The 144,179-nt window shown below is 37.1% G+C and overlaps 1 protein-coding gene across 4 annotated transcripts; it reads right to left on the minus strand.

The window, feature by feature from the left end:
- Positions 1-47,987: 47,987 nt before the first annotated feature.
- ZNF800 (zinc finger protein 800) lies at positions 47,988-97,523 on the minus strand. 4 transcript variants are annotated; one of them, XM_012789106.3, is made up of 6 exons: positions 96,670-97,338; positions 96,099-96,217; positions 90,897-90,992; positions 81,749-81,892; positions 77,274-78,966; positions 47,988-49,217 (listed from the first exon to the last, which is right to left on the minus strand). In XM_012789106.3, exons 2-6 carry the CDS (start codon positions 96,157-96,159, stop codon positions 49,031-49,033), a joined length of 2,181 nt encoding a protein of 726 aa, XP_012644560.2. In that variant the 5' UTR covers positions 96,160-96,217; positions 96,670-97,338; the 3' UTR covers positions 47,988-49,030. The 4 variants fall into 4 exon arrangements, with proteins under 4 accessions (XP_012644560.2, XP_075862710.1, XP_012644561.1 ...); XM_012789107.3 differs by lacking the exon at positions 47,988-49,217 and adding an exon at positions 63,030-76,079; XM_076006595.1 differs by lacking the exon at positions 90,897-90,992 and having other exon boundaries at positions 96,670-97,523.
- Between the last annotated feature and the right edge of the window lie 46,656 nt (positions 97,524-144,179).

Raw genomic sequence — 144,179 nt, forward strand, 5'->3', positions numbered from 1 at the left:
AAGGGTAAGGTGTCTGCTCCATCTCTGCCCCTAACTCCTCCCTCTGTGCTCTGAGGGAAAAAAGGCCAGAAACTGGTCAAAGAGTTCAAGAGATATTTGGTGCAGTGCCAGACTAGGAAGCTTGCCTTGCAGCCCATGGGACTAAGTGCAGAGCAGTAGGGGCCATTCTCCTAGCCCTTTAAAGAAGGGCAGGAACACCTGAAGTCTGGAAGCATCAGAAACATGTGTAGTCAGCTTGGAGATGGTGCTGAAATTCTTGTGCTAGGCATGGCAGCAGTGAGGGATCACCAAGTGGCATTGCCACATGGGATTTAAAATAGAGAAGATCCAAATGGAAGGTGCAGTGACCATTGCTGCCAAGCTAGCATGCAGATGTGCCTAAAGGCATCCCTAAGGGCAGCACCCAGAAATACCACAGTGACCTTGAGGGGCCAATAGAGTCAGACAGATGGGGCTCAAACTACCATAACAAATGACAAATGTGGCCTGGGACATCTTGGTAACATTGCCTACATTACTCCTCTCATTAATCCACTAATCAGTGCTGACCCACATCCCAACTCCCCTGTGGATAGAGAAGGGGAGGCTTCAGGTCCCACAGGATATTCACTTGTGGGCCCTGTAAAACACCTTCTCATATAATGAGTGAGATGTGCACCATCTGGGGGATGGTCATGCTGGAAACTCAGACTTGTGTGTGGGGGGGAAGGGCATTTATTGAAACCTTAAAATCTGTACCCCCATAATATGCCGAAATAAAAAAATAAATAAATAATAAAAATAAAAAAAATCAATTCAACTAGGTTTTTGGCTTTTTATCAGAAATTCAACCAGAATAATACGTTGATAAAGTTTACTACCTGCCTAATGAGACAAAGATAATAGAAATCCAGCACAAAAATGAACTCATCTTATCCAACTCTTGCACCCAAAGAGAGCTTTGTAACAAGTAGTCTGAGGCTGATGCATGCTATACCTCATTCCTTCTCTGATGGAAGACAGCATTGGGAACAGACTTACCACTGAACCTAATTATTTGCTTTGGTGGTCTTCTCAAGCTTGAAGCATCTATTTATATCTTCCCAGGATGGAAATTATTATGAATCACTGTTTCTATGTTTAAATGTTCGATTTCTTACGATTTTCAAACAAAAATGTTGCCACTTTTAGCTTCTTAAAGATTTAGAAAAACATGGATACACACCTAAAATTTGTGGCTATATTACATACAATATCCTTTCATAAAATCTTGCATATCACACTGCTTGCAAAAGGATATCTTATTTCAGTAGTATGGCAGGGAGTAGGAGGAAATACCATTTGGTATTAAAATGTCAACTTTCCAATGAAACAAAACCTGAGAGCAAAGAGACTATCACATAAGTAAGAAAAGATAATATTGTCCATGTGCCACCTAAGTAGTTATTACTGTTTGCTTTAAAAAAATGAAATGGAAAGAAATTTTAAAACAAGTTAACTCAGTGGGAAAAAATAGCTCTTATCTTTTTTTTTCAAAGTATTATGGGATACAAATAGTTTTGTTACTTTGATTATATGAATCACTTTTATAATGCTTGAGTCATGGTTATAAGAGTACCTGTCACCCAGACATTGTTAATTGTACCCATTAGGTAGGTTTTTACACATCCCCCCACCCCCAGGTTGATTTCTGTTGAGTTTTACTTCCCTCCATGTACATGTGTGCTCATTGATTAGTTCCAATTTAGTAATGAGTACATGTGATGTTTGTTTTTCCATTCTTTAGATACTTCATTTAGGATAACAGTCTCCAGTTCCATCCAAATTGCAGCAAAAGGCATTAATTAATCCCTTTTTATGGCTGAGTAGTACTCCATAGAATACATTGGCCACATTTTATTAATCCACTCATGAATTGATAGGCACTTGGGTTGATTTCACATATTTGCAATTGTGACTGGTGCTGGAATAAATATTCGTGTGCAGGTGTCTTTTTGATAAAATATCTTCTTTTCCGTTGGGCCAATACCCAGATGTGGATTTGCTAGATCAAATGATAGGTCTGCTTTTAGTTCTTTGAGGAATCTTCATACTATGTTTGATACAGGTTGTACTAATTTTTAGTCCCACCAACAGTGTATGAGTGTTCCTTTCTCTGTACATCCACACCAGCATCTGTTGTTTTTGGACTTTTTAATAAAGGCCATTCTGACTGGAGTAAGGTGATATCTCATTGTGGTTTTAATTTGCATTTCCCTGATGACTAATGATATTGAGCATTTTTCCTATGTTTATTGGCCACTTGTCTATCTTCTTTTGAAAAACTTATGTTCATGTCTTTTGCCAACATTTTAATGGGGTTCTTTGTTTTTTTCTTGCTGATTTGCTTGAGTTCCTTGTAGATTCTGATTATTAGTTCTTTATCACATGTATAGCTTGCAAATAGTTTCTCCCATTCTCTCTAGGTTGTCTGTTTCCTTTGTTAATTATTCACTTGTCTGTGCAGAAGCCTTTTAATTTAATCAAGTCCCATTTATTTATTGTTGTTGTTGCTGTGATTTGCCTTCTTCATAAATTATTTGCCTAGGCTGATATCCAGAAGAATTTTTCCCACATTTTCTTCTAGAATTCTTATGGTTTCATGCCTTACATTTAAGTCCTTCATCCATCTTGAATTAATTTTAGTAGCTGGTGAGAGATATGGGTCCTGTTTCATTCTTCTGCATGTGGCTATCCAATTTTCCCAGCATATTTATTAGAGATTCTTTTGTTTGTATGTTTGTTTGTTTGTTTGTTTTTGAGACAGAGTCTCACTTTGTTGCCCAGGCTAGAGTGAGTGCCGTGGCGTCAGCCTAGCTCACAGCAACCTCAAACTCCTGGGCTCAAGCCATCCTGCTGCCTCAGCCTCCCGAGTAGCTGGGACTACAGGCATGCGCCACCATGCCCGGCTAATTTTTTCTATATGTATTAGTTGGCCAATTAATTTCTTTCTATTTATAGTAGAGATGGGGGTCTCGCTCTTGCTCAGGCTGGTTTCGAACTCCTGACCTCGAGCAATCCTCCCACCTCAGCCTCCCAGAGTGCTAGGATTACAGGCGTGAGCCACCGCGCCCGGCCTTTATTAGAGATTCTTTTCCTCAGTGTTTATTGTTGATGGCTTTGTCAAAGGATCATCTTGGATGGTTTTATATCTGAGTTTTCTATTCTGTTCCATCGGTCTATGCATCTGTTTTTGTGCTATTTGTTTTTGACTATTTGGGCTATTTTCTGGTTTCAGAAGAAGCATAGAATTATTTCTTCTAGATCTGTGAAATACGATGTTGGTATTTGGGTTGGAAGTCCAGCTCTGCTGTGTATTCCTTTGGGCAAGTGACTTAACCTCTTTCTCAGTTTCCTCATCCATAAAAATGAAAAAAGAAAAAAATTGGGATAGGGTAGAGGAGAGAGATAATGTAGGGGAGGCCTGCAGCATGGTGCCTGGCATAGGTCAGTCCTCAAATAAATGTTGTTGAACAAATAAATGAGGTTCAGGTTTGGAATCAAAAGTATGCACTCAAGCCCTGGTCCTGCCCCTAACCTGATCACACATCCTTTCCATTTTCTCTCCCTACCTCAGTGAATAGCAACACTATGTACCCAGTCACTCTACCAGAAACCTGCTATAACTTAGACTCCTCTGTTACCCTACATGTCCATGCATTCATTGAATCTTTCAGATATTACCTCTTAAATATGTTTTTCCTTCTCTGTCATCCCCCTTCCCCTTTAGACCTGTAGTATGTCTCTCTGGATTTCTCCAATAGCCTACTTGCAGGTCTCCTGCCTCCAGGCTGCTCCCCTCTAGTCACTAGATGCTCACCCTCACCTTGACTTCTGATACAGACAAATGGCATTTTCTAAATCTTATGGGGTATACAAAGGCAGCTCCGAAACAAGTCCCTTAGCATTATTCACAACACAACCAACCAGCATTGTACTCACCCCAGCCCTTCCCAATACTAGAAATTCTGAAGCACCTCCAATATGCTTCCATTTTACCTCTACAGTGATCTTTCTGAAACAGAATCTAAGCCTCCCGTGCCCCTAATGCCATCAGTGAAAAAGTGAAGAAGGATCAAGTTGAGGCTGGCTTTGTGATCTTAAGCAAGGATCTTTTTTCTGCTAAGAATGAGTTCTAAGTATATGGATCCTCTAGAATTGGTGGAGCTGCTTAAAGAGCTAGGTGTATTAAATCTCCAACCAGAAGATAAGGTTAGGCCTAGCAGGTAAATATTTAACATAATCATCCCTTTCCATCTACCAACAGGATTCCTCAAGAACCCTAATCTGCCTGGCCCTGAGTCCTGCAGGCCCCAGACTACAGCCTCTTCTACATCCCATATGATGGTAATAAGATTTCACTATGGTGATCTTCTAGCTCTACAAAGGAGGAAGAAGAGGGAAGGGAGATTGAGTGTTGAATATGAGCCATGTAAAACATTAGGCATTGTCACCATATTTGAATAATATGAGAATGGCTCCACTTGCTTTCTTTTGGTTTCTATTTGCATGGCATATTTTTTCCATCCCTTGACCTTGAATCTATATGAGACTTTGAGGGTTAGATATGTTTCCTTGAGACAGCAGGTACTTGGCTCTATTTTGTTTGTTTGTTTGTTTTATTTCCATTCAGCTCGTCTATGTCTTTGTAGTGGGGAATTTAAACCATTTACATTGATTGATAGAATTGATATGTGGGATGCTATTCTGTTCATACTGTTGCATAGTACCGTATTGTTTTGTTTTATTTCTTGTATTATTGCTTCATTCAAGTTCTGAGCTTTAGCTTTTGGGTTGTTTTACACTGGAGGATAACCATTGTGTTGCTCCATGTATATGGAGTTCTGAGTATTCCCTGTAGGGCAGGTTTGGTCTTGACAAATTCCCTCAGTGTTTGCTTGTCTGGGAAAGTCTTTATTTCTCCTTCCTTTGTGAAACTTAGTTTTACAGCATACAAAATTTTAGGCCAGCAGTTGTTCTGTTTAAGAACACTAAATATTGGGCTCCCATCTCTTCTGATTTTTAAAGTCTCAGTTGAGAAGTCTACAGTTAGCCTGATGGGTTTTCCTTTGTAAGTTACTTGACATTTTCACCTTATAGCTCGCTGGAGTTCTTCCTTCATGTTGACTTTAGCCAGTCTGATGACTATCTATTTTGGTGATTGCCTCTTTGCAATGAATCTTGTAGGTGTCCATTGAGCTTCTTGTACTTGGATGTCTAAATCTCTAATAAGACCAAGGAAATTTTCCTCAATTATTCCCTCAAAAGGTTTTCCAGCCCTTGTGCATTCTCTTCTTCACCCTCTGGGATGTCTATAGGTCTTACCTACAGGTGTTTTACATTATCCTATATTTCTGGTACTCTTTGTTCATTCCTCCTAATTCTCTGCTCATTATTTTTGACTGATTGATTTAACTCGAAAGAGTTTTTGTCAAGCACTGAGATTCTTTCTTCTGCCTGGTCTAGTCTATTCTTAAAACTTTCCACTGTGTTTTGTATTTCCTTAAATGAATTTTTCATTTGCAGATGTTCTATCTGTTTTTTCTTTAACTTGTCAATCTCTTTAATGAATTTTTCATTCATCACCTGAATTGTTTTTCTGGTTTCTTTGAGTTGGTTTTCCATTTTCTCTTGGATTTTATTGAGCTTCCTTATAATCCATATTTGGAATTCTTTATCTGTCATTTCAATGTTTTCATTTTGACTAGTATACATTTCTAGAGAGTTGGTGTTCTCTTTTGGGGGAGACCTTTCTTTCTAATTTTTCATTCTTCCAGAGTTCTTATGCTGATTCCTTCTCATCTGGAGCAGTTGTCACTTCTTAATTTTTTATTTTATTTTGTTTAGATAGGGCTTTCCCCCTCACTCACTTATTGAAGGGTATTTGTAGCATATGTTGGATAAGAACCTATGGCTTGGTTTGTGGGTGCTTTGATGGCAATCTAGGTTCTCGATAGCCTTAGTAATGGATATAGTGTGATGCTTTTCTCAGTTGCTAGCTATTTGTAGGCTGCAGCAGTGAGTATGTGTGTGGGAAGATTCCCTGTCTCTTTTTGATAAGAGAAGATGGAGGCCTTTGAAATTCTTTCTCTATTCTCAGCCCTGTGGTCTTCTTAGCAGTGTGAATTGTAATGGCACCCCCAGTTTAGTCACTGAGACAGTAGGCGGTGTTTGTGGCTGAGAAATGACCTCACCCTGTATGACTGAGTCAGTAAATGTTGAAAAGGACTGTGTCAATTGACTTTCCTGTGAGTAGGTGGTGTTTGCCTGAAGAAACAGCCTGCCATGTTGTTTTTGTGCCTGTCTCTAGTCCCTCAGGAGAAGCACTTTTTGTTGTTGTTGTTGTTGTTGAGACAGAGTCTCACTGTGTTGCCCAGGCTAGAGTGAGTGCCATGGTGTCAGCCTAGCTCACAGCAACCTCAAACTCCTGGGCTTAAGCAATCCTACTGCCTCAGCCTCCCAAGTAGCTGGGACTACAGGCATGCGCCACCATGCCCGGCTAATTTTTTCTATATATATTAGTTGGCCAATTAATTTCTTTCTATTTTTTTATAGTAGAGATGGGGTCTTGCTCAGGCTGGTTTCGAACTCCTGACCTTGAGCAATCCTTCCGCCTCGGCCTCCCAGAGTGCTATGATTACAGGCGTGAGCCACCGCACCCGGCCAGGAGAAGCACTTTAATGTCCCAGGTGTGGGTGCAGCCCTGTAACTTCCAGGTGTGTCCCTATTCTCTGTGGCCACAGAGCCAGGTTGGGGAGCAAGGCTGGGCAGGGCTGGGTTGGGTAAGCTTGCCCTAAGGCTTCACAAAAGCTAGTAAGTTAGCTGTTTCAGCAACGTTCAAAGGTCTGCTCCTAGCTTCTGGGGATGGCCACCCAGAAAGGGCTGAATTGACCCCACCCAGCCAGAAAGTTTGCTTATAGAGAAAGGGCCATCTGACATTCACAATCTGACTGTCCAGTTCTCACATCTCCCCCTGATCTGCGTGTCTGTACTGCTCGTGTATCTCCACAAAACACCAGCAGGCAGGTAACTCTGACATTGGGCACCCTGGGTTCACTACAAGTCCGCAGAGGAAGAGGCATGGGCCCCACTCTCTTTGGATGCCTCATCCTTGAGAATGCACCCACTGGAGAGAAGGAGCCACTCATCTGCTTCTTAGCACAAACTGCTCTCCCAGCTGGAATGGGTAGAGGAGGGGCTACCAGGTGCCGTCAGCCCCACCATCTGAATGAACTGAATCTGGTTGCAATGACAACAGGGCTGTGCTATAGAATCTGCCCTAAATAAACAGGGTAGTTTTCTTGCAGGGGGAGTTGAGCTTACTCTTTAGCTTGGCATGTCCCCACAGTATTCTATTGTCAGATCTGTCCATGTGGGCTTCCTCACCACCTGAGACAAACTCATAGACCTCCCCACTGTGTCTCCAGCAACTAGTTCATGTGCAGAGGGGACGGGGTCCAGCCTGCTTGTTTGACCTGCTGGTGTGCAACTCTACGAAACACCTTCAGGCAGACAGTTCCTGAATCAGGCACCCTGGATCTTTTGTAGACCCCTAAAAGGAAAGGTGTGGGTCCCACTTTCTGTGAAGCCTCAGCCTCTTTCACTCTCCTGCTGGGTGGAGGGGGTGGGGTGCTCCCCAAATTCTCAGCCCAAACTGCTTCCCCTATTGCAGCCACAGTGGGGAGGGAGGGGCTGGGAAGGAAGCATCTTGATGGAGGAAAGCTGGCTCTCTGGCCTCTTGCAACCCTCTCCCTGGTGGGGAGCTTCACACAGAGTGTCCAAGCTATGGGATTAAACAAATTCTCCGCACTATACCATGTTTGCTGTCATATCTGGGTTCATGAGAGTAGAAAAGCCCCCAAGAAACCCAGTAGTCTGCTGGCCACTGAGTGCCTGTGGAAGGGTGAAAGTTATCCCCCATTACTCTTACGCTGGGCTCAGAGCTTCCCTGGGTTTGATCCTCATTGATATCTTTTTTGTTTTATCTTCTACCTTCTCTGCTTGGCAATTTTCCTCCATGAGATCCCCAGTAGGCTCTGGCACCTCTCCCTATAATCCACACCCACTCTGCATCTCTTCTCCTCTTTCCTTTGTCATAATTCCTCTCTTCCCTCCAGGACAGTCCAGCAAGTGATGTCTCTAGTTGGCCATCTTGATCTCAATAGTGCTTATCTTACTCTGACTCCCAGACTCTCATCCACTCTGTCCATGACCCAAACTGTTTTAGGAAGAATGACAGGAAAAAGTACAAGGAAAAAAGGCTAGAGGATGAATAAAATTGTCCCCTAAGAATCTTGGGAGAACCTAAAAGTTAAGGAAAAGGATTGAGACCCTCAAATGAAATGGCAGATGGACTTCCATGTTTCTCCTCCAATGCAAGCATTATTTCTATTCCTATGCATTATATTAATATAAGATGTTATTTAATGGGCCTTTGACATCTGAAATCCTTTTGACAGAGTTGCTCTGTCTGGTTTTGTATATTTTAATTAATGTTTACACTTCTACTCCCAAAACTGAGGTAGCTTCAAAAGGCATTGCTTAAAACCTCAAAGTAATAGAAATGTTACTGATGAGTCATTTAGTCTAAATCCTACACTTGGTCCCTTTGGTACAGTTACAGAGTGGCATCTAGTGGGTTAAGTCCTGATGTTGTGGTGGGTATAAAGGTTAGAATATTTAATAGAAGAAAAAAGAGTAATTATTTCATGGCCTTCTTATCTTAAAAGTGGCACATGAGACCCAGTCCAAGAGAGTCTGCTTGTTCCTCACGCACATCAGGATAATCTAGAATGTGAAAGCCCATTCATGGAGAACATTTCTAGTTGCTTAGACAAAGGATGCAGGAGCCAGAATCTAGTATCCTTGAAGCTGTCTTTGCCCTTCTTCTTTGTTGAACAACAAAAGCAGAGGATAGAGCTAATCAAACTCTGTAGTTCACATCTCATTGTGTTCCTTGGTGCCAGGAATATTTCTCTTTTATTTTACTTTGGAATTTTTGTCCCTAACCCCATTCCTTTTCCATATCCTTCTCCCACCACTGGCCACATGTCTAACATGTTTTTGGTGTGTTTTTCTTTTATCAGACTGCCCTTACTCTGTACCTAAGCCCCCTCTCAAGCTCAGCACTCACTCTCTAGAGTCCTCTCCCCATCCTCATGCTCTTATGTCAGCTTTGGCACCCTGGGTTACCTACCCCTCTGCTTCTTCATGCTCTTTTCCCTGCTGGCTTGATGTATCCTCACTGATCATTTCCCATGCTCCTAGTCTCAGGGTTGTAGCTCTCAAACAAGGACAAGCAGGAATGGTCTGAATCTTCCAGGAAGGCCTTTGGTTCCCCAGAATCTGCTGCCAGGGAGCCTTCAGCTAACACATAACAAAAAAAAATAATAATTCTCCTGGAAACCTGATGATTTTTCAGACATACTCCTAATTAAGAATTGTGGGGGGAAAGTATCTTCATAATCACATTGAGCTCTACACAAGGGGAATTTGGAAAATGCAAAAGAGACAAAATGCTGATTTGTGTCTGTTCTTCATTGGTGGTGGCCTGCTCTTCAGGATTTACTGGGTATCCATAACATAACATTCTGGCATGACTAGCAATCCAGAATGCAGACACTGTGTCCCCTCAACTCTGAAGAAACATGATGAAGAAAATATGATCATGTTTATAACACCATAAAGGGATTGAAAATGAGCCATGGTCTCCCAACTAACACTTTCCAGATTGGTGCTAATTTGGGGGGGGGGGGCTTGTTGCTGATCTTGGAATACAATAGTCCCTGATATAGACTGAAGGAGTTCTTGTCCAAGGAAACTCTGTCACCTACTGTACACACTTCTTTTGGTAGGATTTTCCATGGCAGGCACGTCATGGAAGTGGCTTAGTATAATAGACTGTTAATAATTGTGTCTTTTTTGAAAAAGCTTTTTCAGAATATGCAATACCATGGAAATTCTTTCAAATTCATTTTAAATCTTCAATCTGGCAGTGTCAAGCAGACAAAATGTGGAGCAGCATATGTTTTTAAGTATCTTGCAGCTGTCGTCTTAAAAGCTGTAGATAGCTTTAGTTCAGCCAACATACTCATTTCCTGCAAATAAAGGGTTGAACAGACAAATACCCCTATCTCTGCACTCAAAATGCATGTGCTTGAGTATTATTCTTCATTTATATGTAGCATTTTTTATTTGCAAAGGATTTTCCAATTGCTTTGGTGACTTACTCCATATGGCAATCCTATGAATGGCATTTTCTGAGTTGACAGACAAGAGAACTAAAATGCTGAGATTATGTTACAGGCTGAGGACCAACACCTCTTGGATCCTGCAGCTCCATGTGTTGGGATAAGGAGATGTTGAAAAATGTGAGGTGCATTCAGAGACCTGTGAATCACTACTTCCTGCCCTAAGTAGTTATTCTTAGGGAGAACTGTGATGTGGTGAGATCTCTCCTTAGCAATGTGAAAGTAATACTGGTCTCCATTTTACTATACTTTTCTCCTAAGCTACTTAAAGTACTTTTCAGGTAATAATTCACAAATTACCCTACCATCTCTACGATATGTGTCTGTGGCGGATATTATCTCCATTTTAGCAATAAGGAAGAAATTGAAGCATAGAGTCATAGAACAACGTAGAGCTTCCCCTGGCTCCCGACCAGCAGGTTGATTTAGCAAAGGAGCATGCATGTAAGTTAAACGAAGAACATTTTGATGGAAAAGACTCCAAGCACATTTATTCACTAGCAACAAAACTAAGAGACAATTATGGGGTAAGTTCAAAATGGAGCTCTTTGCATTGATGATTCTCAGCAAATATTAAATGACTGCAGCAACAATAAGAATCTGCTTGGTTTTTGTTTTGGAGCCTATCCCAGACCCACTTTGGCCATTTAAACATCTTTTCAAGGCTAATAAATTTTTATTGAGGAATTTTTTTTCACCTCTTTTCAGAAAAATAGAAGCCCCTTTTGCATCGGAAAATGTTTCTCTGACAAAATTATTTTTTAAAAAAACTTTATGAAAGAAACAGAAAAAAAAGAAATAGAGCATGTATAGTTCCTGCAACACATAATTAACCAAGTACCTCTTTGCATGTGTGTGTGTTTATTCATGATTTTTCCAGCTCACTCAGGGATCTAAATGTAAAATAGAGCACTTGGGAACAACTCACGGATCTATAAGGCACCCTGGGGAATGCAAGGTCTATAAACCGATACATTAGCCTCATCTATAGCCAGGGTATAAAGTACTTTTACTGCCACAATATGGACCACAGTGTTCCTAATCCAGAAATAATTTGGTATCAGTAACCAATACAACATTGGCACCTAAATGGCCTTCATTTCCCTTAACTGCTTCCAACCCATGGAAAAGTAAATGCAATTGAGTGGAAATTGCTTTTCAAGGAGTAGTGTCTTCACTAGAAACAAGAAGTGAGGGATTGAGAGCCCATGTCATCTCCCCAGGCCAACGATCGAGCACTTTTCTATTTGAAAACTTGACAGAAAGTTCATATGGTGGCTTCCTGTGTTGAATTTATATTATTTCAGTAAAATTATGTGCTGAATACAGTTTTCACAAGCCAATAATCAGAGGTGCAAAAATGTAACCTTTACTTTTTCTTTAATTGAATTTAATGTCTATTTCCAGTGCTCAGTCTTCTCTGTAGCAGGAAAGTTAATCTGCCTAATTTAAATCAATTCAAATTAGTGGCCTTCAGTCATTTCAGGGATAAAAATTAGACAAATTCGGGGTTTCATACTTTCCCTTTCATTCTCTTGGGATGGCAGCGAAGTTCTGTGGGTTTGCCTGTATCATGGTGTTGAGGAGTGAGGCAGCTTCTCCAGTGGCACCGGATGGGGGTACCTCCACCTGCTGGTCTTTAGTCGTTGGCATCTATCTCCTCCACAGCATCCCCTGCTTGAGTATGTGGGTCCACCATGACCTCTGGCTTTTCTATGCTGCTCCTACTGGCAGTGATCCCTTGTCACAGTCTCTGTCAGCCACATTCACCACCATCTTGGGGACACTGAAAATTCTTGTGGGCTCTTCTCTGAGCTGCAGGAGACTCAGAATAGCCACAGCCCTTCTCACCTAAACTTGCTGCATTGCCCTCTCTGCTTTGCTAACTGCTTCATTGTGCCCATGGTGTTTGCTATACCCTCAGGCTTCACCCAAAAAGCAAGGCACAGGTCTTCCCTGCTCTTGGAACTCTCCAAACCAATCTGAGCTTTCTCTCATCCTCACCTAGGGCTTGGTCACTGCTAAATAAGGACTCCAGAGTGAGACTGTCTGAGCGCAAACACTGGCTCTGCCACTTACTAGCTGTGGGGCTTTAGGCCAGTGACTTGACTCTTCTGTGCCTCGGCTTTCTCTTCTGCAAAATGGGATCTATCTCACAAGGTTGTTGAAAAGGGTAAATGGATTAAAATATATAATGCACTTACAATGCTGCTTGGCACATAGTAAGTATGATATGGATTGGGTATTATTATCGATGCCAGTTCATGGTGGAGGCTGGGGATGGAGCACTTCTCCTAGAGCCATATCAGCATCTACCTCCCAGCCTTTGGGGTGAAAGAATTAGCTGTCACCTCATGCTGTCTTTCCAAATCTTACGTCTATTACATAAACATTGTGCTCTGAATCCTTTAGTCTTTTAGCCTTTTGGAACTCAAAGTACCTGTTCTCTTTCTAAAACCTGAACTTTTCCAATTTAAGTCTTTGGCTCTGCCATAGACATCAAGAAACTGTTGAACTATTGGAAGTTAAAAGTCAAGAATTTGTCATCTGCATTTGTCTCCCCACTAAGGTAGTAACCCTGAGCCCCACAATCAGGTATATATGATGGAAAGACTGAGTTCAAAATTTAGCATTTCCTCTCTAATTTTTTATGAGAAAATTAAGTTTCTGTCCCATTTTTTTTTCTTTTGCTTCTTTTTTGCCACCATCAGAAACCTTCAGAATAGAGAGAGATAGAATATAGGGCAAGTGGGAAGAACTGGTGCAATCCCCTGAAAAGCCTTTTTAGTCAGGTGGTAGTGCTTAGGTCAGAGGTTAGAGACTGTTGCTTGCTATTTGTGTGTTCTTGACATCCCTCCGCTTTTGCTCTCTTCTCCTTCCTACTGTCTTCCTATGGTGAAAAGTGAAGATTTTATTTAATATCAGGCAGGTGAATTCAACTAAATTACCACAAGGGCTGGCCCTGTTTTCTACACAACAGTACCCCATTCGGCAAGCAGGCGGGTAGTTTCTCAGGAGGCATTTCCTCTTAATTGAACTGTTAGTCTGATCATTTGTGGGGAGAAGAATAAAAAGGTGGCCAGGCTGGCCACACCTGTCCCATGCTTCAAATATGTCCAGAAATCCTAAGAGAAGTTAAATACTACTAGCCAAGGCAATTTCCCACTAAACTAATGACTTGAGGCAACTCCAGAAAAAATGCAAAAATACACCAAAACAGGTGTGACATAGTCATCTGCAACAACACAGCAACAACTTATACCTCCAGGATTCAGCTGCTATCCCTATGATTCGAGTAAAGATGCTAATAGTTATGCTGAAAAATTTAAATTAATAATTCTGTTCCCACAAGAACAGAATTTCTTTGCTCTGTTCTGAGCATAAATAGCATCAACACCTTGGGAGCTGATGGTTAACTGAGTTGAGACAGATCCTCTAGAAATTTATTTAAATCATGGATTTCCTATTGGGATTTTCATTTTAAGCTCTAAATATGTTTTTAGCTAGTGAACTAGATCCTCCAGCATTAGAGTACATCCCCTGTGCGTACTCAGAGATATATGGCCTCTTCCAAGCCACTAGAGCAATATCTGATGAGTTATGACCCAGGCTATAGGAGGACATTATCCACACCGAGTCCCCGACAGCATCTGGATCCACAGGCTCAAACGTTATAGCTTAAAGTCAAATCTTCAAAAGCCTTTTTGAGAAACAGCTAAATGACACCACTAGGCATTTTCAATCAACCCAAATTCATTTGAACTCCAAGGGGCCAAATTTTGTGTGAAAAGAGCTAACACCTTTTTCTCCACAGCCTTGCTCTACCTCAATATAACCTTCTTCCACCCTTAGACCATCTCCACACACGGCTTTTAAATGTCAGCTTTTCAGGCTGACATTTAATGAATCCACAGCTTCAGCTCAGTGGTTACAACAGAGTTGATTATGATATATGAGAGGCAGGACCCTTGAGAATGCCCCAGGCAGGGAGCTTTTAAAACCTCAGATTTATTTATGTATGTAAATGGAGCCTGTTCCATGTTTCTGTAAAACCACAAAACTATTGATCATTTTCATTGGCATCACTTTCATTCTAATAGTCTTAGACTTATATTAAATGTATAATTAAATGACTGCCCAATTGTTTGGTCTCAGATAATGGCAATAGCTCACACTTAGCAGAGAGTTTTTTATAGTCTGCTCACTGTGCTAAGCTCTTTATGAGTATTATACAACTTGGTGCCACAAATGTTGCCATGTTACATTAGGTTCAGGAACTTGTCTAAGGTCATGCAGCTCATGAGTGTTGGCACTCCGGCTAAACCCAGGTCTGCCTGATTTCAGAGCAACTCCTCACCCGATCAGACCACACCAACGCAAACACCATGTAATTTAATCAAATGCTGAGACCGCATTCCCTACTTTTCAGCCTCAAATTCAGAACCAAATATAATTTTGGCTCCAAATAGGTGTTAAATTTTCCTCCTTGAAATGTCTTTTCTTCTTTTCATCTTTTCCCTTTTAGCATAGATCTTTGCTTCCTTTTTACCTTACAAAATCTCTGGCCCCTTTTCAATGCCAGGTCTCAAGCTTCTCCATCACAGAAGGCCCCTACAGTAATACAACATTTCATTAGGGTCTATAAGTCACTTGAAACAGTAAAGTAAGACCTTATAAAATATGATCATTCTCAATTCTTTAAAAAAGAACCTTGTTTAAAAAGCCCTATTATATAAAAAACGAATAATTAAAAGCAATTGAATTGAACAAAATATTTAGTCATAAAAGTGGTAAATGCACACTGATATTTGCTTCTTAATAGCCCATACTTGAAATACAGTCACACACTGCATGTTTTGCTCAACAATGACCACACTGCCAGTTTATAAAAGTATAGCACATACAAGAATGTACAGTACAAAATACTTGATAATGATTTAAAAATGACTATGTTACTGGTTTATGCATTTATTATACTATATTTTTATCATTATTTTAGAGTGTTCTCCTTCTACTTATTAAAAAAAAAGTTAACTATAAAACAGCCTCAGGCAGTTCCTTCAGGGGAGTATTCCAGAAGAAGGAGTTTTTATCATAGATAATGACAGCTCCATGCATGCTCTTGGCCCTGAAGATCTTCCAGTGGGACAAGATATGGAGGTGGATGACAGTGATATTGATGATTCTGAGCCTGTGTAGGCCTAGACTAATGTGTGTGTTTGTGTCTTACTTTTAAACAAAAAAATGTAAAAAGTAAAAAAAAAAGTTTTTAAAAAGAGATAAAAGCTTATTGAATAAGGATACCCACAATATGATGATGGTTTCCACATTTCTCTCCCCAACTTGCTATCCAGCCCAGCACTATCTTCTTGCTCACCGACTTCACTTAGATGCCTAATAGGCATCTCAAATTTAAATGGCCTTCAGTGTGAAATGCTCTGCCAAAAAAAAAAAATTTAACATAGCCAGAACAAAACTATTGATTTTACCTTTTCCTCACCTAAACTAAATGTTCTCCCCTCCACACAAATCTTTCCCCTGCATCACCATCTCCCCTCGTTCCTTGAGGCATAAACCTAAGATTCAACCTTTCTTTCCCTTACTCTCAATATCTGAGATTTGTGGTCAGTTCAGGTGTTTTAGCAGTCCAATAATAATATCCTATCCCATCAATAAGCCCTGTTAAAACAAGATATTTTAACCATCAATAAGCCCTGTTAAATCAAAATATTTAATATTTAAATATCCATAAAGATATTTCTCCCATATGACCACTTCTCAACCTCTTCATTGTTACACTTGACTCCATTTGCCAACATTATCTCTCACCTGATGCACCCCATTATCTTTCTTTGGGCTTTTGAACCCTAAAATCTTTCTCTCATGCAGCAGCCAAAGCAAGTGATCTTTCCAAAGCAAGCTTTTCATTACGCTTAAACAAAACAACTTCTTCAGCATCTTATATAAGCTTCTATACGATTTGTCCCCTCTACACATTCCTGCTACCACTCTCTCTTGTCCATTCCACCCCAGCCACCCAGCCTTTCTTGCTGTTCCACTTTCTTTTTAAAGACAGGTCTCTCTCTGTCACCCAGGCTGGAGTACAATGGTACAATCATAGCTCACTGCAACCTCAAACTCCTGAGCTTAAGCAATCCTCTTGCCTCAGCCTCCCAAGTAGCTGGGACTACAGGTGTGTGCCACCATGTCCTGCTAATCTTTTTATTTATTTTCTGTAGGGATGGGGTCTCACTATGTTGCCCAGGCTGGTCTCAAACTCCTGGCCTCAATTGATCCCTCCTGCCTTGGCCAGCCTCCCAAAGTGCTGGGATTACAGGCTGACCCCTAGTGGCCAACCCCTTTTTACTCTTCCTTGATCATGCAAAGCACATTCCCATCTGCAGTTCTTCTGCTGGGAATACTTCTCTGTTATATCTTCAGATGGCTGCAGCCCCCTCATTACTCAAACATCATGCCCTAGTCACTCTAGCTGAAACCTCTGCAACCCCAATCGCACCTTCCCTCTACCACACTATCTGGTTCAATCTTCTCCATAGCCTGTACCATAACTGAGGTTATCTTATTTGCATGTTTATTGTCTGCGTTCACCTATTAGAATTTAAGCCTCTTTGGAGAAGGAATTCTTCCCATTTTTTTCACCCTTGGGTTCCCAGCACCTAAATCAGTGTCTGGTATACCATAGGTGCTCTGCAAGTATATTTTAACTGATTTACTTATCTTTCCACATAGAGACCAGCACATTATCAATGTTCCAAGAAATTAACCTTACAATATCAACAGGGAAATAAATGTTTCAGATTGCACTGAATTATATAAGGATATAAAGAGAACCACATCTGAAAAGAAGCAAAGCCCAAGAAATAGAAAATAAAGACAAATTCTCTCTCTCTCTCTCTCTCTCTCTCTCTCTCTCTCTCTCTCTCTCTCTCTCTCTCTCTCTCTCTCTCTCTCTCCCTGCCACACACATAAACCTTACAGTCTCTCTCTTTCTTAGTGACTATCTCCTCTGGGTGAAGATAGATATATTTGCAAAATATGCAGCAAAATTTATCTTAATTGCAATCTCTGCTGGATAAAATCTTTTCTCTAGATGAATAAAAGTTATTGGTGGTATATGGCTTCTGGGTTAAATTATCATCCTCACCAAGAAGCACTTCTTTCATGTACTAGGAAACTAACTCCAAAAACAACTTAGCATCTTGAGAGGAACATGACTGTGGAAGTAGATCTGAGAGTAATGACTCATGACATGTGACCTTAGGCAAATCACCCTGCCTCCATAGGTCACGGGTCCCTCATCTTGATCAAATAAGGGATTTGAACTAGATGACTTCCAAATAGCTTTCTAGCTTTACAATTTTGAGATTATAGCATCTTGGATTAATCAGAAACATTTGGAAACATTTGTTTTTACAGTAAATCGTATAGTTTCATATTATAATTTTATGGCATTTACCAAAACTTTCCTTGTATTAGAATTATTTTAGTAGTTACACATCTCTCTTGCCTACCAGACTATGAACCCATAGAAGGTAAGGATATACCTTGTTCATCTTTTATCCCCCTTAGCCTGTAACCCATTATAGATACTGGCTAGCTGCTTACTGGATTAAATTAAACTACAAGACTTGAGGAGTTTACAGTCTTGAAAGTCTATATTATTGAATGAACTTTCTGTATTACAGCAATGTAATGTGGAACATAATCACTGATAAACCAATACGGAAAACAGTTTACTTGTTAATATAGAGAGGGAAAGAACAGGACATTATATAACATTTCAAATGAAACATTAAAAAAATTAACAGGTTCCTCACAAATTCTCAGCTCTATCCCATATTCTGAGAGGTTTTCAGAAAAATTTAACCATACTGCCTTAACTTTTAGTTTTGTAGGAGACAGAGGGTGGTAAGAAGATAGAAGTTTCTGTCCAGAACATTGCAAATTTAGGACCTATTGATTCCATAATTCTGTTGCCATGCAGATGGACAGGAAGGCCAAGAATGATGGGTTCTTTTTAAGCTCTTGTTTCCCGTTGTGGGGGAAGCTAAAGAGGCCCCCCTTCGTGTGACGGGCTTCGACAGAGTAGGACTATGACACTCTCTGGTAGAGTCACGGTGTGGAGTATGAGAGGGGAGAATGCAAACAAGCTAAGTGGGGACTGTGCCCTGCTCTAGGTCCTCAGGTTTATGAAACCCAAAGAGCAGAAGCTCCTTCCTTCTGTTACAAGAAAAAAAATAATAATAATGTTAAAATTAGTTACCATTAGTGAGTTCAAGAGGGAATATAGCCATATGTTGACTATTGAAATAAAGCAAGAGACAATGTAAGTATTTAGCATTTTTTAATTAAGTGGTTTGTTATGGATATCCTATTGCTCTGTGAAAAGCGGTGTAATCATTGGCCTTCTTGTCAGAAAACAGGACTTTTCATTCCCTAGCATATGGCTTAAGAAGTGTGTTAGTTACTCAGTGCATTAAACACATAATAATTGTCTGTTTTAAAGATGGTTTTAGAAGACTTCTGCTACCAGAAATACAGAATAGACAAACTTTCCCCCATTCCTCTGAGAAGTACTAGAAAAACCTAGACATTATGTATAAAACAAACACAAGAAGACTCTGAAGGGTAAAGAGACAAAATGTGCTTCTTCAGATTGTGTTAAACCAACACTCTGTTTCAAGATTCACCTTGCAGTACCTTGTTCTGCACTTAGTGGCTTAATGTTGTTTCACTTTGCCCAAATAATGCATTTGGGAAAAGTCTCCTAGTCGGATAGTTCCATGGAGGGCATTTCACCACAGGCCAACCTTACCACTTTTTACCTCTGTCTCTGATAGTCCTAAATTAAGGGAAAACAAACTTTAGAAACATCCAAATGATAGTAGAGTCATCGCCCTGAGCGAACATGGGCTTCATTGTGTGGCCTGATCTCTGGTCTACTTGAGGCTGGCAAGTCCTAGAATAGAAATCCAAAGAAGTTTTGAAGAAGCCCCAGAGCAATGTATTCTCCTCGTGGTTCTTAACAATAACTAACATTTATTGAGCACCAGCTATATGCCAAGCAATCTTCCAATAGCTTTAAACAGATTAGCACATTTTAGTTCTCACCCCATGAATTAGATTCATTTCTTTTTATTTGGGAAACTAAGGCAAAGAATGGCTATATAACTTATTCAAAGTCATAGGGAAAGTGGAAGAACCAGGATCTAGACCTCAATAAACCGACCTCCAGACTTCCCTAGCTTTGGAGACTAAATACTTAAAACAGTGTTTTTCAAGGTTGATTCAAAGTATTTGCTTCAGAATCGTGAGGCAGAGGGAATGCTTGTTATAAAACTGACTCCTGGGTCCCATCACAGTAATAAGTGGCAGCATTTTATTCCCATCAGATGAACCAGCCATTTAATGGTCAGTGCACTTGGTTTAAGAGTCCTAATATTTTGCTTTCTTGTTCAACTAAAATGTATGTTATACTTCTGGCCAGTGTTCCAGAAAATGATTGTCTTTGGAAAACAAAATAAACAACCAACTGAATGAATAAAAGAATGAATGAACAAAAAAATGAACTTAAAGTTTACAGATCATGTATCTAAATAGCTCACAATTTACCATTCACTTTTACAAATATCTCTGGAGGTACTATCATTTACAAGTGGCATTATCCACATTAAAATAAAAGCAAAATTCATTTACCTGGGTAGCATTTGTCTCCTGAGCATTGTAAGCATGGGTCCCCTTTATGATGTAATGTTTCAAAGCTGACCATTTCCTCATTATAAAAATTAACAGGACTGAGATGTGAGTAATGAGTGAAGGCGGGGAATCATTATAAATGTTGGACAAAGAAAACTAAATATGTCTCTACTGTGTAACAAGTATTACTGAAGTAATTCTAGCCATTAATATAGAAACAGCAGTGACCTAATTAAAGAACAAACCTAGAAAGAAGTGTTAACCACTTTCTTTTGGTGCTATTTATAGATAACTGCATGAATCTATTTGATAGGAACACTGTCTTTGCTGTAAACCGAGGCTTAGATTCATATTTTAAAAGTAAGAATTGGTGGGAAGGTCTGAGAGGATGGGTGGGTAATATCATCTGATAGAACAGAGCTAACATGACTTTTGTGAACCAAGTAGAACTGGGGAGACATGTTTTTTTCTAAACATGCTAAAATATATCTCTATGCATTGGAATCTACTACAAGGCTGGACTATTTTGGCCATTCAAGGCCACATACATAATAAAAAGATCATAGGCTTTGGAGTCAGACAGTCCTGGATTCAAATTCTACTTACTAGTTGTGTTACCTCGATCTAGTTACATAATTTCTCAGAACCGCCTTTTCCTTACCTATAAAATGGTCATACTAATACATACTTTACAAAACTATTGGGGGTAATCAATGAGACAACAAATGTTAAGCACCTAGCATAGGGGCTCACACATATTAGACACTCAATACATATCAGTTCTCTTCTCTCTTCCCTTGCAAGCAGCTACAGTTACCATAATAAAAAAATATTTTTTTTATATTGACAGCATCTCCCAAATAAAGGACTCCATTGACATGAACTCAGAGGACAGCAATATATGGAAGTCGTCCTTGCAAAAATTCAGTATACACTTAGCATTCCTAAAAAAAGTAGAATAGAAGGTTAACATTGACTTTCTAGCTACTGTTTTTCAGAAACATACCTTTAAAGCCATATTATTAGTTGTTTGTTTCCATAGACTAGTAGAACATTTTTTGAATTGCAGAAACAATAGGTAAAATATTATAGGATTTCTGTTGTTTTTTAAAATCTTTATCTTCTTAAAAAGACTGTTACGTACACACAGCAAACCTTAGTCTCGGCACAGCAGGATTTTGTAGTTCTCTGAAATTGTAGGTTATAATGAAGCTCTGAAACCTCACTTGCCTCCCAGGCTGGTGTGGAGGTGGTATGGCCAGGGGATGCAGCTTAGCTGTGTGAGTCGGTGGTAAGGTAGGAGGTGATGAGCAAAGCAGGGAAAACAAAGATGAAGGAGGCAGGCCTGTGCTTTTCACAAACCCAGGCTGCAAGCTGAGCAACGCTGGAGCTTGGATGCTTTCACAGAGGTATTGTGTTGTAGAAAGGTGATTATATTGCATCGTCCTCTTCTTTGAGAAAGAAACATCTGGCAATGTGGTTTCCAATAGGTGAGAAGGAGATCAAAAGTCACAAGTAGCCTGCTGCCTGCTCTATCCTGTTTGCACACTTCATGTGTCCCTCAGTCAGCCTGGGAAGCTGTAACAAGCCCCGTCTGTTTCTGCCAACAGCTGTTCCTCCAAGAATCTCACACTTCTCATACCTGTGCTCAGAAAAAGCCTGCTTCTTGTGGCACGTTTCTCCTATAGGCCGCTTCCCAGAAGCCAATGGTCATGACTCAAAACTGGACAGGCTTAAGCAGAACTTGAACTGAGACAGGATTGTTGTGGTGACTGTCAATTCTGGGTCCAGATCTGTCCTACTTTGGGTGAGCTCTTGTGAGACATCCACAAGGGAGCCCCTGCTCTGCATTCCACCAGACAATGGCACCTTGCCTTTGTCACCAAAAAGTGTCTCCCTCAGTGCCTCTCTCCCTGCTCTGCTAGCTCAACAAGTGTGAGAATCACAATGGTGTCTTCATCTATCTCCCTTGAGCCAAGAGCTGTGGTTCCTCACCTTCCCATCACCAAGATTTCTTTTACACAAGCTACAACATCATGTCCAGCATGAATAAAGTGTCAAATTTCCAGCTTTGAGTTTCAAATTAGAGCATTGATAGCACTGAGTTTTCACTTTAAGAGCCAGGAATTTGTGAAAGAAATGCTTAGGGGTTGAAGGGAGTGGGTTTCAAGATCTTAGCTTGAATACCAAGAGCATAGCATTTAAACAATAAGCCAGAAGGGGGGGAAGGATGCGTGTTGATGTAAAAGACAATTTTCCACCACACAGAGGAGATTCTGGGCTGAGGAAAGGGGTCTAGAGAGAGAAGTGCTTCCATACTGGCCAGGGCATATGGGCTATGAATTACAAAAAACACTTCTTCCTCAAGACATATGACTTCAATTTTCCAGAAAATCATCATAATAAATGCCCAAATCAATGATGCCTATGACGTGAATAGGGCTCCCTTAGGTGCGCCGCTGTTGCGCAGTGCATAACCATTGCATGAAGGCTGGGGGCGCACACTGTTCCTTGCCTGCTCCCTTGGGTAAGCACTCAGCTGTGGCAGGAGAAAACTGAAGTTCTTCGGTAGGCCTGGGACCTGAGCACAGAGGGGAGCTGTGCCCTGATTGCCATCATTGATCTCTGGAAACTGGCAGCCTCTGTGTGCCCCCGACCTGCACACAGCTGCAGTAGAGAGGAAGCTGGCAGCTGGCCCTCTAAGCAGAGCCAGGTCTGAGAGGAACGTCACTCCCCCACCTCAATTCTTGGGACCTCCAAGAAATCCAGAGAGGCACTATGGAGTAACTTGGTTCCAGGCAAGCTGGGACCAAATCTGGAGAGGAAAATGCTGAGCTTCTGGGGAACACACGCCATGTGTGGCCTGTGCTTAGGAGAACTATGCCCACAAGGTAGCAAGACAGCCCGGATGCCCTCCCTGGATGCCAGGATGATGGAGAAGCCCCTCAAGGATTTAGACCACAGCCTGAGAGCAGTGAAGGGGTGCAGGGGGGACTATATTTGACAGTGATTGAATGACCTTGAATCGGCAAGGTTACCTTTTCCTCTATTTATTTTGTTCTAGATTAAAGACCGTTATATTTTTTGACCATTTGAATCTTGTAACTATGTGAATATCACGCCTGCCACAAAACACTCATTACGTATTTCTCAAGTGCCTCCTCTCCACTTTTCACCTCTCTCGATGCTGCAGGCTAGGAATTCAGATTTCACGGTCAGCCCCAAGAGGGACATTTAACTTTGTAAAACTTCAGACTTTTGCTTTTTAACTGTGGACTTTTCCCATTTCTTTTATCCAGTCTGTTCTCACAGAGTGACTAGTGGTAAAATTTTTTAGAAGCAACATAGTTGTTTAAGAAATTGGAATAAAAGGAAGTATTAATAGTAACCAAATTGTGTTCCCAACCTGTAATGGACAACAGAGGACCTTTTCCCAGGCACATGTCCAATGTGACAGTGAGGAAGTGGCAGGCACAAGAAGGAGGGCACCTTTATCACAACAGCCCTGGAACTTGAAATCCTGGAGATCTTAATGGCGGGAAGATGAAGGTGTTCTCCATTGAATGCAGTTCTCCAAAAGTTAGAGTGATTTGGTTAAAGTATGGAGTTTATAGTATGTACTGTTTAACTTGAGTAATAAAATATGAAATGTTTCATTTCGGAGGCTTATATTTAATCTTAACAACTTCGAAATTTAGATTCTTCTTGAAAATGAGTAGTTTAACTCCTTGCCCTACCTAAGCAGTGGCTTTAACACAATTCAGAGCCTTTCATATCACCTTTACATAATCTAGCACTGACATCACATTCTGTGGGACTGTTTCATAATAATAATAATAATAGCTAACATTTATTGAGTATTTACTTATGTCAGGAACAAGTGTAATGATTCTATATAAATTAGCTCATTTAATTCTTGCAACCCTGTTAGAAAACTACCATTATTCTCATTATACAGATGCAGTAACTGAGGCATTCACAGACTAAATAAGTTCACACAGCTGTGAGTGTAGAGCCCATTTCTAAACCACTATAATTTCATATTTAAGTTTGGTCTTTAATAAACTGTAAAACTCTTTGAAGCTAGGGATCATCTTCTATCCCTACTGCCTAGCATAGTGGGCAGAGAATAGGCAACAAATAAATGATTATTTACTTAATTTGGTTTATAGAAATAACATGGAAATAATACATGAATTCTGCCATCACCTGTCCTCTTTGTGGATCTAACACAAACCCTCTCGGTTTATAACTAGTTTGACAAAAGAATCCTACTATGGCCATCTCATTCTGATTTCTGGTGGACTACTATTTCTCTAAGAAAATTCATCTAGATGTTATAAAAAATACAATCATAAATATATTTATTTATAATATATAAATAAAATATATATTTGGGTTAGAACCAAAACTTTGATTTGACCTCTCCAAAACACATCAACACTACCTTTTGATTTATTGGAAGGATTTTTGCTTTTACCTAGGCCTGACGTCTACTGTCAAAACAAGTATCTGATAGGAATAATTCATGATATATGTGATATATATTTATTCCCGAGAAGCTGAGTGATTAACTGACTCAAATTTAAACTGCACTTTGGAAGTTTGATTCTTAAAGGTACTCTATATTGAACCTTTTATAAAAGAACAAAAAAACTCCTCATACTTGTGATACTTTTATAAATCTATTTAAGTTACACCTGTGTCAATCTCCTCCAGAAAGACGCTGATGTTCCCAGTCTGGCTCCCTATCAATGATGGCAACCTCACAAGGTGACCTTGTTCAGCCTTCTCAAGTCAGTTAGACCTTTGTCTAAGTGAAGATTGCCTCCTCGGACTGTCCATCGGAGGAGTTGTGTAGTTTCTTCTAGCAGGCTCTTCTTGGAGTCCCTTTCAGAACACAGCCATCCTCACTTTCAAATTCCTGGGTGAGCCATGAAAACAGAAAAAACAAAAAGGGAGCTGGAACCATCCACCTCTGCTTCCCTTTCTCTGCTGTCCCTTCCCCAGCTGAGTCGCAGAGAGCCTTCACCTGTAAGTAAGCTCAGGGATTGCGGGGAAGCGTGTTAGTCATGGCATTAGCTACAACCCTTCTCCATCCTCTGGGGCATAGAATTCAGTCTCATTCAGGACCCAGCAGCCTAGCCACAGCTGCTAAGCTCCTGGGTGCCATCTGTAGCTCCACCCCCTCCCCCATGCTTCCTTTCCACTTACCTGAATCCAGCGTGCTGAGGGAGCTTTGGGGTCTGGGCATCTTCCGAGTTGAAACACAAGCTCCCCCCCAGCCAAGGAACTTCTGTGCCTGAGAAGACCTAAGCAGGGGCCCAGTGGCTGGTTTGCTCTGAAGTGGGCTTTCTTTGCCATCAGTGGTGATACCCGGGACTTAGAAATGAGCTTGAACAAAAGAGTGGTCTTTCAGCCTCCCTTAGTACAAGCTGCTTCTTGCGGCGGCTGAAGGAATTCTCCACTCTGCGGTTCTGCATGAGAGTTTGGAGCCACCATGTTAACAAGCGCACCTTTGCAGCCTTCTGTCCTCTGCGCCCATATTTCCCACCAGTCCCTTGAAGAGATGGCAGGTTGCTTCAAGACAAAGGTTACATGTATCAGGGACTTCTGATCAAATGCTACTATCTTATTTCACTCATGTTTCTAGATCCCTAGCATTCTAGAAAACTTTATTATTATTTATGTTATAGATACAATTCAACTTTGGGGTTAAAAGTTGTACTCTGGCTTATAAAAGTTCTAGTTAAGTGCTTCTAATTAGTATTGAATATTGTATAGATGAAAGCACTCCATGTCTTGTGCTAAAATTATATTTTAAATACTGCGTTTATCTGACTGGATTCACATTCTGAGTTGTGTTTTGTTTTGTTTTCTCAGAGTGAAAAGCAGAAGGCAGAGATCCTGAGAGCTGAGGCTGACGGGTGTTTGCCTACATGTCCACGGATTGATTCCCATGGGGACAGACGTTCATCATCAACAGCCTGGGGTGATGGTTTAGATTTTAGTAAGGAACTAACGACATCTCCGATGGTTTCATTGATCTTCTGCTCACATTATCCTCAGACTATTCTTTACTTCTTAATAACAGTTCTTTTTCTCCTTTCTTACGAAGAATTGATTTTTCAGTTTAGTCCTTATGATTTACAGAACAAAGAATATGAAGATTTTTTTGCCTTTAGAAGATGAAAGATCATGAAGAGAATGTGGAATTAAAATGGATCCTTATTTTTAATATAATATCCTTTCTGAAAAATCAATATGGTTAAAGAAAAGCACATCCCCCAAAGTTACTGCAAATACATCTAAGCAATTCTAAATCTGAGAGGAAATATATAAGTTAACTTTATTTAAATTGAAAAAGAATAACAATAAAGGACTCTCCAACAGAGAAAAAGAAACACGAAGCCCTTGGAGGACTTTTGCAGCTAAATACATTCATGATGGATTTCTAGTTTATCCTAGTGGCAGGAGTAGTATTAGCAGTGGCAGCTAATGTTGAGGGGCTTACTCACTGTGTGCCAGCATCTGTGCTAAAGCCTTTACATGCTTTATTTCATTTAATCCATAAGAAAACCCTAAGATATAAATGCTATCATCATTATTAATAGTATTCCCATTTTGCAGATTAAAAAAAAAACTAAGTCTTCAAAAAATATAAGTGACTTTGCCTAAGGCCACATAATTAAAAAGTGGTAGAGCAGGATTGGAACCATGTAGTGATCTAAACACCTGACATCACATCAGAATTTTAGGACTAAAACAGTCCTTACACAGTCTCTAATCCAATCTCTCATTTTATAGATTAAGGGACCTAGAGTTAAGGTGTACACTGTACAATTCTTCCAACTTTTCTGTATATTTGAAAAGTTTTATAATAAAAAGATGGGGACATACAGCACATTCACATTTGTCTAGTGTCAGATTCCTCTTCCTGAAGTTGAGAGGTCAGGGCAGGCATCTCCTAGGGTGCAAATGATCCATCTAGGGTTGTACATCTAGAGTTAGTGGAAGAGCAGGGCAAGAAGACAGGTCTCCTGACTTCTGGATCAGTGTCCTTGACACTATACAAGGACAATATAATGGCCCTTATCAGTGGTGGGATAAATCTCATATTCCAATTCCTGGAGTAAAAATAAAAGAGATGCCACCATGTATAACACCATCAAGCACACACATACTCACATCCATCTAGAAGCAGCGTTGAACTGACCAAGCCACCAGGTGAGTGCCTGGTTCTTCCCTCCACCTGCCCTCTTAGGTGATGTCTGTGGGCTGTAGAGACAGAACCATCCTGTGCAGGGTAGCCCTGCAAGAATTCAGAAGACTTGAGGAAACACAGGTGAGTTTGGATGAGGACAGGAATTTGAGTGACCCACGGGACTGCAGTCAGTAACAGCTGAGAAGCAGAAAGGCCAAGCCATCCAGAACATTCAAATATTGCAGAGTGTGTAGGAAGCATCCAGAAATCAAACCTGCATGCAAAGAACTGGAAGTAGAATAGAACTGTGTGGGAAGAAGAAAAACTGAGGGTAGCAGGGCTAACAAGGAGATGCCTGCCCCGGCCTTTCAACTTCAGGAAGAGGAACATGGCACTAGATAAGTGCAACTGTGCTGTATTTTCCCTTCTTTTATTATAGAACTTTTAGAATATACAGAAAAGTTAGAAGAATTATACAGTATATGCCTGAATTCTCCCACCTAAATCTGACAGTTAACATTTTACTACATATTTATCCATCCCTCTATGCACCTTTTTTTATCTTTTACATTTTACCACATTTACACCTTACATTGTACTACATTTGCTTTATAAAATATTTATCCATCTACCAGCCGTCTATTCATCTTATTTTTGATGCATTTCAAAGTGAGTTGCAGACATTTGTACATTTCACTCCTAAACACATCAGCATACATATCACCAACCAGAGTTCAATGTTTGTCTATATCTCTTTTCTCTTTTTGAGATTAAACTTACAGTGAAATGCACACATTTCAAGTCATTCATTATGTTTTGACAAATGCACACACCCATCTAACTCAAACCCCTACCAAGGTTTAGAACACTATTATCATTCCAGAAAGTTCCCTCAGGCCCCTCTCCAGTCAATCCCCATTCCCTACACCAGAGGTAACCATTGCTGTGGATTTTTTTTTAACCATAGATCAATTTTGCCTGTTCTAACACTATGTTTAAATGGAATCATACATTATGTACTCTTTTGTATAAAGCTTCTTCTACTGAGCATGGTGTTTTTGAGATTGATCTATGTTTTTGTGAGTGCCAGAGGTTGATTCCTTTTTATTGCTGAGTCATATTTCTTAGTATGTATAGTTTTCCATTGTCCTCTTGTAAAACACCTCAGGTGTTTCCATTATTTAGCTATTACAAATAAAACTGATATGAATATTCTTGTAAAGTCTTTGGGCGGAGATATGTGTTGATTTCCCTCAGGTAAATATTTAGAAGTGCAATTTCTGGGTCATCGGGTAGACATGTTTTTAATTTTATAAGAAACTTTCAGAATTCTTTCCAAAGTAATTGTACCACTTTACACTCCCAGCAGCAATGAATATAAGAGAGTTCTGGTTGGTCCATATGCTCACCAACATTTGGTGTTGCCAATTTTTATAATTTGAGCCATTCTGGTAGCTAAAATTCATTCACATAATTTCCCATTTGTTTTCCTCTCCCATAATTTAGAAGAGGAAAACAATAATTTCCTCTATCTTCAGTACTCATGATAACAGGCATTGGGGCACTTATTAATATTATGTGCCAGATACTGTGCTAAGCACACTCCCCATGGTATTGAAACTCCTTTATTACTACCATTTCACAGATGAACCTACTGAGACTTAGTAATTTTGTAAAGGCTACACATCAATTCAGTGGTACCACTTGTCTCTGCCTGACTCCTTCAGAGCCCATGGTCTTAACCTCTCTAAGGCTATACCACATTCTAAGGTTGGTGTTAGGACAGAAAAGGATTTTACTTTTGGAACTACTGCTTCTTCTTTCTTCTGCATAACTAAGTCTCCTCCAATAAGACACAAACATCCTCTTTGGTTAGTATGTAGAATAAGTAGAGCAAATTTGGAACTTAATAGGAATCCAATAGAGCCACAGATAACCCACCTGAGTGTCCATGAAAAATGTGTGCAGTTCCAGGGGCCACTATGCCATTCATTCTGCCATTCAATACCTCTTACTGAGCCTACCCCACTCCCACCCCAGGAGGATGGGGCTGTGCTAGTCTCAATATTCCAAAACAAGTTGTGTATTTCATGGCATCTAAGGTGCCATTGATTTATGTACTACTAAGAAATAAATAACCTGCTTCCTTATTTGGAATTTTGATTTTATATTAAAACAATCATTTTTATACTTAGAAACAAATATTCAAGTAACCTGTGCTCACCTGATCTTGATATTTTCTAGCACATTTAATTGACAGGATAATTTCAAGACACCTGGGCTTTACTAGCATTGCCACTTTGACTAAACTTGTGGTTTAATTTTTCTCCTTCAATGAAATCACATGTTACTTGAAGCTAAGGAGCTTCTAGTCAAAGGTAGCAGGACGTTTTCAATAAATTCATGTTTGATGACTTAATGATAGATTGGCACCGGGCATGGACTAACCCTATCAGCTTCTCTAGTGAAATTCTATCCCCTGTTCTGAAGGAGTGGCAAGTTCTTCTGCCTTCCAGGGTTTTGCTTGGCCTGCAATATGCAGTGTTTTTGCATGTATCTCAGGAACAAAATGTTCCACAGCTTCATCTGCTTGTGGGAGCTTGCTTTCATAGGTGCATCAGAGCACTTGGTTTTGAAAGTACAGAATCATGGTTGTTCCTCCAACCATGAATATCAGATTCACTGGTATCAAATATATGCCTTACTGCTGTTTCTGGGCCTTTTCGTTGTACATTATAACTTTTCAATGCTGAACCATAGAGTAATATCTTTGAACACTCTTTATCTCAATCAGTAAATTTATTGTCTTAACCAAAATATCTTCACAGAGAATTGGGACAGTATTGGTCAGTTTGGGCCTGTACCTGAGCTCTGAGGAACCAGGCCACCTTCTGAGCAACCCGATCTTTCTTCCAGGCAAAATAGATTTTAGGACAAGTCTATGCCTTCGTTTAAACTTTAAAATTCTTTTTGTAGACTTGATTCTCTTTTGTAGTAGCATGAGCTTTCTAATTTACTTCTTCCATCAAGTCTGAAGTCACATTTTTTTTCAGGTATTGAAATAATTATTTCTCATAAGTATCTAACCCATAATATGTTGACTGTGTACTTCTAAATGGAATTTATTACTTTCCGAATTATAACCAGAGAATCACCTGATATCTTTGAGGGATGGTCCCCAGCTCCCCTCAGAGTGCCAAACCTTTTGTTCCCAAAAAGGTCTGGCAAGGCAGCATCGGGACAGCAGCTGAAGGCAGCAGGCTTCCCATCGTGCTTTCCACAGCCCACTCCCCCACCTGCTCCCACTCCACCTACTCTGTACTTGGCCTTCACAGAACCCGTCCTTGCCAGTGCACTCTGCTGCAGCAGGGCTCAGAAGCCAACCTCACACTGTGATTGGGGAGTCATGAGCAGGATGCACAGGATACCATGTCCACTTTCATTCTGGCCTAAGCCATCAGGAAGAGTGAGTGGCTCTTAGAAACACAAACTTTCCCCTGCAGTTAGGTCAGGTGTACTCATCCTTATCCTGGATTACCAAGTGCTCTAAGCACAGGAATCATACCTTTTAACCCTCCTCCTTCTTCTAAACTTCACATTGTATCTCTTTTTTTCTTTCTTTGAACAGTTTTAGGTTTATAGGAAAAAAATGAGGGAAAAGTACAAAAGTTCCCATTTACTCCCTCACCCTTCCCCATTTCCCCAATTTTTAACATAGTGTGTTAGTGTGGTACAATTTATAAGCCAATACTGGTATATTATTATTAACTAAGTCCATAGTTTACATTAGGGTTTACTCTTTGTATTGTACATTCTATGGATCAGCCTATATTGACATGTATCCACCATTATAATAGAAAACAGAATAATAGTTTTACAGCCCTAAAAATCCCCTGTGCTCTACCTACTCATCCCTTCCTCTTTCCCCGAAACCTCCGGCAACCAATTATCCTTTTACTCCTTCTGTAATTTTGCCTTTTCCAGAATGGCATATAGTTGGAGTCATACAGTATGCAGCCTCTTCAGATTGGCTTCTTTCACTTGGCAATATGCACTTAAGTTTCCTCCTCAGTACATTAAATGTTAACCTCAAAGGGGTTATTTGTACACCTTTAAAAAGTACATATTGATACCCACACTTTCTCTCTTCTCTCTACTCTCCTTATTTTTGTAAGTTGTATTGTAATTTCTATAATATCACATTGTAATTCTCGATAGCTTTAACGAACCCTATCCTTCCATGTCCATGGCTTAATACAGACGTGCAGGCTTTGCAATGCATAAAGGAAAAGGTTTTTGAAGATAGTTTTAAATGTCTTTGATTTAAATTAAACTCAACATGTAATGCCAACCCTGTACATCACTGGATTAAAAGAGGACTGTATGAAAAGTGGTGATCATATTTGTGCTGTACAGCCCATGACACTGCAGCACCACTGCCACAAATGTTGGGGACTTTAAATGTACAAATAGAAACCAACTCATCTAAAAATGGATAAACTATAGTAAGGAACAGCCCTGACTTCAGGAAGTACCTGAGCTTATCTCCTCTGAGCCTACATAATCTCTTAAAATAGTGGATTCAGCTGTCATTTCAGGGATCATTTTTACAATTAAGTGAAAATTATTTTTAAATTTTTTCTTTCCTGTTATACAGCTAAAATAAGAATAAATGTAATAGGTTGAAGCTTAAAGACTAATGTCAATGTACTTGCTAGAAATAACAGTGGGCCTTAATTATTTATTGTTTATTTGCAAATTATTGTTTATTCTTCTATTGAGGAAGAGAAGATTTTTTTAAACTGACTGCTTAAAATGTGGTTTCCATTGGCAGCCTAGAAAAGTACTGATGACTTGCATTTCTGCAAGACAAAGATGTGAAACTCAAATCTACTATTAGATATTTAAATACATCATCAATTACTCTAAATTTTCAAGTAATTAAATGGAAAAATATCTTACCTAAAACAAATAAAAATATAAACAATAACTTAACTTATGGATTCAAGGTTTCATTTTGTATTCCCCAACTGTGAACATTAGCCTTCTTTTGGACGTTAGCCATACATATAAAGTAGTTGGACTTTCTATGCCTCATTGTGTTTTAAGAGTGTTTCATTTTTATTAGCTTATGTTTTCAAGACCACTGAGTTAAATGAGTTTCATGGATTCCACTTTATTCACAACCAAGAAGTTGGCATCGAAAGATAAAATTAGCATCTGTGGCCAAAAACAATTAGATGTCAGATCTGCGTCACAATCTTTTGCTTATCCTATTAAATCACACTCTCTTTCCATTTGTACTTCAATTCAATTCTCTTCATTCATTTCTATTAATTTATTCAATCAAAATGAACTGAGTTCTTTTGATGGAGGCTCCAGAACAGCGACAGCTGAAAAGCAAATCATTTCTCCTCTTTGAGTTCCTTTATCATCTTTTCAACTTGAGGGGGGGAAATGGGCATTTATTGAAACCTTAAAATCTGTACCCCCATAATATGCTGAAATAAAAAATAAATAAATAAAAAAGAATGCAGAGGTCTAAAAGAAAAAAAAAGTAAAGAAAGCATAATATTTTTTCAAAATTTGATTATTCTAAAGCATTTTCTTCAGCCAGAAAAATCAATCCTTTCAAAATGGGTTTTCTCAGGTTACATATATCCAGTTCCTCTTCTGGCTTCTTTGATTTTATGCATATGATATAATGCTGATGTGGGCAACTACTGGAAATAGTTATATTCAAGAGGATGATCATCCAATTACTTGGAGATATTTCCCGGGCAATTAATCAAAAGAAATAACTTCTGACATTCTTTTGAATTTAATGCTCTGTCTTACATTTTAAATAGTCAGCAAATAACTACATTATGAAGTATGAATAGGAACATTTCTGAGAGCTGTGAACTTTAAGTCTTGCCCTCACTGTTCTTTCTTTCTGAACCTCAGCCTACCTTTATTAAATACAGCACTTCTACTGACTTAAAAAAAAAAAGCTGGAATCATATAATAACTGAAGTACTTTCAGAATATAAGCATTAGGCCATTATGTTTAGTTTTTTATGCACAATGATAAATAATCATACATCATGGAGAAGCAAGTCAGGTGAGTAAAACAGTAGCAAACTATTTCCTTTTAAGTGTTGCTTTATCCCAAGAAACTTGAGTTTGTGTATATCATTTTCAGATTTCTGCTACTATTTAATACTATAAACAAAAACCTAGAAGGATGAATTAATGATTGCATAAAATCTAATTTCTACAAAGCAATTTACAATTTTTGGATTTAAAAAGTGTTAGAGAAAATAAGTAAAGCAACCAAATAAGTGGAATTGCTAATTGCATATCCCTTTTATTTAGAAACAATTAATGGTGTTAAGGAATAACATAGAATATCTCATGCTCATGGATTGGAAGAATTAATATTGTTAAAATGTCCATACTATTCAAAGCAATCTACAGATTCAATCAGATCCTAATCAAAATACCAATGACATTTTTCACAGAAATAGAAAAAAATCCTAAAATTCATATGGAACCATAAAAGATCCATAATAGTCAAAGCAACCCTGAACAAAAAAAATAAAGCTGAAGGCATCACACAACCTGACTTCAAAATGTACTACAAAGCCACAGTAACCAAAACAGCATAGTATTGGCATAAAAACAGAGATATAGACCAATGGAACAGAATACAGAGCCCAGAAATAAATGCATGCATTTATAGCCAACTCATTTTCCACAAAGGTGCCAAGAACATACACTGAAGAAAGGACAGTCTCTTCAATAAATGGTGCTGAGAAAACTGAATATCCATATGTGGAAGAATACAGCTAGACACTTATTTCTTACCATATATCAAAATCAAATCAAAATGGATTAAATGTAAGACCTGAAGCTATGAATCTAATGGAAAAAATCACTGGGAAAATGCTTCAGGACATTGATCTGGGCAAATACTTTCTTGAATAAGACCTCAAAAGCATAAGCAACAAAAGCAAAAATAGATACATGGGATTATATTAAATATGAAATGTCTGATTTTGAACCAAAAGTGTAGTTTATTATATCTCAAACAAGAAGCAATACAATCAATCAAAGTATGCACCTGACCTATCAACACAATTTTGCCATCTTGTTTATGCCAGCAGCAAAGAAGCCTAGAGAGACAGTGGCGATGAAATCGTGAAAGGTATTTTCCATAGCTTGTTGAGAATTGAATATTTTTCCTTGCAAGAAGTGGTCCAAAGCCTAGAAGAAGTGGTGGTCAGCTGGTGCAAGGTCTGGAAAATACCACAGATGACAGAGTTTCCAAGTTCAGCTTCTGTAGTTTGAGCAGGATTGTTTGTGCAACATGTGGTCAAGCGTTGTCTTCCAAGACAATTGGCCTGTCTCTATGGACCTATCTCAGCTGCTTAATCACAAACATCCTCATCATTTTGTCCAGTTGGTTGCAGTAGACATTTGCTGTAATAGATTGACCAGGGTTCATGAAGCTGTAGTGGATATTACCAGCACTGGACCACCAAACAGATACCATTAGCTTTTTTAGATGAATAGTTGGTTTTAGACTGTGTTTCAGCACTTCATCTTTATCCAGTCATTGTGCCCAATGCTTGCAATTGTCAAAAAGAATCCATTTTTCATCACATGTATTAATATCAGTAGGGTATAGAAATGGTTCGCCTTTATGTCGTGACAGCAAAGAAAGGCAAGCTGCAAGATGATTTCTCTTCTGACTCATTTAATTCACAAAGTACCCATCTATCTAGCTTCTATACCTTGCCCATTTGTTTCAAACAGTCCAATATTATTGGAATAGTAACATCAACCTTCATTGTTAATTCATGTATAGGTTGAGATGGTTTCACTTCCACTACAGCTTTCAGCTCATCATTATCCACCTTGGTCTCAGGTCACCCACATGCCTCATTTTCAAGATTAAAATCACCAGAATGGAACTTCTCAAACCATCGGACATACTATACATTCATCAGCCACATCCTTTCCAAACACTTTGTTGATATTTTGAGCTGTCTGTGCTACCCTGGTTGCACAACGGAACTCATATTTGAAAATAACACAAATTTTTTACTTATCCATGGTTTCACAAAACTTGCTCTAAAAAAAATTTGAAAGATAATCGCCAGCCAAAACATGTGTTTGAAAGACTGAGGATGTACCTTCACAATAAAAATAAAACAAGAAGTGTCAAAGTCAAATGTCAGGGATAGCAACTGTCAAATTCAGTACTGGAAATCACACATTCCATTCTTAATAACCTAATATCAATGTAATAAAGCTTTTGCATAGCAAAGGAAGTAATCAACAAAGTAAAGAGATAACCTACAGAATGGGAGAAAATATTTGCAAACTATTCATTAGACAAAGGATTAATAGCCAAAATATATAAGAAACTAAAAAAAATCTCATTAAAAATGGGCAAAAGACCTGACTAGATAGTGCTCAATAGAAAACATACAAATAGCCAACAGGTACATCAAAAAGTGTTCAGCGTCAATAATCACCAGAGAAGTGCAAATCAAAACCACAAGGATATATAGTCTTACCCCAATTAAAATGGCTTTTATCAAAAAGACAAAAAATAATAGATGCTGGCAAAGATATGGATAAAGAAGAAGGTACACTGTTGGTAGGAATGTAAATTAGTACAGCCAGTATGGAAAACAGTATGGAGGTTCTTCGAAGACCAAAAATATAACTACCATATGATCTAGCCCACTGCTGAGTATATATCCAAAAGAAAGGAAATCAGTATATTGAAGGGATATCTTTACTCCCATGTTTATTTCAGCACTATTCACAATAGCCAAGATATGGAATCAAACTATGTGTCCATCAACAGATGAGACACAGAAACAGATGAGATGGGATAAAGAAAATGAGGTACAAATACATAATGGAATATTTATTCAGCCATTAAAAAAAGAATTAAATCCTGTCATTTGCAGCAACATGAATGAAACTGGAAGTTGTTATGTTAAATGAAATAAGCCAGACACAGAAAGACAAATACCAAATGTTCTCACTCATACGTGGGAGCTAAAAAAATTGGCTCATATGGAGGTATAGAGTTGATTAGTGATTACCAGAGGTTGGGAAAGGTATGGGGTGGGGGTGGAGAGGATGAAGTGAGGTTGCTTAATGGGTAAAAAATACAGTTAGGTAGAAGGAGTAAGATCTAGTGTTCAATCATACAGAAGAGTGACTATAGTTAATAATATATGGCATAGTTCAAAATAGCTAGAAGAAAAGAATTTAAATGTTCCTAACATTAAAAAAGGTAAATATTTGAGGTGATGGATATCCTAATGACCCTGATTTGATCATGACTTCACACACCATGTGCATGTATGAAAATATCATATGTACCCCCAAAATATGCACAACTATTATGCATCAATAAAGAAAGAATGACAGAAGTAAAACTGCAAATTTAAGGCTTCTAACTTTGGGAATCTTTTTCATTTAGTTCCAAATTGGTAAATTCATTCAAGACTGGTAGTTAAAATCAAGATTTTATTCTTTTTTTCCCACAAACAAGCTATAAGGCAGCTTAAAAAGGGAGTATGCCAAAGATCCAAGCACTGTGTGCAGTTTAAAAATGAAACTGAACCCTGATTTACGACAAGTCAAAGTAGAGGGACTTTTAAAGGATTGCCCAGATTAGTTATTATGTGTCCCTTCAAGCTTGGGGCTATAGTGAACTTGGGTCTCACTCTTCTTGTATTAGTTTCCCACTGCTGCTACAACAAATTTCCACAATCTTAGTGGTTTAAAACAACACAGATTTATTATCTTTTTTTTCATGTTAAATATTTAAATATCTTTTTTTTAAATTTCAGAACATTAGAGGGTACAAATGTTTTGGTTATGTGGATTGCTTTTGTACTGCTTGAATCTAAGTTGTAAGTGTGCCCATCACCCAGATAGTGTACACTGTACCCATTAGGTGTGATTTCACCCAACCTCTCTTTCCCCCTCCCACCTGCAAGATTTCTGTTGAGTTTTACTTCCATCTGTGCACATCAGTGCTGATCGGTTATTTCCAATTTAATAGTGAGTATGTGTGGTGTTTGTTTTTCCATTCTTGTGATACTTCACTTAGGAGGGTGGACTCCAGTTACACTCAGATTGTTGCAAAAGGTATGAATTCATTTTTTATGGCTGAGTGTACTCCAAGGTGTACATATACCACATTTTATTAATCCACTCATGAATTGATGGGCACTTGGGTTGATTCCACATCTTTGTGACTGTGCATTATGCTGCAATAAACATTCTAGTGCAAGAGTCTTTTTGATAAAATGACTTTTTTCCGTGGGTAAATACCCAGTAATGGGTTTGCTGGATCAAATGGTAGGTCTACTTTTAGTTCTTTAAGGAATCTCCATACTATTTTCCATAGAGGTTGCACTAATTTGCAGTCCCATCAACAGTGTATAAGCATTCCTTTCTCTCTGCATCCACACCAGAATCTATTGTTTTGGGACTTTTTGATAAAAGCCATTCTCATTGGGGTCAGATCATATTTCATGTGGTTTTGATTTGCATTTCCCTGATGATTAGTAATGTTGAGCATTTTTTCATATGTTTATTGGCCATTAGTCTATCATCTTTTGAAAAGCTTCTGTTCATGTCTTTTGCCCACTTTTTAATGGGGTTGTTTGATATTTTTTTCTTCCTGATTTGCTTGAGTTCTTTATAGATTCTAGTTATTAGCCCTTTATTGGATGTATAGCATGCAAATATTTTCTCCCTTTCTGTAAGTTGTCTATTTGCTCTGTTGATTGTTTCCTTTGCTGTGCAAAGGCCTTTTCATTTAATCATGTCCCATTTATTTATTTTTGTTGTTGCTTTGATTGTCCTTGTGGTCTTCTTCATTATCTTACGTTGCTGGAGAACAGAAGTCTCAGTAGGCTAAAATCAAGGAGTCAGTAGGTCTGTGTTCCTTCTGGAAGATCTAGAGGAGAATCAGCTCTTTCGCATTCTCCAGCTTCTAGAGGCTGCTGGCATTCTGTGGTGTGTTGCTCCAGCTTCTGTTGTCTCATCTCCTTCTGACTCTCCTGCCTCCTCTTTCACTTAGAAGGACCTTTATAATTACATTTGGGCCCACCTGGATAATCTGAGGTAATCTTCCCATTTTAAGATCCTTAACTTAATCACATCCCTTTTGTCATGTAAAGTAATATATGTTTGTTCATAGGTTTCAGGGATTAGACATGGACATCTTTGAGGGGAGCAATTATTCTGCCCAACCACCCCTGAGAAATACCTGCCGGCTAGCAGCTGGGAGGTGAGCCAGAGGAGGCAGTCCCATTGGGCAATCTGTGTTCCAAGACCACGGCAGGGCAAAAGACGCCTCAGTGTTTTCTGTGTACTTCCATGTACAAGATGTGGGCAACATGAAAGAGAGAGAGAGAGAGAGAGATAACTTTGAGATTCAGTCAGTGTGAGGGGCAGACCTCAGAGGAGAGAAGCCAAATGTCACCATCTCCCAGGCACTACGAAAGGAGCAAGCAAAGAGCTAGATCTGTGCCCTTTATGTGGGGTCTGAGGATTGGTGCTAGGTCACGGACAGTTTGGTACTGGTCTATGGTGAAAAAAGTACAGAAATTGTAAGTAAGCTTATAGAAAATTTTATAGCAGTTTGACAGGGTAATTTTATGTCTCTTAAATGTCATGATTTAAAATGTGGTTTTCTATTTTGTATGTCTTCTCTTTTTTTTCATTTCATCTTCTCAGTAGTGCATTTGTACTGTATATTTTTTAAAGTATCAGTCCATGGCAGATTGGAAATTAAAACAAAAACAGACAAACAAACACCCCCCTCCCAGCCAGTTCTTTACCACAGATGTTTTTTTCAAAAAGCCCTGAGCAAAGAGAGAGTATATCAGTCATGGGAACTCTAGGTGAAAGGTTCCCATAAAAGTATCCAAGATAGAATCAGCTTGAAACACCTTCCAGGCCCAGGGAGTTCCATGCCAACTCTCTACAGTCCAGGAAAGGGGCACTTTCCTGGCCCCTTTCCCTCCCCTGCCCCGTGCTCCAACCCAAAGGTTCGGCAAGCTGGCCTAGGAGCAGGAACACAAAGCCTGGAAAGGAGGAAGAGGCTCACCACACCCTCTTCCCCCAACACAGGCTTCTCCACGCCAGGGGAAGGGAGACACTCGGCTTTAAATCAAGTTTATTATTGTTGTGGAGGACTAGACATTTTAATTACTGAATTGAGAATGTACTCAGTGATCTAAAATGAATATAGGACTTTTTTTCATTGTATAGCACTGACCAGAAAATTCATGAGGTCTGCCCAAGTTTTCTCCAAGAAAGAACAGGGCAAAAACAAGCCCCACAGAAGAGTTTTAAAGTAACAGTTGAAGACCAGAATAGAAGTCACTCTATGGTTTCATCCCTCAAGTTAGATTGTTCAACCTAATAATTACAGAACTCAGAGATAGGGCAAGTAAGTCTTCATGTAGAGCCACTTACATAATGAATTCACGTGGCGCTTGTCAACCTCGGCATTACAGCAGTACTGGGCTAGGTAAACCCTTGCTGCGAGGGTGCTGTCCTGCGCACTGCAGGCCTCCAGCAGCATCCCTCGCCTCTAACCTCTAGAACTCTCACCCTCATTTCGGACAGCCAGAAGTGTCTCCAGACTTCCAATGTCCCCTGAGGAACGAAACTGCCCCCAGTTGAAAAGCAGTAATTTAAGCGAAGTCTCTTCTTCCTGCCCTCCCCTCACTCAGTATTTACCTCCCTATCAAGATCCAAAGCATCCGATCTTGATAGGAGTCATGCAACACACTCATCACTCACTCCAGGCATACTTGTAAATTCAACTTTCTCTGAGAAAAGACATTGAGCTGTTATCAGTCACCAATACATTAGTGTGAACAGGATTATCGGACTTCTCCTTTACATATTGGCCCATTATTAATTTATTGGTCATCTGAAGCCAAGATGAAAGTGTGGCCAAGATCTGGGGGAAGCCTGCTGGTTCCTTCCATTTCTGAAGCATCCACTGAGCCTATCTTCTTCCCAGCACCTACTGCCAATTCTCTCTTTTGGTAGCTCCACCTCTCACCTATGTTATGGCAATAAACTTCTGCCGTATCTCTTGCACCAGTTTCATGTCCCACAAACTCATCCTCTACGTTGATCTTAGAATGATCTTTCTCGTGAAGTCTTTAAAGACCTGCCATCACCCAGAGTGAAACACTTGAGCTCTTTAGCCAGATATGCACCCCAACCTCCATTCATACTGGAATATTTCTCTTATTTCTATCCCCCAGTCTTTGCCTTTTGCTGTTCCCTTTCTCTTTCTCTTTCTTTTACTACCCTTTGTTTACTGGAAAACTCCCACTCCAATTTCAGGCTCAACTCAAGAGCTCAAGTCCTTGGAATTCTTTCTCTGATTCCCTCAGCAATCTTTAAAGGTGCTCCTTTTTCCATGTTCCCAGGTAACAATGAGCAGATCTTTAGTGTAGCACATACCTCTTTGTGTTTGAATTATTTACTTACTAGATTGTTGTCTCCACTTGACCATGAGCCTATTAAAGGTAAAAAAATGTGGTCTGGTTGTTTTCCTGAAGAATTTCATGACAGGGTCTACAGAGCTGTAAGTGATACCTCTTTGTCTTCCCCAGCCATACTCCCCGTCTTGCTTTCAACTCCAAACCCCACAGGGCTTCACTTCTTATCAGTCCTGTTCTCTCCCACCTCCAACCTCCCATGTGGTCTTCTCTCCTGTCTACTATGCACTTCCTCTCTTCTTTCCTTGAACACTGTCCCTTGAAAACTCTACTCATTTCCCACCTCTCAGGAAAATGTTACCTCTTCCAGGAACTTTCCCTAACTTCCAGACCAAGAGAGGGCCCTCTGTTTTAGTCTTCTAAGGCATCCAGTGCTTCTTTTTGTACCATGTTGCGCTTATTACAATTTAGTGTGACTCTCATACCATGGCATTCAGGTGTAAGAGATGTGCTATTACTTTACTTTTCTAAATAAAATTAAATATGATTCTGAACTTTCCACTCAGCAGTGTGGGGAAATAAATCAAAATCAGTCATGTTTTGGTGAGTCTGTTAGAGTGCAGAAGAATTGTGGAGGCTTCTAGAAGGCCTAGGACTTGGGTTAAGAGCCTCTAGTTATCAGTCCATTGTGGTCTTCAGTCCTGCTAAGATACTCATTGCTGAGTTTGTGGTCCATTCAAAGACAGAAGGCTCTGGTGCTCCGTGCCAAGGTTTAGGGCTCCATCAGGTTGAGTGTCATGACACTCAAGGTTCCCCCTAAGTGGCAACCTGTAGCCACTTTCCTCTGAGGCTGCAAGACTTTCTGTTGTCCCAGTACTACAATTTTGCTTCTAGCCTCCAAGAACCAAGCTCACCCCTAACATTTGCAGGGGCCAGCATAAGAGTGCTGTTGTGATTAACTCCTTGGTACACAACAATAAGAGGCACCAGAAAATAAATGTCCTCTGTATGCAAAATCAATTGAGAATTGACTAATTAGTATTAATGCTAATACTGATATATGGAAGCCATGCTAAAGGGCCATGAGGATGATGCTAAGCCAATTAAAATCACCATTTCCAAAAGTTGTATAAAAATTATTAACAAGACTTATTAGAAGAAAGTATTCCATAACAAAATGTTTAAAATACATATTTTAAAGCAAATGTTTTTCTTTAATGCAGAATTTCAAAGAGCCTTTGATATATGAATGTGGTCTGTGAACTTCCAAATTGGCAAATAAAATAAGTGATATGTCCCAAAGTTGTATGGGATATGTGTGTATGTGTACACACACATATGTCTGTGCATACATGTATGTCTGTGCATGCATGCATAATTATCTCTTGGCACTAGAATTCTGAAAATGCTACCAATCAAATAAAACAAAATCACTGTATCAGAGTTCTTGAGTACAAGCGATAGAAACTACTTATGGCTAGTTTAAGGAACAAAGGAATTAAGGGTAAGGGTAAGAAAAGAAAGTCTTCAAGGCTCAAACTTGGAAAGCAAGCAGCTTGAACAGTAGAAACCACAACAGGAAGCTGTCCTTATTACTATTGCTGAGATAAACTAATTCCCACCTATCTCCAGTTCCTTATCTCATAGAGAAATGCTCACAACTAATAAGCGAAAAAAATCAAAACAGATGCAAAGGAATATGAGCCCCATTCCACCAAAAAGAAAGAGTAAGAGATATAAAGGAACAGTTTTAGAAGGAAACACACAAAATGTTAAAAAGTGCTTTTTTGCGGGTAATGGAGTTACAGGTAATTTTTGTTTTATTTATGTAGATGGAGTAACCCATCATTTGGAGTTTGGAGTTGAAATTACATTTGTAATTATAAAAAATAAATATTTTTAAAAACTACTTTGCCAAGCCTAAAAGAAAAATTGTTCTAAAGCCAAAATTTGAGACAAAGTCCATGTTCACAATATTCTAATCCTTCCTGATTTCATGAACTTTGATGAGTTTTCCTAGTTGTTAGATCTTTTCAGTTTCATATGACTTGAAGATTTCTGATGCAAAAACATCTTTAAAGCTCTTTCTTGACTTTTACATGAGTAACTAGGACATTATAGAAATCCTAATTCCAGTTAATTATTGGCATTAGTGGTATACCGAATCCCTGTTGTCGGTACTTAGTATAGTTGTCACTAACTGTGTTATTGGTAGAATCTTGTAACAAGGAACTCTCTGTAGCACTTGTATACAAATTCAGATAAGACCACTTCACTGATAATTTCACTTTTTCCAAACAAAATTAGTTCTTTATTTAAAAAACCATAAATATTAATAAATTTAGTCTTTATTTAAAAGAAAGCAGGATTAACAATAACAAAAACTTTACAACACTACCCTAAATAAAACCAATCAAAAATGAAATAAAAACAACAAATACAATCCATTATTTTTAAATAGGAACAATTAAGAGACTACATACCAAAACGTTTGAGATGCAGTCAAAGCTGTGCCCAGAAGTAAATTTATAGTTTTATGTGTCCTATTATTAAATAAGAAAGAAATAAAAATAAATGAACTAATCCATCAATTGCAAAGAAACATTTATAAAACAAAATAAACTTAAGGAAGAAATTAAAGATAAAAAGTTATATTAATTATATATAAAATAGAAAAAATAGAATTGATTAAATATTTAAGTATTGGTTCCTTCAAAAGACTGGTAAGTTTAATAAAAGAAACAAAAAATACAACTAAATAGATTAGAAATGAGAAAGGAGCTATCACCACAGATATAGAGGAAAATATTTTTAATTATAAGATTATTGTATGTAGAAATATGTTAACAAATTTTTAAATTCTATGAAAATGTATAATTTTCTTTAAAAATATAATTTTTAAAATTGATACTCAAGAAATAGTAGTTAACCTGTCTAGACCAAAACCATAGAAGAATTTTTTAAAGTTTTCAGAGAATTGTCTTCCATTCACCCACCCTGAAAAAGCTTAAAGCCTAAGCAGTGTTATGGGTGAATTCTTCCAAAGCTTCAAAGAAGAAGCAATTCCTATACTATGTCCTAGTCTAGAGCATAGAACAGGATGGAAAATTCATTTTTTCAAGTTGATAAAGGTAGAATACAAAAATGTAAAACCATAGTCCAATCTCATTCATGAATATAAATACAATAATCCTAAATAACAAGAACTTAAATTCAACATTGTTATACTAAGGGAGAAAACCCACCACGATGAAACAGAATGTATCTCACACAAAAATAATTCAATATTGAGAAATCTATTAACATAACTGGGGGAGTCAAACTATATGATCATTTCTAGTTACCTAGAGTATGTTTAATATAATTCAACAACTTCTAATAAAATGCTTAGTTTTATTATTAGCTTTATTATTCCTGAACCAAGAAACCACTTCCTAAACCTGATAAAGACCTGTATTTCAGTCCATGATCTAACATTCAAAGCTAGTGAAATTTAATGGCATTCCTAAAAAGTCAGGAATAAGAGCAAAGTTATCACCATCATTTATTTAATATCTGAGGTATAAATATTATAAAGAAGAAAGAAAATTGTCATTAATTACACTTAAAATGGTTGGCTACTTAGAAGAGAATTAACTAGGAAGATTAATGAAAGAGTTCAGAAAAGTTCCCAGATACAAAAATCAATAGTGTGACCCCACAAGGAGCAACCAGTTATAAAAAATAATGGAAAAATGATTCCACTCAAATAGCAACAAAGATATGAACTATCTAATAATATACCTGAAAAGAAATATGCAAGACATATAAAATTACTGAAGAACATATAGGATATCTTCAGTAACCTGGACATGTGATAAGTTCCTGAATGAGAAACTTAATATTACAAAGTTGGCAATTCTCCCAATACTAATCTACAATGTTAAAAGTATTCTAAACAAAATGTCAATAGAATTTCTTTTGGAGCTTGACCAAAATATAACTAAAGCTTATCTGAAAGAATAAATGCATAAATATGACAAAAAATCTTGAAATAAAGAATAACCTTTACCCCATTGAGAAGTTAAACACACAGTAAAGCAAATTATAAAATGGCAATAATTAAAACAACATGGTTTAGGAACAGAGGATACCAAAAAACAAATAATAAACCCAGAAACCATTCCAAGTATATGTAAGAATTTAATGTTTGATAAATGTAGAATTTTCAAAACAGTAGAAAAAGGGGTTTTCAATAATAATGATGCAACAACTAAATAAATATTTAGGCCATTAATCACACCTATATCAAAAATAAATTCCATTTGGAGCAAAGATTCAACTCTAAAAAATTAAAATAAAAAAAAAAACATAGACATTTATATAACATTGAGATGGAAAAGATCTTTTTAAACATATCACCAAACACAAAAAATCATGAAAGACAAATTTATCTAAATGAAAAATATAATATTTCAGTATATCAAAGACATCATGGTACATCCAACAAGGGGCAAAATGTCTGCAGCATAAACAAATTATTAGTGGTTTTAATATATAAAGAGCTCTTACTGATCAATAAAAAATGAACCCCCAACATAAAAATTAACAAATGCATTCATTCATTTCTTCAACAGATGTTTATCATGAGCTTAATATGTGTCAAATATTGTGCTAGAGGCTGAGAATAGATGTTGAAGAATCTAGACATCCAGACACAGTCTTTTCCCTCATTCATTCTAGTATAGAAAATAGCCCCCCCTTAAAAGTAAATAAAGTTACAAGTTGAGATAAGAGATTTAAGTAATGAAGGAAGTAAATAAAGGAATGATAGAGCAAATGGAAACTACTTTCAATAGGCTGCAAACCTTTCTCAAGATGTTGTAATTAAGCAGTTATCTAAAGTCCCCAACCTTTTTGGCACCAGGGACTGGTTTTATGGAAGACAATTTTTCCATACACAGTGGGGTAGAAGGGATGTCTTCGGGATGATTTGAGTGCATTACATTACTGTGCAGCCAAACTTCTCTGCTAATTATAATCTGTATTTGCAGCCACTCCCCAGCATCACCGCCTCAGCTCCACCTCAGATCATCAGGCATCATGAGGAGTACACAACCTAGATCCCTTGCATGCGCAGTTTACAGTAGAGTTCACACTCCTGACAAGAAGCAAAGCTTATGCAGTGATGTGAGTGATGGGGAGCGGCTGTGAATACAGATGAAGCTTCGCTGGCTCACCCACCACTCACCTCCTGCTGTGCAGCCCGACTCCTAACAGGCCACAGTACCAGTCTGCAGCCCAGGGATTGGGGACCACAGATCTAAAGGATACAATTGTGGTGGCAGAAAGGGTGGCTGTGAAGAGCAGCTTAAGCAGAGAGAACAGCATTTACTAAGCTCGTAAGGTGCAGAAAGGATCTTGGCATGTTGGAGTAACCAGTGTGGCTACATTATAGTGGACAATACAGGGAGGAGCATAGATGAGGCTGGAGAGATGGGTTGTGCAGGGCTATGTGAGCCACGATGGTAAGGGGTTTAGATTGTATCCTATAAGCAACAATTTATGTAACTCAATTTATGAGAAAGATTATTGTTGCCAATGGATCAAAAATCTATTGAAGTGCATTAAAAGTAGTAGCAGAGAAGCCAGATAGGACAGGTCACAATAGTGAGATGAGATAAAATATCAATCAGGAGTAAGTGATGGCACTGAACGTGGAAAGAAGCAGACAGACATTTTAAAGATATATTTGAGGGATAAAACTGATAGATTAAGCTAGTCTACTTGATGTAGGTGACGGATTATGAAAAGAATCAAAACTGACTACTAGGTTTCTGACTTGAGCAACTGGTTGAATGATGGTACTATTTATTGTCATGAAAGATGGGGAGAACAGATTTGGGGTGAGAATGAGGACTTAGATTTTGGAAATGCTAAATTTGAAAAATATGAGTCATCCAAAGGAAGATATTAAGGAAGCAATTAGACATGTGAGTCTAGAATTCAGAGGAAAGGTCTAGGTGGAAAACATAAAATTAAAACTCATTAGCACAGAGATGGTACTTAAATCTATGGAAATTGGTTTCCATAGATTTATGTGGAAGATTCCAAAAGATTGTCCTGGGAAAGTATACAGGAAGAATAGAGGGACCAGAATGAAGGTGTAGGTGTGAAACCCCAACTTATCAAAGTTAGGCAAAAGAATGTGGAGTACAAAACTGAGGAGTGATCAGCAGAGCAGGAGGGAAACCAGGAGAGAATAGTACCTTGGACATGAAGAGAGAACATTTAAAGAAGCAGAGAGTGGCCATAGGAAAGTACCCTCTTGGACTGGGTAATATGGAAGTGACTGGTGACATTAAAAGGACACTTTCAGTGGCAGTGGTGGGGAAGTCACATTGTTGTGGACTGAAAAGTAAATAGAAGATTAGAAAATGGAGACAACAGAGAAGGACAACTCTATAAAGAAGTTTGGTTATAAAGGAGAGCCAAAAAATGGCTATGAGATGGAGATGTGCACAAGGGAAGGTGTGATTAAAATGCGAGACACAGGAGCATGTTTGCAAGCTGATGAGAAAAATCCATTGAGGGGGGTGAGAATGATGATGCAGAAGAGAGAAAGAGGAAAACCAAGGGGAAAAATCCTTGCAAAGGCAAGAGGGGATGGGATTCAGAGCACAAGAGGAGGAGCTGCCTTGAAGCTTCCTCCATTGTTACCAAAAGGAAGATGGTTACCAAGGTAGCTGGGTTGGAGGGTCTCATGGTGGGAAGATGAGGAAGTTTGTGTATAGTAACTTCTGTTTTCTCAGGGAAATGTGAAGTAAACAGGGAGGAGGAGATCAGAGCATTTTGAAGAGATGAAAAGGTATAAACAGTAGTTTCAGAAGTGAGAAAGAAACTGAGATTATGGTAGGATAACAGCACCAATTTGAGGTTTGAGATAACAGATTGAAAGCAAAACTAGTTGGCTAAGTTGTGTGATTATCTTAAAGAAAATGTTCAGTCATCCAAGTCAGACCCATGTGAGGCAGATGGTAAGGTTTATCCAGGGTTGGGTTTTGTCAGGAAGGTAAATTGGAAGAAATTGAAATTCAAGAGTGGTGAGAGCATTGTATTTCAAGAACAATGAGTATAATGATGGACCGTGGAATCAAGGCTAGGATGTGAATCCAAGACAGGGGCTGATAAGTAATGGAAAAAATGAAGTTAATGGATTAGCTGTCAGTGAGCAAGGAATCCAGGATAGGAAGATGGTGATCAGAGAGTGGAATGTCTGGTAATGTGTTAGTTGAGGTCCTCCTAGAAGCAGACACCAAGACAGGGTTCAATGTGCAAGAGTTTTATTGAGGGAACACCTGCAAAGGATAAAGGGAAGGAAGCAGGAGGAGGGCAGGGAACCTTCATTTCATAATGCAAATCTGACACCTATGAAAGGAAAGGGGGCCTGGGCACAAGAGCCTCACACTGCATTCTGCGAGGTTCTGAGAAAGTTTCAGCCAGGCTGCTGAGGAGTCCCCAAGTCAAAATTTCTCATTAGAGAAATCTTGCATTTCACATGAAAGGGCCATCACCAAACCCACGGTGTGCTCAGCCACTGACTGGGAGAAGCATGGCCTCAGTGCAAACCCAGTAGTGGATCCCCTGGGAAGGCAGAGGGAGTTGTCAGTCAACTGTGCTCCCTGGAGCAGGAAATCTGAGAGGTGCATTCCCATGGTCACTACAGACAAAATTCTAGAAAGGAAGCAGTTTCTAATGATGACAAGGTCTAGAACTGTGGGAGCAAGGGCTGATTCCAAAGGGGAGTTCAAGTTCAACCACAGTTGTGCATTACACAACCTGGAGTTGTGTCACTCACCTCATAGTCATTAGGGATTTGGATGGTTATTAAAATAATCTTCTGGCAGATGGCAGCAGTGTGTTAGGGGGTGGCAGGGGACGAAGTGGTAACTAGCTTGATGATAGGATTTGAGGTGAAGGCCCAAGTCGGAGCTAGTCTTTGAAGAACTAATAATGAAAAAAACTAACTAGGAATAGGAAATCTATAAGTCACAAGGAGGAAAGAAAACGGATGGTATTGTCCAGTGACAAGATTTTGAAAGAAGCCGGGATTCTGGCAGGGAGGATGAAGAAGTAATGCTCTGGGAGTAGTCACGACTAGCACGGAGGCCATCCCCACCCCCAGCCTTAAGGCACATGGTCCTTTTGAGGGGCTTCGTGGGAAGGAGTTCGGAGTAAACCACGTTCAGCTAGACCAGGCTGAGGATGCAGGGAGCTGGCCGCGGGCGGGAGCGGCGGGGCGCAGCGGCGCCTGAGGTCCGGGCTGTGTGGGGCGAGGCGTGGTCCCGCCGGCGGCCGGGCGGCGGCGCTCACGGGGCGGCGGGCGTCCCCAGGCCCCGGGCCGCGTGCTGGCGCTCCCGGGCGGCGCCGCCGCGGAGCTTGGCGCGGCAGCTGGCGGCGGCCTGGCGCGTGGTGACTGCGCCCGCGGGCGGGCAGCGGCTCCCGGGGGCGGCCGGGCGCAGGGCGGTGGCGCTGCGAGGCGACGGCTTCGCGAGGCTTCGGCCAGCACGGGTGGCAGCGGTCCCCAGGGAGGAAAGACAAAAACACGCGGGTTAGAAACGGGGGGAACACTCGTCGGCGCCTCTCAGCCCCTCCAAGCGCGGCCAACACAAGGGCAGTGAGATGCCACTTTGGCACAACAGGTTGTCTGTCATAGACGCGCATGAGATAAGTCTGCAGTGGTCAGAGGAAAAAAGCATCCAGTGACAGTCTCACACAATTTTTTAGCGATTTAGGAAAATGTATCAAAATCCTTAAATTTTTAAATAGTCTTCCAAGAAAGTCTAGTTTGAGAATTTTCTCTTAAGGAATAACTATAAACATACACAATTTCCATACAAGGTGTTCAGTGCAGTATCTATAACAGAAAAAAACGAAATAGTTGGGGAAAAGGCAAAAAAAAAAACATGAAAGAAAAAATGGAAATACTCTGTATCCAACAATAAGGTATTGGTTATAGTCTTTTTCTTAAAGTGAATACTAACCTGCTATTAAAATAATGCTGTGAAATAATACCTAATGATATGGAACAGTATATTATATGCAATGAAAAAAAATCAGCTTCATCCCCATTTGTAGTGTGTACATGTGTATATACACACATCACACATATAATAATGGAGGGAAGGACACCAAAATATTAAGTGGTTGTTGCCAGGTGATAAAGCTGCAATTAACCTTTCAACTTTATTTACATTTCCCAAATTTTATACAATAAGCATATTTTATTTTTGTAGTGAAAAATACGTTAATACAAGGAATTTTACTCCATTCTTATGTACTCATTCTATATACCAATTCCAATTTATTAAAATAATTATTTAAATTGTGTGGCAAAGTGGTGGACATCAAAATATCTTAAAGAATAAATGGATAATCCACAGAAGTAGTTGGTTTTTCTCAAAAGTTCTGAGTAAATCACAATATTACAAAGTAGTTTATCCCTTAAATATTATACCGTTTATCAAAACCACTGTTTTTTGTGAAGTTAAACCTTACTTTACTCTTAATTATTTCTACATCACAAAAATTTTCTGAGCTTCTGACAAACATAATTTGATTTGTAATTTCCACAGACTTGGGAACACAAAGTTTAACAGAAACAGAAAAATTTACCATACTTTTGGAACAAATGTTTTAGATGATACCAATGTTTTATAGTAATTCAATAAATTTCTCTTTAGTTTGAAAGAATTCAATGGGAGCAAAACTAAAATATTACAATGAACTAGAATCTAAACTTAACATTTGGTCTTCTAATCATAAAAAATTTAAAAATTTAATACCTAGGGAATCTGTTTTGCTAAGCCTTATTCCAGGAAAATGCATAAAGGTGATAAAATAATAATGACATAGAAGAGGGATCAGGTGTATGTTATTAAATTGATAGAAGATCCATTGTAAAATTCAAAGGTATTTTAAGCCAAAGTGACCTCAAAGTTGTCAGGTTGATTTTATTTAATGATAAGCAAATCCAGGATTAGATGTTTATTGGAATGTTGCTTTGTTGCTTAAATATATGATGATGTAATTAATCACACCATCCTGCAAGTTTCCTTCCCTCTAAAGGTATTGGATAGAATTATGATGTCTCAAGGTATACTTTTAGTAAAAATTACCAGAAATAAATAAAATTTATAAAGAGAACAAATCCTAAGAGGCCAAAAGTTTGTATTAACCAACTGCTCCTAAACAAAATGAAGGTTGTAGGAGCTTTTTATGAAGCATTCTCTCTCAAAAACCTTATTATTCACCAAATTATTAAACAAAACAGGATTAAATACAGATAAGACAGAAGAGCATTTATTTTAAGTGCTGCAGTCCAGCTTTCATTATCCACATAGTGATTTCAACTTAATTCGACATTTTTGGAGTGCCTATTATATCTGAGCACTGTGCTCAGATATAATGTTTGAGCACTGTGCTCAAACATTAAGAACAAGAAAGATAATGCAAGGTTCCTACCTTTGAGAAGCTCTATCTAGAAAATTACCTTCAGATTGTTAGGAAGACTCAGACCCTGGGCCTAACCTGAATCCCTAAATCACCCCACAATCCTGCCAAAGCTTTCCTTCCCATATTCTTAAGATGAGGTTTCTAATTTCCTGTCATTTCTTTGCTCAAGTTTATACAGAGCATACCATTATCTCCATATTATCTAAATCAATAGTTCTTAATCTTTCCTGGGAGTTAAAGTCCACTCAGATTCTGAATAAAGATATGGACTTTCTCCTCCAGAAACATGCACAGAAATGCATGCACCATATACTTTATTTTACTGCCCTGGAAACTGATTTCCTGAACATAAGCAATATGTAAAAAACAGTACTTACAAAGGATTATGCCTCCCTTACATTGTTATTTTTCATGAAAGAAAAACAGCCACTTCCAGAAAAAAATCAATTGTAAAAATCCCAACTGCTCAGTGGTAAATTTCAATGAGATCTGACTTAAATGAGTTGAAACTGTGGTACAGCCTTTGACATAGCAACATATACTTCATCTTTGATAATCAATTGCAACTTTTTCCCTGTGGCAACAAGTGCTGAAATCCTTGACTCACAAAGGTTCCTAGAACCAAATCAGAATTCCATGGAATGCTTCGCCAGGTTATGGTGTCCTGTATACTAGAACACCAAATTCCTCCAAGACTTCCAAGTTAGAATCAAGTCACATTATTTCCTCTGCCTTCAAGTTCAGTTAAGACCTCTGGAAAGTCAGCAGATTTCTCTCTGGTAGAAACATACATCATACTCTGTTCTTATTTTTTGGTGCTACTTCTTGGAAAGGTGATGACAGCTGCTGATATAGAAAGTAATAAGGCACAATTGTGTGCAGTCATCCTTTCCTCATCAAGAAGAAAAACCATGGTGTGTTCCTGACATCACAGGTACCCATCTGCCCTCACAGTGCTGTGATTTTTCTTCCATTTGAATATTTCCTTGAGAAAGATTATTTTGAAGATGTTGACTATCTTTCTACTTTCTAAAATGTGTTCTAAAATGGAATTCTTCTTTGATGACATCAGCAAGTACATGAAAATGTGAAGCTGGATGACTGACAGGCATCGATAGTTTCATACTGTTTCATGCTGAAGAGCGATAGCATGGTTGCCTGTTTCTTCCAAGGCTGAAGTGAGTGGTGTCATTTGATGGAAGTACTGCCTCAATTTTCTTTCATGGACCATATTTAAGAACGTTTGAGCCAAACATTTTGACACTCCACTCCCCTAACATAACACTATTATTTCCCACCTCTGTGCTTTTGTTATTTCACCCATCAAAATATGTTTTCTCCTTCCTCTCATTTGTTCAAATGCTGTCCATCTCTCAAGACCCAGATCAAAGCTAGTCTCTTCCATTAAGCTTTCTCTGATAACTATAGTCTGAAATGGTCTATCTCTCTTCTGAATTCCTACAATGGTTCCTATCTCTGTTTTCAAAATGTGGTTCTGAGACCACCAGCTTCAAAAATGTACCACAGTCTGTATTTTTACAAACATTGGAAAGAGCTAGGGCAATTTCTTTAGTTTTCTCAAATTTATTTTGCTGCTCTTAGAAGAATAAGTCACCCTCCAGGTGGATGGAGACAGGAAGGCTAACAATGCTTATTTTTGCTGGGGTGACCAAATAACTTGTCTGAATCATTCCTCCCTCATTTTCACAAAAAAGTTTTGATTGTCTATCATGTATATGTCAGATCTATAATGTCACTGTTCACTGCCAAATTCACAATCATCCTGCCTCTAACCTTGGATTTTCAATCATTACCTCCTTATGCCACAGCCATCCTTCTAAGAATTCAGATGCTGCTATGATTTTCAAGATAAGTGTACACTCTATAAGAATTTAAGCAGAGCTTGAAATGAAAATAGGCACAGTTAGATGAAAAGGGCTACAACTGACATCATCTACTCAAATAAGATATAAAATCAAATGTATGCATTCTGGAGCTGAGCAGTAACTTCAGGATCATCTCTTCCAACAGATTCACATTATAGATGGGGGAACTGTGGAGAATACGGTAATTCACAGCAAGAAACTGAAATTTAAAATCTCAAGTCAAAATAGTAGCAAAATCATTCAGAGTCAACAAGCATTGTCCTAATTAGCTCATGGATTCAGCACTAAAGATAAATGAAATTAAAGAATTAAAGAATAAGGAATAAAAGAATGAAAATAACTCAAATGTAAAAGATGGGCTAGATTGGTAATCCATAAAAATGGCCCAAAAGGCTGTCTTTAACATTTCAGGTAGCAAGGTGACTGGATTCGACATCAGTTACACTTATTAATAATATTTATCATTTATTTACTGTATGCCAGGCACTGGGCTAAGTGTTTTACATATATTAGCTCAATTTAATTAAATAAGATCAATTTATTTAATTTTAATTGAGAAAAGCATTAAAGGAGAAGGTCTTTAATACCTCTGTAAGAAAAGAAATCAAGAAAGCAAAGCCGGCCATGTGTCTAGTAGAAAGGGTGTTCTGAAAACTGAACAGCTGGTCTGAGTGGCAACTGTATCCTGTGGGAAAAATGAATGTGTCACACTACCAGAGCTTGCTGACACTGGTCACTGAAAGCTGATTCTATGCTCATCAAGCAATTTTCTGATTATAATTTACTTTTCCATGTAGATTTGCCTATTCAGAGAACATGCACTGAACCATAAACATGAGAAGCCATTGTGCCTGATACTTCTCAATGCAAATTAACATGCTAATTATCATGTGAGTTGTATTTAACTCATGCTAGTTTTGAGCCTGCGGCCTTGTGAAGAATATGTAACTCACACGTCTCTTCACCTTGGGAGCCACAAGAACTCATGCACAGAAAACAATAAAAAATAACAAATTTTTCATTAAATTAGAAAGGATCATTTTGTTTTCAAAGTTTTTATTCTACTTTTGTAATAAAACACCATGGTCCCAAGGAAAAAAATTCTTTTCTAGTGTGGCAGTCAGTGTGTTAAAGAACTGGCATTGTGGTATTTATACACTAGTACCTAGGAGGCTAGTTAGAGTGACAGTTCTCTAGTACCCAGTCACCTCTCTAGATGAACTAATGATAAGGGCTAGCCTTAGAAAACAGTGGCCATTTCAAAGTTACTTGTGAGGACTGGCAGGGTGGCCAGGCTGCCTATGTCTTGCTGTTCACCCTCCTTGAACAGCAGAAAAGTCCCACATGATTGCTCGCTCTCTCTCTCTCTCTCTCATACACACCCACCCACACACACACATTTTAATTAGAAATGGAAATGATGAGAAAAGGAGGAATAAAATATAGTGTTGTTTCTCCATGCACCTTGTAAATTTAGAGCTTAGTTTTATAGCAGAGAAGGCTAAAGGGGTTTGTTTTTAATGGCACCAATAAGTATTTATTTTATCAAAAGAATCTCACCTAAGCAAGAAAGAAAAAGTTCAAGTAGAACCTGGGCATATAAACTTTTATCAGAGAATAAATATCAAAACATTTCAGATGTCCACAAATATATACAATACATGGTTACTTAGGGGTTTTGTTTCTGTTTGGAATATTTTGTTGGTCAGTTTTAGTTTTCTGATCTCATCCCTTTATTAAATAAATCTATAAGTACAACAGAGTCCTAACAATGCTTGGCAAGACTTTTAGTTCATTATCTTATACCCAAAACTCCAAATTCAGGATGCAATAAGAACCATTAAGATCCTATGTCCAGGGTTGAGGATAACACACTTAAAAGAAAACAAAACAAACAAAAAGTTGCACTAATGCTATGAACCTCAAGGATACAATCTTACTTGTTCTACTACTGAATTTTAACTATTGTGATGGTGTTATGAAAATATACTTTTAGTCTAACACTTTTCCAATCAATTAATTAATACTACTTTCAAACAGAATTACCCAGTAAAGAATACATTGAGAAGTACTGCCATCTTTAGGAAGAATGTAGAATTACTAATTATCTAACAAAGTTCAAATATAAGTATTTAACTTCTATACATCCTATCATGGACATTTGGCATGGGACACATTTTTTAAAATGGATTTGCCTTTTGTAATACAACTTGATCCATTAAGAGCTAAAACCCCCACAGTTCTAATAGGTCCTATTAATTTCTGAAAAAAAAAAGCAATAAATGCACTGATAGATAAGTTGGTGAAAATAAACCCAGAATGATCAAAATTAAGGGCATATTTTTAACAGATGATCATAAATCAAGATTAAAACATATAATTACAAACTGTTTTGAGAAGCAAATGAAAAACTATTTCTATAATTTGTGAGATTGGAGACTTAAAATTTAGAAAATGAAACAAACATTTGTGGTTTGATGTTTATATCATTACTTCTCACTGGCCCTGAGATAAACTGACCATTTTGTATATAACATACAGATTTATATATATATATATATATATTTGTACACAAGCCTAAAGGTAAATTATTTCCCTGGAAACTTCATCTCCATTTCTTTCTCAAATAGAAAAATAAACACCAAATTAGCTATTTTTGGTAACTAGCAGAAATAGCTACTTATAAATTTCCTTTATTATTTTTAAGTTCAACATTATCATAAAATAAACCAATGATTATGATCCCTGTCTTTCTGAAAGAAATGTGAAATACATTATGTTGCACATAAGGCACTCAATACATGTTAATAAATAACAATGTAATATTCTATCCGTTCATATTAATAAAAACCAGTTGTCCCAATGATAGGCAGCATAGTAAAATGGAAAGTTCATGGACCAAGGAATAAAAACACCTGGTTTCTATAATTTTCAGACATATTACTAAACAAGTGTAAAAAAGCAAAGTATAGAAAAGCGGGTGCAATATGCTATCACTTGTGTGAAGAGGAATGTGCACATTTATATGGTTATATATACATGAAACAGCTCTTGAAAGCCCAAGAAACTGGTAAATTCTCACTTCCAGGGAAGGGAAGAACTGAAAGATGAGGTAGGGAGAAAACTTACCTTACACAGTATACCTTTTTGTACTTTTTAAAAATATGTACATGTTAGTGCCTATTAAAATAATCTCTAAGAGATAGCTGGCTTCTATTCCTGACTTAATTAACTAAATATTTGGCCTTCTGCAATCACTTACCTCAATTTTCTCCATTTCAAAATGAGGTTATACTAAATCTCTAGGTTCCCCAACTACAAATCAACAGAATGATGGATCAATGGAAGGTATATACAAAATGCCAGGTGGTGAAATAAAATAAGTATACACCTTACTTTGCAGTGACTTACATAACATGATATTATAATTATCTACACCTCTGCCTGCTGCATTCCCATCAGGCTATAAACACAGCATGGTAAGCAAAAGAGTCTGGGAAGAAAATTCAGGTTTGTTAATTGGACAATATTTCTCTTCTTTCTTTTTATTTCATATCGAAAGTAAAAATGTGGTTAAGTGATTCCTCTTTTTTTACATGTCCAAACTATTGCTTCTAAGATACATATTCTCAAAACATTTTGATAAATGAATAATATAAAATGTAACTATAAAAAGGTAGAATTTTTGTGATAGAGTTTTAAAATGGATCCTGAGATAGGAAAAATCACCTCTGTATTCCCATAAAGTTAGCCCAAGAATATCCTCAAACCATCCATAATCTTCATAAACAGAAGATACTAATAGAACCAGAGGTAGACAAGAGTAGAGCAAATAGAAGGCTTAGACCAGAAAATGTAGGATGTGAAGAAGACACTGAAAAGAAAGAAACCAAAACTTACTGAAACCTTACAGGATAGGGAGAATGGGGACAGGCCTGGTGACCCATTCATTCATAACCCCACATGCTAGTTCTGGGTCTCAAAGGGCTTAGAGTTTAATCATAGGAACGATGTAATTAATAATGCAAGAACGTCACAAAAGATGAAAGTGAAAAAATAAATGGTAAGGTAAATGCTGTGAGTTCATCAGAAGAGGTCTCCATGAGTTGGAACAGTCAAGAACAGATTCACAGAAGAAATAGTACTTTGAAGTCTCTGTAGTGAACAAAATGAAGGTGGTAGCATGGACAAAACGAAGAAGTTAGCAAGAGTCAGTTTTAGTAAGACGGTAGTAGTAAGAGAAGGAGGAAGTAGAATGATAAATTTATTTTTAGTCATAGTTTGAATCTACATAGTAATTTGGCTAAAAATGTTAGAAATTACTTTTCAAATAAGTAAAATTTGGGTTGCCAAATTTTCTTTATAAAATACTACACAGAAGTAGTGACACACTAGTAATGTATCAAAACTAACAAGGCTCAAATACAAGAGCAATATGCATCTAGATCCAACTTTATAATAGGGCAGGGTCTGAGATATGAGAAAATCATACTTATGTAGGATGTTTGACAACCATCTTCCAGGATTTTCTTTCAGGTACCTAATATTATTTCCTATCACAACCTTCACACTCAGCTCCAACCAAAAAACACAAAACCAGGAAATCAAGAAGTGCTGGTTTTACATTTCCACCAATTAAGTTTGTGAATCCAGCCTAGTTGATGAAATAGTGCTGCAGGGTTTACTACATGAAAAAATGTTAAAACAAAATAAAATGAAAACTATCTTCTATCTCTCAGTGATCTAGTGATCTTGTAAAGCTGAAGGAATAACATATAACCAAACTTTTGGCAAAATACACAATGTAAACTCAAGGTATTCATTATCACATAGACAAAGAGAAAAAGAGAGAGAAGAGTTGTCATTGGAAACATACTGATAAACCCTGTAAGAAGTTTCTAAACAAAATTTATCTCTGAAATATTGGCATAGGGAAAGAGGCTAAAAAAACAAATGAAGTTCTCAATGCAAAAAGCATATATTCTAAAATTCTGTTTATTTTTGTTATAATCTTTCAAACACCTAAATGTACATATTACCTTAATTGATAATTTCTCAGTGATTCACTGGGGTGCATGAGTATATAGGGGCTTGCCAGGGGAAAAAAAGGTCAATGTTTAAACAAATTTATTTATAAAGGAAGACCTGAATCAGGGATTAGAATTTATGATTAATATAATTGTGAGCAACAACAGTGTACCTCGTGTTATCTGATGTGGATATTAGACTTTTATGCTAATACCTATTATTGATTACTTTAAAGTATAAATAACAAGAAAAAGAAACCATTTTCAAAGCATTATAACAGAAAACTTTAAAAGGTTTTTTTTTTTTTTTTCATTTTACTATAGATCATATGGGAATAACAAAAAGTTGTTTTAGTACAGCTATCCTCTTCTAGCTCAGGTCTGTCATCATTTTTATTACTGACTTCAGTCTCTAGGGGTCATACTCATCCATAAAATTTACTCTATTGAAATTTGACACACAAAGTCTGCTGGGAATTCTCCCCTTTAAAGGCAGGTTTTAAAAATTAATCCAAAAAAGTTGGGTACAAACCAATGGCTGTTGCTTTCTGTATTAAATCACTGGTTTCAATCCTGAGCAGGGCTGACTTATTAGAAGTCATTTTGCATTCCCTCATAAGTATCCATTGGCCTGGAGCAGGGAGGGGTGTGGAGAGGATGCTAAATAAGCTGCTTCATTTCAATCTCAAAGGGACAAAAATTTCCACTTGAACTCTAGTGTTATCTAGATGGCAAGATCAAGAAAAGTTTTATCATTAGGTTCTTCCTTCAGAAAGGAGGTGAAAAGGGGAGAAACCAGTGAAGACTACAAGAACATATGACAATGCAGGGCCTACCTTTTATTAATTAAGTATTCACCAGTCCAAAAAGTACAGCTTTGCAAAGAAAAATTAATATATTTCAATCACCTGTTCAACTTTCAATAGCATGTTTTTTTCCCTTAGAGTCTGGCTGTGTATACTATATTACTTAAATTTTTCATGGGGATTGCATCAGATTCTACCAGGATCTTATCACTCAGATGATGTCCTCCTAGCTCAGGGTTACACAGTTCCTGCCTTGATCAGAGGCATAGAGACAAATCATGAACAATTCCTAGACAGATCAAAGCTATGAGACTCAACAAACAGATCTTGTTCAGTCCAGGGACACTAATAAATTTTTATTTAAAAATATATTTCCTTTTTAAAGAAATAATCTTTTAAAATAGGTCTTACAGATTTTATCTCAAATGCCCTCTGAATATAACACATAAATTAATTCACATTGCCTAATACAATTTCATTATCTAGTGCTTCTCAAATATCATGTACATGTTATATTTTATATGGGGGAAGAGGAAATAGAGAGAGACACACAGAAGGAGAACCAGTGCTAGCCAAACATCATTGCCCAAATGAAAAACTAAAATAGGTATTGCCCTAAATTATATAACAAACCAAGAGAATTTGAGTAGTGGCAGTACATGTTTACTCTGTTCTTCTGGCAATCTCAAACCTATGGCTTCAACAAGTACATGAACACTAATGACTTCTAAATCTCTAGCCCCTGGGCAATTTCTGTCCTAACCTCTAACCTGTGTATCTCACTCCTATTAGGCATCATCTCCAATTAGATGTCCCACAAACACCTCAAACTCAACATATTTACAATTTAATGCAGCATTCTCCCCTGGAAAAATGTTCCTCCTCTGTATTCCCTACCTGGAAGAATGGTACCACTCACCTGCCCAAGCAGAATGCCCAAAACTGTGAATCACACAGATTCTTTTTTCATCTCCACTGCATGGAAAATTTCATTTCTGGAATAACTATTGTATCTGTATCTTTCTCTATAGTCTCATTGCCATTACTTAAATTTAGGCCCTATCAATCTCACTTAGATTTCTGGAATTGGTTCCTAACTGATTTCTCCAACACAAATCTTACCTCCCCACCTCCACTCCAATTCAGTCTCCTCAGTGCTATTAGATGTCCCTGTTGAAAATCCTTTAACAGCTACTCCTAGTCTTGAATATATAGTACAAGCTACTTACTTGGTACATAAGATGCTTCTTGATTTGGCCATTCCTTGTCTCATATTCCTTCCCTTAATCTACATGTGGTTTCATGTCTCTACACCTACCTGGAAACTTTTTCTGCCTAACTAACACTTTCAAAACTCAAGAATGAATCTGGGAATTATAAGAGATTTTTCCTAACCTATCAGTGTGCCTTACACTGTATTCCTCCTCTTCCACTGGACTTGCAAGGAGAAACTGCATTGCTTATCTCTGTACCCCTAGCACCTAACTCAGTGCCTCACACAGAACAGCTCAATATGTCTACCGAATAAATGAAGCAAGTCGAACTAAGATAGTGAAATGTAAAGAATGCTCATGAAATTCTTTGACTTTTGAAATCTGAACAAGTTCTACAGGGGGAAAAAAAATGTTTAATTTGCTTATTATTACTAATCTGTCCCCTGATCATATTTTTAAACAATTTCTGTCATCTTCCATTCAATAAAATTTAAGTTGAAACCTTCAGTCTTTAAAAGGCAAATAAATATTTCATTTCAAACACAAGTAGTCTTACAAGTAATAAACTCTTTAATTAACCTGTGATACAAAGGCTTGCATCACTCAAGAGGCTTAAAAGGAATTTGGGTTAACACATCCTAGCAAATACCTGTTTGCCTACATGCCTAGGACGCCACCTATGCATCATTAACAGGTAAACAAACCTAGCTGCCACCACCCCACAACCCCTAAATCAACTGTGGTCACATCAGCAAACTTCCTGTAAAGTATCATAGCCCCAGTATCCCTTCAGCTTCCCATGATCAATCCCAGTAAGGTATGAGGTATTCCTAATTCTCAGCAGGAAATATAATTTAGTTATTTAAAAGTTATAAAACTATTTCTACCTCTATAGGCAATATACCAAATTAAAAATCATAATAAAAAGGATCTGGAATCAACAATTTTTTAAATTTTTTAAAATAAAGAAAAGATAAACTTATTTTAAAAATAGAACTTATCAAAACCAAAATTGACAGTTAATGCCTAAAAACCAATAAACACATCCACTCCTAACAACATCATACTAAAAATAAAGTATGTGCAATCTTCAGAGAGTCAAGTTTTATTTTTAAGAGGCAACAGGGTCTCTGAACAGACAACTTGCTTCCACCTCTATTTGTCTTTTATTTGACCTCAACAGACCAGAGCTGACAGGAGGATCAGAAATGAGAAATTACTTTCAGATTCACATGCTTATCATATACCTGATATGGATAAAAAAGAAGGAAAAAGAAGGACAAACGTTCATCCTCTTATGTATTGAAACCTTAATGAAAGAGAAAATTTAAAAAAAAAGAAAAACACATACACACAACAAACTATTTTAGACTGGATCTAAAGCCCATGAAACTCATCTTACGAAATAAACAGGAGTAGGTACAGATACACCACACTAAAATGAAAAAAAAAAAAATCTTTCAAAATGCAGAGGGTTATTGTTGACAGCCTTATTGCTCAAAGTGGTGGATCACAGACCAGCAACAGGGACATCACATGGAAGTTTGCTAGAACTGGAAAATCTTGGGTCCCACCCAGACCTGCTGAGTCAGAATCTGCACTTTAATAGGATTCTGCATTATCTGTACATATCTTAAGGTTTGAAATTCTTGAGTTTATACAGCTGAATAGTTCTGGCTAACCCATCAAATCACCTGGGTAATTAGTAGAAAACATATAGTCTTACACCCTACTACCAGAAATTGCAATCTGATAGGTGTGGAGTGAGCCTGGGCATTTGTACATTTTCAAAATTTTATAAGCAAATTTAATTCATATCTAGATTAGCCAACCAATCACTAATATAAACCAAAGAAGTTTTGGCTTTACCTAAGCACAAGAGTCCTTTAAATACCAAACTCCTCTAGTATAATGAAAATAAGATTTTATGTATTCATAATATTATATCAGGCACTCTACTTTGTTGTATCAAGACAAATGTTAATTTATGTATTTATATATAATCCTTAATAGGAGATTCAATAACCTCTTCTTCAGAAACAGTTGAGGTCAACCCAGAATTATGTCCTTCTCCAAAGAGACCCCTCATGGGTTCTTTGTAGAAACAAAACATATTTGAAATCACAAGGTACCATCAGCACAAACTTGTGATTTTCTTTTTTTTATTAACATGCTAAGAGTCCCCCAAGGCCAACTTTATTCATACTAATAGCAACTCAAATACACAATTCAATTGATAGCAGCAAAGTTAAAATAAAAAGTCAAAAACATGAGAACTACAATATGAAAAAATAATTTATCAACTTTACTGATTATCACTACAGGCATATAATCCAAGCATTCAAATATGTGGTTAAAGTATCAGTTAATTTAGGAACAAAGACATAAATTAGTATTGTTTCTCCTCAATAATGTGCAAAGAAGACTGATCTTGGCATGTCCCTGGAGCAGTTTTTCAGGTCATTTAACTGACAATCTCCATCCAAAATTCATTCCTTCCACAAATTCTGTTGGTCTCATACACTGTGTACTAAGAACTGTGCTGGGAACTGAGGACATAAAATAATTAAGACACAACCCTGCCTTTAATGGCCTTTTTCAGTTTAGTCAGGGAGACCCAAATGGTAGTAACTTCTATAAAGGGATAGGGAAATGGTGGGATGATGGTGGGATGACGATGGGATGGTGGAATAGGGAGATGGTGGATCCCTTTAATGTACTCATCTACTCATCTAAAGGGACTTTAATCTACTCTTGCCTTGGAGAGACAAAGAAGGCTTCTAAGAGAAGATGAGTCCTGAAAGAGGAGGGATGGGTAACACAAGGGGCATTCTAAGGTGAGGGATTAGAGATAGAGGATGATTTTGCACTTGAGAAAAACCACTCTAGCTTCAGTGTGGGGTAATATAGACTAAGGAGGGGCTAAGTGGAAGGGACAGGGAGAAAGCTATCACGCTTGTGCTAGTATAGGTATAAGGTAAAGGTAATCTAAACTAACAGAAGGTCAGGGGATCTAAACAAACAAAAAAACGGTGGACAGATTCAAGTGATGTTAACGAAGTAGGAATAGCAGAAAAAGAAGGTAATTAAAGGTGTGCTGGGGGGAGGGAGAAACCAAGAATGATTCCCATATTTCTACCTTGAATAATCAAGTAGTACACCTTTCTAAGAAAGGGAATTATAAGAGGAAGTATAGGTTTGAAAAAAAGATAAGTTCAGTTTTTGATACGGTGACTGAGAAACATTCACATGAAAATATCCAATAGATAGCTAAATATATAGCCCAAGTGAAAGACATGAAAAAAGTCTAGACTATACACTTCTTGAGAGTGAGCAAGTTTTTTTTCTTCAAATCCTAAAAGCCTAGTATAGTCCTTGGCACAAAGTATTAAATAGTTGCTCAAGTATAGAGGGATGAATAAATGAGTGAATGGAAAAATAAATTTAAAAAGCCAATTGAGTTTTAGCCCATGGATTTAATTCATGCATTCATTAATATTTATTCATTCTATATGTTCTAAATTTAACCTATTTTTGATGACTCTGGATGGATTAACTCAGTTTATGAAGAAGAGGTCCTCATTCAACATAGTTTTGTTTTTTAAGCTGTAGAACTTATGGGAAAACTGCTGTTACTAGGTAAAATGGTTAAAACAAAACTATGTTGGATGAAATATCTCCTAAGATACTAAACAAATGAGAAGCTACATATCAAATACCCTATATGAGGCCTCTGACCCCAGGAGTGCACAATTCCTATAGAGAAACAATTATTCCAAATCTAAGCATACAGACACAATTATTTCAAGTCTCAATGTAGAGCGACCTTTCCCAAAAAGCTTCCTAAAGAAAATGTTCAGAAATAATATTTAGACCAGGAACACGGTCTAGTGATCTGTTACTTGATTGGAATTTCCTCAGAAATACAAATAGTCTTCATAAGACAAGTGTGACACTAAAACTGCTTTGACTGAATCATCATCAAACCTCTTTCCACCTTCTGGTTAGAAAGAGTCCACGGTGCCCTCACTAAAGTGTGAGTGTGGTGTAACATAATGTTGACTCTCATCCTTAGGGAAACAGATCCAAAAGGCAAAAGTGAGAAGCCCATTACTATTGTAGACAGGCTAGAACTACAGGCCATAGTCTGTGAGAATGTAGGAAGATTCTAAGACCCTGTAACTTTCCTGCCTTTGCTATCTGGTATCTATTTGCTTATACTGATAAGCTATCATTTATCCCTAACAATTTTTTTTTAAGCATTACCATGTCCTGAGTATTGTGCTAGGCGCAGAATCTATAAAACTTTCCGCATTCCCTTACATAAATCTCTCCAGTGGAAAGACAGGCATTAAACAAATCAATGCATAAACATAAGCATAATTACAAACTGTATTAGATGACAATAGGAAAGGAACATGAAACAGACAAGGAAAACGTATTTTAGATTATCCTTATTTAGAACTGACATTTAAGCTGAGACCTGAAAGCTGAGAAAATTATCAAGTGATAAACATATGCTAACAACAGATCTGTGTTTTAGGAAGATAGTTCTGCCAAGGTCATAGAAAACAGATTAGGGAAGAGGTCAGTTAAGAAAATATTGCAACAGTGAAAGCAAGAGATAAGAGTCCAAACTAAACTACTAAAGGTTGAGATGGCAAGAAGGAACCAAATGTGGATAACATTCAGAGGTAGGATGGATATGCATTGATCACTGATTAGGTAAAGAGTGTTAAGAGACAGAAATCAAGGTATTTGCCAGGACTCTAATTAGCGTAGGTAACTGAAGGGTGGAGATGAGAATAACTGATACAAGGAACACGTAAGGGAGGAACAAATTTGAAAAGGAAGATATGTTTGACTTACTGAGTTTTTGCTGCATTTAAGATACTGGATAAACGTGCATGTGGAGATGTGTCATATACAACTTTGAAAACAAATGGCCAGAAGAATAGCCAGTCTAGAAAAAAGGTCTGGGGTTATCTTCACAAAAGTGGTAAGTGATGCCTTGGGAATGAAGGAATTACTAGAGTATAAAAAGAGAAAAAGGATTAAGGAAACCTTAATCCATATTTGAAGACCTAGTAACAAAACAAAAGCCAGTAGCAAGAAAGAAGTATCAAACTTCACAGAAGCATCAGTTAAATAAACATTTATCAATATCCACCATGTTCCAGGTACTATTCCAGATACTAGGGATATACAGACAGGATCTCTACCCTTAAGAAACACACAGCCTAGAGAAGAGACACAAATAAGATTATTTCAAGGGAGTTATATAAAACACTATAGAGACAAAAAAGGGGGAAACCCAGGAGGTCAGGGGATACTCACTGATATTCAGCTTTAAGATTTAATTATGCAAAGAAAGTTGGTAAGGGAAAACCAGGTGAAATCAAGAGAATGTTCCTGGACTTTTGGAATACTGGTAGGATGAGTATAGGAAAAAAATGGAAGCCAAGAGAGGCTAAAGCGATTTAAATTGGAAAGGGTAGAGTTACTCTTAGAAGAAAATAAGAGACCCAGATGTGAAAGAAGACGAAGGATTTTTGATGGAAAGTTTACAGGTTTGGGGAAAAGTATTACAGAAGATAGATTTGATAGAAGCAGCCAAGCTGTATGCAGATTTGGAAAGAAAGGTGGGCAAAGAGAATTTGTATGAAGTGTACTGAGCTTTACATAATTGTATATTTCTACTCCTTAGGAGATTTCAGTAAAATATTAAAGAAGTCTATTACTTTCCAAAGATGTTTGGGCTTGTCTGCTTCTTTTGAATGCAATACTATGATGAGACTGGACCAAAGTGACCCAGTTATAGGTGATCATGAATGTCTGGAAAAGATAAATTTGCAAGCACTAATGGTTGCAGAAAGATCAAACATAATGTAAAGCAAGAACCCACTAGATTTACCATTTATGTGATCATTAGTGACCTTCAAGTGAACTTTCAGTAGAAATGTAGAGGTAGAAAAAAATTACAGATGGTTCACAAGTGAATGGCATAAGCATGGCTCTATATTGCTCATTCATTCATTCATTCAACAAATATTTATTGAATGCCTACTATGTACTAGGAATAATCGTAGGCCTTGGGGAACCAATGGTGACCAAGACACAGATCTCATAAGAGCTTATAGTCTGACAGAGAAAGAATACAAGGAAATAAACAACTACAGTGTAATAGAATCAGTGCTAAAAAATAGTATGAGAGTACATGGAAGTTTGACATAATAGATGGCAGTCTGAGGTAGTATGGAAGACTGGAAAGGAATCTGAGTATGTTTGCAGGTTGAGGGAGAGAAACTAGTGGATAAGGAGACAGAAGATGAGGAGGGGGAAAGAAATGGGGGTTGCTGGAGGAAGGTCCAGGGAAGTAGACAGGCCAGGGTGGAAGTGTTGGACTTGGGAAACAAAACCTCTCCTCCAAAGAAGGAAAAGAAGACAAAAAATAATCCTGATGTGAAAGGCAAATATAAAGAAATGTCCTCTACCCTTTGCCATGACATAGGCAAGATTGACTTTTATCAAGGAAACAAAAATGGGATAGGTAAAAGGTTTGAAGCAGGTAAGGTGAGAACTGGATAAATGAAATGAAAATTAATCAACTCCAATCCTTCAGATTATACAAATGACAGAACAGGCAATCAACAATTGTAGGCTTGCTTTGTTTGGATCTGGGAGAGGAACAAAGCAGAAAGTGAGCTTCATTTCATTGAATTCAATAGGCATGAATTACACAGGAAAATCTTAAGAATTATCAAAAAAATCAAATGCACACTCACACATGTGCAATTATTTATGGATTAATACAGTCAATATGGCGCTCCCATGAGTTTGAACTTGTCACTATTACTTAGTAACAATGGCAGAAGCTGGAAGGCTCACACAAAGAAGACAGGCAACAGAAGCCATGAGTAACAGGAATGAAGAGGAAACTCACTGGTAAAGAAGCTACACAGATTCGAAGATGAGGTCATAGGAAAAGAAGTAAAAGCAAAAGCAGACTGTGGACTAACAACAAGCCTGAAGATAAATGATATAATATTCCTGCCTTCCTTTAACATTCTATTAGCACCTGTTATGAGCCAGGAATACTTCGAGACATTGGTGATACAAAGACAAGACATGATTCTTGCTTGTAAACTCAAAATATGTTCATGTACTCACAGCCTAATATTTAAAAAAAGAAGAAAGAAAGCTGCACTGTGTTTTATTACTCAAAACTACATATTTTTTAATAAGACATTAATCAGGAAGAAGCACAATAATATCAAAAGGTTCAGCAAATTCTTCAAAAATTAGCAAAAGGTGCTGCCAAAAATGGCATCAAACTCCAGCACAGATTAAAGACCCATAAAATAATGATATGCTCTAACTTAATAAACTGCTGTATATTTTAGTTTTATCACAGATGTCACATTTGACTTTTCATTAAACGGTTGGATTAATGCCAACAACGAACATCAAATGGCAAAGTAAGATAACCAGAAACTAAGTGCTAGGAAGTATTTTAGGAACCAATTGAAGCAAATACTAGTGATCACCCAACAGTAATAATAAATATTTATTGAGCTCTTCTTTGAGCCAGGTATTATGCTAAGTGTATATACACACACACACACATATATATCATTAAAGTTTTATAAATTACCACAACAAACATACTTATAAGGTATTATAATTTCTAGTATTATCATTTTACAAATAAGAAAAATGAAGCTGAGAAAGATTAAGTAATCTGCCGAAACAACACAGCTAGTAAGCAAAGGAGCCAGGACTTGATTTCAGGCCTGCATAACACTTAAAAATCCATACTTTAACCACTGTACGATTCCATTTCCCCAAAAGAATGGAATGATGTCAGGAACATGATGAACACTCGATAGTGTCTGTCATTGAAGGAACGAATGACAGGAGATAAAGCAGCTATTTCACAGTAAACCCAAATGTGGAAAGCACAAGTAGAAAGGTAGGAATACTACTTTAAGGATTCATTAAATCACCAACTCAAACTCTGCAGCATAATTGTGGGTGTCTGGAAAATAGCATCAACTGACAGACTGACTTAATTTGCTGCTACAGCAAATGTAATGGCTCTTTCTGAGTGAAAACTTTAGGCTGAGTATGAATCTACAAAGCCAAAGATGGAAACGACATCAGGCAGTTCAGAAAAGAAACTGCAGATACTGATCAAAAGACTATTTCCCACATTTTCTTGGTACGGAAAGAATTGTTGATACTGCATGGACACAACAGTCAAGACCAAAGTTTGCCTTTAATTCTATCACTTTTAAAAAGGAAGAAAAGCATGTATACAAGAAAAATTATTACACTCTAGGACTGTCCTCTTTTAGAAAGATTCCTACCAAAAGATTCCTTCTAATGGGCCCAGGGCCATGTTTTATGCCACTGACTCTGCCACCATGATCACAAATGACAGGACCAGCAGAGAGCACCTGCCCCAAGATGCGCCAATCTATAGACTGGCCAGCAACCTATGAAGAGGCCTGGCATGAGAGACTTGCCCAACAGGCAATGTATCTATTAATAACTGAACCAATCATATTTTCTCATACAACAGTCTGAACTCAAAGCTATATGAAGAAGGCAAGTAGCTGAAAGACACAGAAGTCAGGTAGCAGAAGTAATGAGGCAGTTACCACCATATTGAGAAGATACAAAGTGAGGTAATTCATTAAAAAAAAAGTAAAAGCAGAGTCTAAAAAGGGCTAACAGCAGCAGAGAAGCAATACTTATGCTGCAAAGAGGGCAATACCTAGTCACTAGAGTTGCACTGATTATTTTTCTAGATTCTGTAACATTCACCTAGTTGAAATCTGTATGAGAAAACCAAGTTGTAAAATCATTCTCCAATTCCTGTAAGGCCTGGCAACTTCTATCTCCCATGTTTCCCCACACAAAGCCCTCTAATAAACCTCCCCCTTAATAGGTATAGACCAAGTAAAAGTCTGTGCTTCAAACCAAAAAAAAAAAAAAAAAAAGCTTAACAAAGTATTTATATAGAATAAGTGCACATGCATTAACACACCTGTAATTAGATGACATGGCAAGCTGGGTGGTGGCTGGCAATCCAAGCATTGTGAACCTTACACTTCCATCTTGTAGCATCTTTGGTTTGAACACTGTATTTCTTAACCCTATTTAATTGTGCTAGAAAGAAGGGCCGTCAAAGAAGTATCTTAAAACCTTAAAAATTAACAACTCATATAATTAGAATTGTGCACTTAAAGATTAAAAAGAAATCCAGGGCAGTAACAGAAAACAAAACCATCTCCTTTAAAAGTTTCTTGCTGTCATGTATGTAACTCTGTTTGTGTCTGAATTTCATGGCAAATAAGTGAATCTGTTCTCTTAGAATTACGATAAACAATAGTTGACTAGTCAAAATGATCAAGCAACAAAAGGACAAATTGAAAAATTAGGAATATGTCTTGTAGAAAGTATAACTTGTAAGTCTTGAAAATTATTCATAAATTTCACAAAATATGTTCTTGTTTATCTTTATGAGCCCTATTAGCCTATCTTATTTCCTCAAAGCCTGCCCATACAAAGGAAAGGAGAATGAAGCTCAGAAATTCTCAACCATCTACAAATGACCAGTGCATTGCACCCTAAGGAACTCAATAATTACCTAATAAGCAAAAGGCATGAAAATGACATTGCTGCTCTCCTAAAGTGGCTTATATAAAACTACCCTAATATCTTCCTAACAACTTCTATGTCAAAAATTGAAAGAAATTACATAAAAATCCCTTCCCTAAAAGTCCACGTTCCATGTAATTCAACCACTTGTGCACACTGTGCTCCTAGTGTTTCACTATTTTTTTCACTGAAGAAAAGTATTCCTTGCTTTTATTCAAAATAAAAGCTACAAGTCACAACTAACACTTACTTTGGGGTTCAGATCTACCAAAGCACCTATCTACCAAAGAGACTCAACTGTTTTTAAAAACATTTTTGCACAGCTGAGAAAAAAAGTCTAAAAGCCACTGTTTCATTTCTCAGACCTAATTTATTTTTAGGATAATCCCACAGATAGAAGGGATTAAAATCCAATATTCAAAACCCGAGTTGTAATGAAACCTATATGCACTTAAGGTTCATTTTGGTGTCATAATTTCTCATCTAAACTTAACATCATTATACACTCTTACATTGAAAGTGTTACCAAATTATGCAAAACAGGACATCCGGACAGTTTGCAAGTTATTATTGTTCAAGCATCCTAAGTGGGATTCTTTTGTTTATTTTGGTTTGGCTATTTTTCCAACCACATCATTCTACTGCTTAAACATTACAATGTTTTGTGTGGCAGGAAAATGCTCTAGATACCTGACACAAGCACTTGAGTATCAGAAGCATTAAGCAACCACACAGATATAAAAATCCCAGCATTTGATCTGAAGTTCATTCAAACCTAAAGAAAAGCATTCTCTGGTGATGGAAATTATTCTAGTCCCTAAACACTAAAATTTCTAAATCACCTTATCATTTAAAAAGGAAGATCAAGAAGAGTCAGGTGTGTGGGTAAACTCTTTCAGCAGATAAAATAGTACTAGGGCTTTCACTAAAATTTGGAGTACTGCCACTGATGACTACCATTGGCAGGACTTTTGATGATTGCCATTTCTTATCTTTTCATGACACGTTCACCAAAGAAATTCCTGACTCATCCCAAATTGTGCTATCCTGAAGAATCTATTCTTCCTATAGTTGAAAGCTTTCATTCAAATAGTACTTCTTACTATAAGTTTTGTTTTTTGAGAATATTTTGGCAATGTTATTCAATTAATATTTGTTTCATGTCAATATTTTTGCACACAGCCAGAAATAAAATATTTGTGTGATAGGACAAATACTAATGAGAATTTTGAGACAGATGGGTTGTTCTGGGGAGGAACCATAAAAACAAAGCCTAACTTACAATGAATGTGCTTTAAACTCCCTATCTTCTTCAAAATAAATGAAAAATTTTTTAGTAAGAATGATAAACTAACATCTGACTAGAAGAGAACCAACAGCAAATAATATAGTTGGTTGTCTTCATCGCCCCAATTAAATACAAAAGCAGCAGATAAAATCTGATGTGCAGCAATAAAGTTGCCTCTTCTAATGCACAAATTTCCATCTAAATTTAATAGGCAATAAAAAAAATTCCACATTTGAATATGCATTACAACAATATCTAACATTTAGTGTAACATGCCAGGTACTGCTTCTAAGTGTAGTACATATATTTTTCATTTTATCCTCAGAACCTATGGGGTAAGAAATATTATCCCCATTTTACAGGTGATGTAACTAAGGCACAAAATGTTTATGTAAACCTGCACAAGGTCGCAAAAGAAATAATTTGTGGATCCAAAAATTTCACCAACTAATCTGGCTCCAAATCATTACGTTAAGCTGCCAATAAGATAGTGTAGTCAATGTGCTTTGCAAATGGTAAAATGTGCAAATGTAAAGTTGTACTGACACAGGCTTTGTTGTCATATCTAGGGTCAAGTCCCCTACTATGTGAACCTGAGTAAATCACTGAACTCTTCTAAGCTTCAATTTTCTGTCAATAAAAATAAAGATAATGAAGAAACAGGTCTTACTTCATAGGGTTGTTGGTAGGATTAGGGACATTAAGCATGTAAGGAGCAGAATGCTTGGCACACAGGAAGCACTCCAAAAATGTTCATTATTACTAGCCATTACTAAAAATTCTTTTTATTTTCATAAACACTTATCTTAGTACTGGTGGAATTTTCTAAAATAAGTGAAATCCATCAATATTGAGAGAATAAAAGTTTATGAAATTAGGACCCAAAGTCTCAAAGTATATGATAGCACAATTTTGAGATAGAAACAGTTACTACTTGTATTAACAGCATTACCAAATATTTATTTAAAGTGCCTGGGTATACATAAAAATGTGCTAGGCACTATCCAAAATTATCAAGACATAGTCCCTGACATCAAAAATACACAATAATGGAAATTAATTCTGCTGAGTGGGCACAAACAGCAAAACCTCCAACTTTGGACATTTTCCCAACCAGATGCACCTATGATCTTTCTCCCACTCTGCTTGTGGTGGTGTAGTGATGAAAATATGTAGAGGAAGAAGCTTGAAAACCATAAACCTCTCAAATACAGTGTAGAGGAATAAAAATTCAGAAGGAAATGAGCTGTACTTTTCATACTCTTATCTTCCTAAAAAACATTTTAGCTACCTTGGTACTAATCATCTCTGTTAATTAACCAGAAGAAAAAAGGCAAGATAAGAGCTGGAACCTCAGAGAAAAAGGGTACAGAAACAAATTGTGACAGGAAGAATGAATTTGGAAAGTCAGAAAAGCCAAAATAATTGTACGTAAATTTAAGTGAAACATGTCTTTATTGTGCACTGTACCTTGTGTTTAATGTCTTAGAAATCAAACTAACGGCTGTTCCTAAAATTGCTGACCCTTACTCCTTTTAAGTCCCAAGGTTCCCTCTAGCTTTTAAAGTCAAAGAGAGGGGAAAGATAGCATAGAGTGTAGAAGGATTTTGCCTAACAGCATAGCCAACATCACACAGCACTTATCTTAAGAGAGTTATGGCTAAGTCATAATCCTAGTAGTCTATAGATTCCATTAGAAAAGTAACTTCTACAACTCTAAACTAAGGACCTAGAATATTTCTATGAGCCCCTGAAGGAAACCTGGAAACCTAACTTCTAAAATGTTTAGTAGCATTTCTATCTCATTTCCAGAGGTCATGCTGTCTTCTGCAACTTCATAACAGGTAATGGCAGTCACTTATGCCTGCCTATCTCTGTATTTATTTGCCATATCTACAAGAACATTTCTCTTTTATACCCGTAACCTAAAGGCCAAGCAAAATCACAGACCTCCCTGCTAATGCATCCGCAGGCTCTTTAAACTGAGTAGAACAGACTATTGACAATTAAGCAACATAACAAATACATTTTCCTAAAAAAATGTGAAGGTACTTTTCAGAAATAAAAGCAATCTGTGTCAACCAAAAACTTAGCTCATATATACAAAACTAGGCAAAAAACTAAGGATGGGTAATATACATATATTCTTCAAAGGTTTTCTCTGTAAAGTAAGAAGTAAAGGGCAGGGTGAGGGGGGTGAATAGAGACATACACAAAAAATGGTGTTGTATATTCAAGGCACATTCTAATGAATACCTGCCCACCTGATTAGCCATACCTTATCTAGCTCTCATTTGCACTATCCAAATTTATGAAGTTGAAGTGCAAGCTATACCTATTATTGTTTCCTCTCCTCCACCACACTTAAGAATGGAAAGTACCTTTAGGAAGAAACATAAGTTGAATTCTATAGAAAAACTCTAATTGATCAAAGAGCAGCAAAGATGGATATAATTTATAGCCAGAGATGTTTCTTAATATAGAGTAAGCAGTTTCTGATGACTTTATCTGCTTTACTCCTCACTACAACAATAAAAAGTCATCTTAATATGTGCTTATGAAGCCTACGTGCAGAAAAGCTGCTGGCACAAATTTCTCAGGCTTTTCCAAGCCTCAAGCCTAAGCCTCTGAAATGACAGAGGTCAACAGTCCAAATAAAACAAATAAGTATGGAAAATGAAGACCAGAAAGGAATAGGAAGAACAAATACTTGCTAATAACTTCTTATTTGCTGCACCTTTCTAAACTGGTCCTAGTTGAGCCTCTAATTGTTATGTCTGCCATGATCCATTAATTCAGCTATTAAAATGTTCCCAATCTCTCTAGGCCCTTATAATTGAGGTAAGTCCTGACAAACTGTTATTTTTTCTACATAACCCAGATGAAATCTTTTGAAAGTTCCTGGAACTCTCATTTCCTCCTTCTAAACTCCTGTTCTTTGGCCCTAGAATTATTACAGAGAAGAAATACTGTGAATGGTCCTATAGAAACAGGCAGTTAGAAAAAGAGAATTTCAGCCAATTGGGCTCCCTTCCTCCAGCATCAAGCAATTTTTCTTTCTTTCCTATATAATATTTAACAAGTAAACAGAGAGAAAAGGCTGACATACAGATGAGAGGATGCCACAAAGAGCTACCCCAAGCTTTTTAGGAACCTTCCTATCTTTTCACTGGTTATAGGTACTCAGTCTGGAAAACATCTTTGGAATATGTCTTGTGTAGGAATGCATAAAAGATAACACCTTGCAAAAGTCAAACATACAGGTTTAATAATGTGCAACTAATGAAGATGGTTTATAAATGAAATACCACCTACACATTTAGTTCCCTAAATATATTATACTATTAGTCATTAAAGTTAGACCTACAAGTACAAATTTTCCATATGTGGAAAAATTAAATCCGTTTTTAAATTAAAGAGAAATTATTACTCTATTTCTTAAAAATAAAACTATCAGGATATAATTCAAGTGTAGCTGCTCATAGTCACTGAATAAGTTTAAATTTGATAATAAAACATTTAAGTTTCAACCAATGCACCTTTGTTGAAGCACATTTAGCTGAAATAACTTTGAGTCTGGTTTATTTCCATCACATATAGTACATTTTTCCAACAAGAGCATGTACATTCAATATAGAACATTTCCAGCAACAGTTACAGTCTTTCTAGTTTCCTTTCACAGTATATTTTAGTGCAAAGCACTGGGAAGGGTAAATGTTTTTCTAGCTATAGAATCATTTTATTAAGACCTTGTGGATCTTCAACATTTTAAAATTTTGTACAAAAAGTATATAGATGGACAGGGTCCCTCCTAAATACAGGTATAAATCTATATAAAAACATGGTATATTTTCTGCTGTACCTTTTAAAATTATAATTTGACACAAAATCTAAAAAATAAAATAGTCCCTAAAAAGTACAAAATATTGATACATAAAAACCTGCCCAAAATTTCATAAAGATAGATGTACTTCTGTTTTTCCTAAAATCTTGATTACAAAAATGCACAAGAATTCATTATTTTCTAAATTTTACAGTAGGAATCAAATATTATCTAAAGTGGTCATTTAAGATTTTTCTTGGGAGAAAAAAAAAATCAGGGTTTACACCCGCATCTTCCTTTTTTAGTAATATTTAAAGAAATAAACTAGTATCATAAGAAGTGGTTGTGCATGGATTGTCTGCATCCATAAAATATCAGTAAGCTATGTGCTACCTTCATATTAGCATCAGTAAATGTGTGGTCTTTAAAAAAAAAAAAGAAACTGAAAAATAAGGTTGTATCTATCATTAAAGTGCTTTTTATAAAATTTAAAGAAAAATAGGGGAATGTTTAATTTTCATAAAACCTCGGATGAAAAATGTAATGATCCATGCATGAAAATGAACTGGAACTTTCCTGTAGTATATGTTTTAGAATGAAACTTTCAAACACTTAAGTGCTACAGAGAACAAGTTAGAAATGGATATAAAAATTATTACAAATATTTAGTAAGCTAAATATTTATAATGTGTTGGTACTAATTTGTCTTTTTTGTCCTAGCATACACTCACTAGAAAATCATATTTCTGTACAATCCAGATGAAAATTTTGTCAAATAAAGTGAAACAAAACTAAAGTCACTAAGATAGTCTTTGTCAATTAAAAATTGGTATTTTCTCCAGGTTCTTGATCCCTTTAATCAACAAATTGTTTGGAATATAAAATTTGCAACATCTTTGTAGAAACTGTAGACCAAATACACAAGATCAAGGGTGGTTAGCTGATGGACTGTGATGATGGCATGTAATGTCACAGCTACTTGAAAGTGCTGGAATAGGCAGTGCCTTAGAAACAAGTGGTTAGATGGTTATTATTTTAGTCAGAAAACAGCAGTTACAGTTGAATATTTATGAAATTGTTTTTCTTTTTTTTCCTCATAGTACCATTTGAAGGCGTTTAGTGGTTCTAACACCAATTTAAAGTCTTTCCACAAAAATGAACTCCAAACCTTTTCGTACATCACTTGAAGTTATCTGAGGAAAAACAGGAATAAATGAACACTTTTGAGTTTACCAATAAAACCTTGTTTTTAAATTAAACAATAGTAAATGACTTCTAAAGGATGGCTGCATCTCAAGTTTTCCACACAAATACAAAAATGTATGCTAATCAAACTATAACATTTAACCTACTCAGCACTCAAAACTAAGTATTTTGCTTTAGAACCTCTGAAACTAATTTAATATTCACTAAATACATTAAATGTCTTAATGCAAGGAACAACAGTACTGAAGGTAAACTTTTAAAATATACGTAGACTTGCAAAAACAAGTATAGGGAGTCTACTCCTTATTTTGTATTGCATTTTAAAAGTCTACATTTGTTCCAAAACCTTCTAAAAAAAATAACCTTTTTCTTTCTTCCAAACAAGAATTTTACTTTTCTTGTAACACATAACCACACACACAAAAAAATCCCTAATACTAACTATGTTGAAATGATCATCAAAAAGTTTATTAAACAGAAAGGAAAAAATAAGAGTATCTGGGACCTAAGTAATCATTGTTTCCAACAGTAACTAACACACATTCCCAAGGAGAAAAAAAATCCAAACATTTGTTTACCAATTTTTCCCCTTTGCTTGGAAGCACTATGTTAAAAGTAAATAATAAATGCTAATCATTCTAAATTCAATTTGGGAATTTTTTTTCTGAGTACAGCACTTTATTTAGCCGTCACAGATTAATTTTTACAATAATTACAGTCCCTGAAAAGAATTTTTTCCTATAATTATCGCCTTCACAAATTCATTCTAATATATTTAACTTTCCTACAATGCATTAATTAGTAGACTAAGTCACTGAATCAAATTAAACCTGTGCAAAGTTAGTTAAACAGAAGACTTCTATTGTAAACATAAGCCAATATAGATGTATATATTTTACAACATTAAAAGGAAAGCACTGACCCTGTGCCATCTACCTATAACTACATTACATTGTCCTGTGGAAGATAAGTTATGAAATTAAATTTTGTTCCCAAGCCACTGGAATAAAGGTCACTGTCTAAGAGGTAAATGCAATATGCACATTACTCTTGCAGTTCCCATTGCCATAAGATATATGGAAGTAAACATGTTAAAATAGAACCAGCTATAAATTATGGTCAAATAATTTTTTTTTAGTTCGATGGGGGGAAAAAAGCAAAACTCTGTAACTGTTCCTCACCAGACAAGAGCCTTAGATCTTGTACTTCGGCCTTTGGTTTTGTTTCCTTCAGGTGAATTGGAAGCATTTGCCTTATGAGTTTTCTTATGATGTTCAAGATAAGTCTTTTTGGCAAATGCCTTTCCACATTTATTGCATCTGTGAAGAGAAAAGTTTTTTGTGACTTTTACTTCAATACCGACGTCAGCTACTTCATACTTTTTACTAGGAGAGTTAGAAGTGCCATCATGTTTTGAATCACTATGTTTTGCTTCGTCTCTCGAAGGGCCTCTTTTTGCCACTTTATTTAGAACAAAATCAATGGGCTTTTTTATAGCTCTGATCTCTAAACTGGCTGTTATTTTCCCAAGATAGCGAGATGACTTTTTATGAACCACAGTTATATGACGTATCACATCGCGCTTCCGACGAGTTTCATAAGTGCAAAGAGGACACTTGTAGAATTTAACATAAATGTTATTTCCATCTGTGTGCAACTCAATGTGTTTAGTCAAGTTCTGTTTAGAAGTAAACTGACGTTTACAAAGTTTACAGTAAAGTTGCTTAAAGTCAAAGCCAGCTGAAAGTTTTGGTTTCCTGGTTTTTTGCTGGCCACCTGCAGCCGATGGACTAGTTGATTTAGGGCTTTCAGAGTCTTGTTTAACTTTATTTTTCTGTGCTGCCGGTGTGTTCTTTTTTTCATTTGAATGATTTGTTCCCTTTAATTCATTCTGTGGAGAATGGGTAATGGAAGGGGGTGAAGATTCTACAGAATCTGCTGGTTCAACTTTAACTTTTATTTCTGAACTGTTGGCAGTATTATTAGGGCCTTTCTCTCTTTTAGAGTTTGTTCCAGAAAGAGTTATCTTGTGGACAATTTGCATATGCCTTTTAAGCATTATTTGTGAACTATATTTTCTCTTGCAAAGGAGGCATTTGCATGCAGTTAAATTGTATTCAGCCTTTGAAGACGACTTTTGTTTTCGAGTCTTAAAAGATTTTTTAGGAGAAATAGAATCCAGGAACAAAGGTTGCCCAGGCTTTGTTGCTATATCAGGAGTAATTGAATCCCTCCTTAGTCCTCTATGAACTTCATCAAAATGCCTCCTTACATTCGCTTTTGTAGCAAATGATTTACAACAAACTGGACAACTCCTACTTAATGGAACTAGAACATTCTTACTGCGTCCTTTAGAGGACTGGTTTGTATTCTTTCGTGTTTCAATGTACTTTTTTAGTTCTTCCATCTTTTTCTTGTGGACTTTTCGAATGTGACGACGAACACCTCGTCTAGAATTGAATTCCTTTCTACAAAGACAACATATCAACTGGTGACCAAAATCAGAATTGTCGGAAGTTTCCAAGTCAGCCTGTGATTCCTGAGGTTGTTCATCAGATGTAGGTACAACTTCATCTGCAACAATCTCAACAGGAGGGGGCTCTACAGTTTCCACCTCTGTATCTGTAACTGGTGCTGTTTTAGACTGTTCAGTGCTAGTTTCCTGTATTTGAACTTCGGTTTGTTCAGGAGTACTGCTTGACTCTGTGACTTCAGTAGGATTATCAGTCCTTGAAATATATTGAAACACTGCATTTTGATTAGTTTCTATGGGTTCTAGCTTAATAATATATTCTCGCTTGTCCACACTTGGATATATGGCTTCTAGGAGATCATTTATGGCTTGGCTTTGCTTATCATTTACATCAGGAAGGTCTGTTAAGAAAAAAAACAACATTTTAATCTTAAATAATTAGCCTTCTCTAGCCCTTTAATATTTTTAAATATATTATGAACCTCTACTTTAAAATGTATTATATACTGGTTAGAATTAGTTTTATAAGAACATTATCTACTTTTCAGTATTTTATGAAGATAAAAACGAGTATTAATTAAACTTAAATTACCCTTAACTTAAATTCTCACCATGATACCAAAGTATTAAGAAATAGGTGCAATCTGAAGAACTATTTCTGCTTTTAAGTGCCCCTTAATATAAAATATATAAGCACTTAGGTATCTTAAACAATAAAAATAATACTAGCAAATGGTAACTCATAACCCAGAATAGACAAAATATTATGAAGAATATTACTACATAAATAAAAATGATTTTTAGAAAACATAACAGCATTCCTATCAACTTAATCCATAATCTAACCTAATCTAGTCTATTTGAACATTTTACTGAAATGAAAAAGAAAGATTTACAAGCAAATACAAAAATCTTAATCACACAATATACAGAAGTATTTGCTAAATTCAGTACTATTACATGCCTTCTTAACGTGATACAATTTTACTGAAACAAATGATTAAAAACTACAGATTTATTCCAAGAATAGAGCTAGTTTTATTTACTTGCATAATCATTGTACACTCTATAGGCATCCAAATATCCTACTGTAACAGAGTGGTCTAACACTGGTTATGCCCCACATAAACTAAAATCTAGCTACAAATCTAGCACCAACCTGATATCTATTTAGAAATCAGGAAATGAGATTCATTATATATAGCTCTTCTAATCTATTCATCTTTCTTTTTAAAATGAATAACATAGTACATATAAGAAAAACTTTCATATTTCTAGAATGAGTATTGCCAAGAAGAGTACATAATAATCTAGGCAAATCCATTTATTTATTTCACTCTATAAATTAACTCTACAACTAAAAATAACAAAGAGTAACTACCAAAAAATAAACGTTGGGTTTTTTTTTTGAGAGAGAGTCATACAAAAAATAAACGTTTTTTGTTTGTTTGTTTTTTGAGAGAGAGTCTCACTCCATCACCCCAGCTAGAGTAACTACTGTCATCATAGCTTACTGCAACATCAAACTCCTGGGCTCAAGTGATCCTCCTGCTTCAGCCTCCCAAGTAGCTGGGACTACAGGTACACGCAACCATCCCCAGCTATTTTTCTGCTTTTGTAGAGACAAGGTCTCGTTCTTGCTCAGGCTGGTCTCCAACTCTAGAGGCTCAAGTGATCCACCCACCTCAGCCTCCCAGAGTGCTAGGATTAGTTTATTGGCCACCATGCCTGCCCAATAAACTAATTTTCTACCAGTACTTTAATTAAAAGGTCAAATTAGAAACTAACCTCTAGGGACTGCCTTTTAATTTATATCTCAATGATAAAAAGAAGTATAATAAGATTAAATAGCAGCAGGAAAAGTTTCCAAATACAAAATTTTTGTTTCTTCTATGCCATATAATATACTTTAAGCCAGCTTCATATAATAATTAAAGCCATACTTTGTTATGTGGACATTGCATTTCATGCCCATCTTAAAAAGGTTAAGTTGAAAAATGTAAAAAATCCACAATGCACCTATGGTATCAGACTGACAAAGGTCATTCTACATTTCCTAAGTCCACAAAGAGTTAACCCTAAAGAAAAAATAATGAAGTAACACATTCTTAAAATACTTTTTAAAATCTACATTAATTCTTTAGAGCAAGAATACCATTACATAAACTGCTAACTTAATCATACAGGGACAATACACTTAATTCAATAAACATCTAGTTCTACAAAGACTTTACATTAGTGTACCTGCCTTTGTCACATAAAGCTATTTTGGATCTCAAGTTGGCCTGTGACAAAATCTATTTTAATTTCTGATAAAATGACTGATCTAAATCAATTTCTCTGAGAACAAATCTGATTTTCAAATCAAAACCTAGAAAATGTTACAGAGATTAATAAAAGATTTTATAATGCTTTCCAGGATTCCCCAAAAATCAACTAATTTACTTATTGTTTGCTCTTTATTTCCAGCCTTATTTATAAGAGGAATCTACGTAAGTGATCAATTATATCTGGTAACAAGTTATGAAAGAAGTAAAAAGTAATATAAACTACATGGCCCACATAAACATTCAAAAACAATATCCAATATTTTAATACAAATAAATATAGCCTTAAATCTAATCTCTTATATGATATCCTTAGGAAAATCCAAGCGGAAAGTATTGATATGCTCTTATATTTTCCTGGTTAGAGGTAGAACCCATACTATAAGTGAAGTTTCCCAAGAATGGAAAAACAAGCACCACATATACTCACCAGCAAACTGGTATTAACTGAGCAGCACCTAAGTGGACACACAGGTACTACAGTAATAGGGTATTGGGCACGTGGGAGGGGGAAGGGAGCGGGTATATACATACATAATGAGTGAGATGTGCACCATCTGGGGGATGGTCATGCTGGAGACTCAGACTTATGGGGGGAGGGGGGAATGGGCATTTATTGAAACCTTAAAATCTGCACCCCCATAATATGCCGAAATAAAAAAAATAAAAAAAAAGAAAGTATTGATATGAAAGTACCTCCCTAAGAAACAGAATATTAATACTAAGTCATATATTTAATTTTATTCTCCATCATTAAATTTTCTGTAACTAAATATCACACCATTTTAATTTAAATATATAGATCCAGTATAAAAAAATTATAAAATGCATGAGTAAATATGTGAATAAAACTTACTGTCATCCATCTGGAGACTTGGTGGGCAGTAGAATTTTTTATGGGTAATTAAATTTGGTAATCCTCTGAAGAGACTGCGGCATAATTTACATTCAAAAATAGTGTCCACATCTTTTAATAAAATATGCTTAAGTTGTTTAGTTCCTGAGGGGAAAAAGAAAGAAAAACTTAACACAAAAGGTAACATGCACTTTTAAACTCAGCAACCACTGCTGACAATCCAAAAGCATAGCTACTCTGAAAACAAAATACAGGCATTGCCAATTTCTACCACACTATATTTAGAACTAAGTTATAAACTAATTCTAAGCAAAATCTTACTATCATTTGGAAATTAGGACAGCTAAAATTGATGCCCTTTTTCCATTTCAGCAGCCAATCAATTCTTAGGATATCCCAATGCAGTGGTTCCAACATCTGGTTGATCATTATAATGAGCTGAGAACAAAGATGTATGTAACCTCCCCTAGAGATTCTGATTCAATAGATCTGGAGTAGGGCAGAAAAATTAAATATTCCCCATCACTCTCTGTCAAACTTTTTGGCTAGCTCTTTCAACTCTTTTCTACATTAGAAAGTGAAGAAATTTTACAATACATTTCCAATGACTCCTTAAAGAAGGTGAAAACTGTATCACATGATTGCCTATGACTTTTCTTTTTAAATTCAGCTCAAACTACTTCAAGTTATGGGCCTTTATGGGATTATGGCTATTTAGTGTGATTCAGAAAATCTTTGTCCATACTGAGAGATAATTCTGAATTTTGCTTAGACCTCCTGATAGTACTATAAATTTATTCAAAGCCTTTCTCCCTTAAAACACCCCAACTGTAATTAATTATAGACATTATTACTAGTTTAAGGCCTGTCTTCTCTACTAGATTATAAACCCCAAAGCAGCCAAGACCAAGCCTATATTATTTACAAATACAAAGTGTTGTAATAATATTCAATAAGAATTTGTTGAAGAAATGCTACTGATCTAGGGGATTTAACATTATGATGGAAGATCTTTAGGCAGAGAAAAATAAATGACAAGCATCTAATTTTAAATAAAAACACCCACCAGAAATAAAACAAATGGAAGATCTTTTGTCACTACTCTCTACAGGTCTTTGCCACAGCTAAGTGACAAAATTAATCTACAGTGCTTTACTAATTAATGTGCCTTTAGTTTCCTCAAATAAAAGTGATAATATATTGACTTAAAGGGGAAAAGAACAAAGTGCCCCGGAAAACATCCTTAAGATTATTTAGGTACAAAGTGTTCTGTCATTCAACAAATATTTGACTATTAATCTCTGGTACTACTAAAGAGTATAAGAATAAACTATCTTAGTAGTATAACATTGTAGGGTCTGTAAAAGTTAAATTAACTCTGATTCAATCTTTTGCAATCTGATTACATTTAATTTCTGAAGTATATTTTATCATCATTTTGAAGACAGGTTAGCCCTCAAAATTCTACTGCAAAAAAAGGTTGATTACCAGGTTACCAAAATTTGACTATCTTTAGATATTCCAAATCTGATATTATCTAGTTGTGCAACTGTAAAGAGCTATATAATCTTTTCACTTTGGTTTATCCATCTTGTAAAACAGAACCAAATCTATCCTGAAGAACTATGAAAGAAAAAATGAACGTATATCCCTTAGAAAATTAAATTATACACCTGGGTTTCTACTAGGAAAAAAAATGTATATAATAAAATACTTTCCACCATTTCCCAAACCCAAATTTATGTTTATTCCACTATATTCTTATTACCACAAAATCAGAAAACATAAGTTTAAGAAGATTCAGAGAGTAACTTGAGTATTATTCTTTATATGAAAGTAAATTCTCATACATATTTCTCTAGTCCAGTTTATATTACAAAATAACTTGGCAATAGACTGCTAATATATTTAGTTCATAGTTAACCTCATGAGTAATTGACAAACTGTGAGAGGCAGACTGATTATATAAATGCTTTCGCTAAGCCTCTGTAATTAATCTATATATAGTTCTCAGAAAGTACAGTTGAATACAATACCAGTGGAGAGAAAACAGGAAATTTTTTCACTTTGATTCTAAAATAAAAGGCCTGCTGCTAGACCCATTATACAGATTCAATTCTTCCTTTAATGATGGTCAGAAAAGACTGATGAGGAACATAGAAAATAACCTGAACTAGGTTTAAGAATTCAACTGAAGAGGCAGGGCGCTGTGGCTCACGCCTGTAATCCTAGCTCTTGGGAGGCCGAGGCGGGCGGATTGCTCAAGGTCAGGAGTTCAAAACCAGCCTGAGCCAGAGCGAGACCCCGTCTCTACTATAAATAGAAAGAAATTAATTGGCCAACTGATATATATATAAAAAATTAGCCGGGCATGGTGGCGCATGCCTGTAGTCCCAGCTACCCGGGAGGCTGAGGCAGAAGGATCACTCAAGCCCAGGAGTTTGAGGTTGCTGTGAGCTAGGACGCCACGGCACTCACTCTAGCCTGGGCAACAAAGCGAGACTCTGTCTCAAAAAAAAAAAAAAAAAAAAAAAAAAGAATTCAACTGAAGAATTAAAAATAGTAGCAGACTTAAAGAATAAAACACTCAGTCTGTAAACAACATGAGGTTATATTAATACATAAAAAATAGCCAAGTGTAAAAATTTGGCTATATATAACACTGCATCCCTAAATCAGGCATATTGCTTTGTCTAACAGGTTCTCAATCACAGAAAAATAAAAACATTATCAATTTCTTAATTAGCCCTAGTTATACAGTTATATTCATAGTATATATTTATTCACAGTAAACATCCAAAAAGAAGTATTTGCCTCTAACCTTAACTAACTAATCGTAATTTATTAATCACAAATGCTTTCCCCACCCCACCCCACCCCACACCACACACAAGGTTATCGTTGATGCAGGCCTACCAAATTTCCTTCAGGTCCACAGATATATCAAATGTTCTCTCTCCCTCACTTTTCAGGTCTTCACCTTATGTTTATTCTCTCTGACTATAACATCCTCCCGATTTCCGGGTCTGACTTACTTCTAGTAATCCTTCAGATCCTAAGTTAGATGTCACTTCCTCCAGGAAGATGTCACCAACCTATTTTTTTGTTATTGTGAAAAATCTTTCACCTATACTCCCATGGCAGCCAATACATCTATGCTAGTTTATCCCACTACCTTGTAATTAATTACTTTTCTGTATCCCCATTAAAAACTGGAAGATCCAGAACAAAAAATGTATCTTTGATCCTCGCCATTGTATTCCCAGCCCTCAGGATAATGCTTGATTGGCATTTGTCAAATAACATATAGAGAGATCTATGTTTTAAAAAAAAAAAAAACCTTCTCTAAAAATAAGATTTTTTCAATCTATGTGAAGTTGACTAGGGAATCAAAAAAGGTACCTTAAAAGATTTTCTAATTCTACTTACACATTTTACAAATGAGAAAAATAAGATGTGTCCTACCTCATAAATACAGAAAATAAAAGCTTTTCCCTAAGTTAGTTTCAGTCACCATTTAAGGTTTTGTTATGTTTTTCCCATGTGGACAGAATGGCTTTATTCAAAATCAGCTACCATTTTCTAACTGTTATGCTTACTTACAATTAGACACAACCAACCAACTGCGTCTCTGTCAATACCTAAAATTTCCTGTCACCTGAGACAACAGATCATCTAGATGGCAACATAAAGTTCTTCCATAGCTCTTCATCCTGAGAAACGGAGAGCCATGCTGGCTTCCTCCCGATTATTCATTTTTCTATTTTGCTCTCTTTCTTGTCTTAGGTTTTTCAATTAGCTTAGAAGTCACTACTTACTGTTTACATTGATCATCCATCAGTACCTTTCAAATAACCAGTTTTCCAAAGAGCAAAGCTTTTGATAGCTAAAAATTAATTAATTAGTGTGTATCACAGATTCTCATACATTAATAGGTGCTCAATAAAAATTAGTAAAACTGGCCGGGCGCGGTGGCTCACGCCTGTAATCCTAGCTCTCTGGGAGGCCGAGGCGGGCAGATTGCTCGAGGTCGGGAGTTCAAAACCAGCCTGAGCAAGAGCGAGACCCCGTCTCTACTATAAATAGAAAGAAACTAATTGGCCAACTAATATATATAGAAAAAATTAGCTGGGCATGGTGGCGCATGCCTGTAGTCCCAGCTACTTGGGAGGCTGAGACAGAAGGATCGCTTGAGCCCAGGAGTCTGAGGTTGCTGTGAGCTAGGCTGACGCCACGGCACTCACTCTAGCCTAGGCAACAAAGTGAGACTCTGTCTCAAAAAAAAAAAAAAAAAAAAAAAGAAAATTAGTAAAACTTCACCAAGGGTTTATCCTATGCTAGTTTTTAACTGCAAACACACTGCATATACTGATGAAAATGTTTAAACAATTTTTTAAAAAGGAAATCAGTATTCAATTTTACATTAGGTTACATGGCAGTCACTTTATAACATGACATAATATTAATTCTAACTCTTCTGTGCTAGACAAAGACAAGTTTTCATTTTTCCCTTAACACACTGACATTTTGGTCAATGACCATTACAAACTATAGCAGGAATGCTTTTTAAATGGTATACTGCTTGCCAATTGCCAATGGTATACTTCTGGCTCAATCTTCTTTAGGATTACTGTTTAGCCACAGTACCATCCCAACATTGCAAGCAAATCAATATGCCTGGTCAAACTCCTGAAGGAAATTTCTAACTGATCAACCCTTAACATAAGTACTCAAAGATACAAAGAAAACTTAAGAAAATTGAAATTGTTATCTTAAAACTACCACCTGTAAGGGTTGGTTAAAAAAATGTATATACTAGGTTAATTATGGAACACTGCCACATACCACAATAAATTTGTAAGTAGAACAAAATTATTTTAGAACACTGCCTACTTGGTGAATCTTTTAGTTTAATCTAACATACATTTATTGAGCATCTATTAAATACCAGGTACAATGTTACTCACAGAAATGTGAAAGCGAAGGATATGGTCTGTGCCTCTGAGAAACTCACAGACCATATCAATGGCTGTCCTCCTAGGAACACAGCCCTAGATGATATACTCTGAAGATTAATGTAAGAAAAACAAATCAAACAAATTTACATTTTTATTTATCTCATTTTAAATTTCCTACAATTGCAACAACAACAAAAAATCCATCAAAGAATATGGCACTCTCCTATGAATCTCAGATAAATCATACTTCCATCCTAAGCTTTTGCCTACAGAGTCAGGACTGAGATATCACAATTCAGTCACAGTTTGCACTAATTACTATTAACGTGGCTTTAAGCAGTAAGGGAAAAAAAGACTAAGAAGGTAAATGACCAAACATAAACTTAAGAAGATTATGACAAAAACAAACATCACACAAAGCTAATTTTCATTTTTCATTATCATACTATAAAAGTTAAAATTCATTCCTCCCTAAGAATTAAAAAAGATAACATCCCTTGTAGACTAATATATTCTACATGAAGAATCATTTTTCTACAATATTATATATTTTCTTTTCTTACAATATTATCAAGAATTTAAAAACATGATGTCAACTTTACATTAAAGACCAGTTTCGAATACTAGACAAAATAATTATCCTTTTCTTTCCCCTCCATTTTTCTGGCATTCCATGGATCTTTTACCTCTACCAAGTGATTAAGAGACTAAGAAAATATTAAATTCAATTAAATCAATTGAATAAATGCATAAAAGATATTTATTTGTTATTCAAAATTTTTGTTTTGATTTGGTTTGGGAAGGGAGGTCAAGGAGGAAAGAAGATAAACTGAAAGTGTTAATAGAAAGGAGGGAAATTTGAAGATCCCAAATAACAGATGTGATCCTAACACAGCCAAGGCAATATTCCACAAAGGGCAGGGTATAGTCCCAGTAGTACCAGAACCTAAGGATTCAGAGCAAACAGCAGGTCTCAACCATCAGGGATTTCAGAGTAGAAAATCTGCAGATGCAAAACAGGCAGCCTTCTAAAAAAAAAAAAATGAGGCATCTATCTTACTGATGTCAAACAATAGTCAAATCTCCAGTTAATAAAGCAAATGTGCACAAGAGTGTGCAGAGTCAGCTATCATGTGTATTGGGAAGAAAATGAGAGATATTATGTCTGTATAGGTATAAAAGGTCTCTGGAAGAAGACACATAAAGCATGTAGCAGTGGTTGCCTGAGCAGAGGAGCAGGAAGACAGAAAAAGATAGAGACTTAGTTTTTGCTCTACATCTTCTCATACTTTATTATTTTTGTAAAACCACAGGTACATATTACTTATTATTAAAAAATCTGTTTAACTTAATTTGCAAGTCAAGCAGCCAGAAATAAAGAGATACCAGAGGTTGAGAAAAATTTGCAATTTAAAGCCAGGAAAATAGTCCAAAGTGAACACTGAAGTGTAAGGCAAAGAGAATGGGCTAAAATTGGTCAAGCACCCAGTTTAGCATACACAGCTGGTGGACCTTAAAAATGAGTCAACTCTTTCCTCAGACAGAAATGTTTTATGAACTTCCAGCTTAGACAGGAAGTAATACCAGGTCATGGACAGCCCAGTGTAGGTGGGAAAAGGTGAGAAAAACAGAGATGATACAGTAGCTAAAGAAACCATCTGAGCTTGAAGATAAAGGTAGATATCCCAACATATTACTACTGTCCAACCTGATTTAGCCTGTAGGTTAACAAGAACAAAAGCATAGACTTTTGAGTTCTATCTTCAAATACCTGTCGAAGATACTGTCACCACCAGGATGGTTCTTTAAATGCAATGTGTGTGACCTAGTTATAATGAAAAGAGACTAGAAATAGATGAATCATTGAGGGTGTGCTTGGAAGCAGAGTGGAACAGGGAGGAACTGACAGTGTCAGGGTTAGAAGGGATCTCTGTTCTTAAGTTATGTAGCCCAAATTTCCATAACCATTTTCTTAAGGTTTTAGTCAGTCTCAACTTAAATACTTTAGTGCTAAAGAACAGCTACCTTAGTAGACTACTTTTGATTGTCCAGATAAACAAGAGATTACTATCTTGAGGAAATTAAAATTTCTTAGTTATAGGACACAGTAGTAAAGAATTCATTTTTTAATCCAATTAGTTCCTCTGTACTGCTCAGCATATTGCTAAATCATCTCTAAGCTGTTGGGTACTTAGACAATTAAAATAATAGTATTTTCAGAATTTGCCTACAAAAAAAATAACTCAAAAGGCAAATTTGCTGGGGACATTTTAAAAAGAACATATTTCAAAAGATCAACATAAATGGTTTTGGAATTGTACCATTTCAGATTACCTGTTTCACTGTCTCTCTTCTTTAGCTTAGATGGTAAAAAAATGGCAAACACAGAAAACCAATATGACCACAATGAAATAAGAAAACAATTAATTCAGCCTTAAATATTTATTTTCCAAAATTTAAAATTCTATACACTAATTTTGGGTATAAGATCTTACTGAGAAGCCATTTTTTTAATAAGTCAAAGCATTTATGAATTAACCAAGTCTACCTTCTTTATCAAATAACACTATAATAAACTGACGCAGTATGAAATAACTCTAAATTATGAATTTTAAAAAAGAAACCTATAACAAGTAATATGACTCAACATAAAAAGCTATTGCCCTCATTTCCATGGTATAACGAAAAAAAAAAGAACTTTAATCTCTATTCTAGAAGTAGCCAAAATAACCAGAAACTATTCTTGTTATACCAGAAATGTAAATTCTGTCCTTAATAAGTAAAATTTTGATTGTATTTATCATAGGAGAACTTGACATAGAAATTATTTCTATTAACCAAGGGAAATTATCAAAAATGAAAAACAAAAAAATACCCTAAAATAGCTTATACCACCATCCAACATACAGATAGGTACATGGTATACACTGAATACTTACTGAATTAAATATATATAAAAGCAATGCCATGAGGACTAAGATGAAAAGCCTAAGAAATGGATCTTAAAAAGTCAGAGGAAAAAAAATTTTTAATTTAGATTAAGGGGCAATTTATTTCTAAGAATCCTCAAGTAAAGCAAATATATGCTTTCCCCCCTTACTATAATTTAAAAACAGGCAACTGAAGAAATTTTTCTGATGGATACTCCATTACCCTGATTTGATTAATACATATTGTATGCCTGTATCAAAACATCACATGTACCCTGTATATACAACTAGGATGTACCTATAATTAAAAATTTCAAATTTAAAAATATTTTTTAAAAGAAAAAAAGGAATTTCTCATCAATACAAGTATTAATAGTTACAGATAAATTATCTTTTCCTTTGAATCTCAGAAAATTTTCATTAAGGTAGTAGCTTTAAAATAATGATAAGATATTCTAATCTTTTAAGTGTCCACTGGTTAGGTTATTATCAGTCATGTTTATTTGTTTGCTCATATTTGACTGAATAGTCTGTAAGGTCAGAAGAGCCAAATCTACAATATGTGGACAAGTGGATCATAAGAATCAAAGGAACCTAAGATTTCACTGAAAACAGGAGTTTTAACAGTTCTCAATATTTATATGTCATAATACCTATTTGCTGAACTGTAACTATACAAATTTATTTATTATACAGCCAATTTTTATAATAAGCTAATGGAAATAAAAGCTAAACAAATGTATCTGAAGATACCAGGGCTGGACTATGTCTTTTTTCAATCTTATGCTCTATTAAAAATATTGAAACTCCAGAAACTCCAGTGTTAGGCAGGAGGTGAATCACATAAACAGAGATGATAAGGTAATTAATCTAGAGCAAGCAACCTCTTAGACATTCTGAGTAAATAATCTACTGGCCAAAGCTTATAAAAGCCCCAAAATAATTTATTGCCTTTTGAGAATTTATAAAAAACATGCCAAAAGATAACAATGGATCTTTAAGAAGTGCTATAACAACAGATATACCACATATTTATTTAAGCTATACTAAACAAATTTATTTTAAAATTAATATACATAGCACTAAGAAGACTATCTAGACCAAGTCAATAGTTATTCACCCACTTTTTAAGAATATAACAATTCAAGATATTGTATAAAAATATACATTTTAATACTGTTAAAAATTATTTCTAAGGACTTCTAGGTAGTTTTTAACTACTATATGAAGATTGAGAAATACATCCTAAAACATTCATACCTGATCGAAAGCACTCAATTATTTGTTGAATACCAGATTTGGATGTCTGTAGTGGCTGCTGTAACAAAGGAGGATCTCCAGGTTCCAGGATATAAACTACATGGAAAACAAACACCCACCCCAATCCCCACAAAAAAGGGTTATTTAAATCATTTACTCTTGAAGTACAACAATGGTTTGCTACAATTATGTTAAGGACAATCACACCTGTGTGTGTGAGTATACACACACACACACCCACTTATATATAAAATGCACCAGCATCTTTTTAAGGCAAAATGAAACAGGGAAAAAACCTAAAATTATTCTCGATCAAAGGCTAAATTAAGCCTAGATAATTAGGTTTCAATACAAAAACCTTATCATTTTGTTATTATTTAGCACACATTCTTCATGTTTGCCTTTTTATTCCCCTTGAAGAGGAAACACTATTTTTAATCAAAATTCTAAGGCAATGGTTGACTAGCCACACCTCATAAACTGTTCCAAAATCCTCTGAATAATCTGGTACAGCTCTCTGGACAGTTTAAAAGCAAAACTCAAAAACCAATGCCCAAGGAAGTAACTGGACGTGTTTACAATGATGGGTGTACAAGAATGTTCACTGTAGCACTCTGTACGGCACTATACACAATTGAGAGAAATTTCAAACAAAAGTCTCTCAATAGGGACAAGTCTAAATAAACTATGAAATAACCATACCACAGAATTACTCATGGCTGTTAAAAAGCATGAGATAGTTCTATGTGTATTGACAAAAAACAGTATGGCAATAATTGTTAAGCAACAAAAACAGGTTATAGAATGTGATCCCATTTACATGAATACATATTTAGACAGATACAGACATACTTAAATTTAATGTATATTTGTGTATATATGGATAAATGCTAATGTAAACAGAAAAATCTTAGAGGGATACCAACAAAATTTAATAAAAGTTCTGTCATGGTGAGTTTACAGAGATGATGTTTACTTTCTGCTTCACACTTCACTACTGCTTCAGAGCCCGGGCTTTTAGAAGTGTACATTTTAGAAAGAATACCTTTTTACAAAAAGTAAAAATAATTTTTTCATTTTAAAAATAAAAAATGTTTATGTTCATACACAGAGGTCTATATCACCCCTATCTTCAAAATTCTCAGGTTAGCAATATAAATACATAATAAATTAGATTATCATAGTATGTATCAAGGTAACTGAAAAGGAAAACTCAGTTTTTCCATCAGTTATCAAATAAAGACAGAAGGTTATGATGGAGAAAAGCTGGCCATCTTAGTTACCTCTTTTCTTAATATGCTAAGATATCACCATCATAACCTAAGTGTTATGGAGCTAAGCGTGAGGAGAAAAGAAGTGTCACGTCAATATGAGTGCCACTACTGCTTCAGGGCTTAGGCGTGGGCAGCATTTAGATTTCTGATCAGGAGGCTAAAGCCTGCCAAGCTATGTACATAGATGCAGCCTTAGATTCTCCCTTATGCTTCAAGTCTAGTTTCATTATATACAAACAGGAGGAACTATGTCTTAGGACCAAGTTATTTCATTAAGCAAAATTTCCCTAATCTTAAGAGATACTTCAGTGATATTTTAAATGAATTAAGAACATGGACACAAAACTCATTTTGAGAACATCTGACACTGGCACCAACCACAGTGACTAAAAACATAAGACTCCAGATCTAGACTACCTACATTTAAATTATTTTTTACCATTTACAAGACACAACTAGGGCAAATTAAACTCTCTGATCTCTCTTTTCTCACCTCTAAAATAGGGATAATGAAATTATCTAAATTATAGGGTTATGTAAGGATCAAATGAGCTAATGCAGGAAAAGTGCTTAAAACAGAGCCTGGGATACAGTAAGTGCTCAAGAAACATTCTATCATCATCATTATCATCATGTGTAAATCAACTGCTTTCCTGACACTGAAAACTGAAACATCTTTTTTCAAAAGCTAGGAGAAGAATTCAACTTCTTAGAAAAATAGCAGAAGTTTGTAAACATACTGATAATATCTATTTGAATTAGATAGATCTCTTTTCAGTATTTATACATTATAGCAAATGATAACTGTTTATAAAAAGGTAATAATAACTACAAAAGAGATGGTGAAACCCCACACAATTGTAAAGAACTAAACGCTTCAAGTTCTGGCTCTAAAAGTGGCAATTATTTTAGAATTGTAGAATGAAAAAACAGAAATGAATAATGGAGGGATATGGAGAAAAAGTGACTTCTCCTTAAAGCCAATTTCCTCATTTAGTATATGCTCCAGAAAACATTCTATAATATACCAACTTCCACTTCTGCATGACAGCACCTGATTTTAAAGCTACAGCAAAATTTTCATACCCATCACCCCCAGAACACAACTATCACCAGAATAGATACAGATCCTGAGACAAAATTCAAAATAAGCCCAGGGTTGGCTTAGCTGTGCATGAACATATTCAGTTGGTATACACATCTATGTGGCTCCCACTCTAAGAAACAATTCCTTGATCATTTGAAAACGTACTCTCAACTCTAGAAAACTTTATATATTACTATTTTATAAAATTTCTTCTTAAATATCCTATCATCAGACCCCAAGATCAAACCCATCCAGGGTTACACGACTATTTAGAAAACATGATCTCCTTCCAACCAAAAAACCCAAACCCTCAGAATATATTTTTCCTTACATCCTTCCAAGAACACACTTTCCAGAATATAATATACACTTTTGTAGGGGTCTATCTTATCTTAAAACAAGCCCCTTAAAAGATCCTTCTACTTATAATGTCTAGGAGTTGTTTACAAATAATGAGGGTGGGGCAGTAGGTGGAGGGCAGAGAAGGGAATTGTGGGGGAAGGGGAGAATACAGAAGAAAAGAGATTGTCCACGAACTGATAATTGATGGAGTTGTGTGATGGTTACACTGGGTTCCTTATGCCATTCTATTTCTAAAGATTTGAAAATTCCTATTAAAAAAAAACCCTCAAAACATAACTAAGAAAATACTTTATATACACTGACAGACTTGTTAACACTACCCTCCTCTTCCCTATAAATTGACCCATCTCATCAAGGCACAATGGCCTCCTCAGGAATACACCGCTCTTATCTGGGGACTCACCCACTCACTGTTCATAATCCAAATGAGGAGAGAATACTTGAGACAGCCCATTAAAAGAATTTCTCAAATATCTGTCATCTTCTTCTCTCCATCTGAGGACATCCTCTTTTAAAAACTATCACACCATATTTCTTTCAGTCCTGGAAACATCCACTCAGCACACATCTTCCCCTGAAATAATGACAATGAACTACCCTATAAGTTAATAAACTTCTAGATTTCCATTGAACTAAATCCTAGGAAAGTGTTTAATTCTAACTAAGAAATTACTGCTGACCTGGTAAGTGTAAAAACTAACCTACATGGGAAAAGTTTCTGGTAAAAGTCGATGAAAATTTTAAATTAATGCAATTTATCTGATTTCTTGTTAATCAGGGAGAAAAAAGAAACAAAAACATTCCAATACATATTAAAAAGTTCAACTCCAGAAAACATCTTTAATAAGATATTAAAGGCTCTAGAAAGCTTGAATTACTAGAATGTACTAAATAAGGTATGGTCACAAATTATCTTGTTTTACTTACTTATGTCTATCTCTTCCTATTCAAAAGTTTTACAAGGGAAGGACCTTATCTGTCTTATTCACCACTTACATTCCCAGTGCGTTGGCCAGTGCCTAGCACCTAAGATGTGTTCAATAATAATTTGTGAAAGAAATGAATGAACAAATAAACTTCTTCCTAAATAGGATGATTTCATTAACTTAATTCAACTTAAATGAGTTGAAGTGTTCTCAGAAAAAAAACTATAACTAAAAGGTCAGTGGAAAACAAGAATAAAAGGCTTCCATATCCTTTTAGTTCAAAACAAGCAAACTCCATCCAACATGTGGTAAAACATAAGGGATATGTCTTCACTTCAAACACACAAAATACCCACTGTAAAAGGTACTGAAAGTTAGATAGGTCAGGAGCAGTTGAATACAAACTGGATCTCCCAGAGGACTACCTGTTTTATTACTATGGGTAAGTTATTACTGATCTCAGCAAAGTACAGTAGAGTTAGGGTTGTAGTACAAATTTTATTCTCATGTATGGCAAAGTTTTCTGAAAACAGAAGCTCTTCCCCTTCACCACTGACATTTGTTCTCATTAATCAGAAAATTGCCCAAAATGAACTCTACTGTGGGTAACACCCAAGCATGTAAGTTCAAGTAAAATACTCCAACAAAAAGCAAGCAAAAGTACAAAAAAAAAAAAAATCCCAGTAACTTTTAGGTCAAAAATAATGATAAACATCTGTCTTTGAACTAGAATAGCACAGCCTTTATTTAGTGAGAGTATGTATTCAATGATTCCCTTTTAAGTTGTACCTCTAAATGTCACAAAGCACATGAAAGTTCTAAGTAGCAAAAACTGTCAATAGTTTACATATCACATTTATCAAACTAAAGTTTGCTAATATTCTTCATGAGACTCTTTTAAGCAACTTATTCATTTTGTAAGTTCAACTAAAAAATAGTTTCATTGACTCAAATACCCTACAAATACTTATATATTCTATCTAAAGAATCAGGAAATTTTTCTTTTATTTTGTAATATAATATGTTGTGTCCAAGAAATTTTAAAAGGCTGTACTTAGCAAAACCTGATTATCTCAATGAGTTGAACAAACCTTTTAAATCCAAACAAAACTCACTTTTAGGCTTTCAGCACTATTATCTGACAAAAAGTTAAGAAACTTTAATTTTTAAAGTTCAAATGAAACAATTTTCACAAAGATAAATGCTAACATTCCACTATCTATCTTTTCCTCTCTCTTCCGTTTTAAACATTCACAGAGCATATACTACTAACTGCAGGTCCCTTGAAAGAAAAGGGAAAAGGACTGAGTGGTTGATCTCGTGGAAATGATTTAAGGTGACACTTGTAGTACTTTTTTTAAGGGATCAAGCAAGGGAGACCTCTTGTTTGTACAAGCTTTTAGCTTCATAACTGGTTTTATGCTGGGGAAAATTATGGCCTGCTTTACTTAGGAATGACTTCGGGGGCAGGAGGAAAAGAAAACTAGAAGGAAACAGAAAGCAGAGTAGCTCTGAGGGAGTTCAAAGTAACTGGGGAAGAAAAGGGGTATACCTGGTTCACAGCATCCGTGATGATGGTGGTCAGTCTGACAGTATTTGTCCCTTAAAGGCATTTTCAGTGGGCGCGACCTACTTTCCCTTCACTGTGAGAAGCTCTTCATTGCGGCGCGGCTGTTGAAAGAAGCACAAACCCGTTCACTCACCCTTAACTTCCTGGGGGGCTCTGGCTGCATTTTCCAGATACGTTCCCATCACCCGCCCTCCGCTTTCTCCACACGTTCCCGCACCTTCCCCTCAAAAAGAAAGCAGAAAGACGCACGAACCCTTCTCCAGCCCAAACTCTGCGCACAGGTTCACAACCCTACCCGGAAACAGCCTCGGGTGCGCAGCGCAGGGCGAAGGCCTGGCCGGCTGCGCGGGCGGCTGCGGCCTCTCCGTCCCGGGCAGGCGGGCGAGCGCGCGGAGAGGGAGGCGCGGTGCGCGGCGGGCACAGTCGGGCTCTCGGGCGACCGAGGTGCCGCTCCCGCCCAAAGCCAGCCCACGCCGCGCCCTCCCGCCACGCACGTGCGTTGGGGTCTTTCTGGCGGAGCCCCAGTCCCCACAACCAAGTGCGCCCAACTTACTTAACTCCGAGGGCGGGCAGGCGGAAGGAAGGCCGGCCCGGCGGCCGCGGGGACAGCCTGGCGTGGGAGGCGGCTGCGGGCCCCACCTGGCGCAGCCTCCGCAGACCCCGCAAAGGCAACGGGGTTAGGGCCCGACGCACTCCCAAAGAGTCCCCGCCGGCGCTGACGCGGAAGCGCCACAGCTCACCACGTCCCTCCGCGGACCCAGGCGACGGCGGCGGCGGCTCACGGCGTCCCTCCGCGCTGTGGAGCTGGGCGGGCGGCGCGCGGGCGCAGGCAGTTGACAGGAGGAACCGCCAGGCAGTAGCCGCCGCCGCCACCGAAGGAGCCGGAACCCGAGCGGGCAAGACCTGAGGCGCCCTTCACCGGGGCAACGGCTGCCGCTGCAGCTCGGCTCCCCCCGGCGCCGCTCCACCTGCAACGGTCCCTCAGGCTTTTGGAGAGGGGCGGGGAAGAATGGGGGTTTCCCCCCACCTTGGGCCTTTTTGGTAGTAGTTGTTGTTTCAGGAAACTTTATTAAGTCAGTCTTTCTCTTTCTCTGTCTCCCCTTCCCCGGAGAGCCCGAGCTACCGCCGTGAAGCGGCTAGAAAGGGGGAAGCAGAGACTCTCCGGCAGCGACAGGGAGCGACTGACTGACCCCGGACGGAGATGGGGCGAGGGCAGGAAGTGACAAGCTCACAGAGTGGGTGGGGGGAGTGTGGCCGGCACGCCCGGGAGCGCCACGCGCATGCGCCCGGCCGGCGCCCCCGCCTGTGGGGAGGCGACGCGCGCGGTCGGCTGGGGGAGGGAGCCGGGGCCGGTGGCTGGGGACCGCGGTGGGGTCCCAGGCTGGCCCGTCCTCCCACCGGCGCCGACCGAGAGCCGAAGCCCTAGGCGGCGGCGCGCGCCGAGAGGTGTGAGGCCCGCAGTGCGGTGTCCACGCCATAGAGACGCGCTGCTCAGCCACCAAACTGTTGCTCTCGCTGTTCTCCTTCCAGTGGAACGGAAACTCTGGGAGGGCTGGCAAAGCACGCGAGAGAACTGTAGGAAGAGGTTGGCAGATGTATGAGCCGTAAGTAGTAGTGAACCCGAAAAGGCTGTCGAAACACTTATCAGCGGCAAAAGTCGAACTTTGTTCTTCAAGCCAACAGTTTCGAAGTGTGCCTCCCGAACTTGGGGAGTCTTTATCAGGCCTTTGGGAAGAAAACGATCTAGGGGTAGTAGATCGCTGTTGATCCCTGCGGCGCTCGGCTCTTGAGACCTGAAAGCGAAGTTGGGTCACGTGGTCTGTACACACTTTCCCTCCTCTTCGGAGCACGCGTCCTGCTTGGAAAATCCCGAAGATCGCGGTCGTCTGTCAAATTCTGCAAGCCTAGGGCCTCGTATTGGGGACAGTGGAGCCGCCTCCGCCGCCTTTTCCCCAACTCCTGGAACGGAATTCTTGCTCTTAGTAATGTCAAGCGATTATGTGTCTGCTGTCGGTCGTCAGGAGATGTTAAGAGCGAAGAAAGCCCATTCGCCTTATCTCCCTCTCCCCGAGATCCACCGAAAATCTTCGCAGTTGATAACTTAAGCTGCCAGCTTGTGGGTTCTTGAAAAAATAAGTTTAGGAGAGAGGCTCCGTGTGCCTTGGAAGAGAAACTACGAGTCACCGAAATCCGTTTTCAAAATCCAAAGGAAAGTTTGTAAATGGATAAATTTGTTACTGTAAAAACGTTGAATGGAGTATTTACATAGGTCTTGAGGGATTGTAGCAGCTTGATTAGGGAGGGTGACAAGAAAGGGTTAGAAAAATTATCTACACACACTAACCAGTCACATAAGTAATATGCATGATTGTATTATCTGTCCCATTGTCAAGAAGCATCACCTAACGTCAAACTAAAGTATAATGAAATGCCAGTTTATAAATCAACATAAAATAAACTATGATACTTGCATATGATGGTGTTCATTATGCAAACAATAAAAATCACATTTTGTGTAATAGTTATATGGAACGTGCTTAAGAAAAATTTTAAGTATTTTTGAAATATGACACTTGCTAACAATGGGCTGCAGCAGTGGAATTACACGTGATTTTTATTTATGCTTTTGTATACTTTGCAAAATTTGTAAATTAAACAAAAACTTTAAGAGGAAAAATTTTAAAAGTCAAGAAGGCTGTAATGCTGTGAAAATGGTATAGAATAATAAAGCACAAAAGTAAAATACAAAATTAAATATACATTATGAATGTCACTCAAAATGCAGTGAAAAAAGACTGAAAGGAAAGGTAAAGACAACATTGGAGATCACTGAGTAGTAAAATATGAAGTGAAATACTTTCTTCATTTTCAGAAGATCTAATTTTAGATAATAAGCATATTTATCATAGGTTAAAAAAATGAATATCCAGTTCTAAATTTCCATAAACCTGAAAAGGCTTTGTTTCTGATATGTGAGAGTTGTTTGCTGACCAGGTGTGAGTAAAAACAAAATTTTTAATGGTCTGTGAGTAAATGCAGTGTTATTTATACTCCATTTCAAAATGGTCAATATTAGAGGGTCCTCAGAATTGCTTGCTAGATTGTCTAGACAGTCTAGAATTAGAGACAAAACTTAAGTGTGCATGTCGGTAAAACAAGTATTAACCACTTCCGTACCAGGGTCGACTACAGTTTATAGCTGCAGATGAACACGCACAGCGACTTTAGCCGACAGCCGTGATGTGAAGGCACACAGCCGAGTATCAACTTTAGCCGACAGCCGTGATATGACTTTTCTAATTTTTCATTTATCAAAATAAAATTGTAAACATTTAAAAATAACATAATGAAAACATATGTATATGTCACCTATTCTGATTCACATTACAAGTAAAGCTGCCTGTAAAATAAAACAAGCTTTCAGTGCTTTAAAGCTTGCCTCATCACACAAGAGCAAAATGGATTCATCGTCAATGCACAGCACAAACTATCGTGTGGACTATGAGTGCTGGCTGTAGGCGAGGTTTCACAGCCGGTGAGCACTGTGAAGAAGTGGTTAAATACTGAGTAACAGAATTTTAAAGATAAAAATAAACCATGCAGGTTATCTAGTCAACCTTATGTTATAAATGGGAAAACAGGCCCAGAGAGATTGAGTTATGGTCCCTAGGTCAGTCATAATAGTACTGGGTCCAGTTACTCCTTACTATAGTAACAATGCTAATATTTGACATGTGTTTAGTTATTTTTAATCTAAACTATTAACTCATTTAATCCTATCAACAGTCCAAAGAGGTTTTGCTTATCCTTCCGTTCTATAGGTGCCGAAACTGAGGCAAAGAAGAGGTTAGATAACAAATCAAGATTACAGCTGATAGGCAGCTGAGGTGGCATTTGAACCCAAGAAATTTGGCTCTGGAACTCATGAATTTAGCCATCATTCTGTATTGCCTATAGTGTTACCTTCACTATGCCATAGCAGTTTAGGATCACATTGTATGTGAAAGATGAACCAGCAGATCCTGCCAATTGTGAAAGGTATTATATACTAAAATGCTGTGTGTATGTTCATGAAGTGGAAGACGGAGTTACTAAATCACAAGAATTTCATTGAAATTTCATAGGTCTCTAGAGTTTAAAGGGACTTTGGACATCATCTAGGATTATCACCCTACTCTACCTCTAAAAACAATGCACACAAACCATCCCAGAAAAATGATCTCTACATTTCTTTCATCTTTCACTGCAGCAACCTAGATAACACATTAAAGCATTACTTTTTGATCCTTAACCACTTTGGTATGGCGCTCACTGGCCGTGAAACCTCGCCTACAGCCAGCACTCATAGTCCACACTATAGTTTGTGCTGTGCATTGACAATGAATCCGTTTTGCTCTTGTGTGATGAGGAAAGCTTTAAAGCGATGAAAGCTTGTTTTACTTTACAGGCAGCTTTACTTGTAAATCAGAATAGGTAACATATACATATATGTTTTCATTATATTATTCTTAAATGTTCACAATTTTATTTTGATAAATGAAAAATTAGAAAAGTCATATCATGGCTGTCGGCTAAAGTCGACACTCAGCTGTGCGCCTTCATATCACAGCTGTCAGTTAAAGTCGCTGTGCGCATTCATCTATGACTATCGACTATAGTCGACGCTCTTACCTAAGTGGTTAAGAGCCTGGAAGCACGTCTTGATGCTTAACCTAAGTCCATGTTATAGTTTAAAATTGTCTTATCCTCAAGGTAAGAATGTATCACATACACATATATATGTATGCATATAAAGCATATTCCTGCTGTATAACAAATCACCCAGAATAAGTGGCTTGAAGCCATTGTATGTGCTCTCATTTCTGTAGATCAGTAATCTGGGCTGGCCTTGTCTAGTATCAATCATGCAGATTCTACAGTCACCTGTTGGCTTGACTGGGTGCATTTGTATGGCTGGAAGTTGGTGTTGTCTATAGGGACCTCCTGTAGTTTTTCATCCTGGAGGAGACTAGCCTGGGCTTCCTCATCTGGTGGAAGTATGCCAAACCAGTAAAGAATGGAAGCTCTAAGACCTCTTGAGGCCTTACGCTCAGAAGTTATATGACACCATTTCCACCACATTCTGTAGGTCAAATCAAGTCAAAAGACCCACACAGCAGGAAATGTGGATTAAAACTCCCCTCTTGCTGGGAGGAGCACCAAAATCACATTGCAAATGGATATGCATACAGGAATGGGAGGAATTAGTGTGATGATTTTTTAATACAATCTATCACAATATATATAATTCAAGAATTATGCTAGCTCATTGAAGCTTCTGATTTTTTTTCTCATGCATGATGATGCCTTTAAGAACAGCAAAACAAGAAAACAGTTATATTTATTCTTAAACTGACTTAGTCAGTTTGGTGGCCATCTATGATTAAACTTTGGTAATTCTGTAACTTTCTCACTGGACTTGTTTTTCTCATCATGTTGTTGCTTTCTTTAAGATCTATTCCTAGTTTAACATCTGTTCTAAACAGATTCCACTAAACACAGCATAAGACCTAACATCAAGTAAAAATAATTATAGTTCATATAGGACCTATATACCCTGGTTCATATTTTGCTAGCTTTGATTATGTTGTGACATTGTACAACACATGATTAAATCCAAAATTATTTAGAAAAATTAAGGGCCAAGATAGGGCTAAGAGTTCAGAAAGGGTCATGAACAAATTGATTTAGGAGGACAAATATTAAACTGTTAATCTATTATCAATTATATACAGTTTAACACTTAATATTGTGCAAACGTCATAAGATGAAAAAAGAAGATAATGCTTTCCCTAAAATGCTTGTTTTAAGGAGGGTAGGAAGTAGGATATAATTGGGTTGCTGCCTTGGAGAGAAGCTGCCTTCTGGGGAACCTCTAACATGGGCTTGTATCTTCCATCATTCCTGGAGCTAAAGGCACACTTTAGATCTTGCTGGCCAAGTGACATAATGATGAAAGCATCATGCTGTTCTGTGGGCACCAACCTATACCTTACAGGTCTTTCATTCAAATATATTTCATATAGCCAGTAAGTGAATTCCATGAAAAAAATAATGGTTTTTGTTTTAGTGGGGTTTTTAAACAAGTCTGTATTACAATCAGTCTTCTAATCCCAAAGTTCATTTCTGAACCACTGCAATAACCACTTCTGTGGTCTCCCCAGCACCAATCTCTCCCTCGCTCCAATATTCCACACTATCAACAGAAATATAGTCCCAACAACTCCGATGTTGCTCCCCAGGTCAAAACCTCTTTTGCCTGCTAATTAGGTAGATAAATAAGCCAAATCTTAAAAATAAGCATTAGTAAAAGGAGCATGTGTTTTGAAGTCAGAAAAAAATCTGAGAGTTCTATTTCCATCACTTAAGTTTTGTGACTCTAAGCAAGTGAGAATCTCTCTTGAGCCTCAATTTCCCCAGCTATGTACTTTTTTCAGAGTTGTGAGGAATCAGTTAAGGAGGAAAGTACCCAGCAGGACCTAAAACACTACTCAAAAAATACTATTATACTTGGGTCTCCTACAACTACACACTTTATACTCCAAACACAGTTGATTTCTTACCCTTTGGGGAAATCAACAGTGCAAAAGTTAGACTGTGTAGGGAGGGAGCGTGGGACACAAGGGAATCTTGAGGGGGATGATAGAGGTGTGGGTTACATAGGTGTATATGTTTGTTAAAATTATACTACTAACATTTTTAATATATGCAAATTTAGCTTTAAAAAGTGTAAAAAGTGATAAAGTGGGAGTGGATATGGGTATATAAATAGGTAATATAAGTATGGCAGAATGTTGATAATAGTTGAAGCTGTGTGATAAGTACAGGAAGTTCTTTATACTGTTCTGTTTATTTTGTATATGTTTCAACTTTTCTGTAAGTTAAAAAATATGTTCAACCTTATTAATAAAGAAATGCAAATTAAAGACACAAGACAACACCACTACATACCCACCAAAATGGCTAAAATTAAAAAGACAACTCCAAGTGCTGATTTGGAATTCTCACTGACAGGACATGAAGCAATGGAAACACTCATAAATTGCTGTTTAGAGTGTACACTGGAACAATGATTTTGGAAAATTGTTCTGACATTATCTACTAAATTGGAAGATGTCCCTATCTTTGACCCAACAGTTTTATTCCTAGGGTATATCACACCAGAAATGCATGCTACACTAAACGACAGGTACAAGAACCTCCATAGCATCTTTATTCATGATATCCAAAAACTAATAACAGTTCAAATGTCTGTCAACAGAATGGATAAATAAATTATGGTAAGTTTACATAAAGGAATACTATTAATGAAAATGAAATAATTATGACTACACACAACAATGGCTAAATCTCAGAAAAACAATGTGGAGTGAAAGAAAGCAGACAGAAAATGTATGTAGACTACATGATCCCAGAACACTAATCAATGGTTATCTTTAGGGAGGAAGAAAGTGGCGGTAATTGATTGGAAAAGAGCACAAGGAACGCTTCTGGGCAGTTGGTGATGTTCTACTTCAATAGCTGTGTGATGGTTATATGTTTCTATTATGGTAAATCATTGCGCTGTCACGTGTGATTGTGCTAATTCTCTGTGTATATTTTGCATCTGTTAAAATTTTAACTGTATAGTGCTTAGAAATACATTTCTAAGTAGAAAATATATGAGTAAATCAGAATAGTGTCTTATACTACATGTGAAGCGGTATATCACTGGAAGATAGACTGTAATAAAGTAAATATGTATACTATAAACTCTTATGTAACTACTAAAATAATGAAATACTGGTTACCTTGAGGAAAGAAGAGGGTTGGGAAGTGGTATTAGATGGAGGGGTGCTGAATTTAGGGTTGCTGGACATTATGTAGATTTTGACCTCAATGATTATTAAATGTATATTTGCTTTATAACAATTCAGTAAGCTGATAATTATGTTTTATACACTATTATGATTATGCGTAATATTTCTCAATACAAATTTTTTAAAGTAGCTGAAATAGGTTTTAATGCCTCTGAACTACATCTGGCATAAAATTAGAAATAATGATTGAACTTTTCAAGGCTTTGCTCTTTTTGCACATGCTACTCCTCATGCCTGGAAATATCCTTCCCTTCCACCTGGAAGACTCTCACTGCATCCTTCAATACCCACCTCAGATGTCACTTCTGTGAAACTAGCTTCCACAGACAACTAATTACTCCATCCTCCTGCTCCTGTAGTACATCATTCTGATTAAGTGTCTGATCTCCTGGTAGTCTGAATTTCCTCAAGAAAGATATTCCCCTTTGTTTTGCCATCATCTAGCACAGTGCCTGGCGCATACTAGGCAACCATTAGAAGTTACTGGATGGGCTTCAGTGAATGACTTTCCATTTCTATTGAGCTAAGGAAGAAATACTAACAACATGCCAAAAAACTGGTGTCTTTCACAGGGTATCACATCTGGAGGCATGTGATGTCTGTTTGATGTTAGTCTTGATCACTGGCTGGCTGAAGGATTTATTTAGTTTTTCGACTTATAGTTACTCTCTTTACTTTTGTTATTAATAAGTCCATTTGTGGGGAGGTGACAATGGTTTTATTATAGCAATTCCCTCTAAGTAATATTCTTGATAATTCTACTTCTATTTTAGAAATTATCAATTTCAAAGCAAAAGTAAAAGAGATTAAATTAATTGCATTGAATTTGTTCTATAATTAGAAACTAATGATCAATTATGTAACTGGGAACTGCTTTTTGGCATATTCTTCTATAATATGAAGTTAGAAAAAGTTTATAATTACCATGGATGCTAATATACTATCAGTAAACTCATTCAAATAATATTTACTGAGTGTCTATTATATTCCAAACATGATGCCAAACTGAGAATTATACTGATGAGTAAGACAAGATCTCATCCCTTTAGTCAACAAAAATTTACTTATTGCCTATGTTATAGGTCCTAGGAATATGTCCATAAATAAGATAAGAAGTTCTTATGCTCCAGAAATTTCTACTCTAATTATTGAGGAGCTTCCAGTGTAACAATGGAGGCATGTAAAAGGTGTATTTTTTTCATAATGATCACATAGGACTGCCACAAGATGATTAAAGCCGTGGAACTTACAGGGTATCTAAGAGGTCAAATGGACAACAACAGCATTTGAGTAGGGGAGAGGAAGTGTTTGCAACATCAGTTTTTCAACTTACTGGAATTAGGGAAGAGATAATAATAGATGATGAATACTAATTTGAGTTTGTTTCCAGGACCTATTTCATAAAGACACCTAATAGATTATCTATTTTTATATGTTAGCAGGGTAATTCAGCCTAAATCATAAGTTGTAAATGCTACGTGATTCAATTTGAACAGGTAATGATTGGAGAGCTTTGTATTCAATATTATATCATCAAAAGGCATTTTGAGTTTTTCATTGATTGTCCCAACTGCTCCTCCCATGGCCAAGGAAACTTATTTGCAAGACTGAGAACAAGGCTGTAGTTCAAGACTGTGGAACAGAATGAAGGTAGCTCTTTTATGTGTAGGAACCTATAACTTTAACTTCATTAGCATCTTTATCTGAGCTACCAAATCCTAAACATTCTCTGGAAAAGTGACCTTATGCCTCATCTCTAATGATAAAGTATCAGAAAAAAATGTTCACTTTTGGCTTACAGGAACTAAGACAAAAGTTAAGATTCATACCTGTGCCTTGGGTCTTAATTCCAGTTGAAGACATAGACTCAGTGTACCAGACCATAGCCTATAACCAAACACTATACTAATAGACCATTTTAATTAGATGACTGGTGTTTTTAGGTATGGTATTCCTCTGACATTTTAAATAATTTCAAAATTGGTACCCTGATCTACAAAACGATCACATTTTCAATCTTTTTAAACTGACATTAATTTCTTTCATTCAAACTTTCTAATTTTTCCAAATGAAAGTAGTACATCTTGAATCTGAGAAATCTCTAGAATCAGCATATGAAGGTGCTTTACATAAACTCAGAAGCTTTGCTGGGTGTTTCTTCCACTTTCAAGTTATCAGCCATTGACAGCCAACATACTGTTTATAAAGCAATTTCAGTGTTGTGATTGTCATATGCAGAGTAAGGAAAAGGTTACATTGGTGAGCATTTTGAAAAAGGTCATCAGGACATTACTCCCTCCACTCAGGCAGACTAGTGTCTAGTCAGAAGAAATCCCCACAGAATCCACAGTGTCAAGGTTCTTGGCAAGATCTGTGATGCCAGGCAGTACTAAATCACCCAGTGTGGCATAGAATGACACTTGGTGCTTTGTGGGAAAATACTTAAATCTAGTGTCACTATTTTCTAAAATGCCTTCGGAAAAAAAGTGGGACAAAGTTCAGCATGTTTTTAGTGATCTTATTGCTAGAAAAGACCATGTGGCGGTTTCATTTATGAGAACAAAGTTGCTTTACATTTCTCAGAAGATGTTTTTAAAAAAAGGAACAATGGCTATAGGATATTCAAAAATTCCCCCCATCAATGTTAGTTCTCTTTTCTTAATTGCTTGTTAAACTGACCACTATAATTCAATAAGGTGAGAAAAGATATCACTGAAACTCTTCATGTTTTTCATTCTTGTCTTTCTAGTCTTAGGGAGCTCATTTTAAACACATACAACCCAGTCAGATTGAAAGAAGATACAAAATGATGCTCCAGTCAACTATATAAATAAAATAACTTTCTAAAGATTGTTGAAATAAGTGCTATCTTTCATTTGGAAATATTTGAAGTATATCTATATTTGTATTTCATATAACTGTTTCTTAGGATGTCACTTAACAGAAACAACTCCTGTCTTCTGGGAACTAAGAGTCTACAGAAGATATTTCATCATCTACATGCTTGTCCCTGCATTATCCTTGTATTAAAAAGAGGTAGGTAAAATTCCAAGAAAAAATATAAAGAGGTGTCAAGGGGAAAGGAAAAACTAAGTAAAATTTGTTGAGTTGCTTCTCTGCACCAGACATGAGGAAGCTAAGGTCTTTACCTTCATTATCTTACTTAGCAAATCAGCAAAGCAGAGCAAAAACATCAACCAGCTTTATTTTAGCCTTCATATGTCCCCTGAGCATGGAGATAAAAAGAGACACATATTGTCTCCAGCAGTTTTTTTTTTTTTTTTTTACACGACCTAGCAAAGAGTCACTTTCCACTGATCTAAAATGCTTTGACTCTGATACATGAGAGATTGTTGCTGAACTGTCACTACAGGAATTGTCACTACACTCCCAGAAGAAAATGTCAAAGACATTGGTGGCTATTTACAAACCCAGTATTTTAGAAGGATCGTAGTCACTGCACATAAACCACACCTAAGATACTGGAATCTATCTGGACACCACACTTTTTAAAAGAGATATAAACAAATGGATACACATTCACTGTGAGAGTACCCGGATAGGGAAGAGATGAAACCAGGTCCTACAAGGTTTGTTTGATGGAAGTGGGGAGATTTCACCTCGCCAGCAAAGTCTTCAAATGTATGTGAAGGTGTCAGATGGAAGAAGAATTATATGTGTTCTATATCCCCATCCTTGCTGGAGTGTGAGAAGCACAGAAAGGCCAATTTCAATGCAATAGAATAAAGAATTTTCTAACCAAAATCTCCTAAAATTGTATAGATTGCCTCAGGAGGTGGTAAGTCCCCCATCACTTGTAAATGTTCAAACTTTGGCTGGGACCTCAGCAGAAATATTGTGAAGGGGATTCATACATTCAGCAGAAGGTTGGAGTTTAAAAAATGGCTTTAAAGTTAACTCCAACACTGACATTGTGCAAAGAGGAAAGGGATATGACTGGTAATTCAACCAAAGATCCACACCACTGAACTCATATAGGTGGAAATACAATAAAACTGAACAAACTTTTCTCACACGAAACATGAATAAGAAATCAGACTTAGCTTTTCTTGACCTTTCTAGTTCAAAGTTAGAATATACTTTCTACTCACTGGTTTCTTTCATAAGCTGAGAAAAAAATAAGCAACTTATCTATTAATACCAGCATCAGGATCAGGCATTGTTAATTTACCCTCTATAAATATCAAGTATGCAATTAGATTTATTGAGCACTTACTATATGCCAATCACAGTAGTAGAGGTTGGGGGATATAATGGTGAACAATTACCAAAAAAGTGATCTCCACCTTCATGGAGTTTATAGTCTATTATAGTATAACTAATGCTTCCCCACAGATTATCTGAGTCTACTGTTTTCATGCATAGGTTTTCCTTAATTTACTTTCTGATTAGAAATATCTAACTAATAAGAAAAAGAAAAAGATATCCAGGAGAAAAATCATGATTATCAACCTAGTAAGTGCCCAATTTACATAATCTGAGAAACCATATTTCTACCAAAAATATATTACTGCTTACACTTATGGTGTTAGTCCAAATACGCATAATATGTAAGAATGTTTGCTTCAATTAATTTATATAGACTAATTTGCATAAATCTGATTCATTAAGAGAATAAAATTACTTCAATAATTAAAAATCACTTGTGAAAGTTAATTAGCTGACTTTTTGCAGTTTTCAGTTAGGTAATATATGTCTATATCAGGATTTGAAACTTTTGCAGGTCTGTCTAGTTCTTACATATCTTAGTAGTTTAATTTACTACAAAACTAAATTTTCAGTTGAGCTGGAAGTTTGGTAGAAGAATTATGTTAGGAGCTAGAAAAGAAACATTCAAGATTAAGTTATGTGATTTATTTGACTGACATTATCAAGAATAATATATTGAAGAGTCCAAAGGGAGAGTTTATGAAGCCTTAAGTTCCTGCCATATACAATGCCATGTTCTGAGATGAATTCCTGTATTCTTGTTGGGCCCATTCCGAATCCTTCGTAGATAAAATGACCACTTATCCCTAATCATAGCTGATTAGACCCATTATAATTTCATGAGTCACAGACAATCATACACAGTCTGGCACATAGTAGGCACTCAATAAACATTTTTAAATCAATGAACAAATGGGTAGAAGTGGAAGGAAACTCAGAAGTGGCATAATAGGGACTAACGAGAAAATGACACACTTATTAACTTGATCAGTATTTCCTGGTTTCTATAAATAGATTAGGCACTGTGTATCAGATAATGTTTCAGGGTATGTAAAGGGAAGCAGAACCAGACATGACTATATTAGCCCTCAAAGTCTATTTACAGTCTATTTGAAGGGATAGATATTATTAATCCAAAAATCACCACTAAAATGCAAATATGTATAATATTATCAATGGTAGGATAAGAGATATGCTACTATGAGAGGGTATAACAGAGGGATTTCACCTTTTCAGGGAAATGAGGAAAGGTTTGCTTAAGGAAGCAATAAGGAATTACCCAAATAAGGTGAGGTGGAAAGAACATTCCAGGCTGAGGATCTGGCAAGTGCAAAGATCTACATGGAAGAATGAGGACTAGTGTAACTACTGCACAGGGGACATGGTGTGGAAGATCAGAAAGACCTTTCTAGGCCAAACACAGAGGTCCATTATCTTAACAGCAAAGTAAAAACATCAGAGATTTTTTTCACTACACTCCAACATGCACACAAAATGTGCACTTGTTGTTCTGTGTGTATACATGTTTTTTAATTAAGATATCATTGACATATAATAAAATTCACCCTTTTAAAAGGAACACTTCAGTGGATTTCAGTATATTTATAAAGTTGTACAATCATCACCACTATCTAATATCAGAAGCTTTTAATCACCCCAAAAAGAAATCCTGTACCCATTACCAGTTACTTTCCATTTCTTTCTCCTTCCAGTCACTAACAACCATTAATGTGCTTTCTGTCTCTATGAATTTGCCCGTTCTGGACATTTCATATAAATGAAATCATATGATATGTGGCCCTTTGTGTCTGGCTTCTTTCACTTAGCATAATGTTTTCAAGGTTTACCCATTTTGTATTTCATCCATTTTTATGGCTGAAAAATATCCTGTTGTATTGATATAACACATTTTAATTATTCATTTATCTGTTGATGGACATTTGAATTGTTTCCACTTTTGGCCACTATGAATAATGCTACCATGAACATTAGTGTACAGATTTCTGCATGGACATTTGTTTTCTCTTCTCTTGGGTATATGCCTAAGAGTGTAATGGTGTGTTATATGGTGTATGTTTAACCTTTTGAGGAAAAGCCAGACTGTTTTTTAAAGTAGCTGCACCACTGTACACTGCCGCTAGCAGGAGTTATGTAGGAAGGTCCCAATTTCTTCACATCCTTGTCAACATGTATTATTGTTTGACTTTTTTATAGCCATCCTAGCTAGAGTGAAGTGGTATCTCATTGTGACTTGATTTGCATTTCCCTGATGGCTAATGATGTTGAGCATCTATTCATGTGTTTATTGGCCATTTGTATATCTTCTCTTGAGAAATATCATGTCTGAATTTTTAATATCCCACTAGACTTTCATAAAGGTGAAAACATTGCTTATCATTTTCTGAGCCTAGATTCTAACTCCAGTTTACATAGAATCATGAAGCATTTTTGTATGGTTTTAATATACAGTGAATTCAAGAAATGCAACCACCATGTAAATTGAGTGCCTATTATACTTCGTTTTATTTAGAAGCTAAGCAAGATTTGTTCATTATTTCAGAAGATCACATCATCAGAAGCAGTGCCCTCATGGTATTTGAATTGCTGGTTCAATATGCCTTTATCAGTTTGCATTTGTTGCTGTGACATACAAATATGTGTCAGATGGAATTTGAGACTCTTTTTAACAAACTTAGAAACACAAAGCTATAATTGAATGTTAACAATAAGGATTGTTTTAAAATACTTTATATAATTTCCAACTTACATATTTTAATGGTGTATACAAATAAGTTACGCTGTAAAAAATACATATTAAATTAGGTAATTTTTAATGATCTGTTGGTTTTCAATTTTATTTTAATTCTGTTCCCATAAGCCTGTCAATCCTTTTAGAAATTTCTAGTGTTGTTTTCTTTTTCAATCTTTCTTGTTCCTCTTTGCCTATCTAAGAATATAGTATCTGAGTTCTTTTTAAAGACCAAAGATTGGACACAGTAGGATTTTAAGACAGGAGATATGTTTTTCTGTGTGTGATACTTTATCACTATCTCTCCAATATCATAATAAAGGGATTTATTTTACATTGTATGAATGTAATTTGTATGAATATAATACTTCCTCATTTTCTCCTTTTCAACCATCTGTAATTTGTTTCAGCTGTTAGCTACACTTCAATTACGGTTATTTCCTCTCTTTCTTTTATCACATACAAATAAGTCTGATCTGTTATTACACATCCTAATTCTAGTTTATATTTTCATTTCCACTTGTACTTCTGCTCTTTCATTTTCTCGTATTTCTTGTACAGAAGAGTTTCTTACTTCTCTCAAATTCAAACTTTTTCATTATAACAAGAGAGAAACATTCAACTGCTTCATTATATCTTCTAGTCTAGACATGCCCAGGCATTTACACGTTGAAAGACTTATTATTTTATAATAAATTGCTTTTCCTTTATTTCTCCTCTATATTAGGCTTAGGTTATTATATTGATTTTTGGAAATTATATGTAGAGATAATTTATATTATCTGTGACTTTCATTTTGGGATTATAAAGGAAGCATCACAAAACATTAGTTATGAAAGTGGGACCCTGTGTTAAAAACCACTGGTCTACATTATATCCTCATCTATTACAGGGCAGCAAGCTTCATGGGCTGGCTATCCCAGGAGGAAAGGGTATCTTCTCTGCACAATGGCAGGCTCTATGATCTCAGGTAAGTAGGCTTGGTTCTTGGGATATGCTAAAGGAATTTAGACAATCATCTCTAGCCCAGGCTTGGCTTCAAGATTTAAAAAGTCAGGTAATAACTCTCTGATCCCTAGTTCAGTAAGCCTGGAGGCTCAACTTCAGAGGTGGACTTTAATAAAACTCATGATTTAAGGGACAGTTTAAAATGTGTTATTTTAATGCTTGCTAACTATAAATGGTTTAAGCAGGATAGGAAGTAACACAACCATGTTTGGGTTCTTTAAACTCCACCTGCTGTGAAAGAATTTACTGGGAGAGTCTCGTGTATTGACTCAATAAAAACATAGCCTTTATGATTTTCTCTGAAATCCAGTGTAAATGCAGCCAATATTACCCCACGCTCCCCCATGGTGCCAGGTATCATTAAATTAATCCTCTATTACTAAAAGAAATTTGGGGATTTACAAGGTTAAGAGCATAGTAGTATCACTTACAAAGACCTGAAACATACTTGGGGAATGGCTTAATAATATTAAGAATCTAGTTCCTTTATATTCTAACTTTATGTATTGATTATCTTCAAGAAATATAATCCCCAAATACTTGTTCAGCTGTGGTCTGGGGCTCTTAAGCTTCTCACTAACAAATGGAGTGATGAGAATGGGAGTCTGGCGGTGCTGCATGAACTGAGAAATATGGAGGCTACATGCATCTTGCCTTCTCTCCGCGAATCCTCCCATTTTGTTTGCCTGAATAAATGGTTTAATAAAGTTGAATTACGTCCAATATCGAGATATCTCCTATAATTATCACATGGTTTTACAGCAAGGAGAATCAGATTGATCCATGTGAATTGTTGTGAACATTGTGTTATTGATCCAGCCACCAACGTGGCTATGACATTCCACACTGGAGAGGAACAGAGAGTCATCAACTGCCTCAAATTACTGTGGGGAGGAGGTAGGTATCAACTGTAGATTATGAAATATCTAAATCAAAATGACCACCAGGAAGAAATTCCTGAGAAGGATCATAGAATATTTGCATGGGAAATAGTCAATAAGAAAAAATATATCTGTGTCTATTGGAAATAAACAAAAGGACTGAATGTACTGGATTTCTTTGTTCCTTTCAGACAGAGGAGTCCAGGATTCACTTAGAAATATAATAACTAAAATAGAAGGATTTCAGGTATTTTGCATTATCTATTGGCTAATCGCTTTATTGAAATTGCTGGTTTAGTCCGTGTACCTTAGCAACACAAGTTTCTGTGTCTCTTCTCTTGTTTGAATCAGTTCCCTCTTAATAAAATGGAGACTCTTTATGAACTATGACTTTATTTTACAGATTCAACAATACTTTTGCCTATTTTATTAGTTTTCTGGGGCTACATTACAACATTCCACAAACTGAGTGGCTTAAACAACAGAAATGTATTGTCTCACAGTTTTGGAGACTAAAATTACAAAATCAAAGGCTCAGCAGGGTTCGGTACCCTCTGAAGGCCTAAGAGAATGATCTGCTCTAGGCTTTTCTCTGAGATTCTGGTACTTCCTTGGCCATGGAAGTGTAACTCAAATCTCCACATGGTCTTCTCTCTGTGTGTTTATATCTCTATGTCCAAATTTCCCTTTATAGAAGGACACCAGTCAGAGTGGGGTAGGGACCCACTCTGCTCCAGAATGACCCCATCTTTTAAGTGACTACTCTAAATAAGGTCACATTCTGAGGTATTGAGGGTTAGGACCTCAACATATAAATTTCCCATTGTGCAGGGGGCCGCAATTCAACCCCCATATACTTACCTTTTTGCTAAAAGCAGTAATGCTTTGTCTGTGAAAGTATAGTTGTGTGAAAGGAAGTAAAACAGTGGTTTTGAAGAGTGGTATAAGCAACCACGACTTCTAGTTTCAATTTCTAGTCCATTGCTTATTTTTCTTCTGATACATCCAGAAGTATTGAACAATTACAAGTTTCCATAAGTCACTCTGTTTCTTTGCAAGAGACAGTATAATACCAGTAGAGATACAACTACTTGTCATAGAAGAATATGCAAAATTTCCAGCCAAACTTCAAAGTGTCAAAAAATAACTTCATTTAGATTTGAGCATATAAACACTGCTAATAGACACCTCAGCTTCCTGCTGCCATTTTCTTCAAGATTGTGAATCTTCTAAGCAAAGCCCAACCCAAGCAAACTCACAAAGTAAATGAGAATTGCCTCTTCAGCTATTCCCTTCCCTTTCCTTTTCTTGCTGCCTCTCCTTGCACAGCATGCCTGAGGATACGACACTGTGTCTTATTTGCCTTTCCTGGCTGGGATCCTCTGGAGTCTTCTAGTTCTGCAGTCCCCAATCCCCCAGCAGCGGACCAATACCAGTCAGTGGCCTGTTAGGAACAGGGCCACACAGCAGGAGTGAGTGGCAGGTGAGCAAGGGTAGGTTCTTCTGTATTTACAGCTGTTCCTGGTCGCTCTCACATCACTACATAAGCTCTACCTCCTGTCAGATCAGTGGCAGCATTAGAGTCTCACAGAAGCACCAACCCTACTGTAAACTGTGCATGCGAGGAATCTAAGTTGCATGCTTTTTATGAGAATCTAATGCCTGATGATCTGAGGTGGAGCTGAGGAGGTGATGCTACTGCAGGGAGCAGCTGCAAATACAGATTATCATTAGTAGAGAGGTTTGACTGCACAATAAATGTCATGCACTTGAATCATCGCAAAACCAACACCCTACCCCTGGTCCCATGGAAAAATTGTCTTCCATGAAACTGGTCCCTGGTGTCAAAAAGGTTAGGATCTACTGCTGTAGCTATTCTGCCTGAGCCTCCCAGTTTGCCCCATTCTGCCTCTACCACTCAGGATTGTTTCTTATGTGTTTACTGACAGAATTCTGCCAATTCTGGATTTCCTCAGGATCAACCTCTCTAAGATGCCTTCTTTGATCACAATTAGCAAAACCAGTGAATTGACTCATGCTTATGTGACATTGGAAGACAGATAAAGAAGTTACCCAGGATCCTTGCATACCTACTAGATAAATCCATGTGTCAAAGAAAAGAACTTCTGGAAACAATGGTGATGTCTCTGTTGTGTACTTCAGCACAATGGCTTATGCTGGGAATCTCAGGCAAGGCCAGCTACATAATGTGCAGGGTCCAGTGCAAAATGAAAATCCAGGGCCCCATACCCACCACCCTAACCCATAGGAAATAAGCAATCCCCAAAGGATTATAATCTCCATATCATATCATGCTCACTACCTGGACTGGGTATATTCAAGGGTCCTCCCCAAGTCACCTGCCAAATGCACCATGGCACTGTCAGACTGGGATGGAGACAGCTGCCACCCTGTCCTGCCCTGAGGTACCACTGGTCATGCACTTCACTCCAACTCTTCTTGCACCCAAGACCCCAACCAGGGGGAGGGGCAGAAGGTTGCAACAGAATGAAGTTTCCCCCTTATGCTGAGGCAATCTGGTTTCTGGCCCAGGCAGAGGATGGCACTAGTCATAAGATGAGACTTGGGGATGGGGTTGGGGGAGACAAAGCAGGCCCAGGGCACCAAAGGGCAGAGAGAAGACAGTCAGAGAACCTGTCCAGGAGGTGGGGAGGCAGCAAGGCTGCCTGAGTCAAGGCTCCACATCCCCAGTAAATGCTCCATTGTCCCATCAGACTTCACTCACAAAACACAAATTTAAAGATAAAATTATTAGAAGTTCTAAAACAGCAGCCACAGAGCATGAAGCCCCAAGCACAGGGCTCTGTAGAAAAGGGAACAATATTTTCATGCAAGTAGACCTTTGTAGTGTTCCTTCAATCACATGGCATCCTAAGAGACACCAAACTTCCTGCAAAGAGTGTAGGATTTGGTGTGAGAAAATCCAGAGCTGTGTCCTGAGTTTCAGCCTTACAAACATAATGATATCATCATTAAACTTTTCAAAACCATGCTTTCATCCTCTTAGGATGGTATCATTTTAGGTGGTTAAATTAAATAAGGTTAGTAAGATAAGAGACCACAAGCTGGCCACCAAAATCCATTCACCTCGTCTTTGGGTACACTGCTAGACCAGGTTTCCTAGTCTCTCTTACAGATAGGTGGAGCCATATGACTGAGTTCTCTACAACAGAATGTGAGCAGAAGTGACATCTGCCACTTCCAGGCCAGGCCCAGAAAAATCTCCTGCTGCTGCTTCTCTGTGCCATTTATACACTGGTTGTAGATGACAATGAGGTCCTAGAAACAGGAATTCTTAGCCAGGGGGCATGGAGCACCAAAGGATCTATAGAAAGAATTCAGGGAGTCTGTGATTAAATGAGAAAAACCTTTAAATCTTTATTTTCACTAACTTCTATTTGAAATGCAGCATTTCCTTTTATTATTAATGTAGGCAACAAAGCACAGTACTATAAGCAATAACTGACTCTTTAATCAATAAAAATCATCAATGTTGTTGTATTTTATTATAGCTGTTGCAGACATCTCAAAATACAATGTATTCTCATCACTACTTTAATACTGTAATAATTATTAGATCCACTGCTAGCTCTTATTATTTAATGCATTAATAAAGAGCACATATATTACAATATCATATATTAGTTCTTCTAATATTTTAATAACTATATTTCAACATAATTTCTATTATGTAATCTTACATATTATATTTTATTTTATGCATTTGTAAATATTATTCCAAGAAGATTTGAGGCTTGACCAGATTGCCTACATAGCCCATGACACAAAAAGTTTAGAAACTCTGATAGGATTATGCTAAGGAGAAAAAAATCTAGATAGAAAAGGCTATTTACTATGTGCTTCCATCTATGTGACAGTGTGGAAGATGCAAACTTATTGGGAAATCAATGAGGGAGGAAGGAGACTGACTACAAAGAGGCACAAAAGCACTTTTTGAAGCAATGGAAATGTTCTATATCTTGAATGCATACAGTGGTTACAGCACTGTACACATTTGTCAAAACTCATGATCCTAAAAAGGGATAATTTTACTGTATCTAAATTTTTGTACCTAAATACTGTAAATCTGACTTTAAAAATAAATGAACCCTGCTAGGGGATAGGAGAGTGACAAGATTAAAGGAGCCAGCAGGATATCTTGGAGGAGAGCCGCCCACTCACTTAGCAACTGCCCAGTGCAGTCATGTGAGAGAGGAATCAACTTCTATTGAACTGAGTTGGTGTGTTTGGTCTATTTGTTACCGCAGCTTAGACTACTCTTACACATTTAGAGAAAGTATTTTGTACAACATAATACAAATGTTGGAATGAGAATATTCACGTTTAAGTCCTGATGCTGTTACTTAAGATGTTTGCATAATTTGGACAACCACTTAATGTCTCTGAACTTTAATTTCTTCACCCATGGAATGGATGGAATTGACAATAACTCCCCTTGCAATATGTTGTGAAAATGAGGGACTATATTTATCTTAGTGAAAGATCTGACAACTCCTTCTGAAAATGAAGGCCAAGAAAAATCCCCACATTTTGAGTCAAAGCCACAGTTGTTGAGGGTAAACCATCATCCCACAGGGCTTCCACCATCCCAGAAGAACTAAGAAGGACCTGAGAGAGAGGATATCACAATTTGGGAGGCTACAGTTTTATTGAAATGCAACTATTCTCCTCTTTTACCTCTGGAAAGCCAAAAGAAGTAAATCAGAAAGATTAAGGATTCCCAAACTCCCTCACCCCAACTAAACTAGGGACTAGAGATAGTATCTTTCTAAGAGTAGATCAGAAACTAGATTAGTCAAGTGCCTGATGCTGCTTGAGATATCAATGAGAGATCTGAGAGAAGGCTTATCTGTGAGGGGCAACCTGCATTTCCACTATTGGCAGAAACAAAGATTCTTGAGTGTTTGTGGGCAAATATGGCACAGCTGAAGGACTCTGATCCTAAGCCACCTTGCTCCCAGGAGTTGATGGAACCCCAAACAGCAAGAGACAAGTGGAGTGGGTCACCTGTGGCAGGGGCTGCAGGCACAGTAGCGACAGAGTCCAGGGACCACACAAAGATGAGGTCGCCATTAGCACCCTTAGAAGAACCAACAAATACACCTTGGAGAAAATCAGTAGGTACTTGCTACCACAAAAATGTAAAGATGTAAGCACCAGTCACTGTTAGAGAATCACTTGATCACAACAGAGTAGTAACTGCTACCTTACTATGAGTCATTCTCTAAGGAGACCTCTGCCTGTGTCTTCCTACTCACTTCTCACTTCAGCACCAGGAAGGAAGCAGCAAGAAAGGAGGGGCAGCGTGAGGTGCCTCAGAGAGTACCACTGTGTGCTCTTTTCACACTCCAGTCAGCCAGGCCACAAACCACAGCTCCAGCTCCTACCACCACCACCACCACCACCACCACCACCACCACCACCACCACTACTACTACCACCATCACCACCATCCTACCTACCCCCCACCATCATTACCATCACCACTGCCAACATCACCGCCATGGCCATCACTACCACCCTACCCACCCCCAGCATCACCACCATCGCCACCACCACCGCCACCATCACAACCATGGCCACCACTACCACCCTACCCACCCCCAGCATCACCACCACCACCCCCACTGCCACCGTCACAACCATGGCCACCACTACCACCCTACCCAACTCCACCATCACCACCACCACCCCCACTATCACCAACACCACCCCCACCATCACCATCATCAGCACCATCACCCCCACCACTACCACCTCTATCACTACCAGTACCAAGCAGCTAGAGTCAAAGGTCCCTTCATAAAGGTGAGGTGTGGGTAAATATTTGAGCCAACTGAGAACTTTTCTAATAATTGTTGTACCTTCAAAGTTGTGGAAGTATGCACTGCCATGCCTCAAAAGAGTCCATTACCCAGAGTCAGATCATAACATAAAAATTAACCATTTCATGTTTATTTCAACAATGAGTTGAGACTTTTTGATAGAATAAATAATAAATTGACATTCACTGAGCACCAAGTACATCCCATGCACTTTAAGTCTGGAATTTGTTTAAATATGATCTCTTTCACACCTAGGAAAACTTCCTTGCTGTAATAGCTCCCAAGACAAGGTAAGTTGCTGCATCCTTCCAAACTCCAATGACAAAATTATTGTTTGCCAATTGACTGTATATAAATGTGTCTTAGCAAGCACACTTATGGTTTAGCAATCATTAATGACTCATGAATTAAGAGCACAAGGCAGGAAAAAGAGGTCCAGTGGATCTCAGAACTTTGTCAGGCAACTACTCACCAGGGCATTACCTTGTTGGTTAATGGATGTCCACATAGCAGAAAACATGGAATATGAAAATTATTTCTTGCCACTAATGCATTTAATTTGTGGATGATCACTATTCATTTGCAGAAAGTGAGGACATCAGTTCTGAGACATATATCAGTACCAAAAGCAAAGCAAAGTTACAATCAATTGCTTCCCTCTGGATTTTGGTGGTAGTGGTGGTGGTGTCTTTGGTTTATTTTATTTTTTGCTCTTGGAGAGCCAAAAGTTCTCCATGAAATGACTCACTAAAACAGAAACTGAAAACCAAAAATTAAGGATAAATTTGTCATAAGTATTCATCAAGCCCAGTAGGGAGAAAAAAAGCCAAAATTCCATTTTTAGCCATTGTTATGGGTTGAACTATGTTCCCCCCCAAAGTTCATATGTTGAAGTCCTGACCCCTGGTACCCCAGAATGTGCCCATATTTGGAGATATAGTTTTTCAAAAGGTAATTAAGTTTAAATGAGGCCATTAGGGTAGGCCCTAATCCAGTAAGTCTGGTGTCCTTGTTAGAAGAAGAAATCTGGACACAGACACACACAGAGAAAAGACTATGTAAAGGCACAGGAAGAAGACAGCCATGTATGGGCCAAGGATAGACCTCCAAAGAAAACCAACCCTGCTGACACGTTGACCTCAGATTTCTAGCCTTCATAACTGTGATAAAATTAATTTCTCTTATTTAAGCTACTTAGTTCATGGCACTTTGTGATAGCAGCCCTAGCAAACTGACACAACCATCATTTTTCAACAATATATTTCACTTAAAACTATAGCATTGTTGGGCTAGAAAGTGCCCAAGCATCAACTATTCAGTCCAAACCTATCATTTTATGTACAGTAATAATAAGTAGAAGTGTTGAGTGTTCATTGTGGCAGACACTGTGAGGGATGTATGTGAGTGTCTATATATATCAACATAGATAGGTAATAGATATTCTGATATTTATATCAACCCTGCTCTTTGTATTGTTATTTCTACTTTTACAGATTCCCAGAGCCAGTGAACACCAGAAACTAGGATTCAAAGTCAGGTCTGCTTGACACCAAAGTCCTGAACTCTTGAATACTACCTGTGAATGTGTTAAGCAATTTGCCTGAAGTTAACAAGTAAGTCACAGCAGAGCTAGAGCTAGAATGAAGGTCACTTGACTCCCAAATCAGTTTCATCCTGCCTCTGTTACTGTAAAGATATTTTAAAATACAAATTTTTTTGGATGCTAGAGAGGGACTCAGAAAAAATACAAAGTCATATAAAGTTAATGGGCTGGCACATGTTGCCTGGAAAAGCTCTGAGACCTACTGAACCAGCCGCATGCTCTGCGATATAGTTACAAACTTTTTATAAAGCATCAGAGTATTTGAGTACTCTAGAATATGTGTGAGGTTTCCAAGGACTAGGACATCTATGAGAATGGTTGGATACTGATCATGAGTAACAGAGGTAAAGATGCCAAACCAATAATGACTAAGGTTTGCAGAAGAAAACTCAGGTTAGTAGGGTTTTGAGCATGGGGAATAATTTTCACTATATCTGCATATTCATAAGGTCACATACACCCTAAAAGCTTTTATAGACAATCTGTACATAAATAGGAGGTTTTCTTTTGAAGGAACTGCTTTTCCTCTCTCATGCTTATAGTGCTTTATAAGTTCCTTTAATCTATACTTAAGCTTGTTCCTGACATTCTCATTAACACCAGACTATAAAATTCTATTTTAAAAATCTGAAGTAGAACCTACAGTTTATCACTCTGGTATGAAATATCATGAATGGAAGATGCTAAATTATAAGCATGAAATTATTTTTTCAGTGTTAGGAGAAATTGTCTCCGTTAAGCTGCATTCATGCATCAGTGGTTCTCAAAGTGTGGGCTCCAGGCCAGCAGCCCCAGCATCACCTGGGATTGGAACTTGTTAGACATGCAAAGGCTCAAGCCCCTCCCCTAGGCATACCAAATCAGAAACTCGGTGATCTGCGTTGTAATAAGCCCTCCAGTTGATTCTGATACATACATATGTTTTAGAACTACTGCCCTATAAGTACTAATTTTTTTTGAAAAGGTCTTTAAATACTGAATTCTAAAACCTTTAATAAGTAAGATGATTTAAAAGGGAAAGTTGTCAGAGTGACTCAACCCAATTATTAAAGCGTGTTCAATTATTAAATCAAAGATGCACACACCTAGTGAAGTAATCCCTGCATTTTGGACCCTTAGGTGCATTTCAACACCAAGAGTCTGTGAGCATTGAGAGAGAACAATCTCTTGACTAAGTAATTGCATGATTACAAATCATTGACACTTTATTCTTTTTCAAAGTTTTGATTTTTTATTCCCTATTTAAAAAGTGCCATTCCTACAAAAATATCCTTCTGAAGCATTACCTATTCCATTAAGTATGCTGAAATCTGGGGAATACACCAAAATGTTAACAATGATTATACCTGTGTAGAAGAGTAATGGATAAATTTTATTCTTGTCTTTATATTTTTATATTAATGTTTTTTCTTGAAAACCTTAAGGTAAGGTTAAATAAGCACATGAGGTTTTATTAAATGCAATAGAAAGATATCCTTCATAATGGCTATAGCCAGATCCACTAATAATAGGTGAAGAAAAGTTTTTTTCTAATTGACATAAAAAGCATTTTTAATAAACTGAACTGAGCAGAGACACTTTTTTCCATTACTCATCTTTTTTGCCTTCTAACATGTGACAGATGGACTGACTATATTACGTAGGGATTTGATGGGAATTATTCTAGGGAAGAAGTTCAAATAGATTTATTTTAATGATAACAGATAATTTAAAAAAAATATTGAAATGTTTCCCATCCTAAATAATGAACATGTTTTGGAATCTATAGAAAAAAATCTTTTTATAATACATAGAGTCACTGTATATAATCCCTTGCCATGCATGGGCTGCTACTCTTTTTGGTTGATTAGCAGTTATATTGTAATAAAAAGGAGTCCATATTATAGCTGCTTGCTCTTTATTGCAGCAGCTGAGATTGAAGTTTTCATTAATTTTCCTCACTTTGATTTTTAAGATGTGGTTTCTTTAACATAGATCTATTGTTTTCATTTTTAAATTGTGTTCATTTAGATTTCTTTTAGGTACTTCCTGTGAATTTTATGGGTCTCCATTCTTCTTATTGCTGTAGTTGTCATTTCTGAAATCGATGAAGCATAGCCTTTTATAGGGTTGGCTTGTACCAATCTAGTCAGCTAAAAGAAAGTTTGGCATTATATTTATCTACAATTTCCTACCCAAATAATGACTCTGTATATAATGTTGTTACACTAACTTTTTTGAAATTCCAATGATAGTCTTGTGTTCTTATGTTCATTTTTGTCATTTCCCAAATACTGTGCTATTATCTTTCGACTGTGGCTTAATGAAGAAAGCACAGAATTAGAGTCAAAAACCCTGGATTAAGTTCAAGTTTCACAGTTTGCTGGTTCTACAAATCACTTCTTGAGCCCTACTTTTCTCAACTATAAAATGGAAGTAATATTAATTGCATCACAGAGGTTACAAAAATAAATAATATACTAATAATGCTATAAAATTTTAGAGTGATTACTTTTATTTTTTTCTGTCCAGACTCAAGTGCCCCAGGTAGCATGAAATAACTAAAGAAGGGAATAGAAAGAACGTGATTCAGTGGAAATAAATTCTGCCTTCAGAACAGAACTTAGAATTTGTCCTTCTCACATTCTTATTTCCACATACATACCCTGCACTTAATATACTATTTTATGCTCATAATCTTTTTCAGGTGGTTTGGTTGGGGAAATTTTTAACCAGGCCTGGAAATAGTTTCTAAACTGAAAGAGTGTCTGAGGGCAGCGGGGGGAGGGGCGGGGAGGGTGGTAAAAAGCCTAGGAAAAAACAAAATCTACAGACACGCTTGTACTGCAACCATCTGTCCAACCTATCTAGTTCCCTTCTTCCACTGGTGCATTTTTTCCTCAAGCCAGCTTGGGGGTGGATAGGGATTCAAAGATAGGTAAAAATAGATGCATGGCTTCACATTTAATATATATATAGGGTCACTTAGTCTCATGGAGTATTGGAAGTATTGGTGTCTTCCATGAGACTTCTATGGAGTCTCATGGAAGTACTGGAAGATCAGTGGAGTATTGGAAGGTAAGGAGAAAATGGACTTTATGAAATGTGTGTGAGATGTGGTCCCAGAGCAACCTCTAGGAGTTTGACAAGTCAGATCAGATCATACATGTGGAGAGGTCTGAATTGTGGGGTAACTAGAGAAGAAGAACAAAAGCAATAGTCGTAGGCCACTAATATAGGAGTTTGAAACGAATTTGACAATGACGAGGTGATTGGTGGTAAGTGCAAATACAGGAAAGGATGCAATTTAGTGGAGAGTCTCTCTCATTGTGTTGTTTCCCCTGCTAATTAAAGCATTTGTCCATTGGAAGATACTTAATTTACTTTCTATTCCCTTAAAAGATCTGTTTGGTATTTCATGGAATATTTCAAGAAATTGTTTTGTACTAACTACAATTAATAATAATGGAAAATGGCATTTCATCAAAAGTATATATGGATTCTGTGTGCCTAATATAAGAATGAGAAAACTCCTATAACATTAAATGACTCAACACAGTGATGTTGAGACATCTGAGGGATGTTGGTCCCTCAATTTATCTACCTATGTGCAGAAAATAATAATATCTATTTTATAAGGATGTTATAAAGGTGAAGGAGGCTCATACACTGAAAATACTGAAGGTTAATTAATTTCATTATGTTTTTGCATGATGTTGTGTGTGTATGTGTGTATTGTGAACATTTCTCACCTTCTAAAGAAAAATAGCAATATCCACTTCTTTGGCCTAAAAGACATTAAAATGTTTCTTTTTTTTAAATTAAAAGGAGGTATTATTATCATATATTTTAAGGACTGCAAAAGATTTTACAATATTCATAGCCAGGGTGTTTATTCTTTCATTAGGCCCTACCAACAGCAACAGAGAATTATTCATTCATTGGCTCAAGAAACTTTTATTGAGCATTTATTTGGGGATTCTATTTATTAATTAGACATGATTCCTATCCTCAGTGTAGATAATGTCTATTAAAGCAATTCTCTTCCATTTTAAAATGATAAAAAATAAAAATGTAACCATTCATTTCAAAGCTGTTTCTGTGCTCTATGCAACAAAGGTATATTTGTTGCTCATGGAGAAGAATGATACTATCTGTCAGTGTCAGTTTAAAAGACAATTCATAATTTTAGGTCTAAATATTCCTGAATATAAAATGTTTCAAGCTTAAAAAAATTATTTTAAAAAAGCATAGATGTGAAGTATAAAATGGAAAAGTTATTTAATAGATTATAAGTAATAATGTTGAATTAAATATCAACTTGAATTAAATTGAAATAATACCAAAGAATCTTCAAAGAGAAAGTTTTGCCACTGGTCAGCCCTCATTTTATGAAAATAAGGCAATAGGTAGTTAGTAAGTACATCATTGATGTCTATCATAGCAAATAAATAACAACCATTCTAGGTAACAGAGGTTTTATGTCCCCTAATTTGGCTCTCCCAATATGCATGTTAACCTCTTTTGTGCAGACATGTTTGCCAATGAAATCTTCCCAAGAGAAGATACTGCCACACTATGGAGAGTGACACATCCAGCCACATTACTTATTAATTGGTCCACACCAAAGACCTCTCACCAGCATATATGCACAGAAGATGCAGTAGATTGTGTGTTAAAATAAAAAAAAAATTATGAGCACCAGGGTTAACAATATCTTATCCAGTACAGGGTACTTATCTATGAACACATTGGTAGCACCCACTGTAATTCCATACTACACACACAAAATGAAGGAAACTTTTAATGGGAGGAACAGACCTAAGTGAGCTAAGACAACTTACAGAATGGGAGAAAATATTCACATGCTATATGTCCAATAAAGGGATAATAACTAGAATCTACAAAGAACTCAATCAAATCATCCAGAAAAGAGCAAATGACCCCATTAAAATGTGGGAAATTTTAAAAATCCCAATGTTCAGGTCATAGCCCGTGCCAATTAAATCAAAATACCTGGGAGTGGGAGCTGGTCATCAGTATACTTTAAAGATCATCAAGAGATTCCAATGTAGATTAAAGTTTGGGAGCTACTGGCACAGGGAGCGAAGACAAATGTTGGGAGCTGTATCGATTACAGAATTCATGCTCACAAAAACACATTAAGAAAAAACCTACCCTACAAGTGCTAACAGCGCAGTCAAATCCTATAACTTCTACCCAGAGACAGAAATTTGATACTATAGGCAATAACAGTATAGAACTGAGAGTCAGTGACCAAGAATAGAAAACTGGTGAATTGCATCGCAACTTCAACTTGGTGGGGAACCCTTGTTGGAATGTCATAAGGACTGATTCCATACTAGCTGAAAATAAATGGAAAGTCTTTTTTTTCACCCTGTTTTCATGGATAGAGTTTACATAATGTTACCATGTGAAACCCATTGCATCAAAAATTTCTTCATCCCTAATCGATGTTGGTTTTATCAAACCCATTTTGAATAGTTTTCATTTCCTTTTTGCTTTCTGTCTGATAGAGTGTCTATTAGCATCCCCCACATAATAATTTGGAGGGTTTTTTTGATCATCATAATTGTTTTTAAAACCATATAAAGTGATCTAGATGTTTCAATTCAGAAGTGACTTGGAAAGCACATAAAGTTTATTTTACTTGAAAAGCCTATAATAAATTGTGTTGAGTTTGGGTTTTGAAAGCAAATTTATAATTTTTGCACATATATTAGAGAGGCCAAAGCTTATCTCCTCTCCCTCTCTCTCTCAAATATTTTCCTGCTTCAAAAGATAAGCTGATGCATCCTTCCCCACCTCCACCCCAATGTCCACCAGTCTGTCTCCAATCCTCTTCACCCTTGTCCTCTCTATGGTCCCTGCCCCTCAGGGAGAAGGAATTTCTCATACCACAGGGGGAAACATAGCCACCTAATTGGGATAGGAGTAAGATCAGTGTCTTACCCATTGTTAAGCCTCATCTATCTTAGGGAAGTGGAAGGCAGATCTTAGGTCTTAGGGCTCCTGGTAACCAGCAGGTCTGACTTTGGGCTGCATACCCACTACACAAAAGGGAAGGAAACATCCTTTCCAGAGCTGTTCCTCTTCTGTGGCTGCCAGTAACCCAGAGCTGAGTCTGACACATTCACCCACAGCCCTTTCTAAGCCTCTTCATTCAAAAGCCATGACATCACCTCTACTATCACTTCCAAATAATTCCTACCAATATTTATCCCTTCAAGCCATTTACTTCTGCTGGCACTTGGATTTTATTTTTGCTCCACACCCATAATCATGTTAATACCCTCAGGAATTTTAGCATCTGACAATGAACCATTTGACTCCTTAATTTCAGTGCCTGCCTCCCCTTGATTCCACTGGATTTCATCGTTTGCAACCTTCAGATGGTTCACATCCTGGACTTCATCATCACATGGCACTACAACACATGTAACAACTCAGAATTCTCCAAGTATGTGCTCTGCACAGAGTGTGTAGCAATAACCAAGACCCACAGAGTCCTGCCCTCATGGATGTCCTCATCTTTCTTGCACTGTCTTACACAGAGAAAGTGGTTTTTTTCTCCCTCATCAAGTCTCTCTACTTCCCTCCACATTTAAGCCCCTTTCTAAGTGTACTTCATTCCACCAACTTCAATGCCTGTGTCCCTTGGGTTTAAGTGTTACGAAGCCTACAAAGCCTACTATACTAATTCCCAATTGTCTCATTCCCACTGTCTACTTTTTGTGTTCCTGTCCCTGGATACTAGAAAAACAAAATACCAAGAATACCTTTCCACCTCCACAAATTGATATTTTCTAACTACAGAGAGGAGGAAGGTGGAGCTCCTGCTAAGCAACAACCATTTAATCTCCCCATACCTTACTCCCACGACAATTCTTACTTCTTTTCCACCCATGTCAAGTCTTCCATCCCACCAGCTATCTGGTCTCTAGAATAGATGGAAAAAATCTGTAAAGAATACACATTTGACTGCCAGTGTTATTTACTTTTGGCAAATTGTTTTGAACTGGAGGGGGGAAAATTTATAGTAAGAATATATTTATGGATTACCTATATAAATAAAAATAATTCCCAGAGCGTTTAGAACAATTTCACGTGATTACCATGGATTTGGGATAACAGCAGAACTATCCTCTCACATTTAAATATATAAATATTTTAGCCAAAATATCTCATTTCATCCCAATAAAACTCTTGGCTACCTCCTTTCTAAACATATAATTTCTTAATCAACATTTCAGCATCTGTGACTTAACAGAGCTATGTGGACTGTAGACAGAGATTTAGGAGTCACTGAACCAGTTGCCATCACCCTGGAAATATCTGTAAACAAGAAGAGAAGTGACGCAAGGTCAGAACTGGAGAGAACATTAACTTGCAAGGAGAAACAGAGGCACACCTCAGAGGCAGAGGCAGAAGATGTCTCTGCCTCTTGTGTCACTGTCTGCTGGTCCATTCTTCTCTTCCCACGGCTATGTTGATAGCATGCCATCCCGTTTCCCTTTGCCTGTTTCTCCCAGGTATGCCTAGGACTAAAAATTATTTATTATATTTAGCAACAAAAAGATCATTGGTGCTTGGACTGAGTATGTCTCCTAAAATTCATATGTGGAAGCTCTAATTCCCAACACAATGATATTAATATCTGGATGTGGGACCTTTGGAAGGTAATTAGGTCATGAGAGTGGAGCCCTCATGAAGAGACATGAAAGATGATTTCTCTCTCTCTCTCTCTCTCTCTCTCTCTGTGTGTGTGTGTGTGTGTGTGTGTGTGTGTGTGTGTGTGTGTGTGCCGCGCGCACCATGTGATGGTTCAGGGAGAATGTGACTGTCTACAAGCCAGGAAGTGGGCCTTCACCAAGAACCCAACCATGCAGGCTCTCTGATCTTGGGCTTCCAGTCTCCACAACTGTGAGAAGTAAATATTTGCTGATTAAGCCCAGTCTGTGGCATTTTTGCTATATTAGCCCAAACTAACTAGGATAGTTGGTGACCCTGGTTCCAGAAGATTCAGTGAAGTGTCAGTGCAGAAACCAGAGAGCAGCAGACTGGGGTGAATATTGGGTAAGTAGGTGGAGAGAAGTGTAAATTTGGAAAGCTTGGCAGTGACAGCAAGGAGGGAGAGAGAGAGAAGTTGCTGGGGAGAGATGGAGGTCAGCGCATGACTTTCCAACTCAGGAGCTACTTGAGTGTATTTAAATTCAAGTAGCAAGGATCCAGCTGACAGGGAGAGAATAAAAATTAGCCAGCATCCTTATCACTCCACAAAGCACAGTCCAAAAGATCACAATTGACTCCCTACTCACGAAATCCTATAGCCTTTCTTCTTTCTTCCGAACTTTCTGCAGCATTTTATGAAGTTGCCCATCCCTTTCCTTGTAATTCTCCCTTGGATTTCTCAACACTTTGCATTCCCCTACTTTTCTGCCTTTCTTCTTTGCTGGTTCCTGTTCTCATTGCCTGGCAGTGTTTATTCCCCAAGGTACATGTCCTTGAGCTTTGCGCTCTTTCTCTCTATGCTCTCTATTCAGCTAATCCCTCTGCAGTGATTTAACTCACCATCTTCTCACTATGAAGGTACCTATCTCCACACCCAAATTTTCACCCATGATTATTCATACATTTCCAACTTCCAGCAGGATGCCTCCTCTTGCTTGTTATTACCTTGTCCAAAATGAAAAACATCAGCTTTTAGACCTGAACAAGCTCTCTTTTCAAACTTTCCCTAATTCTATCAATTAATATCATTCTTCTAGGAATGGAGATTGGACACTGATTCTGCTGATTTCTTTTTGTAATTTTTATCACAGCCATTGCTTCCTTTTTGTTCCCATTGCAATGGCCTCCCCCACTGGATTCTTTCTTTCCTTCTTCTTTCCTCCTTCTTTTCTTCCCTCTGGATCTTTTTCTTTTATTTCTTTTTCTATTTCTTTCTTTCTTTCTTTCCTTCCTTCCTTCCTTCCTTCCTTCCTTCCTTCCTTCCTTCTTTTCTTCCTTCCTTCCTTCCTTCCTTCCTTCCTTCTTTCCTTCCTTTCTTCCTTCCCTTCTTCCCTCTGAATCATTTAATACACACACACACACACACACACACACACACACACACACCCCAGCTTTATTGAGATATAATTCATATACAATACAATTCAGCCACTTTAGTATACAATTCAATAATTTTTAGTATATTCACAGGGTTGTGCAACCATTACCACAATCAATTTTAGAACATTTTCATCACCCCAAAAAGAAACCCCAAACCCATTAGTGGTCATTTTCCATTTCTCCTCAACAGCAACCCCACGCCCATCCAAGCCCTAGGCAACCACTAATAAACTTTTTGTCCCTATGGATTTGCCTATTCTGGACACTTCATGTAAATGGAATCATACAGTATGTGGCCTTTTGTGTCTAACTTCTTTCATTTAGCATTATGTTTTTAGGGCAAATCCATATTGTAACATGTATCAGGACTTCATTCTTTTTTATTGCCAAAAATATTTCAGTATATAGATATACTACATTTTATTCCTCCATTCATTGGTCAATAGACATTTGCTTGTTTCCACTTTTAAACATTATGAATAATACTGCTATAAACATTTGTGTACAAGCTTTGTGTGGATATATCATTTCATTTTTCTTTGATATATACTCAGGAGTGGAATTACTGGATCATATGAGAAACTTGTGTTTAATCTTTTAAGAAACTGCCAAAATATTTTCTACAGAGGTTCCACCTGTTTAAATTCCCACCAACAGACCGGGCATGGTGGCTCATGCCTGTAATCCTAGCCCTCTGGGAGGCCGAGGCGGGCAGATCACTCAAGGTCAAGAGTTCGAGACCAGCCTGAACAAGAGCGAGACCCCGTCTCTACTAAAATAGAAAGAAATTAATTGGCCAACTAAAAATATATAGAAAAAATTAGCCGGGCATGGTGGTGCATGCTTGTAGTCCCCACTACTCCAGAGGTTGAGGCAGAAAGATTGCTTGAGCCCAGGAGTTTGAGGTTGCTGTGAGCTAGGCTGATGCCACAGCACTCTAGCCCAGGCAACAGAGTGAGACCCTGTCTCAAAAAAAAAAAAAAAAAGAATTCTGATTTCTCAGCATCATCACTAATACTTGGTATTGCCTGTCTTCTTAGAATTGATACACAATAGTTGTACACATTTGGGGGGTATATGTGATATTTTGACACATATATATAATGTACAATGATCAAATCAGGGTAATTAGAATATCTATAATCTCAAACATTCATCTTTTCTTTGTGTTGGAAACATTCCAATTCTTCTCTTCTAATTATTTTGAAATATACAAAAAATTATTATTAACTATAGTCATCCTACTATACTATTAAACACTAGAACTTATTCCTTCTAACTTTATATGATACATATCAAGCAATCCCACTGCTGGATATGTATCCCCCCCAAAAGGAGATCAGTATATCAAAGAGCTACCTGCATTCCCATGTTTATTGCAGCCCTATTCACAATGACCAAAATGTGGAATCAACCTAAGTGTCCATCGACAGATGAATGAATAAAGAAAATATGGTATAGAAATACAATGGAATATTATTCAGCCATAAAAAATGAATCCCTGTCATTTGCAGCAATATGGATGGAACTGGAGGTCATCATGTTAAGTGAAATAAGCCAGGCACAAAAGGATGAATATTGCAGATTCTCACTTACACATGAGAGCTAAAAAAGTGAATTGCATGGAAGTAAACAGTAGAATAGTGATTACCAGAGGCTGGGAATTGGGGAACAGGGAGGATTGAAGAGAAGTTTGCTAAGGGTATGAAAACACACTCACTCAGATGTTTGTCTTTTTTTTTTTTTTTTTTTTTTGAGACAGAGTCTCACTTTTTTGCCCAGGCTACAGTGAGTGCCATGGCATCAGCCTAGCTCACAGCAACCTCAAACTCCTGGGCTCAAGCGATCCTCCTGCCTCAGCCTCCCAAGTAGCTGGGACTACAGGCATGTGCCACCATGCCCAGCTAATTTTTTCTATATATATATTAGTTGGCCAATTAATTTCTTTCTATTTTATAGTAGAGACGGGTCTTGCTCTTGCTCAGGCTGGTTTTGAACTCCTGACCTCGAGCAATCCGCCCGCCTCGGCCTCCCAGAGTGCTAGGATTACAGGCATGAGCCACCACGCCCAGGCCTGTCTTTTTTATTATAGTTATCCTAGTGAGTGTGAAGTAGTATTTCATTGTGGTTTTAATTTGCATTTCCCTGATGGCTAATGATGTTTAGCATCTTTTCATGTGCTTATTGGCCATTTGTGTATCTTCTTTAGAGAAATGTTTATCTAAATCATTTGCCCATTCTTAAACTAGGGCATTTGTCTTTTTATCATTGAGTTGTTTATATATTCTAAATATCTTTATTCTAGATATATGATATAAAACATGATTTTCAAATATTTTCTTTCATCTTGCAGATTATCTTTTCACTTATTAATGGTGTTCATTGAAATATTAGGGAAAAGTCCCAGCCAAGCACAAACAGCAGGATTATTTACATCTTCTCTATTCTTTAATCTTGAGTACCTCCTTCCTATTCACAGAGGAGATGCTAATCGGTATAGCAATGGAATAACTCATCTCAGACCTTTCCCTGCTGCCTAAAATACAATGAAGAATGGACTTCAATAGCCCTTCCTTGTTTGCCTTTCAAGGGACAATTACATCACATGGTTGAATTCTTTTACTAAAAGTGAGAGTCTCCTAATTCTGGAGCAGCTAATTTTTAGTGATCCAAACAAAGAAACTCAGAATCACGGGGGTAAGGGTCCTTGTCACCAGAAAGGAGCTTCTGGTGACAAGGACCTTCCTTGGATGAACTCTGCAGATGGTTGCCAGTCCATCAGGAATTATGCAGCTGTGGCAAGACTAGTATGATGAAGGCACAGACACTAATGGTCCACTGAAGCTACCACAAATTAGAACCCATCTTTTCCGTCCTCTGTAATGTTTGGGGCTGTAACAGGCAGCCTTTTTGTCCAAAGCACTAAATCTCCTTTTATTTAAATGAGTAGTGCTTGGAATCATTCTGTTGGCTTTGCTCAGACTCACTGGAGCAAACATAAGTAGTCTGAAGGGGAAGGGAGTAACTCAGATATTTAAGGACTCTTCACAGCCTGGCTATGAATAGAACCAAGACCACCAGCAAAACATTTTTTATATTACTTTCATTCTATCTAAATTTGTATCCTTCCATCGCTAACAATTACCTACAGAAAGCTTACCTACTTCTTCAGCATGATGTGTGAGGCTCCTATGATCTGGTCCCACCTTTTCCACCCCACTTTCCTTTGTCTTTCTTCAATATCAACACCCTTCTCCCTGAGACCCATCTCCCCTGTCTCCCAAATGTTTTATACTAACTCCCAACTCTGCATTTGCTGGAGCTATCTGCCTTTCCCTCTAAACTTTTCCCTTCCCTCTTCCCTCTGCCTCTGCTTTTCCAAATTATGTTGCAACTGGGGTTCCTAGGAAATGACTGAGTTGGGAAGGCAAGAAGTTAGCCTCAAATCCAGGGCTGTAACTCAATAAAGTAATATGTTTCTATATACTGTCAGTATATTTTAGAAAAATAATTCAGTAACAGATCGTGAATGCTTTCCATTTCTTAGCTATACACTTAACAATTTTCTTTTGGTCTTTGCCCGTTGGTTTTATTTTTTGATTCTCAAATCAAAAATTTAATGACAAAAGTTATAGCAGCAGATGCTCCCAAGAACAGGAAGAGAGAAGTTAAATACATAGTATTCAAATATGCAAAAAATACGTATTTAAAATATCTAAAACAATAAGCAAATCAACAGTACAACAATCAGTGCCCTACCTAATAACAGAATTTTTAAAGTCTGTTTTTAAACAACAAAGAAATGTATGAAAAGAATGATAAATACTTACTGTTCAAATTAGTTTGGATGTGAGCTTTCTCCAATTCAAAGTATTTTAAAGTAATTTACTGACTTTCCCAATAAACCTAAAAAATATTTAACAACTTTAAAGTAGTGTAAAGTATTTATTTAAAGTAAAAATTTAAAGTCCCTTTCACACACTACATTGTGGCACTTTAAGTAAATTTCTTAATAAAAGACCAGAACCTCATTAACCAGCTACCCTCTCAAAAAATTGAACTCTGAGTTTATTCAAATGCCCCTTAAAAAGAAAAACACTTCACAAAAGAAATACAAAAATAGCCTAAATAGATGAACAAATATTCAGTGTCACTAGTAATCAAAGAATTATAAATTAAAATGACATACCATTTTTGCCATCCAAACTGGCTTTACTACATAGTCATGTTACATACACACACACATAGGAATATACTACATACCATTTTTTTTAAAGTACTCACTGCAGCAAGGTTAAGGTTAGATGGACATTCTCAAATACTGATGGTAGATACATAACTAGGTTCAACCACACTAGGAAACTATTTGGTATTTTAAATGATCTGTCCAGTGGTTTTATGGTCTTCTAAAATTTAAATTTTTAATTATCACCTAATATTTCATCAAACGTACATATCACCAGCTATTTAATCATTCCCCTATCATTAAATATTTAGAGCTTGCTATCATAAATGCTGCAATGAACATTTTTACATAAATTTTTGAAAACATCTTTGATCATTTTCTTCGGACAAATTCTTAGAAGAGATAGTACTAGGTCAAGGGGTAGAAGAATAATTTTTAACGTACTACTTTTAATTGAGTCTATATAGTGGTGGTTCTCCACAAGGCTAGAAAATAGGCTCTCTTAGAGCAGGGATATTTGTCTTCTTTGTTAAATGCTGAAACCCCAGCACCTAGAATAGTACCCAGCACCTAGTATGTCCTTATTAAATATTTGTAAAATGAATAACTAATATCCACATATACTCAAATTTTGACACTTGCCCTTACAAACCTCTGGAAAGACATCCCACCCTGTCTTACTAAAGAAGGCTGAAAGCTCATTAGCACTTGGTTAAAACATGCCAGGTACAGACATGAAATTTGTACAGACTCATCCAGTCATTCTGAGATAGCAAATTTACACCAACAACTTGGTGATGACAGCCCTCAAGATGGCTACTCCAATCTACTCTCATTGCTCCAAATTGGATCTATAGATTTAATGCAATCCCAATAACTATCCTAGCAAGATTTTTTTTGTAGGAATACATAGATTTTGCTATAAAGCTACAGTAATCAAGATAGTGTAATATTAACTAATGATAGACATGTAGATCAATGAAACACAATGGAAACTCCAGAAATAGATATGCACATAATATGATCAATTTATTTTCATCAAAGATGCCAAGACACATAAGGAAATTATAATATTTTCAAAAATGGTGCTATAGACTAGGCATGGTGGCTCATGCCTATAATCCCAGTATTTTGGAAGGTTGAGGTGGGAGGATTGCTTGAGGCTAGGAGTTCAAGACAACATTGGGCAACATAGTGAGATCCCATCTCTACAAAAAAAATGAACTAAAATTGGGCAGGCATGGTGGCATGCACCTAGCTACTCAGGACACTGAGGTGGGAGGATCACTTGAGCCCAGTAGTTTGAGGTTGCAATGCAGTGAGCTATGATCATGCTACTGCCCTCCGGCCTGGGCAACAGAACAAGATCCTATCTCAGAAAAAAAACATGGTGCTGTAAAAATTGAATACCCATATGTAAAAATAAAAATGAATTCAATTCTTCATCATATCATGTACAAAGAATAATTTCAAAATGGATCATAGACCTAACTATAAAAGCTAAAACTATAAAATATCTAGAAGAAAACATAAAAGAAAATCTTAGTGATCTTGGGTTAGGCAAAGATTTTTTTAATAGGACAAAAAAAAACCCCACAATTTCTAAAAGACAAAGTTGATGAATTGGACTTTATCAAAATTTAAACCTTTTGCTATTCAAAAATCACTGTTGGGAAAATAAAAAGGTAAGCCACAGACTTGGGAAAAATGTTCATAATACTTGTATCTGATAAGGACTGTGTCCAGAATAAAAATAACTCTTATAGCTTAATAAAAAGATAAACAACCCAATTTTTAAAAGGAGCAAAAGATCCAAGTAGCAAGTTCATAAAAGAAGATATACAAGTGGCAAATAAGTAAATTAAAAGGTGCCCAACATCATTACTCATTGGAAAACCTTGAAATACTAATACAAAATCCCTAGAAAGGCTGAAGTTAGATACTGACAGTTGTCAAGGATGTGGAGAAACTGAACCTTTCATAATTTTCCATTGGGAATGCAAACTGGTTCAGCTACTATAGAAAACCATTTGGCAGTTTCTTATAGAGGGAAGCATATCCTTACCATATGACCCAGCACTTCCACTCCTAGGTATTTACCCAAGAGAAATGAAAGTACAGATCTACACGAAGACTTATACTCAAATGTTCATAGAAGATATATTCATAATAGCCAAAAACTAGAAACAATCCAAATATGGGTATTCATCAACTGGTAAATGGATAAACAAATTGTGGTATGCTCATTGGATAACACTCAACAACAAAAAGGAACAAACTACCGATATAGGCAATGAATTGAAAAAGCATTAAGCTAAGTGAAAGAAGCCAGATATAAAAGATTCTATTTATATGAAATTCTACAACAGGCAAAATTATAGTGGTAGAAACCTCATTAGTCATTACCATAAGGCAAATGGTAGAGTATTGGTGGAGATGTGGGGACTTTTTAAAATGATATAATTTTATATTTTGATTGTGGTAGCTGTTATATGATTGCATATATTTCAAAACTTATTGAATTGTCTACTTAAAAAGGTAGATTTTATTGAATGTAAATTATACCTCAATAACACTGATTGAAAACCCTTTTGATAATAATGGTGTTTAATAATTTTTTTTAAATAGGGGCTGAAAGGAATATTTCAATATGAGTATTTTGATGTGGTTGGGGAATCAGCTTCATAAAGATGGGCGAAGACAGGGTGGATGCTGAGTACACCTTTCCCTGGGTGGAGCTGTGTCAACCACAGGATTTCTTCTCCTAGAGATTAGTGCTCAAATTAATCTTATTTAATGCTAATATAAAGAAGGTGATTACATAGAAAGCAGACTTTGTAGATGAGCTTTAAACATCTTTCAATAATGAATGAAGATGAATCGTTGGATGATTTCATACTTCATCATTCATGATTTCACAGGTAATACATTTCAGGAAAACAATTTAAATCTACATTAGTAATATTACATGGGCTTAAGTTATTTCCTTGGGATACTTTAAATTGTTTCCTGAAATTATTAATAACTGTTGTAGACATGTTATAGTAGTATGATTTAAAAAGAATTCTTTATATGTTAGAGGTAAATATAGAAGAATTTACAAATGAAGTGATATGACAGTTGGAATCAGTTTTAAAATAATTCAGTGGGTGGGGGGAGATATTGGGAGTGTGATTGGCTAGGAATACAGATGAAACAAGATTGGACATGTATTGATAATTGTTGAAGCTGAGTGATGGGTATGGGGACTTAATTTTCTATTTTGTGTATCCTATTGTTTGAATAGTTGTACCCTCTAAAATTCATGCTAAAATTTAATCCTTAATGTGGCAGTATTGGGAGGTGTGGCCTTTAAGAGGTGACTGGATCATGAAGGCCCTGCCCTAATGAATGAATTAATCCATTCATGTATTAATGGAGTAATGGGTTAATGGATTATTGGGCTAACATGAGAGTAGAACTGGTGGTCTTATAAGAAAAGGAAGAGAGACCTGGGGTAGTATGTTAACATGCTCAGCCCTCTTGCCATGTGGTGCCCTACCCCACCTCAAGACTCTGTAGAGAGTCCCCACCAGTAAGATGGCCCTCACCAAATATGGCCCCTTAACCTTGGACTTCTTAGCCTCCATAACTGTAAGAAATAAATTCCTTTTTAAAATAAATTATTCAGTTTCAGGTATTCTGTTATAAGCAACATAAAATAGACTAAGACATTGATGTTTGAAGATTTCCACAATACAGAGGTTGTGTTTGCTTGTTTTTTAAGTGTCCTGAGATAAAACCTGTCTTAACTTAGGTGAGTTTGGCCTGGCATCACCCTGGACTCAGCTACATGGTCCATAGGGAATGAAAATAAGTTGAAACTATTCTCTCTAAATGTGTTACTTTCAAGTCAAGGGGAGAGCAGACTCCCAGGGTGCTCATCCATTCTATGCCAATGGTCTCTCTGGAGGATTTGATTTGATTGGGTGGCAAGTTTAGCAGGTATCACCTGGCAGAGGTGTTGCCCAAAGTCTAGTGGATGCAGGTTTATGGTTCTGAACTAATTTGGTTCTGTGCTATTTGAACTAGGACACAAGGCAGAAACTGAGGCTTTAAGAGACAGTATTCAATCCCTTGGGGAGAGGGAAAGGAAAAGGCTCAGTAGACTTATAGGATTTCTGTCAATGAGAAATTCTTTAAGGATGATCTATAATCAGTAGGAAGGCAAAAAATCACCACATCATCCCAACAGGTTGCTCTGAATTATAAACCCAACAGGATCAGACAGAATATGTAGCACAAAATTATTCTATGCCATACATTACTTGCCAAGCTTCAACTTTAAAAAATTAGAAACTTAAAAAAATTAGAGAACGATAACTGATTATTTTATTAGAAATTCCATGAAAATCTATGAAAACAAGAGACCAAAAGATGATAATATTGGATATTTGAGGGCTATAAATTCATAGAGGTGTAAATAGTAATATGGAATTTTTCACTAAATTCTAATATACTAGAACTAGAAGATGCAACTTGAAGCTTAGAAGAGGTAGTTTTAATTTCAATAAAAGGAATTACTACTTCAAAATAATGTTTTTGCTAAAAACAGGAAAATGCTCATGTAGGGTTTAACTAGCAAAGAATGCAATATAGTTAAAGTAGGGCATATGAGAAAAAAATCCTAAATATTTTGAGGCTGACACTATGGAAGTCACCTAAGCCTTTTACAGTCTATCCTTTGGTGCTACTTCAGAGGCTGAGTTGGACAGATCATGTGGATTGCTAAATACTGCAGTTTTTAGGATCTCAAGATGTGAGTAAAATCCACATATTACTGTCAGAACAGCTGTTGGTTCTTGCATATACAAAGAGTCTCCATTTCTAGAGTTAGATATGAGAACACACTTGGGCACAACCAGGAGCAGAATAATGGGACTTCAGTTCTCCAAGGCACCATTCTTGAAAACCTGCTCTTTCAGCTATTTACTGCTGTGTAACAACTACTCTAAAACTTAGTGGACAGCATACATTTTGTTATATTTCATGATTTTTCAGAATGCAAATTTGAGAAAGACTTGGCTAGATGATTCTTCTGCTTTGTGTGTCATTAGCTGGGGTCAGTCGTGCTATTTAGCTGCTGACTGGGCTGGGCAGGGTGGTACAAGATGGCTTCTTTCACATGCCCAATGTCTCAGTGGAGATTGTAAAAGTCTGCATTCAGCTGAGTTCCTCTTCCTCATGGTATAATCTCAGGACCTTTCCACATGTTTCCTCCAGTAGGATAATTAGGCTTCTTATCTGATGCCTGACTTATGATCAGGTGCCAAAAACAGAGGAAACTGTCAGACCTCTTAAAGTCTAGGCTCACTATTGGCATCATGTCACTTCTGTTGTGCTCTGCTAATCAATGCAATCCAGGCCAGCTCAGATTCAAGGGCAGGAGAAATAGACCTCTCAATGGGAGGAGTGTGAAAGAACTTCAGGTCCTTTTTTTTTTTTTTTTCAAGACAGGGTCTTACTCTGCTGCCCAGGCTAGAGTGCAGTGGCATCATCATAGCTTACTGCAACCGCAAATTCTTGGGCTCAAGTGATCCTCCTGTCTCAGTCCCCCAAGGAGCTGGGACTACAGGCATGAGCTAAAATGCCCAGCTAATTTTTCTATTTTTTGTAGAGATGGTGTCTCACCATGTTGCTCAAGTTGGGCTTGAACTCCTGGCCTCAAGCGATCCTCCCACCTCATCCTCCCAAAGTGCTAGGATTACAGGTATGAGCCACTGTGCCTGGCAGAGGCCATCTTTAAGTCATCACAGATGCTCTCAAAAACCTGTCAGGAACTGAAAGATATCCTTGTCTGTCTTTAAGGAAACCCAGAAAGGAATTTTCCTGGCCTAAATGTTTATGCAATAAAAAAGGTAAATAGTTTTACATATCTTAATATTCTTGTTCTTAACCAGACTAACAGAATATTCCTAGGTACATATGTAAGTATTCTGCTCCTCATTTTGCCCATATGTGGGTAAGCATGTGCAAAATATGTATGCATCTTATGGAATGTGCATTCATCAGGTTCACATGTTGAAATCCTCACCCCCTCAGTGGTAGTGTTAGGAAGTAGAGCCTTTGGGAGGTGATTAGGTCATGAGAGCAGTCCCTTCATGAATGGGATCAGAGCCTTATAAAAGAGGCCTGAGAAAGATCCCTCACTCCTTCCACTATGTGAGGACACACCAAAAAGGCACCATCTATGAGCCAGAAAGCATGACCTAACCAGATGCAAAATCTACTGTTGCCTTGATCTTGGACTTTCCAGCCTCCATAACTGTGAGAAATAAATTTCTTTTGTTTATAAGCCACCCAGTCTATGATATTTTGTTACTGCAGCCTGAGTGGGTGGACTAACACAGAGATCTTTTAATACATTATATCATTTAATCATTACAAGAACTCTGCATGCTGAGATTATTAGCCCAAGGTCACATGTTATAACAATGATTTGAAGCCAGGTTCATTATGGCTCTGAAGCCTATAGTCACATTACAAATGTAGAAAAGTAAGTGTCAGCAAGGATGTGAAGCCACAAGAGCTCTCTCCTACACAGCTGATAAGAGTATAAGTTGTCACAGTTATTACAACCAATTTGGAGCACAGTTATTGGAAAGCATATCTTGTGTGACCTAGTGTTCCCATTACTGGATAAATTCCCTAGGGGCACCCATGCACGGGTACACAAGGAAACGTGTACATATGTTTGTAACCTCACTGTTAGTAATACCAAAGAAACAGGAAGCAACACAAATGTCAATCAATAGTAGAACAGATAGCTAAGTGGTCTTGTATATACTGGAATAATATGAAGTAGTGAAAATGAAAGACTTGGAACGACATGAATCAACAAGGATGAATCTTGAAAATCCAATATTAAAGCAAAGAAGCAAGCCACAGATGAATACTTAATGATAATTCCATTTATATAAAGCTTAAAAACAGAAAAAAGAACAATATATTAATTAAAATACAACATAGCTGATAAAATTATGAATAAGTATGATACTATAACACAAAATTCTGCCAGGAAGAAGAAGAATGTGATCTTGCAGGAACACAAAAGGGGTATTCAGAATATGACAAAGTTCTATTTCTTGACCTGGGTGCAAGTTTATTTCATTATTTTTCTTCTAACTAAAAATGTATCCTTTATACAGCTATCTCAGTTGTCCTACCACATTTCAACACCCACAACTAGTTTGCCACTGCAGTTATCTGTCAATTGCTTTCCCATCATTCATCCCAGCCTGACTTGGCAGGGTGAACTAACTTGATTGATGTTTCTGCTCCTACACTGACCAGCTAACACCGAAAGCCCATTAATGTGCCTGGGCAATCTGCTTTAATAAGTGTTTGAAAATCTGCTACACGAAAAGATAGGTTATTGTTTTTCTAATGAATCTACATTGAAAGAATGTTGTTATTGTTAACTTATTATGGTGAAATACATTATTCTCAACTTTTCCTTTGCATTTCATTTTTTTAATCACCACCACATGTCACAATGAGATATATTACTTTAGAAGCAACAGACTCATCATATCTGTGTAGAAAGAATAATCATTGTCTCCATTGTAAGCAAATTTGTCTATATTTGTCATGTACAAAGGACAGCAAAAACATGTTTGTAGCTTGATATTATAGATAGATGTGATGAAAGAGGAAGGGAATTTCACTGCTCCAAGGTAGAAAGACAAAATCATTAGAAAAATAAGCAACGCTCTTAAATAATACATTCTATTTTGCTATATAGACATGCCAGAGCAAATAGAGATCTTCAAAATTATCACAGTTTTCCTCCTCCTCAAAGGAAATAAATATAACAACTAGAAAAATCCAAGAGAAACACATTTTATTTCTGCTTTTTGGCATAAAAGCAAGGCAGAAAAACTTCTTAGGGTTTTTTCTTCGCCTTTAATAATAAGTTAATGTCAAAATAACTGAAGAGAAAGCACTTTATAATTCCTTCTCCCCTCATATCAAAGCCCCAATAACTCTGAATTATTTTAACAGATAACTATTAAGACAAAACGAAGCAAATTAAAATTTATGCTCTGGAGGGCACATTTTTACCAGATTAAAATAAGACAGTAAGTTGTGCATCAGGTAAGAAAAATTATGCTTTTAGAGCAATTTAAAAGGAAAGTATTTTTCTCTACTTTTGAAACTTTAAAAAATTGGTAGTTTGACATTTAACTTCTTTTTAATTTTATAAATAATACACTCCTGAATCATGTAATCTTCTAGTATATATGCTTAAAATAATTATCTTCAAGGTAAATGATGAAATCAAGATTATATGATGTGAGTTTATGTTTGCTTTTAGTAGTATTTAATAGGATTCCCTTGTAGCACTAAGTATCATTATTAATATAAAACTAGATTCCCTAAATCTTCCCTGGCAATAGGAAATATAAGTAATATAAAATTGATTTTACTATTTTTATGCCAAGTTTTAGTCTTGTATATAATGTCTAATCCTTATAACATCCACACGAGTTGGATTATCCCCAGTTTATACATGAAGACATTGAGGCTTGGAGGAGATGAGCAATTTGCTCAACATTGCATTGCTGGTAAATGACCTGATGGGGATTTGAATCCACATTATCCATTGCCTCTATGTTATGGAACATGCTAAAGTTGTTATAATCCAAACACTGTATTTATACATGTGCCAACTAAAATATGGCTTTAGGATTACAACAACTTTAACGCAGCAATCCCTGCTATGGATGAGACAATTTGTAATGTTTCCAAAAGACCGTCATGTTAAAAGTTTCTACTCTAAAGAGGTGCTATTTGAAACTTAATTAGAACATAGATTCATCCTATATAGCTACTACCCTTACAATAATACATAGCTCTACTAAATACAATACAATTTACATAGCTCTACTAACTCCCACTTTGGGACAAAAATAGTAACTAAGTCATTTCTGTCCCTAAATGTATAGACTGCCACCAGAGAGCAGACTCAGTACAGTAAGTTGGGGCTGACCCCATTAGAGAGCATGAAGTTCAACTCACCAAGGGTAGAAATAGAACTAATAGTTATTCAATGGCTACTAGGTTCTAAGACTTATGTGCTTTAAATATATTTTATCATTTGTATTACTATTAAATTATCAATATAATTTTTGTTGAAATATTAATAACTTTACAAATTTATGGGATACATGTAATATTTTGATACATGCATACAATATGCAATGATCAAATGAGGGTAATTGGGATATCTATCAACTCAAATAATTATCATTTCTTAGTGTTGAGAACATTCCAAATATTCTCTTCTTGCTGTTTTGAAATACACAATACATTGTTGATAATGATGGTCACCCTATTGTGAACACTAGAATTTATTCAAACACTGGAATTTATTCTTTCTATCTAGCCATATTTTTATACCCATTAGCCAACTTCTCTTGATCATCTCCTTCCAGCTCCCCTTCTATAGTCTCTGGTAACCACCATTCTGCTCCCTACCTACCTCTCTACCTCCATGAGATCAATTTTTTAAGCTCTTACATATGAGTGAGAACATGCAATATTTGTCTTTCTGTGCCTGGCTTATTTCATTTTATCATTTTACAGACAGGAAAACTGAGACTCAGGTTAAGTAATATTCCCATGGTTGCACTCAAGTAAGAGGCAGCTCAAAATTTAATCCTGTTTGATTCTATGTTTATCTCCTATCCTACTGCCCTACATCAATATGTATGGTGTTTTTTAGTGATATATTTTAAATAGCAGCTCAAGGTTCCCTTTCTCCTGCTTCTCTTTAAGGAGAAGAGCTGATGTGGGCAGAGAACGAAGTTAATGCAATTAAGTCATGGGATTATGGAGTGAAGTTTTCAGTATATGTCATAGTCTCTGATGTCTATATGGCTTGCTGCCTTGGATTCCTTACTTTATCCACTTATTCTTGGCTTCTCACTCACTTAGACTTAAGTACAGTGTGACTTAAACTATTTGAGGGGAGAGATAGCTATGTCTGCCGTTGTCCATGGTCCTGAACCATCAAGCACACTGTGGGTTGCTTCTCTGGGAAGTAGGATATGTGGCTATGGTTCTGGAATGGGGGCGCCAATCCAGGAAGGCTTAGAAGAACCAGCAGTGGTCCAAGGAAAAGGAAGCACAGAGTTCATGGCTTAACAGCCATGAAGCATTGTCCAATAGAACTTTCTGCAATGATGGTAATGTTCTGATTCTGCACTCTCTAATACAATAGCCACTAGCTACATGTGGCTATTGGGCACTTGAAATATGACTAGCAGACAAGTAACTAATCTTTTAAATTTATTTAACTTTAGCTAATTTAAATTTAAATAGCTACATGTGTACCATATTTGACAGTACAGGTTTGATCAGCACTAAGCTGTCTGCTGAAAATGCAAATTCCTAGGCACCATGCCAGTTGTACTAAAATCACTATCTTTGGGGTGAGGACAAGGATGTGTATTTTTAACCAAGAAATTCCTGTACTTACTGACATTT

Source organism: Microcebus murinus, chromosome 9 (assembly GCF_040939455.1).
Source record: "Microcebus murinus isolate Inina chromosome 9, M.murinus_Inina_mat1.0, whole genome shotgun sequence".
Taxonomy (NCBI): domain Eukaryota; kingdom Metazoa; phylum Chordata; class Mammalia; order Primates; family Cheirogaleidae; genus Microcebus; species Microcebus murinus.

What these genes read in the sequence shown, in the direction of transcription:
- ZNF800 (XM_012789106.3), bottom strand. Translation starts at nt 96,159, where the DNA reads ATGCCTTTAAGGGACAAATACTGTCAGACTGACCACCATCATCACGGA. An exon ending in TCACGGATGCTGTGAACCAG is followed by an intron (nt 90,993 to 96,098) that starts GTATACCCCTTT and finishes TTTTCCATGTAG; the next exon opens with TTTATATCCTGGAACCTGGA. An exon ending in AATTGAGTGCTTTCGATCAG is followed by an intron (nt 81,893 to 90,896) that starts GTATGAATGTTT and finishes TTTTCCCCTCAG; the next exon opens with GAACTAAACAACTTAAGCAT.